The sequence below is a fragment of the Scomber scombrus genome, chromosome 21 (assembly GCF_963691925.1).
Source record: "Scomber scombrus chromosome 21, fScoSco1.1, whole genome shotgun sequence".
Taxonomy (NCBI): Eukaryota; Metazoa; Chordata; class Actinopteri; order Scombriformes; family Scombridae; genus Scomber; species Scomber scombrus.
The window spans coordinates 2,166,104-2,310,282 of NC_084990.1; the positions used below are offsets into that span (position 1 = coordinate 2,166,104).

A 144,179-nucleotide genomic window follows, 5' to 3' on the forward strand; every position below is an offset into this window, starting at 1 on the left:
CGTGAGAGAAGCACAGACCTGTTAGTCTACCTGCAGGGTCATCAGCTAGTGCAACCGTTCACTGATGTCTTAACACCTACCCAAAACATTTCCCACTGAGGGGGCAGTGGTCAGTTGGAGATATGTGTCTCCTTGTGCAGATATCCACCTTTGCACTTCTTATCAGATGGTCCCTGGATTCCTTTAGCTTGGGTATGAGACAGGTTTTCTCTCACCTGTATCCAAAGCTGTGATAGATTGTAGTGGAAGTGTTGGAGATGCCATCGATACTACTGGCTACTGATAGAATTTCACACACTGATATGACTGCTGGTTTCCGGTCCATTTTTCCTATTGTCACAAAATGTCATCTGCTGAAGTGGCCTCATCTACATACTTTTCTCCCTTGTATTGCCTACTGTTTCCCGTTTATGTCACCTGCTGGTGGCGGCTGTGGCTCAGGAGGTAGAGCGGTCGTCCACCAATCAGATTGGCGGTTCGATTCCCGGCTCCTCCAGTCCATATATCGATGTGTCCTTGGGCAAGACACTTAACCCCAAATTGCTCCCGTTGCTGTGCCAACGGACGGTGTATGAATGGCTAGTTTCCCTCTGATGAGCAGGTTGGCACCCTGCCATCAGTGTATGAATGGGTGAATGAGATGTAGTGTAAAAGTGCTTTGAGTGGTCATAATGACTAGAAAAGCGCTATACTGTATAAGTACAGTCCATTTACCATGCTGCTCCTCCATGGTAAACCTCAGGCCTCTGGGATCCATTCCATGTCCTTGGGCACTGTGGGGTGACTCCAAATCTGGCTCTTCCTGTGTCTCACCAATTTAATGGTTGGAATACAATGGACTGCATTTGTACAAAGGTTTTATCCAAACACTTTACAATGTGCCTCTTGTCCGTCTGGCGTAAACGGCAAGGAGCTATTTTGGGTTCAATGTCTTGCCCGAGGACACTTCACTTATGGATAGGAGGACTTGAGGATCAAACCATCAACCCTGCCATTAGTTGACCTGCTCTTCTTCCTAAACCCACAACCACCCTCCAACCCCCTTAAGCATCATCATTTTGGTGTGGTGAATCCTCAGGCTATGCGTGTTTTTGCAAACTTTGACAAATATACACAAGACTATTAGCAAGCTAATTAAGGTTAGGGCAAGACTATCAGCTTGCTAACAGACTATCAGCTTGCTAACAGACTATCAGCTTGCTACCAGCCTATTAGCAAGCTGCTAATAGGCTGTCCCTTGGACTAAAGCTAATGTGACCTCATAAGTTATTGTCCAAAAATGGTCAAAACTATTAAAACACAATCTCCAAGTCCTGAATTGTTTTGATTCTTTTTTTTATACTATGATTTTCTTTTATTATAATAGCAATAAAACCAGTAACTTCACTTCCTTTTTCTTTTAATTAGTCTGTATCATTCTTTTCATCTCCTTCTCTAACTTTCTCTCCCATGCTTCCTACTTTCACTCCTCCTGTCCACCCTCTCCACTCTTCTCCAGGAGTCTATCAGTGATTTCTACTGGTATTATTCTGGGAAAGATGTCATTGACGAGCAGGGCCAGAGGAATTTCTCCAAAGCAATAAACGTGGCCAAGCAGGTTTTCAACACACTCACAGAGTACATTCAGGTACGACAAGCCACTGCTGTTATCACTGTTAAAGTCACCATTAGCAGCTGCTGTTCTTAAGATGTTCTCAAAAGTTGATGAAAGGGCTTAAATGATTTTAATGGAAGATGTTAATAGCAGTCCCCATTTCTGATAATATACATTTTAAGACAGAGTTTGAATTAAAGGTATATTTCTACTATGTGGGGAAATGGACAGTTGGAAATATTACACTGATATTTTACAATTCTTAAAGCCTATATCTATGAAAAGTACCAACACATTTAAATCTAGACAACTCCTGTAGAATAAAACTGATATCAGATTGTTGGTGTTGATGTGATTTCTTGTTACTGATGATATTATAGGGACCATGTACTGGCAACCAGCAGAGTTTGGCTCATAGTCGTCTGTGGGACGCTGTGGTTGGTTTTCTACATGTCTTCGCTCATATGCAAATGAAATTGTCTCAGGTGAGTAAAATCACAAAGAGTGGGGCTTCAGTGGACTAAGGGTCTGATTTACTAAAGGTTTGTGTGTGTAGAAACGTGTGCAAACTTGACATCACCCGCAAAAAATGTGCAAGCTGATCTACTAACGCAGCGCACTGAGGTTTGCGTCTTTCAACTGTGCAAGATAGTACGCGCTGTCCATTTAGTATGTTTGTCATAATGAAAATGTAATATGAGACGTTTTAACCCCAGTGTGTAAAATACAGGGAGGAGAAAATGTAAATATGTTATTTAACACACACATTGTGATTTACCAAACATGAAGGTATTATTTCTGACGCTAACTGCATCTATAAATAATACCTTTGAAGGACAGGTATTAACCGGCTGTTACCATGGAGACGAGGAGACGGAGGCACAATGACAGAATACACACAGGACGGAGTTTTTCCACCTGTGTTAATATTTTTGGAGTGGAATATTTGTGGTTTTACTAACAGCATTGACTTTGTCACAAATACTCTCCATATGTGGGTTTCTCTGGTAATATTAGTTTTTGTTATAACTCAATATATTAGTTAACCTCTTCCACTAGAACCTGATCACATTTCATTTTGTTCTTGCAGCTTTCTGCTCGTCCAAACTCTCCATTAAGACACAAAACCCTCATTTTAATACTGCTGTCTGCACCTGTTGCACCTGTTTTAATTTACACAGTTATTCTTAATAGATCACCTGCAAAACACACGCGAACGAAACGCACAATCTATTGCACCGTGCACGCAATTTAGTACCCACTATTTGGGATTTCAGTAAATCAGGCCCTAAGATGTTGATCATGTAATTGTCTCTGGTTTGAGTCTGGCCAGGAACCTTTGTTGCATGTCCTCACCTCTACCTCATTTAATTTCCTGTCATATCTTTAAAGAATGCAAAACAAAGTCACTGATGCTTTAAAAATCTCCCATTGGATGCAGCATTGATGCATTGTTACCATTTTAACTAGCTCATCTTAAAGGGGAAATTATGCTTTTTGTGATTTTTATTTTTTTAAATGTATGTATTGTTATAATGTCAGATGTCTATGTTAACCATGGTCGAAGTCCCTAAATTTGGGATGAATGTATTTAAAAATACCACCTTAAAATCAAAAGCCAGGGTTTCATCCTGTTTTGAACACCGTTTGAAAATGATTTAAACATATTTGTATTTGTTTTGTATTATTTCACCCCAGGACTCGAGTCAGATTGAGTTACTGAAGGAACTGATGGATCTGCAGAAAGACATGGTGGTTATGCTGCTCTCTATGCTGGAGGGTAAGTTTACATCCATGAGTTTACTTGTAACTAGCATGAGGCTCACTGTTTATATGTATATAAATATATTTTATGTTATAAATATAAATGACACTAATGACCCAGGTTGAGTAAATCTTGTAAATGTATTCTAGTACCATACAACTAATAACTACCATATACCAGATAGTACCAGTAGTTTCAGGTTCACCCTTTTGGTTTGGAGAAGATTGCATTTATAACCTGTTACCTCCTGCTTTCTGTCATCACATATACTGTTTTAATGCAGCTGAATTCCATATTTTTCTGTTTTTGTTCTCAGACAATATATTTTGACTGTGCCTCTTAAATGCAATGTTAACCAGCAGTTATTACCAAGTCATTATACTACAGATTAAATCATTATTTCATGATCACTACATAATCAGACTAAATGAGCAAAAACACAAGGTGAAAGAAGTTCCATGTTGTGTTGGGTTTATGTGAATGCCTTCTTGTTTTGGCAGGTAATGTGGTGAATGGGACCATTGGGAAGCAGATGGTGGACATGCTGGTGGAGTCCTCCAACAATGTGGAGATGATCCTCAAGTTCTTTGACATGTTCCTCAAACTAAAAGACCTCACCTCATCAGATACCTTCAAGGAGTATGACCCTGATGGAAAAGGCAAGGTTCTAAAATGTTTTCTTTTATCATAGTTGTCATTGGGAAGGCATCAGACCTTTCCATGATCAATCATTTAAATGTAGAGATTTAATGAGAAAACATGTGAAAGCTGTGGACTTACTGGTTTACAAAATGAACGTATAGGTGTCATCTCCAAGAGGGACTTCCATAAGGCCATGGAGAGTCATAAACACTACACCCAATCTGAGACAGAGTTCCTGCTCTCCTGTGCTGAGACTGATGAGAATGAACTCCTGGACTATGAAGAATTTGTAGAGCGCTTTCATGAGCCAGCCAAGGTAAATGACTTGATATTCACAGATGTGTTAAAAAAAAAAAAGAAAAAAAAGAAAAGTAAACCCCACATCAAATCTTTTAACATGATCTAATGTGAGGGTCAGTAAGACGACCATACTTGGATTTAAGGTCAGTATTTTTATTTCTTCTTCTTATTTCTTCCTTTGCCCTTCCATTCTTTCATTTGTAATGCGTCAGAATGGAATCGGTCATTTAATACAATTTCTTGAATTTCTCTATTTCTCAATAATGTGACACACTGAAACATGTGGGGCCTCTTGTGTTCTTTGGGTTCTGGACTGCCAGCTTAACCAGTCATTTATTAACCTTATTTTATTGTTAGTTTTGTAGAATTAGTTACATTTTCTAACTACGAGTGTCCATTTCCATTACCATTATCAGTTTCCCCCATATTGGGTGTGTTCATGATGTAAGACAATGAATAAAGCTGCACATTGGGTATTATTGGGTAAATAAGTTTAAATTAAGTGAAAGTTAAACACATAGTCTGGCTTCATCTAATGATGTTGCTGTTGAGAAAGGACACATAAGATAAGCTGGTATTCTTCTTCTTTCAGTTACTGTTAGATAAGACACACCTGATTTTTAGTTTGGCTATATTTCAGTCAGATTAACCTGTAAGCTTACTGCCTATAATTTTAGCCTACCACAGTGTTTTCAGTAAGTCACCATGTATTTCAAAACTATAAATCTCTTTCACAGTGTTCCATAGAATAGCCATTGTTATCCAATAAGCAAGTATTAAGAATGAGGAATTAAAACATTCTACTGTGTAGTTTTTCTAATACTACGTTTTTATACTGCACCACAGATATGTTTTAAGTGTATCTTAATTTTAAAAAATAAGTACTTCACAAGTTTCTTAGAATATCAATATTCTCACCATGTTGATCCTCAGTCTGTACTCTGTAATTATTTTATATGTACCATTTAATTACTCACAGTGAAATTTAGAAAGTCCGTCCTTAACCCAAATTTGTTACCCACTTTCTGCATTCCTCTCCCTAACTACCACTGCATACTCAGTTAGAATTTGTCTGCATGTAAAGTAGACTGAATAGTTTTATGCTATGTGTTTTAGATGCAGCTTTTTGTAGAATCATTCTGGTGTGATTATCACAGATTGTGGAAAATGTGTTAAGTGGGAAAGGAGAAACCAGCTGAAAGAGGAAATTGTTATATTCAAAAGGTATAAACACTTTAAACTGAACTGTAATTCCAAAGGATATCGGCTTCAATGTGGCGGTTTTGCTGACCAACCTGTCGGAGCACATGCCTCATGACACCCGGCTGCAGACCTTTCTGGAGCTGGCAGACAGCGTCCTCAACTACTTCCAGCCATACCTTGGCAGGATCGAGATCATGGGCAGTGCCAAGCGCATTGAGAGGGTCTACTTTGAGATCAGCGAGTCCAGTCGAACTCAGTGGGAGAAACCTCAGGTAAAGACGGCACAACAAATGAACTGATTTGAGATGCTGCCTGATTAGATTACAGTGTTCAATAGTGACAACAAATCCATCAATTTCCTCCCAGCTCCCTGTTGTGCAAACTCAAGATGCGATCTTATGTGTTGTACCCAGGTCAAAGAATCCAAGCGTCAGTTCATCTTCGATGTGGTGAATGAAGGAGGGGAGAAAGAGAAGATGGAACTGTTTGTGAATTTCTGTGAGGACACCATCTTTGAGATGCAGCTGGCGGCTCAGATGTCTGACGCCGGCGAGCGTTTAGCGATGAAAGAAGAGAGTGAACGGGAAAAGCCAGATGAAGAAAACCCTGACATGGGCTTCTTCTCTGTTACCACTGTCCGCATGGCACTGTTAGCTCTGCAATACAACGTCATGCTGCTCATCAAGGTGAGGGCACTTACACTGTGACTACAGAGAGAAAATAAACAGAACATACAGCAGCAGCAGCATTTGCAGCAGAGTGCTCTGTCTTTTGTCATTTGGGAAAAAAAGAACAGTTGAAATCAATACAGCAGAGGCAGAGACATCCTGTGTTATAGTCTCAAGTATGGGTCAAGCTCCAAAAACACCAGATCCTACAATAGTGTCTGTCATTAAACCTTTCCTAACCCCCTGCCCGCATCTATTAAACTCTGCACCCCCACTTTGTGCGATCAATGACCTGATGTTTGATCAGGTCATTTTATTGTTGGACATTGAACATTATTACACTTATCAGCCAGCAGAAATGTACCACTGAACACACAATCTACATCCACTTCTCTTTCTCTGTTTTCAGGTGTTATCCATGAAGAGCTTAAAGAAGCAGGTGAAGAAGATCAAGAACATGACAGTGAAGGACATGGTGACCACCCTGGTGTCTTTCTATTGGTCAGTGTTGCTCAGCCTGCTCCACGTGGCGTTCAGTGTGGCGCGAGGATTTTGCCGAATCTTCTACAACACCTTCATGGGAGGCAATCTGGTTGAGGGAGCCAAAACCATAAAGGTTATTTTACACATAGAGCAGTGTGTCCACAGGTTATTAACTCAACTAAGAGCTTGTGCTTAACGTCTAAACTGCTACCATCCCCAGGTGTCTGAGCTGCTTGCCAACATGCCGGACCCCACTCAGGACGAGGTCCGGGGGGAGGGGGAGGACAAAGAGAAGAGACCCTCTGACCGCAGTTCACCAAAAGAGGACCTGGCTGACCTGGCAGTCAACACCAGCGAGACCGAGCTGCTGTCAGACATTTTTGGTCTGGACTTAAGAAGGGAGGGGGGTCAGTACAAGATCACCCCCCATAACCCTAACGCTAGTCTAACTGAACTGCTCAACTCCCCGGTTCCCTCTTCAACCTCCCCGACCTCACCTACAGCACCCCCACCTGAGCTCAGGCGGAGGCGTCAGGTGAGACAGAAAAAATACTGACTGAAACCACAATTTATGTTTTGTTTCTTTCTCTCCAGTTTGTGTATTCTGTGTGCAGTCTGTTTTAATTCATGGACCAGGATTGATCTTCAATGTTTTGCCCAGCTAGCCATCTATGTAAAAAATTACAATTCTAAAGAAACAGTATACCATCACTACTGTGGTGTATCATTTGGAAATATAAACTTTGTTCATTAAAATATTTCCCCCACATAAATTATCCCAACATAGTGTCAATGAAATAAAGAATGAAATATATATAAGTATATATATTTCTTTTTCAGTCAAAGAGTTCTTCTTCAGAGGAAAAGGAAGCAACACCAGAGACTGAATGTGAACCAGAGAAAAAACCTGAGTATGTACATGTTTTTTTATTTATTGCTATAACAAGTATTGTAACTATAGAACGGTCAGTGAGGTTTTTTTGTGTCCATGTGGTTTAGTTTAAATTTAAAGAAGGCTTAAATGTGAGAATAAACGTATGAATAACTTGCACACATTCTTTTTTTTGTGGATCTAGCATCAAATTTCTGCTTTTAATCCATTTTGAGAGAATATATTAGAGGATTATGGCATTAATGTCTAAGTGGTGTAACCATAAAATCTTACATCATAACCTTATATTAAATAAAGGTAATGGAATACAATTGTTCTAAATATTACATTTAATCTGGGGAATCATGTCAATCAGGAAACATTTACATTTTTTCAATGAAGTAATTATTTGTATAATAAGTATAATAAGTAAATACACTGTAGGTGGATAAAATATTTAATATTTATCATTCTTTTGTGGTTACACCATTTGACATTTTCAGGATCATTCAGTCTTACTGTTGGTAAAAGAAATGGTGCCAATTAGGGCTGCAACTAATGATTATTTTGATAACCTGAGCTGTTGGAACAATAAATAAAAGATAAATAATGAAGAAAAATGAAAACTATATAACTGTTAACAGGATTTGTTTCAACATCCAGTGATGGTTCTAGATCAGAAATTTAAAAGAGGTGTTTTATATATTGCGAACTATAACATATTGGTAATAAAAAACCTAATTCACACAAATAGAGCACACTTATAAATCAATATTACCCTCCAGCAGTGTCAACCAAGAATAAAGTCTAAACCAGTTCACCTTGGTGGTGTACAGACTGGTTTTATATTATTCTTAATGATTTCACACACAACCCAGAAAAAATACAACAATGTGTGAAACTACATATAAACAGTATGAAATGTGGTTTATTTTGTAGTTACCATTTTTCCGTGCCAACCTCGGCCGGATACATTACACATTTTCTAGTTTTATGTAGTGTGAACTGCTCCTATACTTTAGAAGATTTCGGGCGGACTGTTTTCTCCGCCTCTGCTCCGCGACATGGCGAGTGACGCATTAATCGGACACAACAAATTGATAATGAAATTCATTGCCAAAACTTTTAATAATCAATTTTTATTGATTTGTTGTTGCAGCTCTATAAAGAATAGAAACAATTCTAGTATATAAATATAAATGAAATAAAAAATCTAATTATCACAAATTATAACAAATTGCTAATAAAAAACAGAAATAAAAGTAATCTGCACAAATCCTGTATCACACACATACACAAGTAGAACAACATATAAATTGTGTTATAATTTGGTAGTGTGACTCATTTTACTTTTTGCATCATTAGGCTTCCATAGCTGCACTAGATTCCCTGCTCCTCCTACTTCAGGCTTTCAGTGTAGAGACAAGGCGGGGAGTTCCGGTCCTTTTGAAATGAGGCTAACGCGGGAGTAACTTAAAACTGCATTCTATCAAAAGGCCACCAGGGGGCGACTGTTTTGGTGTCAAAAGGTCTTCCGTCTCTATACAAGTCAATGGAGAATTCACCAACTTCTCACTTGATTTCTAACCTCAGTAAACGTTTTCAAAATGTGTTTATGGTCTCAATCGCTAGTTTAAAGCCTTCTTGCATGCAGTATGATGTTCATTTGGGACATTTTGGCCTCCCTGATTTTATATGTGACGATAAAGCAGGGTATGCATTAGGGCGTGGCTACGTCGTGATTGACAGGTTGATTGGTTCACAGGTTCAGGAGGGCGCCTCTTGCTCCTCCTGATGCCCATATAAGTAGAATCCATGTTTTTATTTTTCCCGGCATGCACCTGAAATTTTCAAGATGGCGCTGCTCAGATCCGATACTATTGGCCTCAGAGCAGCAGTCCACAAACCAATGGGTGACGTCACGGATGTTACGTCTATTTCTTATATACAGTCTATGGTAGAGACCTGAGGTCAACCTACCTCTGCTCCTCTCCCTATTTTTTACTTCTGACTGTGATCTTCTCAGCAGGTAGAAACTGCAACAAGGTTAATGATCCACATGGGACATTATAAAAAGAAGACATTGTTTTTTTTTTTGGTGCATGTTTTGAATATTGCTTTGCAAGACATCATTCACCTAGACGAGAAATATCGTCATGGTTTAATCTCGTGGCACGAGACCCCGTCACACCCCTAGTATCACGGATTGCTTCTAAATGGAAAGAAATATGATTATACCATGTGTATGAGTGTTTGCCTGTAAATGTGTGTGCGGGAAATTGTGGGAAATCTGTTTCTGTTAGGTTAGTGGTGAGAGAGGAGGTAAACTGAAGGGTTGAAAAGCATGAGGAGATGATTGAATAGAAGGAGAAAAGGAACGGTGGAGGAAGGTTGAGTGAGACGATACGAAACTTTGTTGGTGGATGTATTTTGTTGGCATATATTGGTCATTTTAAAGGAATAGCCTACTGTGACATTTAGACACAACATTTTGCTTTCTTTTCAAGAGTAAAATTAGAAGATTGATATCAATTGCATGTCTGTTGTATTAAGCTTAGCCTAGCTTAGATTAAAGACTACGGTTTTAAGAGTAAGTAACGTTATATTCTATAAATGTAATCAGACTGATTTTTAAAATTGGTACAGTCACATATAAAGTCAGAGCAAAGACAGATTATTCCAAAGTAACAAGATGTAAGAATGGGTCTCATAAACTAAGTACTAATGTGTCCATGAAGTCTATTTTTATTGATGAATGGTAACATTAATGGTTGACATAGACACTGCTTACAATATTTACTTAGTCCATGGACCAGGACCAGATATCTGTATCATCTGAGTGGGCAAAACTTTACCTATACTTAACTATACCTATAATTGTTTATACAGTCAATATGAGTAAATTAATATATTATAGCCTTTCCACAAGAGTAGCTTTTCATGTTTATTTCATCTCCTTTTAAGTGTCGCTTCATTGGGGCCTATGAATCGTTCTTAGTCTGGTCCCTCACCTGAGAGCAATTTGCATTGGGAGACCCTACCAGGGGCCTCAAAAGCACAGCTCCCAGGATCACAGGGACACGCAAACCCCTCCACCACGATAAGGTGACGATTCTCGGAGGGGTGAAATTTGGATTGTATTTTAGATTGTATTTCGGATTGTAAAACTTAAAACCCTTTTTGGAAAGTTTTACAATTCAAAACAAATCTTAGACCTTGCTGACTGGTAACTTTTTAGTGGTTATCCCCTCTTAAAGTATGGACTGCTGTTGTTAAAAACCAGGAAAGTTTAAAGTTTCACAAAAAGGTTTAAAGTTTTATAATCCAAAATTCAATCCAAAAGTTTTACAAAAAAGTTTAAAGTCAGTTTTTACAATCCAAAATTCAATTCAAAAGTTTTACAGAAAAGTTTAAAGTCATACAATCCAAAATTCAATTCCAGAGTTTAACAAAAGAGTTTAAAGTCAAGTTTTAAAATCCAAAAGTTTAAAACTTTCCGGGTTTTTTACGACAGCAGTCCATACTTTAAGAGGGGATACCTACTGAAAAGCTACATTAAAAATTAGATGATGAAGATCAACAAACACGTACTGTTTGTTGATCTCCTGGATGATTGAAAATTAGGGTGTACTGAGTCTGGTTTTGGTGTTGCTTTGTGTGAAGCTCAGTGGAGGAGGGTTGAGGTCTGGTGGGGTTTTCCTTGTAGCTGAGCATATCTGAGCTTATCTAGTCTCAGTACGAGGGTGTTGTGGCAAGTAAGAACTTCACAATATTTGGAACTGACGTCACTGTGCCTCCTTCCTAGAGCAGTGTAGTTTTGTTGCAGTTGGTTGAGAGCCGTTGTACTCTCCTCCAGGGCAGTTTTCTGCTGTTCGCACTTGCAGTTATCATGGAGTTGTCTGGACTGGTACTTTGCCTCTGTCCGCTGTTGTTCCTGAAGCCTGCCGTTGCAGTCTTCAGCCTTCTGGAGAGCCACAGCCAATATCTGCCGTTCCTCCATTATTTTCATTTGCTTTCTCAAAGCTTCCTTGAGCTCGACACGGTGCTTTTCACATGTGGCCTGTTCCTTTCTGGAGAGTAGCGGCAATTTCATCAACTCTCTGCTGCAACTTGGAGCTTTTTCTCGTCTCTCGCAGCAGGGATTCCTCAAGCCCTTTCTCTCTCATCTCATCCTTTGACTGACGCGCTTTAAGCTCATACACTCTACTCTGGAGCTTAACTATGGCTTCTTGATTGTCAGCGATGATGCGATTTTTTTTGGACAACAGTTCATCATATTGTTCAGCAAGAGAGCAGTTTTGAGACTTTATTCTCGCATATTCTGTCTCCATAGCCCTGTATTTAGCCCTGACATTACCATTTTCTATCCACAGTGTCTGCATGTCATATGTCATGTGGCCTGAGGGTGTACATGGTCCTCTCAGTTGATTATCGAGGAACAGTGGAGGGTGGTGTCCAGGATGCTGTTGTGAAACTGTCTCTTCGAAGCGCTTCTTCTCCTGTTCAATGGAAGTCTTCAAATACTTTTCAGCCAATAGGCTGTTTTCCAAAGTTTAATTCTTCTCCTTGAGCTCTGCCTTTAGCATCTGTAGCTCTTTCAACAACTTCTTGAACTGCATCTTTTCTGTTACAATAGCCTCATTATTCCTACTGTAATCATCTCTGGCTTCCTGAAGCTGACTTACAAGAATCTTATTCTCATTTAGAGCAGCCTTAAGATCACCCTGCAGCTTTGTGTTTCTGCTGCTGGGAGACCGCATGATCACACTCCCTCTGAAGTTTACAGATCATTGACCGGTCCTCCTCACGGTCTGATTCCAACTGGTCTACTTTTTGTTGCATTGAGTAAACGCAGTTGTCCTTGGCTTCAGTATTACCTCGGAGATGCTGAATATTAAGGCACAAGGATTGAATTTCATTGTCTTTTTTCAGCCTTTCATTGTTCATCTCGATGAGGCGTTCCTCAAGTGCCTTAATTTTGACACAAAGCTCCTTCTCACGTTTGTCCTTTTCTTTTTCACGCTGAAGAGAGGACACCTCTAAATTATGCTTGAGCTCCTCAAGCTTTTCAATCAATGTCTTGTCCTCCTTGCGATAAACCACCATCTTTTCTACTTTTCCTTTCATTTTTTGTTGCTGTCCTGGTGTTTTCTTAGTGACTTTGAAAGATCAGCAGTTTTTTGTTTTCAGGTGCTCAATTTCACAACAAAGACTGGCTTTTTCAGCTTTCTCTTTCTTTAGAGCTTCTTCAAGAGCATAATTAGCTTTTTGCTCTCGTTTCAGAAGTTCTTTTACCTGCTCTAAGGCGCCCTTCAGGGCAGCATTTTCTTTTTGCTCCTGCTCCAGACATTCTTTCATTTGGGAATTAACTATTTGCTCTTTATCTAGGGTCTCCTCAATAGCTACTTTTACTATTTGCTCCTGATCTGCATTGTCTTTGGCTTTTCCGTCGTCCTACAGATCAATAGTTGAATCCTGTCCCGGAAGCCAATCATGTTTTTCTGATTCCTCACTGAAGGAAGAATAGGAGGATTTTCTTTTTCAGAAGCAATGGACTGCTCAACGACATCCTCAGCAACCTCCTCCTCCTCATCTTCCTATTCATAGTGGACATGTTCCACCAATGTCTCTTCTTCAACATTGTTTGTGAGGTCCTGAAATTACAACAATTTTACTTCATTGTCCTCCTCTATCTCTTCCTTAATCTCTTCATGAGTATCCTCTTCACTATCCTCCTCATCCCCAGTGTCTGTTTGGAGCCATGGAGAACCCAGGGCCTCTTTAATTTCTTCTGCAAAATTAGAACATTTCTCCAACTTCTCTCCTCCATTATCTTTCTTTGTGAGGTCTTCAAATACCTCTGAATTCAAATACCTCCTCAATCTCCTCCTCGAGGTAATCCTTTGTTTTTTTGGGGGGAAAAGGAAGAATCCTAGGCCTGATTAGTGACAGGTCCTCCTGAGTGTCTTTTGATTCTCTCAGGGTAATGGAATGATGGCATATAACCATTTGTACCTCTATCTAGCTGGGATAAAACCTGGCCTTGGCGTTTGTTCATTTTCTTATCGTGAAGAAATGATGACACCTTACTGGTAACTTTGCCTCTATGTAGCTGGAATACAACTTGGCTGTTTTCAACGTTGTACAGTGGCTGCACCTACTGATATGGAATGTTCCATATCTGTGTGACATCATGATTCTGATGACCAAAAACTTTTTTTTTTTGCTTTTTAAAGTGTATTTAATAATAATAATAATATATTTTATTATTTGTAATAATCTTTCTCACAAAAGCTTGCTAAAGCAACAAACAATTGATAAATGCTTAACAGTCAGTGTGAAGCTACAAGTCTTAACATCAAGATTGGATGGCTTGTAAATTCATACTAAAAGAAAGAGTGAAGAATTACGGAGACATATTGCTGCCACGCCAGAAAAATAAAAATGCTTCAGTATCACGTTATAACGTGAAACTTATCACGTTATAACTTTAAACTTATCATGTCATAACTTAAAACTTATCACGTTATAACGTGAAACTTATCACGTTATAATGTGAAACTTACCACGTTATAACTTTAAACTTATCACGTCATAACTTAAAACTTATCACGTTATAATGTGAAACTTACCACGTTATAATGTGAAACTCATCACGTTATATGCACTGCCTGTATACCTACTCCCACACTTTCTCTGTATACCACGGCGTCATGAAACGGTCCGCTGCTGGTGTGTGGAGAGGGGCACACCTATCTGATATGATAATTTTCCTTCAGCTGTTAGAAGTGAGGCTCTATCTACGGTTAAAACATGCTGCAGCCATTTCACCATACCATGAAGGCTAAGGAGATCTGTCTTAGCCATAGACTGTATATAAGAAATGGACGTAACATCCGTGACGTCACCCATTGGTTTGTGGACTGCTGCCCGGAAGCCAAAAGTTTCGGATCTGAGCAGCGCCATCTTGAAAATTTCAGGTGCATGCCGGGAAAAATAAAAACACGGATTCTACTTATATGGGCATCAGGAGGAGCAAGAGGACGGAGCTGGGGAGGTTGCGAGGGCTGGATCTACCACAGTCTACACAGGCAACCTGGTGATGCTAACCAAGTTAGCTGTTACGACTATAACCACAAAACTCCGGAGAAAACTGTCGGTGTGAAACAAGTTCACGGCTATTTCCTGCAGTCTATCTGTCCACGCTCCTGAACCTGTGAACCAATCAACCTGTCAATCACGACGTAGCCACGCCCTAATGCATACCCTGCTTTATCGTCAAATATAAAATCATGGAGGCCAAAAATTCACAAATGAACATCATACTGCATTGAAGAAGGCTTTAAACTAGCGATTGAGACCATAAACACATTTTGAAAACGTTTACTGAGGTTAGAAATCAAGTGAGAAGTTGGTGAATTCTCCATTGACTTGTATAGAGACGGAAGTTCTTTTGACACCAAAATGGTCGCACCCTGGTGGCCTTTTGATAGAATGCAGTTTTAAGTTACTTCCGCGTTGGCATCATTGCAGAGAACCGGAGCTCCCCGCCTGGTCTTAGCGCACCCTAAAAGGAGTCACACCACAACCTGTGTGCTCCTTAACGTGTGTGTTAGTGTTTGTGACTGTGGTGGCTCCTCTTACTTCAGATCAATGAATGACCCTACCATAAGAGGGTCGGAATGAGTCCGACCCTCCGTATACAGCATCATGCATTTTAAAATCCCTCCAAGTGTAAGCATATTTATCACAGTATCATCCACTGTGCTCAATAACAGCAGGGTCTTGTCTTGTCTCAATCCAAGCATGAAGCCGTTGAAGCAGTGTTGGCGCCCCACCATATACACATTTACTTTAATCAGAACACATGTGGCCTCCCTGTCTGCCAAAATTGTCAAGGCTCTCTGGAGCAGCCAGCAGTATCATCTAGGAGTGTGACGATACGACACAATATTGGGTTCATGAGATCGAGACGAAACAAGATTTTAACACTATTTTTAAGAAAACTTCAATGAGGAAATATATGACTGTTCTTTCATTTGAAATTCACAAAATGCAAAATAATGCAGGTGCATTTTGAAATGTTTTGACTAATCATCTTATAAAGAATGTCACTTTAGTTCTACTTTCTAAGTATGAATTATCATATGCAGTATGCAGCACTGTAAAAGGTTTCCTCATATAGATAGATATTTTATAGATAGATCATGTTGGTATTTATGGAAATAACAACCATACATACCAAAATTATATAAACACAAATACCAAAAACGACCAAAACGTCATTTCAAATGACATAAAACCAACAAAAATTAAAATGTATTGAATTTATTTTAACATTATTTTTTAAAATATTTTTTGAATTGCTCATCTTGTCAAACCTTACTTGTCACTGACCCATATACAGAACATGGGTGGAACCACAGTGAAGCAGCATGTTAATTAGGTTTAAATGTGAATTTGTGATTTCAGGGGTGGACATGTAGAGAAACAAGACAAACAACAGAAGGGTGAGAAGATGAAGCCAAAAGTGAGAAGGCAACACACCTCAAAGTCTGATGAGCCTGATCTGCATGAGTCAGCCTTCCTGAAGAAGATCATCGCCTACCAGAGGAAGCTACTGGTACTAAACACTCTACTGATAGTCAGCTGTCATCTCAGTATGTTACTGCCCAACTGTAAAGATGTTCAGAGTTTCAACAAATGCTGGTTATATGTGATTAGAGCAGTAAAGTAAAGTAACATAAAGTAAACTGTCAAAGTCAGCAGCCATCACTGAGCATTGGGGTGACAGTGTGAGTCTGAGTAAAGATGTGAACAGCACAACAACAACAACAAGCAGTTGATAGTTTATTTAGGAGTATGCTTAGAATAGCAACATTAAAAGGTGTGTGTGTGTGTGTGTAACACCAGAACACATGATCTCATCTCTCTGTCTCTCCTGCAGAACTACTTTGCCAGGAACTTCTACAACATGAGAATGCTGGCTCTGTTTGTTGCCTTTGCCATCAACTTTATCCTCCTGTTCTATAAGGTAATGGTATAATGTTGGTAAGAAACAAAATGTTCACAGACCTTCTTTAATATTTTCTGTCATTTTTTTTTTATTTCCCCCGTTGTCCTTTCATATGCAGTGCTAACAGTATTTGGACAGCTACACTTTGTTTTTGTACTTGAGGCTCTGGGCTTCAGCATATTCAATTAGAAATAAAATAATGCATAAAACATTAAAGTGCCAAGTCTCAGATTTAATTTGAATAGATTTACATCAATTTAGAAATAACAGTGTGGGAGATATAGTCCTTTTAACACAAAGAGGCCATGGGCTTCAAATGTAATTTGGCTGAATGTGAGCACAGGGAATGTTCCTGTATGATTCTGTTGAATCAGTGTGCCATTTTCAGTGGCAGCCATACATGCAAAAGCAATAACAGAACCCCCCCCCCCCCCCCCCCCCCCCCCACTTTCCTCTTTCCATCATTTTGATAGAGGTTAATTTTCTGCAGGCCTTCAAAAGTCTCACACATTGACCGTGAGACTCATGCAATTGACTTTTCACACACTCTCACATTGACTCTTCACACGCTCTCATACCACACATCCATTTTCTCATGCAGTGAAAAACACATTTATAACTGATAACATGGTGAGAAAAGAGGAAACTGTCAGTTCATGGACAGACGAGACAGAAGAGCAGAGCAGCAGCACTGTGCAGCAGCTGTCAGGCTGACCATCAGGAGTATTCTCATACATGCTGCTCACAGTAATCCCAGTCAGCAGCTCCTCTGACAGCAGCACAGCATCCCTCCTTCACCAAAGTGATAATAGGTTTTTTAGGCAACCTATTACCATTTAAGGCTACGTAATGCTCTTGTAAATATAATTTCAAATATGAAACCATTCAGCTAATCAGCTAATAATCATTTATTGTCCTGATCCATATACTGTTCTTGATGCATGTCATTTGTTTTGAACTTATGAAAAAGGTTTTGATTGATAAGGCTAGAGAGAGGATGAGTAGGTTCATTTACCAGGAATAATGCTCAACAACCCCAGCACCACTAACCAGCACCAGCACCACTAACCACCACCAGCACCACTAACCAGTACCACTAACCAGCACCACTAACCAACACCAGCACCACTAACCAGCACCACTAACCACCACCAGCACCACTAACCAGCACCACTAACCACCACCAGCACCACTAACCACCACCAGCACCACTAACCACCACCAGCACCACTAACCAGCACCACTAACCACCACCAGCACCACTAACCACCACCAGCACCACTAACCACCACCACTAACCACCACCAGCACCACTAACCACCACTAACCAGCACCACTAACCACCACCAGCACCACTAACCAGCACCAGCACCACTAACCACCACCAGCACCACTAACCAGTACCACTAACCACCACTAACCAGCACCACTAACCAACACCAGCACCACTAACCACCACCAGCACCACTAACCAGCACCACTAACCACCACCAGCACCACTAACCACCACCAGCACCACTAACCACCACCAGCACCACTAACCAGCACCACTAACCACCACCAGCACCACTAACCACCACCAGCACCACTAACCACCACCACTAACCACCACCAGCACCACTAACCACTACCACTAACCAGCACCACTAACCACCACTAACCAGCACCACTAACCACCACTAACCACCAGCACTAACCAACAGCACCACTAACCACCAGCACCACTAACCAGCACCACTAACCACCAGCACTAACCAACAGCACCACTAACCACCAGCACCACTAACCACCACCACTAACCACCACCAGCACCACTAACCACCACCACTAACCACTACCACTAACCAGCACCACTAACCACCACTAACCAGCACCACTAACCACCACTAACCACCAGCACTAACCACCAGCACCACTAACCACCAGCACCACTAACCAGCACCACTAACCACCACCACTAACCAGCACCATTAACCAACACCAGCACTGCTAACCACCACCAACAAAACCACCACCAGCACCACTAACCACCAACATCATCAGCTCCAGCACCACCACCCCTGGGGAACTAATATCACTCCAAACTGAAGTCACAACTTGAAAGTCCTGCCATAGAACTTTGTTTCACAACTCTACTCGTTTCTTTTTGTATGTTTTGTGAATTACGACGTGACTTTTTATTTTTTGGGATTTTCTGGTTTTACATCTTGTATCCTCCCCGATTCTGATCATCAAGTCTTCTCTTATTATTATTAGTTATTGATTATTGATGAGGAGACACGTTTGTCTACATCCTGTAGAGCATTCTTGACTTCATGTGCAGCCATAAAAGGCTTTTTCTTCACCATGCAAAGTATTCCATTTTCTACAACACACAGCTGCCCACCAACTATGTTTGAACCCCTACAATTTAGACACTGTATTAAAAGAGCTATATCTCCCACATAGTTCTTTCTATATTGATGTAAAACACTCAATTTAAAACCAAGACTTTGCACTTTGAATGTGTTGAAGTTAAATAAAATGTGTAACTGTCCCAAATAGTCTGGACCGTCTATGCCTTGCTTCATTTTTTCATTTTATTCTGTAAAACACTTTGAATTGCTTCTGTGTGATACAACTAAACTTTTATACTTCAACATATGACATGATATACCACCTGATATGGACACTGTCAGTCTAAAATTGACCTATTGCAAAGATTTTAACTTCATTAGAAAAGGGGCAAAAAAAATCAAAGTAATTAAAAGTTTTATTCTTACTTTGATGAGCAAAATTGAGCTTGACTTCATTTTATTGATGGATAATTGTTCTTTTCCAGGTTTCTTCCTCAACGGTGGTTGAGGAAAGGGAAGTTGTATACACCAGCAGCCAACCAGACAGCAGTGTTCAGTGGGATCCACTGGGTGGAGAGGCGATGGTGGAGACGAAGGACGAGGTGATGGATGAGACGGGAGAGCCCGTGAAGCCCGTCTCAGTGCGTTTTGTCTTAGAGGAGAGCAGCGGATACATGGAGCCTATGCTGCGCATCCTGGCTGTACTGCACACTGTCATCTCTTTCTTCTGCATCATTGGATACTACTGTCTCAAGGTTACTGATACTACACACTGCTGCTTATTCATACTATGATATCAATCCTAACAAAGCATTAAAACTAATGTTTCAAACCAAGGATTACATTTTTCTGGAATTAAATGGCACTCTCTAATCATTCTATATTGTTTCTTGTGTGTGTGTGTGTGTGTGTGTGTGTGTGTGTGTGTGTGATGTAGGTTCCACTGGTGATCTTCAAGCGTGAGAAGGAGGTGGCCAGGAAACTGGAATTTGATGGTCTTTACATCACAGAGCAACCATCTGAGGATGATATTAAAGGACAGTGGGACAGACTTGTAATCAACACACAGTGAGTACACACACAAACACACACACACATGTATATACTCTAACCATCCTTGAATAAACTTGCATTGTGTGCATGCACAGAATACATAAGCATATAATGCACTGATCATATATTTAAATACTCAATTAAAGTATAAGTACCTCAAAAATGTATTTAAATACAGAACTTGATTAATGAGTTAACTTTACTGACATTACAAGAAACATTGTAAGGAACTTGCCTTAGTGAGCAGACTACTTGACTACTTTTGACCTTTTTTTAAATTACATTAGGATATTAATGCAACTATAAATCTATCAGTTTAGTTTGATCATGTGCTGAGTTTCATTAGACTTTTTTTGATTTTCAGATCTTTCCCGAACAACTACTGGGATAAATTTGTGAAGAGGAAGGTAAGTGTTACTGACACCTGATGATCTCAACAAGTACTTAACAATCATATTTAATCATATAACCATTCATCTAAGTGAATTCTGGAATTGAACCATGTTTGTTCATCTTGATTTGATTCAAGTCATTATTAGCTGTGAGAAAACATATCTTTGCCTCCTAGTTACTGGGGACAGGGTGGAGCTTCAGGGCTCTGCTGACTGACTCCAGCATGTGAGAGAGAGGAGAGACGACATAAGTCAAAGAAAAGTAGAGAGATATTTGAATAAAGAATGGACACTCAGACCCTGTGTCCAGACAGAAAGGGTTAGCATGGTTAGCATGGTTAGCAGATCAGCAGCAGCAGGTAAATACCTTCATGGTCAGCTAAGGATTGTGAACCACCACTACAGATAAAGCACACATCATTTCAGAAAAAAATACCCTTTCAAATCCAAACTGGAGGCACAGAAAACAGGAATGATCTAAAAGTCCAATATGATCCATCCACTTTATTTTAGGATGCACATTATTTTATTTTGAAATGCAGCTTTTATTTTACTTGAAATGAGAAAAGAACATGTATTTTTACTATTAGTGTGCTTTGCTTATTGTTTCTATCATCTGTGTATAATAAAATGTTAGCTTCTTTCATGTTGGTGTATAAACTCTTTCACATCTCATATCTACTGGAGTCATTTTTGTAAAAAAAAAAGTAGCAGCAGGAGGCCAAGAAATCATTATGATGTCCCTCATCCTTTTATGGTGATTTGTTTCTCAGTGGCTGTTGTAGGTTAGATAGTACTGACTTCACTCTGCAGGTTTTAACTCACAAATATCAAACAGAATCATGTCAAAGCATGCTGCCTGTCCCTGTTTAGTATGTTTGAACACACGAGGAATTTGACTCCAGTTTTCAGTGGCTCTCAATGAACTTATACACAATGTACCTAAAGACACACATAGAGAATACATGCAGCTTAACATGTACAGCAGGCTAACAGATGATGATGTTCTACCTGCTGCTTTTCATCAGGTGATGGATAAATACGGGGAGTTTTACGGCCATGACCGCATCAGTGAGCTGCTGGGAATGGACAAGGCTGCTCTGGACTTCAGCGACGCTCACAAAAAGAGAAAGCCCAGGAAAGACAGCTCATTGGCTGCTGTGTGAGTATTCTGTTTGTAGAGGATCAAAACCATCATGGAGACAGTCAGTATTTACCTTCACATGAATAGTTTGATGACATTACCCAATAACCCAGCTGACACCCAGATTGTTGCTCATGAGTTTACTTATGTTTATATTGAGGTCATACTAAGTGGTGGTGGTGTACTGGGATGCATTATATTGACTGTATTTTAATGGAGTGGACAAAATATTAGGAACACCGTTCAATATAATACACTCTAATACACCACCATCACCCACTATGACCTCACTTATAAACATAAAGTAGAATTATGATTATGTTAACAAAAACTGAAAATGTATAAACTTCATAAAAGTAGAATTCATAGCAGAGCTGTTGTATTGGATTACATTAGATTGCACAGGTGTTCCTAGTAAGGAGTTCACATCAGTACCAATACTATGGAAGAGGATTACGTCTCAGATCTCACAATTCATTCAAGTTAAACTTCGGTGGTTTGCATTTAGACACATAGGATTTGGAAATCTACTGTAGCAACATCTGCCTCATAGGCTCAACTAAGGGCAAAAAAACCAAACATCTGGACACTTGATCATCCTCACTGAGTCTCCTCTGCCTCTCTCAACAGGCTAAACTCCATTGATGTCAAGTACCAGATCTGGAAGCTGGGTGTGGTATTCACAGACAATGTAAGTGTACATCAGCACTGATCATCCACCATGTCTGGCTCTGTCATGTGGATTCACTGCAGCATGTCCTCATAATAATAGAGTTTCAAATACCCCTTAAAATCAGTTTAAAGCTGTTGACAGTTGTGAGCTTTGTTAACTGTTCACCCAGCTCACTGCGCTTTATATCTTACACTATTTATTTTCATAGATCATCCTGTAATCTGACTTGTTCTCATATTTCCAACTCTGGTTGTGGCTCATTCCACTGATCACTACATTACCTTGACTAACCTCTCTCTCCCTCTGTCCTTGCAGTCCTTCCTGTATCTGGCCTGGTATATGACCATGTCCATCCTTGGCCACTATAACAACTTTTTCTTTGCTGCCCATCTGCTCGACATTGCGATGGGTTTCAAGACACTGCGGACCATCCTCTCATCGGTCACACACAACGGCAAACAGGTGACAACTTCATACCAATATTGGACCTAAAATCATCAGTTGGACACGAGCACGATGTCAAATAGATTTAAATGCGGCTGTGTGGAATGTGTAAATAGACACCTGCTTGCTTACGTGTAAGAAGTTTAAAAGGTATAATACTGTGAGACGTATTACATGTGATGGTTGTTGATCTGTCAGCTTGTTCTGGAGCTCTTCTGCCCCCCAGTGGCCAAAACAATCAATGACTGCAGACTCAAGTGGGGCAGAAAGGACTGTGGTCCAGTTGTGCTTCTAAGAGTATGCATGATGTAACTAAGCTGTTAATTTACTGTAAGATTCAGTCTCACTCTGGTCATTATCATCTGACAGCTTTGGGGTGTAGTATAATCTTTAGGAAGGTGTACTTTATATATTTATGTACTCTTTGCACATATTGATGGCACTCACTTTTTTTTAAAGATAAAGGATAAAACATTCCACCAAACCCTGGACACAGTGTTATCTGACCATCTCACACATAAACTGAACATGTTCATGTTCATATGCGTCTTTTTCTTTCTTGTCTTCCAGCTGGTGTTAACAGTTGGCCTGTTAGCAGTGGTGGTGTATCTCTACACAGTGGTAGCCTTCAACTTCTTCAGGAAGTTCTACAACAAGAGTGAAGATGGAGAACTGCCAGACATGAAGTGTGATGACATGCTGACGGTGAGTATCCCCCCTCTGGAAACAGCCGGCCGTGTTGATGGTAACCGTTAGCGGTATTATACACGTGTACAGAAACAAATCCAAAGATAACACAGATAAGATTATTCATGAATATCATTGTTATGATCCGGCCCAGGGGAAGCCTGGTGCAACATGAAAGAAGGAGACTCCTCTCTTCCCAGCAAGTAACACTAACAACGATGCATTTTACAGTCCCTTTTTAGGGGGTTGATTTCAAATCTGTAGCTACAGGGTGGGCTAACGGCACAGTGACAAATGAAAAAGAACTAAAGCTACCTGAACACAGAGGCAAGAGACTAACAATAACTACTAATGGTGAACAAAAATGCCACCCACTGCTACCACATGGTATTTCACATCTTATTAAAACTAGTAACTATTCGGCGTGCAGGTGGTCGAGTGGTTGGAGCACATGCCACATACGCAGCCTACCCCGGTTCCAATCCGGCCGGAGGTCCTTTGCTGCATGTCACATCCCTCCTCTCTCTCCTGTTCCCTGTCTGTCCATTGTTAAATAAAGGTGTCTGTGCCAAAAAAATCTTTTAAAAAAAACCCCAAAAAACAATTAACTATTCATTTTTCATTGTTGTGCATTTTGGGCCACTTTAGAAAAAGTCATCAAATTTCAGGTTGAAATAAATTAGTGGTGTTCTTACAGCTGTCAAATGTCAAAATGGGTCAAATTTGACCCAAAAACATTGTGTAAGGGTTAAAAACCACAAGCCAAAAGGCCGGACCCCATCTCCATGCATAGAATCACAACACATGAATAATGTGTGATGTATACGTTTAACATGAATAGAACAGCTGTGTGGAAGATGGTAGTGCATGTTGTGTTCAGCAGACAGGAGTTAGATGTATGGAGCTGAGTGATCTGGAGGTGACAGTCAGTGGATCTGGGTTGTGGAACAAACACTTAACTAGAAGCTGAAACTGGTTTATTTAACCTGTTAACTATAACCTGTTTTATTTACTTTACAATGTTGCACTTTTCTATCGTTTGAGTGTCTTGAGTGTTCCTAAACATGAAAACCAATGTCCAACATGCTGTCTCTGCTATGCTATTCACTCTGATTGTTCCGGGCTGTATCTCACCACTGTTCTGGTTGACAGTGTCAGTAAAGTCTGTGTAATTGACTTTGAGAAAGTAGTCAGTAAAGAGGTTCCATTTCCATTTATGGACAGACAGTCATGGGTCATAGCTTTCAGTCTGACAGCGTTCACCCTCAGGCTGTGTCCGTCGTCCAGCCCAGCTCCTGCCAGATTATATGCTCTTTTTCTCCTCTGTTCATTTTCCAGGGAAAGCGTTTGCTATAGTGCACGTTTGCTATAGTGCACGTCACATCCTTATCTGAATCCATATTCTAAGAATAGATGACACCATACATTGTGCAGATGGTAAAGTCATTTGTCAAGTTTATTTATACAATCCCAAAATCATAAAAATGTGTCCTGTATGGTAATGCAAGTTCAATGTGGGTTCTCTTTGGGTTAACTGGCTTTATTAATCTTATCATTAGTAATCCTGGATAATGGAATCTTTATTACAGTTTAATGTACTGGAGAGGGTTACCATCAGTTTAATCATTCTAGAATATGATATTAGGATTCTGCTAAAAAAAAATAGCTGCTAACCCATTTATCTCACTCTTTGATACAGTAATAGCAGATTTAATACTTTAAATCTTTAGTAGTGTAATCCCTGATTGCAGATGTAAGCAAATAATTGGCATGGCTGTATGTCATAGGTGAAATACATACAGTTGATTCAATTCATATGGTGTAGTACAGAGAAAAGATGGAGGGGGGGAACAGGTAAAAAAAAGAATGATTGCAGCTGTATGAGGCTGTTCCCTGCTGCCAAGCCATCTAAAAGAAATACTATATAAGGGCTCGACGGATGGTGCGTGTTTTTTCTGGGTTGGGAGGGGTCTTCTGTCACCCGGAAATTTCAGGACACACACTCTAATCCCCTATAGTCAGCCACCCATAGCATTCCATAGAGCGCTAGCGCTACTGTTTCCTATTAAGGGTCTGGGGGTGGCAGCTCAGTCTGTTGTACAGGAAGGTGATAGCAGCTTAGAGTGACTGATGAAGGGCGACTCTGCCTCAGGGAGGTTTTCTGCTCTTTCCTCTGCTCCCTCTATGTGAAGAAATCCCCTACAATAACACTCAGAGCAGGATGAGAGGATCTGAGCTGATCTATCCTTTTTCTGTTCACTCGCTCCTCTCTGTCTTCATTCTTCTCTCTCTGTACTGAAGTTTTAATCATTGTCTTTAACCCTCCCTCTCCTTTTGCTCAGTTCCTCTCTTCATTTTGTTCCCTCTACATATGAGATAGATCATATGAATATCAAACCAGACACAATACAGTAAATGTGTCCTTCCAGTCTGTTAGCAGCAATGATCACAGGTGGTCAACATTTCAAATCCACTGTATAGTTAAAGTCCATCTCTGTCTCTCTCTCTCTCTCTCTCTCCCTCCCTCTCTCTCTCTCCCTCTCTCTCTCTCTCCCAGTGCTATATGTTCCACATGTATGTAGGTGTGCGAGCAGGTGGAGGGATCGGTGACCAGATTGAAGACCCTGCAGGTGATGAGTACGAGATCTATCGGATCATCTTTGACATCACCTTCTTCTTCTTCGTCATTGTAATCCTCCTGGCCATCATCCAGGGTGAGAGAACACACACAGACACAGACACAGACACACACACACACACACACACACACACACACACACACACACACACACACACACACACACACACACACACACACACACACACACACACACACACACACACACACACACACACACACACACACACACACACACACACACAGAGTCATGTTTCCATCACTTCTGAGGACATTACATTGACTTACATTCAGTGTTGGGGAACGTTACTTTTAAAAGTAACTCATCACATTACAAAATGACTGCCATTAAAGAGTAACTAGTTACATTACGGCATTACCTTCTGAGAACAGTAACTGGTTAGAGTACTTTAGTGTTACTTTGTTTTAGTCCAGACCTCCTTTAAATATAATGACTGTACCATCATCACACAACCAAGTCTGGATCATAATCTGTAAATCTTTACACTAATGCATGTTCTCACAGTAATACATGTGACATTAAGTCTACTATTGACTGAATGTATTTTTTTTAGCCTTAACACTATCTACTACAAGACATAAGAAAAGTTGTAGTAACAGTTGAAGCCAGCAGCTTCTACAAAAAATACCTATTTTGTTCCCATTTAAATGTGGCTGTGCACACTTTGTACCATGTTCCAGCATTAACTGATATAATAGCCTCTTTAGCTTTACAGAAAACTAATAGCAGTACAACTTTAGTGTTTATTGTATGTTCCTCTTTTAGAGCAAACACGTTGTTGTTCTGTAGAGAGGAACACACATGCTGTAGACTTCTGTTTCATTCTGATACAATTTGGGTAAAAATGTGCTCATCTTATAGCAGCTACAAGCAGGAGGTGTTTTGGCAGGGTTAGGGTTATGGTTAGGGTGTGAATCTAATAACATGAATGTGTGCCAGTAATTCCTCTGTCAGTGACCCAGCATGCATAATGGACCTGGAACAACTACTGTACAGTACATGCAACTTTTAGCTTTAGGTTTAGGGTCAAAGATGAGATTTAAAGCATTTTATCTGCTTTATGTTCTTCTACATAAACACGTTTAACATTGTGATCATTAATTATTGTGAAAACTATTAGTAGTGTTATTAAAAGGATTTGGTTGTGATCCAGTGGTAAGTTAGTTAGTAAGAGTAAAGGATTGTGGGCTATGCTGTTGAACCTCTCTATCTGTGCTCTTTGAACTTCTAGGTTTGATCATTGATGCTTTTGGAGAGCTGAGGGACCAGCAGGAACAAGTGAAAGAAGACATGGAGGTAAAAACAGGAACACAAACACACTCATTCTTTAAAGTGAAAACAAAGCTTTAATATAATAGCGTATTGTAAATCTCTACACAACCAAAAGCAATGATTTAACATTTCCATGTTTGTGTTCCAGACCAAATGCTTTATCTGTGGAATAGGAAACGACTACTTTGACACGGTGCCACACGGCTTTGAAACGCACACGCTACAGGAGCACAACCTAGCCAACTACCTGTGAGTACATCTGGACTGGATGTGTGCTTCTGTACTACTCATCCTGTCATAACCACTGTTTCTAAATGATTTGATTCTTCGGTTTCCTGTAGTGAAGCTAGAATAGAGCCATGTAATCCACCTTATTAGAAGAACTGGGCTCTGATTGGTCTTTGTTTCACATTGATGTTGACTGCAGTGACATACAATCATTTGAATGCTACTCTGGCTGTTTGAGGCTCTGTCAGTGAATAGAGGATTCTCAGAGCTGACCCCCACATACCATGATGGCCCCCAACATGACAACTATTAACCCCTTTAAACTAAATGTTCCAGGAAATATGGAAGCAAGGGATTTAAATCCCCTTTTATAGCATTCCTGTTAATGTGTCCTCTGCATCTAAGGAACTGTGTAAAGTAGGCAAATTGTATCATACTAGTTTAAACTAGCTGCTTCCAGCTCTTTATTGAGGCTGTGTGATATTTATTCTCAGTGAAATATCAAATACCAAACTGTTTGGAAACTAGCTCCACCTCCAGCAGCTCCAACAGTAACATGCTTCACTATTAATAATCTAATGATGTCATATATAATAATATATCAGTCAGAGGACCAAACCACTACTTTTACTGTAATACTGCATACTACATCACTCATAATACTGCAGTACTTTTACTGTAATACTGCATACTACATCGCTCATAATACTACAGTACTTTTACTGTAATACTGCATACTACATCACTATAATACTGCAGTACTTTTACTGTAATACTGCATACTACATCACTATAATACTGCAGTACTTTTACTGTAATACTGCATACTACATCGCTCATAATACTGCAGTACTTTACTGTAATACTGCATACTACATCACTATAATACTGCAGTACTTTTACTGTAATACTGCATACTACATCGCTCATAATACTGCAGTACTTTACTGTAATACTGCATACTACATCACTCATAATACTGCAGTACTTTTACTGTAATACTGCATACTACATCACTCATAATACTGCAGTACTTTTACTGTAATACTGCATACTACATCACTATAATACTGCAGTACTTTTACTGTAATACTGCATACTACATCGCTCATAATACTGCAGTACTTTACTGTAATACTGCATACTACATCACTCATAATACTGCAGTACTTTTACTGTAATACTGCATACTACATCACTCATAATACTGCAGTACTTTTACTGTAATACTGCATACTACATCGCTCATAATACTACACTACTTTCACTGTAGTTGGGTTTTTAATGCAGGACTTTTACTTGTAATGGAGTATTTTTACATTGCTGTATTGGTACTTTTATTTAAGGATCTGAGTACTTCTTCTTCCACCACTCCAAAATTCAAAACCACTTCTCCCTGCAGTAAACATTTCTGCTTTAGAACATAACCGCCATAGATAATCAGCAGAACATTGTATTTCTTATATTCTCTTGCTTGGTTCTCTCAGTGTTCCCTCTCAAGAATCCAACATCAAAACATGTGTAGTGTTTGTGTTTTACCAATAAGAGACATTCAGCCCTTCAAACTGCAGTCTTGAAGTACCTGTATCATTTACACCTGGAATTACTGTATTAACTAAATGTAGTTTTTTAGGTTGTCCAATTGGAATGCAGGTTGAATTCCTGCTCCTCTGGGAATGTTGCTGCAGTGAAAACTGTCAGTGATTTTGTGTGTTTTTCTAATGTGTGTGTTTCAGATTCTTTGTGATGTATCTAATCAACAAGGATGAAACAGAGCACACAGGCCAGGTAAACATACACTACACTGTAATACTGCTGTGATAAAGCCTCAGTATGCTTCAAAGAACTCCTCAGGTCACCTACCAGCCTCTGAAATCTCTTCTACAATGACATAACAGGAAAGATGGTTGTGTCTGTTTTTTAAAGCATCGATACATAACATGTTTTACATGAATTTCTGTTTCAAGTGAAAGAAAAATTAGGTAAATATTCAAAAAGTATATCAGCTATAAAACTGTAACCAAAATCTTAGAATGAGCACTCCATACCAAGTAGCCCAAAAACCAATCAGTTATTGCAGGTTTCATTATGAAAGGAGATGGGGTAAATACATCTCTCCCAAACTCTACTTTTCAATTCTTCACACTAATGTCACTTTTTGTCCGTACAACAGATGTCAACACCATGAATGATTTTAAGGTGAGACTGTGTGACCCTTCAGAGCAGCTATACACACCTTGTCTTTTAGACGAGTGTGGACGATCCATCAATATGCTTTGAAGCGCACTGCGGCCTTTAAATGGAATGCTGCTGTTACTGAACTTAATGACAGTAGATGAGTCAACTGAAAGCTAAAAATGCTCTCTCCCCCCATCTGTCTGTCCTGAAGGAATCTTACGTATGGAAGATGTACCAGGAGCGTTGCTGGGAGTTCTTCCCCGCCGGCGACTGTTTCCGGAAACAGTACGAGGATCAACTCAACTGATCGGTCCGTGGAGCGACAGACTCTTCCCTTTCATACTGTAGCCTGTCGGAGGCCCTCTACAGGCATCTTCACTCTGCTCCCTGTGCTGATCCCTCAAAACTTAACGCTTTCTAATCAGACCCAGTTCTACTGTCTGCTCTGCTCCTGAGCCTTGGGAGGAAACCCACATCTCCAGCCTCCGCTACAGGCCCAACCCTCAGTTCAGACCTTAGACCTATAGCCGCGGGCCTTCCTCCCAGCTCTTCCTCATCCAGCCGGTCGACTCGCCCACTCTGCCCCCCCCCCCGCCCCCCCAAAAAAACTTCCAGCACACTTTGTTTGGAATGCTTCTAAAGGCTTTGTACATAGAGAATATCAGATTATACGCTGTATTATAATGAAACTGGTGGCACGTAAAAAGGTTTTCCGGCTCAGATGATGACTGCTTCATCTTATTCTACAAGTATTCACAGTAACGAGCAAAAAAAAAAAAAAAAAAAAAAGGAGCAAGAAAAAAAAATGGATGGACAGAGGAGGAGAGTGGAAGGAAGATGAAGAAATCTCCTATTCTGATCTAAAAAAAAAAAGACTTTGAGGACGAGGATCGCTACACAAAGAGCAGACATTAGTATGGTGATGTTTACCAGACTTTTCATATGTACAATGCACGTTGCATGTAGGTATGGGGAGTGGACACAAAGACTCTACAAGCTGCTGTAATCCATCCAATACCACAGCTCTGCAATAAATCTGACCTTTGAGAAGCTATTATGGTCAGTCTTTGTTCAAACTTAAAAAGATGACATTGCTTTTCGGTTAGTAGTGGGAAGATAAGGTGCCTCCATATAATCATCCTATCCAATACAACACCAGGCTACAGCTACCGCAAAGCTGACTCGACAAAAACTGGACATACTAATCCTCACACGTGGGGGGGGGCAGTTGTACTGGGTTGAATGAAAGTAGCGTTTGCAGATGTTTTAACATTGTGTCCACACCTTGTACTTGCCAACACTGTGTGTGAAGGGCTCCTTTAAGTGTTCACATTGCTAGCAACATGATCAACACAGTCCATTTTCTGTTCCGGTTGTGCTGAGTTGTGTGACCTGGAGACTCAGCCAAAAGCATGGACATCCCAACAAGTCATTAATCCTCCATCAGCTTGCCAGTTCTACATCTTTTGTTTGACAGACTTACAGAAATAAAAATGAATGGTTGAATCCATTATTGGCATCTTTTGGTAACTTTTTTTGATACCTCTATGATTTGTTCTTTTGCCCCGCCCCCCCTCCTCCCTCCAGTAGCAGCAGAGGCTAAGGATGGAGATATCTGTCTTAACAACTACTGGTCAGATTGCCATGAATTTTACCGACCACACAACCTTTCCTCGAACGCCACATCTAAAAATGACCCTTTTTTTGCGCCAAACTTCTGCTCAAGGCTCTAAGAACTGCCAAATAGTCTTCATGTTTTTCACTATTGTGGGGAATAAGAAACATCAGTCTTTAGGTGACACTAGTGGGGCTTTAGACTGTCTTTTTTTTTTTTTAATGGTAATTAATACAGTGTAATTAGGGCTTACTAGGTTCACTTGTTAATGGAATAATGTAGTATTATTATGAAAAAGCAATACCAAAGCAGCAAAAATGTAAGTCAATTTTATAGCTGCAGACCAAGTTAGTGCGTGCTTGTTAGTTATTTAAAAAAAAACAAATAATCTGCTAGACTGGAGCGACCCATCGGTCATGTTGTTGCAGTGGGAATGCACAGCAAGGGCAGGCTGAGGACACGGGATGGACGGATGGACGGATGGACGGATGGATGGATGGATGGATGAAAGCAGAGGGGAGGGGGAAGACAGGAGGATACAGTGCCTTACTAAGCCAGGGATGAGCTATGCAAGCTGGAGGAGGGTGAGATGAATGTTGAGAGCTTTCACATTAAAATGCAATGTAAAGAGTGAGGGGAACATCTGGGAGTGCTGTGTGTGAGCACTATAGAGAAGTAGATGGAGGAATGAAGGAGAGAGGTAATAATTATACTCCTTATTCGGGATTGTGATACTAAATCCTGAGTTCTTCAGCAGTTTTGGTGCAGACCTGACTACAAGTATCTACATCTGAAATGATTTCCAATTTCAGTTTTGCTTTATAGCTTTATGCAGTGCAAATAGGGGTGTAACAATGTTCAAGTAAGTACTGCTTAATTTATGAAATATTATCCTACAGTTTTATAGAGTTCTAAGAAGTTCAGCAGGCTTGAGTAGAGTGTGTCACCATCACCAGTGTTGTAGAAGTGTAGAAAGCTTCTTCCTTTTTACTAAAAGCATCAGGTTCTTTCTCTTTGCATTTGGATACCAGTTTATTATGTACATGTAGCTAAAATGAATGCAGCCCTGTGATAAATCTAACCTTGATTGGGTGTTGATTCTAACTTTATGGTCATCTCAGAGGCTGTAGTTTATGTTATTGTATTGTTTAGTGTGATACTGATACTAAGTTAGCCTTCTTAACTTAAATGATGAGACAAAAATATTCGAAACATCTGTCAGTATAAACTACAGTGTTCAGGGTTTTTGTGTTACTCACTTTTAGCTGCATGTGTGTAATAAACTGGTGACTGAGTGAATTTTGAAATAGTTTTTTAGTGGATTGCAGGACGAGGTATAAGTGTGTGATGGCTGCGCCAACAACACAACTGCTTTCATAACGCTCATACAACCAGCTTTAAACATGGATTCATTTAGTTAGCTTAGCCTTGTTTTAGTGAACACTCTGCTGCAGACACACCTACTGTATACACTCTGTCTAGTGCAATATGACATCAAGGGGACAGATATTCATTTCTTTTAAATATGTTGAACTGTATGCTTATTTTCTTTCTATTTTGTATTAGAATTGTTACACCTCTAGCTGCAAAATGGGAAATTTAACTGGCAGTGTTCAAAGTGGAAGACGAGCACTGGCATTGTATTTTTAAAAAAGGTTCCATAGAACACATTTCATGACTTACAAAGTTTGGATGCGTAGATAAAGACCAAATAAGTGATAATATTTGAAACAAAATGATCAATTAAAGACATTAAGTATCATTTATTTTCATTTTTTTTACTGATTCATCTCAGTGATAGAAGGTGTGTGTTGACTGAATGACTGCTCACAGCTGGCTAATGTTCACACATGTCCGACAAACCTTTTCAAAACAAGGATTGTTTATCAAAAAAGGTTTTTTTTGGGGTTTTTTTTTTTATTTTTGGTGATGATCTTATGCAATACAGCAGACAGAGTTACTCTTTTTTTTGTATAGACATTCTCCAACTAAATATCTGAGAAGAATAATGCCATTGCATGTTTATTATGCAGGTTTAATGAAAAAGTATAAACAAAGACAAAAATCTTATGTCACCCATACATTGTTTAATAGATTATTTAAGATGAATTAAGATTTATGTAATATTGTATTTTAAGTGTTGTGGGCTTCATTGTAACTCTTCAACTCATTTGCCACAACTGCATCCCTTTGGGGAAAAAAGTGGCTCCTGCTTTTCTCTCACTTAACCATCTATGTTTTAATATACTATGAGTAAAAAGAGGTTTGTTTAAGTATCATTTGGTTTTAAGCTCAAGCAATAGCCCTTCAGGGAGTGTATGGGAGGTGACTGACCATTGTAAACTGCAAACAAAGGCAAACTAAAGCTTGCTTAACTTTGTCTCAGATTGAAATAAAAGTATGTATTTTTTATTATTTTATTATCTATTTATTTTATTTATTTATTTACTTAGCAAATAGTGGTAAGGGAATAAAGCAGAGGTTCTGTGAAATTAGTTTACTACTTAATCTTAAAGGTGCAATATATATATATACACATACACACACATACACACATACAAGTAATATTTGATCGGCTCTTTGCAACAACAAAACTCACCACTACATACAAGCAGGTTTAGCTACACATCTCCAGTCACTCTTCTGTTTCAGCTTCCCTAACATGCAGTGGTTGTCCTGTTTTCTGAATGATGGGAATGCTACACACTCCCAGACAGACAGCTCAGTAAAACCCTGGTTAACACTGGTGACGCATGTGAAAGGTGGAGAGAGCTTTCAACTCTGGAAAAACCTCAATATTGATGAATCGGGGTTATATTTCACAGACCGGGAAGATACGGAGAGCCGAGATGTTCAAAATGAGTTCTAATGAAATATATAATCATGTGAATAAATACAGATAAGATGCAGGGGTGGAGCTAGGGGGGGGGGGGGAGCTTTTGGGGCTGCAGCCCTGAAAAAAGCCCCGAATTTATTATTAAATTAATTATTATTTATTTTTTTAAATGTAGTTGAAGTCACTTCAATTTGTCAACAACTGTGATTAAGAGTGAAACTTCTGAAGTTACTGAGTGAAATGTACTTAACATTAATGTTATATTTTTATGTTTTACTCTCGATTTAATACTTTATTTATTTTTATGTGCATTCATTTTGGAAAATAGTTATAGGACTGAAATAAAATCACTACTAATGTTTGCAGTAGTCATACAATGCAGTAAAATTCAATTCTGTATATGTGAAGCATCCAAATAAAATGGAGCGCTGGCTGTGGGTGCTCTGGGCTTAACTCATAGATCCTCTCCTGATGAGATGTACAACATGAATATGAAATGTTTGTCCAGAGGCAGAGCCAGTATGGGATTGTCATATTATTTATTTCATTATGACTTATATATTTTACATTTTGTGTCTCTATAATAAGCTACTTAAAGCAGTTAATTGCAGTGTAGTTAGCACCCTACAGTTTGTTTTGAACCACAGCTAATGACACATTTTTGAGTGAGTACTCTCACTGTGAAATACATGGATGGAGCTTGATTGTGATGCAATGGAAATGAAAGATACCCTGTGGAGTTTTCTGTTTGCATTGAGTGTTTCTCACTGACGCCGTGTGGGAATCACTGACCTGTAACAAACATTTTTAAGGCATTTCCTTCTTAAAAACATTAGAAAATCCAAATTCTGTGAAAAAAATGAATCCAAAAAGTACCAATAGTAAAGAACTCAACAAGGTACCTTTAATCTTTTAGTGCTAGCAATGTCGTACCACCTCACCAGAGTCACTTTACTACATTATAAATGATAAACATGGGTTGAGGAGATGATGCTAGTGTTGTTCTTTTGTTCTGGCTGTCACTGGAGGTCACTAAAAAGCCATGTTTACTGATTGCACCTTTAATGTTGAGTGAGGACGCATGTACAATTTACATTTAAGCGCTGATGACTGTGCAAGTATAATAACATAATGGATGTTACAGTTCCAACCACCCAGTGTGGGTGTGTGTATATTCCCGCTCATTATACCAAGCTGATGCCATAATGATTTTTTTGAAGTTTATTCGTTTTGTTTTTTGGGTTTTTTTTTTAATGTTGCTATATCACTTCAAACTGAATAATGCCATTACTACATGGCATTTTGCTCATGTAAAAATAAATAAATATTTTCCATATTTACCACAGAGGGGGCATGTTTAGTTTGGCACACAGTAGTGCATTATGTAGACTTGCTGAGTAGGCTATTGCTACTTCTGAGGGATAAATGTGTAAAGAGGGACTGAGTCTATGACTAATGAATGGATTTGCATGATTTTGAAAATAAAACGTTATTAACTTGTGTAGAGGGGAATATTCTTAATGCAACATTTTTAAAGTTTATTCCTGTTTTGTGATTTTTTTTTTTTTTTTAATATACAACATGCAGGCTGTGGAAATAATGTTACACCTGTTACTTACTTCTGTACACATATTGTGGCCAGTTTAAAAATGGCTAAGACACCACTTACTATCAGAACAAGATCTGTGGTGCCTAAAGAATGGTTTCTGCTTTTTACTCACTTATCAATCTGCCCTCTATTCTGATCACTGCAGGCGTTTGCCTCATTCTTTACTGGTAGGGTTTCTGCCATCAGTAACCAGAGAACCAGCTCTCTAAACCTGACCAACTCAGTCTGCTGATGCCAGCTATTAGGGCTGCACCCCTCTTATTCTCCCCTCTGACTGAGGAGGAAGTCTCCAAACTTTTGCTGGACTTGTCACACTAGTAGTCCATAGGACCCGATACCATCCAACCATCTGGCCTGCACTTAACCTCATGATCACACACTCACACACACACACACACACACACACACACATCACAGATTTCTTGCTTACAATGGGTGTGTTCTTAACTGCATTTAATCAATCTTGGGTCACCGGACTGCTCAAAAAAATCTACACTCAAACCAGCCCATGTTGAAAACTACAGGACAGTTTGACTCCTACCCTTGCTAATAAAAATACCAAGTCTCTGCATTCCTCTCTGACAACAAACTGTATGATCCAAGAAAGGAAGAAAGGAATAAAGATCACTCTACGGAGACTGCACACTAATGCTGCATTATGTGTTGGTCAGCTGGTACTTTTCACATAGAGCAGATGGTACTCTTTAATTTAGTGAGACCAGTGTTTCCCACAGAAGTTTGAGAGACTATGGTGGTGGGATCTCAGTCTGACCCTCTAGGGGGGTCTGGGCATCATTGTGGTGCACACAGAGCTACATCATCCACAAAGCACAAGAAAGACATTTTATCAGTTAATAAATGTTTGAAAAAAACGATCAAAAAGGACTAATGTCCATATGTCAGCTTTGAAACAAAGAAAACAGAAGTGATTATCTAAGTCCAACTAGTTCATTGCTTATAAATATATAAAATACTGTTTCAGTAAATATCTTTTTCTACATTGTGTTTCTTTAAATAACTAAATTAACTGCTGATCAATAAAATACTTGTAGATGATAAACAACACTGTTGTTTCACATTCAGAGGTTTGAGGCTGAGCTGCAGGGTTGAGTGGAGGTGTGTGGGGAAGTTTATTAGTGCTGTTGAACAATCAGAAAATAACGTTTTATTGATCTGATTCACCGGCTTTCTTACTGTCACCGCTCCCTCTCTTCATTCACTCTCCACCTCGCTCCACCTCGCTCCACCACAGCTAACACAACAGCGTCCTGTAGCCGCTTACTGACGGAGCAACTCTGTCCTCCATTCAGTGTCCGGACCTTTTATACGGAACAGTGAGGAGGAATAAAGAAGTAGTATTCCTGCATTGAAGAGACAGAGAGCAGAGGAGAGCAACGAGACAGGAAGTGACAGCAAAAAGCGGCAGAGGCTAACGTTAGCTGCTCCTCTCCTCTGTCTCAGAGGGGCGGAGCTAAACCCTCCGTGCAGCAGAGACGGTGGAAATTGTCACAACTTCACTCAGTAATTTTACAATAAAATCCACACAAAAGAAGATAACGTCTTATCCTATATCTCGTTTGAAAATACGTTGATATATCTCAACATAGCCTACCGGTCGGTCCTAAAACAACGTAATGTTTTGGAGAGTGTACAGACGTGTCCAGCTCACTGTGAGACTGTGGCGGCAGACCTCAGACCTCTTGGCACAGATCTCATCATGCCTTGCCGATATCTTGGCATGGATGGAGGTACGCCACCTTCAGCTTCACTTTCTGACAGCTACAGTCTCTTTATACAACAACAGAAAAATATCCACTTCGAATGATCCACACTGTGGATTTTGGGCCTTTCTCTTACATTGAAAGAGTATTTGAAGATCTTTTAATAGCCGGCAATGACAGGAGGAATGATTACAGGGAGGAAAACCTCTTTCACTGTTCATATAGACACCTAACTGATGTTTTTAGACAGACTTGTAAAATCCTGAACCTATCCTTTAATGTTAAACTTGGTTTTAAAATATGTATTATTATTGTAGTCTACCTTAATGTTGTTAGTTTAAACGAGGCATTATGTGGCATGCACACTAGAGTGACATAGAGGTAAACAGTTAGTTGAGAGACTGATTAATGGAAAATGCAGCAAGGTTATTATGTAACACGACAATGAGCCAAAATACACAGTCTGGCTAATGTGGACATGCTGCTGTGAGACAGTCCTTCACCAATCATGGACATTTTGTGCAAGAATTGTTTGTTGCTAAAGATTAAATGACAGTACTATAGCTGGTGGGCAAATGAAAAGGAACGAAGGGTCAATGGTTTAGATGGAGTGGAAATACAGTAATCACTTCATAACTTCTCTATGGCTCTTTTAAAAAGCAAGGCATGAATTCTATACAGTAAAAAAACAAAGAATGAAATGGTAAATAAAATCCAAAATGTGGGAAATATCATTATTAAACAATTTGCAACAATCCACCATCAGTAAAGATAAAGCCATTCATTAAAATTTGAAAGCAGGATTTAAAAAGGCTTTGCGGGGAGTTCCACAGCTCAAGGGCCTGGACAGCAAAGGGCAGGAGTACATCCCAATTCCCTTAAATTGTCAATTATCAATGTTTCCCTCACTTTGAGGAGAGAGGAAATGACATTTGGCATTAACAGCTGTTGACACTTTTGATGGAGTTTGTGTCTGCACACATGTATACTGTGCTAACACTAGTAAAGGACCATAGTCTGTTACCTGTTTAATCTGCACATGAATAACAACCTGCATTCTGTCTTTATACTGGGTCCTGCTCAGAGGCACAGGAAGCGTTTCTACTGGCATTTATATTTTTTCCTCATTATTTGTGTCTGGATTTATTCAGATTGAGAATTCACTATTTAATAAAAGTAAACAAAGAGCGATGTCAAGCACTGACAAATCACTGTATATCATAACTTTAATGATGCACAGCCTGCTGAGTTATTAGGCTTAATGCTTCAGGGAAAATGGAAATGATGGGATTCATATCAAACCCGACGCTCAGGAATTTTCAGCCTCATGTGACTGAATAGAAATGAAAATAAATGATGTCAGATATAAATGTGTTTTAAGTGTTGCTTGCTGAGAGAAAGACTATCTTCCTCTCCCTTACTTCAATTTCATTCATAATAAAAGTTAACTAGAACATACGCCCGTTGGGCGCTGCAGCATGTTTACTTGCTATAAGACACGGGCTCAAAGATTAAAGCAGTGAGAAGAACGTACATGTGTATATGAAGCCACATGTTGGTTACGGGCAAATGTCTTAAAGGGTTAATCGGAAAGTATGAGTACCTGTAGCTGCAGGTGTCTCCAATGATCTCTTCAGTCTCATTTGCTGCTGACTGTCCTCACAGCGCTCTGCTGAAAAGTTAATATTTCAAATTTGGCTCTTATGCAGTTGACTAAATGATAACTTATGAGTGTAGTGGAGTCAGTTAGTAGTTAGTTGAAATGAGATCCACACAACCAAGGTTAGTTAGGCCATGCATGAATAAGATTGTGTATGTAAAGCAGAATGTATGAGTACCTGTAAGCTGAGGTGGCTCTAATGTTTTCTTCAGTCTCTTTCAGTGGCGATCGTTCTCACGGCGCTCAGCTGAAAAGTAAATATTTCAAATGCGTTTTTTATGCTCTTGAGTAAATTATAATCCATGAGTGTAGTTGTGTCAGATAGTTGTTTGAAATTAGATCCACATAACCTAGTCTATGTGAGGCCATGTGTGAATGAGATGGTGTATGTAAATGAGAATTGTTATTGAGTTGCTGTGGGATGAATTAGTTAGATAGGTAGGTATTTTATTAGCATGGTAATGCTAGCAGGTAGATAAGAAAGTGAAGCAGTAATATGTTTATGTTTATTTGTACATTAATTGAAATATATGCATATATAGGCATGAAATGGTTAATCAGAAGGTATGAGTACCTGTAGACTCAGGCGGATCCGATGACCTCTGCTGTCTCATTCTGTAGCAATGGTCCTCACAGCACACTGCTGAAAAGTCAAGACAGTTGAAATGTTTAAATGAGATAATGCATGATAACACACTGGTTAACAAAGTCAACATGTATTGATAATGGGACTTCTGAAAAATGTTTATATATGCTATGACACACAGACTAAATTGTAATATAGTGGACCCAATGCATGAAAAGGTTAGGCTTTACATGCATAATCACATTGTGAAGTATGATCTAGTTGCTAATGAAAACAGTCATATGTTAAAAACAAAAATTATCACAAAAAAAGTAATAATTTCTATATCTTGGTAAGGATGGGTAATGATAGAGGAAAATGTGAATACTCATTACCTCAAAAATGTAATATTTTATGCAGGTATTGTCTGAAAAAATATATTTTCCCTTGTTTTAACCGGTGTTACACCAAAATCTGTGACCGTCAGAAATGGTGACCTGTGTTGCTGGCTCTCTGCTGAAGAAGTTGTTTATAAACCTAAACTTCACCTTAAAGCTACTCTTACCTTTGTTACATTTTTACACATGTTTTTGTTTAGGTTAAAATGCTATTAATAAGGTAATGGCACTCTAAAATCTTAGAGAGATCCACCAGGCATAGAAACTAATCATTATTCTATTCTCATAATAATCTGTGAAAACTCCGACCAATCATATCATTCGGACCGAGTGATATGATTGGCCGAACGACCTGCCTGTTTTCCCCTTCCGCATTACGTAATCGCCTGCACCCCTACCCGGAATTATAATACATCCATGATCCACGGAGATAGCCGTAAACAGACAGTAGTGACTGACAATGACAGACAAGAGCGGGACACGGCTTCCATCTCCAGCTGCTCCCACGGGGAAAAAAGAAAACTATATATATATATATATAGATATAGATATAGATATATATATATAGATATAGATATAGACGTCACGTCCCTCCCTAACCTAATAGACAGTTGATTGTGTATATATATATACTTTATAAACAGGCCTATAGTGATTGTTTACTTTGCAGCTTGGCTGTTTAGTGGTAACCAACATGAATGCAGCATCTCGTAAAAAATGAAGATCAACAATAATTGTACTTCCAGCATTACAGTCTATGGCATTACCCAACTACCAACAAAATATTACCACCAGAGATGTGTGTGTGTGTCTGTGTGTATCCGCAGCGTGTTTATTCATGGTAACAACATGATCTCGGACCCTCATTCATAAACCAAAGTTTTTGTTAGGCGAGTTATTATTAACTCTGGAACAAAAAGGATCTTAACCCTGAGACAAAGAGGAACATAATGTGTGAATTCATGTCGCGGAAGGATAATAACATGGAAGGCTGTATGGGTGAGTAACAAACTGTAGCTGTAGCATTAGCATTAGCATCAGCTACTTTGTGGATTGTGTTTTGTGGTTTCTTACCTGACTTCTCCCGAGTTTCCTCACCTTGAATTAATGTTCCAACAATGATTTGCTCTTGTTAGGCATGTTGAAAATGTCTGTGACCGGGGATAAATGTATCCTCGCTGTCTCTTTTCATCCCGTCGTTCATGCACCTACATACAGCGTCTCTACGCATATACGTCACAGGCGGAAAAAATAGTCCCATGTTGCTGTGGCTCCAGAGTCCCAAAATAAAAAGTATAACTGCAGACTATTTATTTAACATTGAAATAGAAATTGAAGTTGACATGAAATGAAATGCGAAAAAAATGCCATATGCAATGGCTGGCTCCCTGAAAGGTGAACGGACAGACGGAACGACACATCCTGCTGTCCAATTATAGGATCGGATGAGGGAAATAACAACTCATGAAAAGAAAAAAAGCTTGTTGTTTATGGTTCTTTCGTTGATTAGATTTTGAACTAGATAGAGAATCATAACATAAAATCTAAAATACGGGGAGTCGTACACTTGAGTTAACCTGTAATCCGTCTGGCCCTTCAGTGATGTTGTGATGTATCAGATCAGTTGCAGTGTCCAATCAGTAATTTATATCCAATAATTTCCCCACCAAGTTAGAGGGTTTTCTTCACCATCAACAGCCATTTCTTGCAGGTACAGTGTAATCTCTACTGTGGCTTTCTGATTTGGTGTGAGAGTGGCGGCTGTAGCTGGCCTTTTCCCAAGAAGGCTGCCAAGCGAGCTTTTTTTCTTCTTGGGCCTCTCTCACTTGTGCGGGACCCGGTGTCGGACTTGAGCGTGTTGCTTCTGCTGCCGCCGCCATCTCCGCTACCAGTTCTGTTTTTAAATGACTAAGCTCAGGTGGCTTCATGTGGTCCCCTCTGTATCGTGGGTCAAGCAGTGTTGCTTTGCGCGTCATCTTCTGTGTGGCATCATTGTCATATTTCCCTTCCATCTTCTCCAGGATGACGCGCTTCAAGTCAGCTGTGAGTTGCGTATCCTCCTCTGACGCCTCCAGCACACCTTCCAGGTGGACTAACATGGGCAGAAGTGAGGAAACGGTAACATAGTTTTCTGCGGTGACAATTTCTGTGAACTCCGCTACTGGTGTTGTTAACCACTTCCAGAACACTTATGTCCTGCCATGTAAACTGCGGGAGCGGGCGGCGGCTTTTGTCCTCAGCAAACACCCGTTTGATGGCTTGCGCCTGCTCCAGGATTCTCTCCACCATCTGTTGTTTTGAGCCCCATCGTGTTGCACAGTCCTGTTAGGAAAAATATATTCAGCCTTAGGTGTGATCACAATGTCAAATCACCTTAACATATAAGTTTAGTTAGTCATTCACGTTTCTGTGCGCGTTTGCTGCTGCTGTGCATTTTTAAATAGCTTCGTTTGCAACGCTATTTAGTGTGCGTGTTATGCGTTATTGGTTTTACATTTTTGGAAATTTGACACATATTTTTGCAATTACTTAAGCTACTAGTTATTCATTATTAGTTACACTTTTGTAATTGCCGTGATCAAGGAGTGCTGAGGGAGGTTCAGCTCTTCTTGTGCTTTGAGCAGCTCACGTCTTCTTAACCAGCTGTGGGAAAAAGCCGTGTTGATTGCCCGGCAAACCCCGAACGCCCGATCAGTGCTGGCCCTCTGCTGTTGAAGTTGCGTTGTTTATGGCAATGTTCAGGTTATGTCCAAAACAACTTAGCCATGGCCATTGTAACTGTCTGATTGCTGCCACAATATTGGCCCCGTTATCAGTTGTTACAGTGATTTTTGATTTTTCGACCTTCCAATTGTGTAAGGTCTCTCTCTGTGCCTCTCCTAGGTTGTCGGCTGTGTGGCTGACAGGTGTCGTGCCAAAAAGTGATCGTCTGCCAGAATCTGATTTGTGGCCGCGGGAGCGCGCACAGCAGCCCGTTGAGCGGTAGCGCTATAAAACGTCTAATTTTCTTTTGATTAAACGGTCATAATATGCATATACAAACAATTATCATACATTATCACAACTGTGGCCAAAAGAAGTGTAGTTTGTAGTGAAATAAGGCATGGCACGTGATAGACATGTCTCTACAGTATGTTTGATTTATGGGTGTGTTTTCAATAAAGAAATGGTAACTTTTGCAATGATCCTCGTGACTCTGCATTGTTTTTTATCTGATCTGGGCCCTTCGTAGTATTTGCTTCCCATGTTTGGATGTGTTTTGTATATCTAATATAATTGTTTATGCCTACTAGCAAAATAACAAACAGTTTTCACCTGCCAAAAATTGATTGGAGGCCAAATGCATTTACTGAATGGCTAAATATGACTTGATCTCATTCATAAGCTTCATAATATAAACTCAAATATAGAGCTCACGGGACAGTTTGGACACTTTTAAAGGACCATTACAACACAAAATGTGCATTTTCACCTGCCAAAAATTGATTGTAGGCCACATACAGTTACTGTTAGGTGATTTCTGCCTAAATAGGACTTGATCTCATTCTTGAGCTTCATAATATAAACTCTAAAGCTCACAGGACAGTTTGGAACTATTTTAAAGAACCATTACAACACAAAATGTGCATTTTCACCTGCCAAAAATTGATTGTAGGCCACATACAGTTACTGAATGGTTATTTCTGCCTAAATATGTCTTGATCTCATTCTTGAGCTTCATAATATAAACTCTAGAGCTCACAGGACAGTTTGGAATTCTTTTAAAGGAGCATTACAACACAAAATGGGCTTTTCCACCTGCCAAAAAATTGATTACGGCCATTAATTTGATAATGAAAAGTGTTTTCTTGCTCAAAATTACTTCCTATTACTCAACAGAGCAATATTTAGCTCATTATAGATTAACCTGTACTCTGTACCCTCTGGAAATGGTGTAAAGGGCCAATGCTACGCATAAAATGCAGTTTTTTACTTGCCAAAAATTGATTCCCGCTCCAGATCTGATACTGAAAGGGTTTTTCTGCCTCAAAGTGACGTCATATCACTCAACAGAGTTATATTTAGAAGATAATACCATAAACAGTACCCTTTACCTCTTGAAAACTGAGTGAAGTGCCAGTGCAACACATAAAATGCAGATTTTCACTTGCCAAAAATTGATCCCTGCCCTTAATTTGATGTCATCCAATAAAATGCAAATTAATTATTTAAAAAACATACAATGTGATTTTCTGGATGTTTGTTTTAGATTCCGTCTCTCACAGTTGAAGTGTACCTATGATACAAATTACAGACTTCTACATGCTTTGTAAGTGGGAAAACTTGCAAAATTGGCAGTGTATCAAATACTTGTTCTCCCCACTGTATATAGACAGACAGTCAAGAGATTTGGCTATGAGTATTTGTGTCTAATATTTTTTCCCCCCGAAGAATGTCAGTTATCTTAATGGTGACAACTTACATTTTTGGCCCACACATGCAAGTCTTGGTCAGCTCCAGTTTACTTATTGTGTCAATAATGTTCAGACAGGTCTGCCAGCTCCTGAGGTCTTGGAGAGAGCACACCTGAGAGTAGTTACTAATTAGCCTGTCAAGTGGTGAGAGTCTCCCTTTATAAATGGCCTGTACTTTTTTTGGCGATACTGTAGTGCTGAGAAAACAGGAGGGAGTGAATTTGTGGCTGCCGCTCAATCCTGTCCTTTCTATTTTCCCACAGGGAAGCAACAAGGCCACGGAGCAAGCTGAAGAGTCTATCCTGGTCTATGAGGAATTTATTTTATCCCTTTACCATCTTTGAAAAATCCTGTGTGTGTGTGTGTGTGTGTGAGTGAGAGAGATATCAGCATAGTTTGGTTGTCTCATTTGTGATGGGAGTTCCAAACATCTGGTTCATAATTACAGAAAGCTCCACCACCATTCATTTTTGTACATTGAGCAAGCCAGCACTAAATGACCTAAGGGGAAAAGTATGGAACATACTCATATAAGCAATCAGAGAGGTATGAAGGTACTCGACCATTCAGGACCCTATAAACAAGTAAAATCATTTTAAAATCAATCGTCAAGTGTTACAGGTTCCTGGTTTTTATGGAAATTCTGGCTGTTGCAGCCTTTTGAGGTTTTTTTTAATTTATTCTTTTAGGTTATCCAGTACAGAGTGCAATACAGTAATGTAGGGGAGAAAATACAAAGGCACGGGTCACATTTTTGGCATCTTCTAATGAGAGGTAAGACCTAACTGCATGAAAACACAGAGTTAACAATTACAGATCTTACAGGAGCGAGATCACTGCTTAGTAAGAGTACAAAAACTGCTACACACACAAAGAACAATGAATGTCCAATAAGGAAGAAAGTTATGTGTGTGTGTGTGTGTGCGTGTGTTTTGGGGTCATGAGAGTCTAGCAATTGGTTTGTTTCAACACACTGTATAAGACTGACCAATTATATGTCCTAGTATGGTCAGGAGCTCTTCCTAAGAATTCATCTAGCATCTTTTACCAGTCAATCTTTAAATGTGATGAAGGAACTGTCTCTCTCTCTCTCTCTCTCTCTCTCTCTCTCTCTCTCTCTCTGTGTCAGAATGACAGGAGGAACGAGAAAGAGACAAAAGCAGAGTTTGCTTTGGCCCCATCCAACCATCCAATTATCCAACCAACATTAAAAAAAACACTGATATCACAAGTGCTAAATGGATAAGGCTTCAAAGCACACAGTCAGAACTATTACCTGTCCTTGTCTGTCAACATATTCTCTCTATTTAATGTAATACAATTCTACAACATCACAAACTACAGCCTCCAAAATGATAAAGTTCAATTGACACCTCTGTTGAACAATTTCAACAAAGTAAACATTATAACTTTCATGATGGTAGGATTTCTTGTTGCTTTGACTGCAAATACACAATCTGCAGCTTTGCTTGCAAGACAGGAAGGTCCTGCACTAAAGCTTTTGCATGCCCAATTAACTCAAGAAGGGGGTGATGCTCAGCTCTGACAGAGGGTTCTGGTTGAATGGGAGCTGGAGAAGGCCCTTTACCCTTAATGGCATACCAAATTTGCTGGACCTCTCTAAGTGCATTAGAGAGGGGCCACTAAATGCATATATGTGCGTTGCCAAATGAGAGGCATCAAAGGCCATACACAGTGGGCCATGGTCCCTCCAGTGGACCTCTACAAAGTCTGTGAAATGTCAATGCAACCATCTCGTCTTGTAATCAGATTGCTTGAACAGGGTAGTTTATTCTAACCTTTTAAGTCCATTCACAACACTCACTCTTGTCTAGAATCTGCAATTAACTGGACCCCAAACACACAAATGATGATTTTTTGTTTGGTGAGAAGCACTACAAGAAAGACATGTTTTCCAAGGGCAGAAATATCTTCAGTAAAAACTTTAAGCAATAAATATAAAGATACATTTATTGATCCCACAGTGGGGAATATTAATTGCTACAGCAGCTCAAAAAATAGTGATATAGGAAAAAAAACAAATGAATACAACAATACAATTAAAAACTAAATAAAAATGACCCTAAAATGCAATTATAACAAAACAAAAAAAAGGGGGGGGGAAAGGACCCTAAAATGCAACTATAGTGCAGCATTGTACAGTCTGACTGCAGTTGGAATGAAGGACCTACGGAAGCGCTCCTTCTTACACTTGGGGTGTATTAGGGCACACTCACACTAGGGCCAGTTGTTCCCTACCGTGCTGAAGCACGGATGTCCCCCCCTCCCCTGTCCCCCGCTGGCCCGCACTCACATTACCTCAAACCCAAGTGTACTCAAGCACGGTTGCCTCCGACACATACGTTGCACGTTGTCTACTCTAGTAAAAGCAGACTTACTGATTCAACTCTTTACTCCAGTAAAAGTAAGAAAGTTCGATCACTTCAGTGATCATTCACACTCACAGGAATAGACTTAGTTTAACTGAATGACTTAGAAGTCGCCAAATGACTTACTTTAACGAATTTCGTTAGTTTATATAATGCAGATTTGTAAAATATTACTTTTATGAGGGTCAAAGTCACAACTTAGCATTTCATAATTGTGGTAGCAGCCGTGCAATAGATGTAATGAAGTCCACGCAGCACACTGGATGCAAACTAATATTAAACCTATAGCCTTTTCATTATAATTTCGATGGACATACATGGAGTTCTTTTGCCTAAATAATGATAAAATAATACACAAAAAATGGTCGGATTGGGAACCCATATATATATGGGTTCCCAATCGAGGAGACATTATGCATATATACACAGTCAGATGCAGAGGGTGAGAGGAGTTGTCCATGATGGAGGATAGTTTGGCCCAAACCCTCCTCTCTCCCACCACCTCTTTGGGGTCCAGGGTGCAGCCACAGACTGAGATGGCTCTTTTAATCATTCTGTTGATTCGGTTCCTGTCTCGCTCAGAACATCCCCCTATCCAACACACCACTGCGTAAGAAACCACTGATGCCACCACAGAGTCGAAGAAGGATCTCAGCAGTGGCCTACACACACCAAATGATGCCAACATCCTCAGCAGGTGCAAACGACACTGACCCTTCTTGTAGATAGAGTCAGTGTTGTCCGACCAGTCCAGATTACTATTGAAGTGAACACCCAGGTACTTGTATGTCCTCACTCTCTCGATGTCAAGTCCCTGGATATTCACCGGTGCAATTTTGGAGGGTTTTCGGTGGAAGTCAACCACCATCTCTCTTGTCTTGCTGGCGTTGACTTGTAGGTGGTTCTGCTCACACCAGTCGACAAAGTCCATGATGACCTTCCTGTACTCACAGTCGTTCCCCTCTGACACACATCCCACAATGGCAGTGTCATCAGGGAACTTCTGGAGGTGACATCTGTCCGTGGAGTAACAGAAGTCTGCTGTATACAGGGTGAAGAGGAAAGGTGAGAGTACTGTACCCTGAGGGGCCCCTGTGCTGCAGACCACCACATCAGACACACAGTCCTGCAACCTCACATACTGGGGTCTGTCTGTGAGGTAGTCAAGGGTCCATGCAGCCATCTGGTCACTGACCCCCACTCTCTCCAGCTTCCTCCTGAGCAGTGTAGGTTGAATAGAATTGAAAGCACTGGAGAAATCCAAAAAAGTGATCCTCACAGTATTTCCTCTGTCCTCCAGGTGAGACAGTGATCTCTGCAGCAGGTAGATGACAGCATCATCCACCCCAATGCCAGGCTGGTATGCGAACTGCAAGGGATCCATGTAAGGGCTCACCAGGGGGGGGATATGTTTCAAAACGATCCTCTCAAGTGCCTTCATCAGGTGAGAGGTTAAGCCACAGGTCTGAAGTGGTTGAGCTCCTTGGGGCATGAGGTCTTTGGGACTGGGACCAAACAAGAAGTCTTCCACTTGACGGGAACCCTTTCCAGACTCAGGTTAAAGATGTAGCAGACCACCTGGCAGAGCTGGTCTGCACAGTCCCTGAGGAGTCTGGAGCTCATGCCATCAGGACCCGTGGCTTTCCTAGCCTTGATCTTCTTTAGCTGCACTCTCGTCTGCAAAAATGCTCCTTCATTTACAAAGTTACAGCGTGTAGGACTACTCTGTATAAATGTATAAATATGTGCAAGTACATGTTTGGATTTGTGTGGAATTTAACAAGGTCTATGTCATGCTGTTTTCTCCAGAGTTTGGAAGCTAGTTGGACAGAGATCACCTGAGGCAAGCACCAACTCCAATGCAGAGCTTTACCTTCTGTATCGGTGACTGACTGACAAAGATAGCAGACTGTACTTATGCAAAACCCTGGATCAAAACCTGGCACCCTTACATCGTCTCCCAACTGAGCTATTTCAGCCCACAGCAAGGTAATACAAGGCTTTCATTTAACATGCTCATCTAAGGTCGATTCCACTAATGATGATCACTTGAGAAACTGGTGCTTCACAGTTATCAAGCAGCAATGGTCGTGTGTTTGTAATGTTTTCAACCAGGTTAACTGAGAATCAATTCATGCTGACGTTGCAGGTAAAATCCAACAAAGTCCAGTAAGTGTGCTATATGAAACCATTGCTTCACTATGGGTCTACGGTTCACTTGCCGAAACCCATAATATAAGCAGTATCACATTGTTAAACCAACAGCATCAACCAATACAATTGGGCCCAAAGCGCCTGAACAGGGACTTGAACCCTGGACCCTCAGATTAAAAGTCTGATGCTCTACCGTCTGAGCTATCCAGGCTCTGAGACTTTATTTTATAGATGAGGAATATTTTTCTAAAGAAAAATAATCTGCAAAAGCCTAAATTAGGTTATTTCCACAAAGCTCAGTGTTTGGTAGGGGCATACATGTGGCAAACAGAGTCAGGATGGCATATTGTTTTTGTAGGTATGTAAGTGTTTGATATATGACTTTCACACTTAAAGTGTTCTAAAAATGACCAGATTGACTACTGCTGGCTGTGCGACTATGTTGACTGAAAGCAGTGAATAGTCAGCAGTTTTGAGAGAACCCCACCTAGAAGTGAAGTCAGCCAATCGGTGAACTTGTGTGTGCTAAAATGCTCCTTCCTTTGCAAAGTTACAGCTGCAGGACTACTCTGTATACATGTCTAAATATCTATGAGTACATGTGTGGATTTGGCACTAAATTTGATAAAGTCTGTGTCATGCTGTTTTGTCCAGAGTTTGGAAGCTAGTTGGACAAAGATCACCTGAGGCAAGCACCAAGTGCAATGCAGAGCTTTACCTTTGGTATTGATGGTTGATCTACTGCCTGTATGACAAAACCCGGGATTTAAACAGGGACCTTTAGATCTTCAGTCTAACACTCTATTTATTAAGCACCAATGGTCGTTTGTTTACAATGTTTTCAACCAGGTTAACTGAGAATTAATTCATGCTGACGTTGCAGGTAAAATCCGATGAAGTCCAGCAAGTGTGCTATATGAAACCATTGTTCCACTATGGGTCTACTGTTGGGTTTAAGGTTCACTTCCAAAATCCCATAATGTGAGCAGTACCACATTGAAGAACCAACAGCATTGGCCAATACAGTTGGGCCCAAAGCGCCTGAACAGGGACTTGAACCCTGGACCCTCAGATTAAAAGTCTGATGCTCTACCGTCTGAGCTATCCAGGCTCTGATGTTAGGGTTTATAGATGAGGATTCTATTCTAAAAAAAAAAAAAAAAATCTGCAAAGGCCAAAGTTAGGTTATTTCCACAAAGCTCAGTGTTTAGTAGGGTCATACATGTGACAAGCAGAGTCAGGATGGCATATTGTTTTGGTAGGTATGTAGGTGTTTGATATATGACTTGTGTTTACCAAAAAAATGTGCTACTCTGTATACATGTCTAAATATCTATGAGTACATGTGGGGATTTGGCACTGAATTTAACAAAGTCTATGTCATGCTGTTTTCTCCAGAGTTTGGAAGCTAGTTGGACAGAGATCACTTGAGGCAAGCACCAAGTCCAATGCAGAGCTTTACCTTTGGTATTGATGGCTGACTGACAAAGATAGCCAACTGTACTTATGCCAAAACCTGGGATCAAATTAGAGACCTTTAGATTTTCAGTCTAAAGCTCTCCCAACTTTCATTTAACATGCTCATCTAAGGTCGATTCCACTAATGATGATCACTTGAGAAACTGGTGCTTCACAGTTATCAAGCAGCAATGGTCGTGTGTTTGTAATGTTTTCAAACAAATCAACTGATATTCAATTCATGCTGACGTTGCAGGTAAAATCCAACAAAGTCCAGCAAGTGTGCTATATGAAACCATTGCTTCACCATGGGTCTACGGTTCACTTGTCGAAACCCATAATGTAAGCAGTAACACAATGATAAAGCAACTGAATCGCCTGAACAGGGACTTGAACCCTGGACCCTCAGATTAAAAGTCTGATGCTCTACCGTCTGAGCTATCCAGGCTCTGATTTATAGATGAGGATTCTTTTTCTAAAAAAAAAAAAATTCTAGTGCGCGGTGATGAAGTCGTTGACGTTGTTTGGCTGAGCTCCGTGTAGTCTCCTCCACTCCGTTAAAATTAACACTGCAACTGTATTTTATTTTCGCTTTTCTGCCATCTGACTTGTACTGCAACCTATTGGTTCCCGGTCGGCATCATGAAACCGAAGAAGGACAAAAGCCTAAGCCAGAAAACGGCGTCTCAGACTGGCGTGCATACTGTTAGCAACGAAGCTATCCTAGCCCTCATGTTGTGTTCATTTCATGTTAAACAATTTTGGGTTCCAGGTCAAAAAGGACCGTTCCATTAAGACTCATCATAAAAACTGTAATAATACATATATTATCACTATTTGTTGTGTTAGATCTATTTTATCAACTTCAGTTCTTGTGAATATTACAAGTTTTGAACTCTGTATGCCTCACTGATCTGAGCGTATACATCTTGAATTTGAGTTCTAAAAAGCATCATTTCTGGATTATTTTGACTTTAAAAAATAATCAGATGAAACATAGTATATTGTTTATCATAGACTACTTTGGGTCAAAGTTACCAAGTAACACCAGTCGTGTTCCCCGTCAAAAGTGACCGGGAACATTTTATTGTGTACAAAGGAAATTATCCCAAAACTACACTTGACAATTTCACAATATTCCAAGATCAATGTCTTAATACATTAAAGAACTAACAAGAACAATAACATTACAATGTTCATCAGTCTATCACATGTGTTTTTGCCTGATAACAGAACACAACTGAAAACTGATAACAAAATCAGGCTTCTAAACTTGGTGGAGTGGGTTTACTCAAACTTCAATGGTGTTTTTTCTCATGCACATGTTGGACAATATGTGCAAGTTGTTGCATGTGCACTCAAAAAAATAATTCATTGGATGAACGTAATTTAATCTTGCCACCTATATTCCATCTAAAGAAATCATGTTAAGTCAGTCTAGACTTTGTTAATCTGATTTAAGTAACTTAAATTAGTGCAACACAATTTAATCTTGTTGGATGAACTAATATAGCTTTTGTCTGTTATACTAATGTTAATCTTGTTTTAGTGTTGTTCTCACTGTTAGTGTAAGCAACATGCTTAATTAAATTACCAAAGATCCACTAACATACATAAAGAACATGCAAAAATGTTTACAATTTTTATTTAACATTTGGGTGCAACATAGAACTGACACCATTGTCTTATTGTCTTTGATGCATCTCCACAATATGCCACAGTACAACTTAACTGCTGACTAAAACAGTGTCTTAAATCCTTCCAGCATCAATTAAACCAATTTTCTCCAAGACTCAAGTTGTTTGTGTCAAATATAAACCATATGATGCATTTGGGAATGCTGTATTCAGAGTTCAGCATTTACAGTCTTGCAAAATTTAAAGTTTAACATTCAACATTTTTTTCAACCTTTTTCACAAATGCTTGTAGAATATTTTACGAACGTAAAATATCCAGTGGTCTGATTCCAATTAAAAAATCTCCTGCCCCCGATAATATTTTATATTGAAAATCAGCAATTTTTGGTAATTTTTGTTTTCCAAAAATCTGGCATACACTTTATTAAACTGCCAATAAAAATATTAAAAATCAAAGAAAACATTTTAGCAGCTGTTTTGAGAAGACATTTATGTCCTTAAGGGTAAATGCGTGACCCTTTGGAAAGGATACCAGAGGGTTAAGGGTTGTAAATGATAATGTTACCCAACAAAGAGGCTCAAGTCTGGCATGCCTTTGAACTAAATATATTAAAATGTTTAATAATGTTTCAGCCAATTCTTTATCTTTAGTTTTCAACCTTGCAGAAATTTTAGAAGTAGCAGATGATGAAAAACAAGGGCAAGGCAACATGTACTTTAGTTGTACAGGGTTTCACGTTTTAATATGCAGTAAGTAAATATGTGCTTTCTCTGACTGACTACTTTGTCACACCTAGTGTATGTAACTCACCATATATTCCTTCACGAGTTTCTCATGGTCTTCGTTCAGGTAGACGCACAAGGACTTGAGGATGCATGCTCGTCTTGTATGTACTGTGTCATCCTGAGGGAAAAAGATTAGTTGTGGAAGATTTTCAACAGCACCGTCATCACTTTCTGTCACTGACTCAGTTTCAACTTCACCACACGATACATCAGCAGAACAGCCAGCCCTCACATTATCAGAGGTATCTGACACTTGCCACGGGTCCACAAATGTAACTACACTGGCTTTGAGATCTTTCAGTGTGTGTAGATGATGCTTCCTGTTTTTGTGTGTGTAAAATGTGCTGTAAACATTTGTCTTGAAAGGGCAACCAAGAAACACACAACTAACTGTCTTGTTACTTCGCAGATGTGTTCCAATATGAACAAAAAAATCGTTCTCAGTGGAGAGGTCACTGCATTCACATAACTCGCATTTAAAAGTTACTGAACTGGGAGTTGTCTGTGTAACCTGAGATGAATGAGCTTTATAGACATGAGTGTTGAGTCCACTCCAGGTCTTGAATATGCATGGACAATTTACATATATGCACAGAAAATGTTGGCTTCTTCCATAATGATGATGTAGTTTATAATGTTTAAGTCATTTGTACCTACTACTCTCTCTGGCGACACAATGCTTGCACTGCCACATACACGTCACTGAAAGAAAAGAGAAAAAAAAATCAAAAACATTGGTGATAAATAAATATACTACAAATACAGGCCAGGAAAAAAAAGAATAAAGAGAAATTGTTTTAAAAATTAATACAACATCATGTATCTATCCTAACTATGGCACCCCCACCCCACCCCACTCAACTAGTAACAAGTTTGAGAGCCGTTGTAGTGAGCTAGCTCGATGCTAACTTCGGCTAGCGGTTAGCATCCGCCGCTAACACCCTCACACACACACAAGCGAACATGCTAATCGGACTAAGATAACTGGAACAGAAAACAAGTTGACAATTTTGCACACCCCCTTCTCAGCTCGTTTTTCGGCCACAGACTGACAGGATAGGATTAAACTTGAGCCCTGACCCAGTGTCTAAATAAAATAAAAAAAACTTATGTTAGCCATAGCAAAGAGAATAGCCATAAACATGATTCATTCATTTAATGTGAACATATTTCTAGTTTGCTAATCAAACACATGCCCTGGATGACTTTTTTGAGTGTGCCTTGCAAGCATATGCATTGCATTTATGGCACATTATGCTTGTTTTCACTGCAATCTCTTGGTGAGAGTGATCTTGCTTCTTCCGACCAGACTCTGCATCCCATAAATTGCTGGTAGATTCGTTTCTGGATCTGTACACACCAGCCAAAATCAAAACACCCATGTATGCTTTCATGTCTGTCTGGGTTACCTCCTTCCAATTGTCTTTGTAAATCTGTTTGCCCTCCAAGTTGGTCATGTTTACCACCATGGTTTAGATGGACTCAGTCAGGGACAGTTCAAAGCAGGATTTGATGTAATCAATCAGGGATACGGCATATTTTGTAAGTCCTGGGGTCATCCTGATGACATTTGCAGCTGAAAGCCTACCTTGATTCTCAGGTGGGGATGAAGACCAGGATAAGTTCCCATTCTTTGACTTGAATGTGACATTAGCCTCAGCATGGCCATCCTCTTCCTCCCCATCAGTTATGTCTTGGTCTGGATTCTGTGTCGTCTTCATCTTCTGACACTTCCTCTTCTAATCCATCCTCACTGTGAGTTTCCTGGTCTCTCTCCTCACCAGCGTGGTGATCAAATATATAATCAAGAGCCTTACTTACGGTATATCGATCTGCCATGGTGCTGCCACACAATGAACTGTGAGCAAGGCCTCAAAAAAGCATTATATAGGCCAGTGGTTTTCAAAGTGGGGGCCGCGGCCCCCTGGGGAGCCGCCAGGGGGCCTCAGGAAATCATAGGGAAGATGACAAAAAAGTGCAAATATGAAAAAAAAATTAAAATAATAAATTTTTAAAAGAAATATTCGAATTATTTTAAAATCATTATTATAAAATATAACTTATAATATAAAATTGTCATTCGTGACGTCATGAGGTGATTGTTGTTGACCGTTGACCCGGTGGTTTGCGCGCCATCAAGCTGCTTTGCTCCTTGAACTCGCATAGCTAGCACAAAATGGATAAGTTTTTGACAAGAAAGAGACCGAGGGAAGAGACCAACAGTGAAGAAACTGCTACAAAAAAACTTAACACCTCCTGGCCAACAAAAAACAAGGTATGAGGCAGCATACATCAAGTATGGCTTTACAGCCACACAGAAGAATGGGCGTGACTGTCCAAAATGTGTCCTCTGTCTGGAGACCCTCTCAAACGAGTGTTTAAAGTGTGCAGCATCCACCTGAATCCAGCATTATCAACGACGCTATAAGGGCGTAAATCCTTACAGATAAAGTGCACAATCGCCTCTGTTATGCGCTGTGCGCGAGGTGAGGTGGAGGGCAAAAAGTTGTGCAGCGTCGTCTGGCTCGGTTGAGGTTTTGGCGGCTGCTTCAACACCTCAGCGTGGTGTCTCAAGAGATGAACTCGCAAGTTTGTTGTGTTTCCACAATATTTTACCCGCGCGAAACAAATTCTACAGACAGTGTTGTCTTTGTCGGGCTCCCTTTTTTCTTTGTTTTTCATTTGGAAGCCGAAGTGCTTCCACACGTCAGCTTTAAATTGCGGTGGTGTTATCAAGTTATTAGCCATTTTGATCGTAAATAAGCAGCTTCCTCTAGCACAGAAATGCATGCACCACATAGCAGAGTGGCTCTTAGGCGCCATCTACCGGACTGGAGGCAAAGAAACCCTACTGTATTCAAAGCGCGTCTTAACACCAATCAATCATTATTTTAACAAAGTATCGATATTTGGAGTTGAACAAATCGATATTTTATCGGCCAGCAAAGTATCGCGATATATTGCCGTATCGATTTTTTTTACCCACCCCTAGACATGCGTGTTGAGTCCACTCCAGGTCTTGAATATGCATGGACAATTTACATATATGCACAGAAAATGTTGGCTTCTTCCATAATGATGATGTAGTTTATAATGTTTAAGTCATTTGTACCTACAGTACTACTCTCTCTGGCGACACAATGCTTGCACTGCCACATACACGTCACTGAAAGAAAAGAGAAAAAAAAATCAAAAACATTGGTGATAAATAAATATACTACAAATACAGGCCAGGAAAAAAAAGAATAAAGAGAAATTGTTTTAAAAATTAATACAACATCATGTATCTATCCTAACTATGGCACCCCCACCCCACCCCACTCAACTAGTAACAAGTTTGAGAGCCGTTGTAGTGAGCTAGCTCGATGCTAACTTCGGCTAGCGGTTAGCATCCGCCGCTAACACCCTCACACACACACATACGCTAACATGCTAATCGGACTCAGATAACTGGAACAGAAAACATGTTGACAATTTTGCGCACCCCCTTCTCAGCTCGTTTTTCGGCCACAGAATGACAGGATAGGATTAAACTTGAGCCCTGACCCAGTGTCTAAATTTAAAAAAACAACTTATGTTAGCCATAGCAAAGAGAATAGCCTAACTGTGAGAACTAAAATATAGCGACTAAAATATGTCTCACAAATGTTTAATGTGTACAATGTATCACTCAGGCTGTTTAAATAAATGCATTCCTGTATATCTGGATTACTTATCTCTAATATCACGAATGGCAAACAATTCTTGCATGTGCTGGCGGTCGAATTTTCCAAGTTCATCCGGTGGGTGTGGCTCATGCGCAATAGCTGTCCCTATCAGAGTCATTGAGTTGAAGGACCTCATTCTCATTGCATTGAAATGAATGAATCTAATTCATCTGAATTTTCATTGATTCATGTTAAACGAACAAGAACAAATCATTCAATGGAGATAAACATGATTAATTCATTTAATGTGAACATATTTCTAGTTTGCTAATCAAACACATGCCCTGGATGACTTTTTTGAGTGTGCCTTGCAAGCATATGCATTGCATTTATGGCACATTATGCTTGTTTGCACATCTCTTGGCACACACAGACTGCACCTCTTCCTTTTGTCACATTTCTTGCAGCAAGTGATCTTGCTTCTTCCGACCAGACTCTGCATCCCATAAATTGCTGGTAGATTCGTTTCTGGATCTGTACACACCAGCCAAAATCAAAACACCCATGTATGCTTTCATGTCTGTCTGGGTTACCTCCTTCCAATTGTCTTTGTAAATCTGTTTGCCCTCCAAGTTGGTCATGTTTACCACCATGGTTTAGATGGACTCAGTCAGGGACAGTTCAAAGCAGGATTTGATGTAATCAATCAGGGCAAATACGGCATATTTTGTAAGTCCTGGGGTCATCCTGATGACATTTGCAGCTGAAAGCCTACCTTGATTCTCAGGTGGGGATGAAGACCAGGATAAGTTCCCATTCTTTGACTTGAATGTGACATTAGCCTCAGCATGGCCATCCTCTTCCTCCCCATCAGTTATGTCTTGGTCTGGATTCTGTGTCGTCTTCATCTTCTGACACTTCCTCTTCTAATCCATCCTCACTGTGAGTTTCCTGGTCTCTCTCCTCACCAGCGTGGTGATCAAATATATAATCAAGAGCCTTACTTACGGTATATCGATCTGCCATGGTGCTGCCACACAATGACCTGTGAGCCTCAAAAAAGCATTATATAGGCCAGGGGTTCCCAAACTTTTCCATGCCAAGGCCCCCTAAACAGCATTAGCCTCTGCCCGGGGACCCCCTTGGCAAACCCACTGACAAAATGTGGAGAGACTTTTAGAATGATTTCCTTATTTTTATTCAATATTCAATTATTATTTAAATTTTAGATTTCAAGAACAAAAAAATAAGATGTAATAACAAAAAAGGAATACAATCAAATAAAAAACATATATGACTCTAACCCTTCCTCACTTATTTATAAATAGATCAAAACCGCTTAAGAGTCTCTTTACAATGAAATATAAACATACAAACTACTATCATTTACCACAAAGAATTAAAAAAAAACCAAGAAACATTGATTTACCAATCAAACACAATCCTCCCTTAACACAACCCCTCACATTTCTAATTATTTCATTTGCTAAACGTAACAATATTAACATCTTTTCAACGCTGTATTTCATTTTCACTAAATAATAAACTTTTCAACAAACTGCTGATAAACAAGAACAAGAACAAACAAGAACAAGAACAAACTTCTCTCAGTGTGTGTGTGTGTGTGTGTGTGTGATACAGAAATTACACTAGTGGGAGGGATGGGCTTGGTGGCTCCTACACAGTTTGTCAAGCCTGGGCTTAATGTCTGTCAGTGCCATACGCATGTCATTGTCCACATTGAGACGTGCTCTATGTTTTGTTTTGAGCACCTTTAAAGTTGAAAAGCCAGACTCACATAAGTAGGTTGTTGCAAATGGGAGAAGACATTTCAGTGCTCTGTCAGCCAAGCTGGGATATTCCTTTCTCACGTGTAGCCAGTAGGTGGACAGGGGGAGAGCCTCAAAGTTCAGTTTTAAATCCCCAGAGTTTGCTATCTCAATCAGCTGCTCTTGTGACTTTATGTCCAGACTAGAACCGACACCGGGGGCAAAGGGGTTTCTAACCCAGTTTAGATGTGTGCTGTCAAGATCAGGGAAATAGTTTTTGAAATATCCTTTAAGGTGATCCAGGTGGGACTGGATCAGTGGAGAGATGGAGCCCAACTCATCACACGACAGCAGCTCCTGGTGAAGAAGTGGGAACATTTCTGTAACTCCCTCCTGGAGCTTGTCTGACCACAGCGCAATCTTTTTGGAGAAAGCACGCACTTTGTCTTGCACCTGCAGTGTATTCGTGTCACGTCCTTGCATGCCTTGATTCAGTACATTTAAATGCTGAAAAATGTCTGACATGTACGCAAGTTTGCGGATCCACGTCGCATCGCTAAACCGATCTGCCAGCTGATGCTCTTCTGTTGAGAGGAACTCAGCAACCTCCCTCCGCAGCTCATAGACACGGGTTAACACTGCGCCTCGTGACAGCCAGCGCACGTTTGAGTGAAGGAGCAGTCCCTCATAACGGGCCCCCATCTCATTACAAAGCAGGGTAAACAGCCTGTGTTTCATGGGTCGGGCTTTAATAAAATTCACTATTTGTACAACATCCTGCAGTACCTGATTCAACTTGTCGTCCATCCTTTTCGCGACAAGTGCCTCGCGGTGGAGCATGCAGTGTGTAGCCACAACTTGCGGGGCTTTCTGCTAAATGAAAGCGGTCACTCCACTTCTCTTCCCGGTCATTGCAGCGGCTCCGTCGGAACACACCCCCACACAGCGGGTCCAGTCCAATCCGTTAGACTCGATGTAATCATCCAAAACCTGAAATATTTCTTTCCCGGTGGTTCCCCTTTCAAGCGCTTTACAAAACAGTATTTCCTCCACAAATCTTTCCTGGGAAATAAATCGTATGTATACAAGCAGTTGGGCCTCACTGGATACATCTGTGCTCTCATCCAGCTGAAGTGCAAAGTATTCGCTGGCTCTCACCTGCTCCAACAGCTGAGCAGATACGTCCTGGGCCATGTCACCGATCCGTCGGTTCACGGTGTTATCAGAGAGTGGGACATCGTCGATTTTCCTAGCAGCGTCATCACCAAGCAATTCTCGGACAATGTCTTTGGTAGCTGGTAGAATTAAATCCTCTCCAATTGTATGAGGTTTTTTCGCACGAGCAATGTGGTATGAGGCTAAAAATGATGCCTTCATGGCCCGCTCAGGAACAGTAGCTTGCTGTGTAAATGCAGAGGATTGCCTGGCCAAATGCTCTTCTTTGCGTCTGAAGAAGTCGACTGTTTTTTTGGCCTCTGCCGGATGTTTTTGCATCAGGTGACGCTGGAGTTTTGATGGCTTTAAACACTCGTTTGAGAGGGTCTCCAGACAGAGGACACATTTTGGACAGTCACGCCCATTCTTCTGTGTGGCTGTAAAGCCATACTTGATGTATGCTGCCTCATACCTTCTGTTTTTTGTTGGCCAGGAGGTGTTAAGTTTTTTTGTAGCAGTTTCTTCACTGTTGGTCTCTTCCCTCGGTCTCTTTCTTGTCAAAAACTTATCCATTTTGTGCTAGCTATGCGAGTTCGAGAAGCAAAGCAGCTTGATGGCGCGCAAACCACCGGGTCAACAGTCAACAACAATCACCTCATGACGTCACGAATGACAATTTTATATTATAAGTTATATTTTATAATAATGATTTTAAAATAATTTGAATATTTCTTTTATATTTCTTTTAAAAATATATTATTTTAATTTTTTTTTTCATATTTGCACTTTTTTGTCATCTTTCCTCTGATTTCCTGAGGCCCCCCTAGTGCCCCCTGGCGGCCCCCACATTTTGAAAACCACTGATATAGGCTACCAAAGCTACGAGAAAAGTTCAATTTTATTGACACAATGTTGCAACTGTCTGTGAGAACTGCCAACATGTGTTGTTCCCGCAGGAGAGAGACTCTACCGGGCAAAGGTTCCCGTAGTGGTTGCCAGGGAGCCCAATGTGTGTGTGTGTGTGTACATCTGACAAATGAGGATGTGAACCTATGACCTGAGCACAGTTTTTTACACTAATTGTAGTCTCCCCCATTCATTTCTAATGACCGGTCATTTTTGACCGGGAACACCAAGAGTGTACAAAAGTTGAATAAAACACAAATAAATTGTATGCAAATTAATACAATTTATTTTGTGTGTTTAAATCCTCTTTGTAGACAAAGTCATGGAATCTTAGGTCAGTCTGATCAAATTAACTACATTTTTCAGAGATAAAACTTTGAAATCGGTCAGATTTGACCGGAACACAACACAAGGGTTAACTGCCATCACCAATCAGGGAGTTGAGCTAGCCACAGTTTCTAAACTCGTGGATGATTTGAAGAAGTCAATGGAGGGGCGCCTCGACTTAATTGAAGCGTGCCTGTCCACCTTGCAAAAAGAACACCACGAAGCTCAACGTTGCATGGACGACATGGACAAGGCTCTCACGACAGCGGACAACTGTATTACGGCGTTGGAGGCAACATGTAACGAGCTACACACGGCTAACGGGCTCCTCAGAGCTAAAGTGTGTGACTTAGAGGGTTGCTCTCGCAGGCTCAACATAAGAATAGTGGGCATCAAAGAGGGAGAAGAGGATGGTCATCCTACAGAGTTTGTCTCACGGCTGATCCCGGAGATGCTTGGCCGAGACAACTTCAGCAAACCCTTAAAAATAGACCGAGCCCACCGCAGCCTGTGACCCATGCCCCAGGCTAATGAGTGGACACGTATCATCATTGCCAAGGTCCACAACGGCCGCGACTTGGTTAACATCCTAAGGCTCAATCGTCAACATGCACCGCAGAACTACCATGGCAAGAGAGTTTCTGTATTCCCTGACTACACGTCCAAGGTATCATCCCAGCGGCAAGGGAAACCTTGCCTTACCTACAGGAAACCCACATTTCACCAACAGAACAGAGACTACTGACGTCTATATGGGTGTCACAATTCTCCTCCAAAGCAAGAGGGGTTGGTATACTTGTTCGCAAAACTGTTCCATTCATATAAGTGACTACTGACCTAGGCGGGAGATTTGTCCTTGTCACTGGTGAAATTAATTATTTCCCCTTAGCTCTCTTAAATGTCTATGCCCCTAATTTTGGGTCTTCAACCTTGTTGCCGAGCACAACTACAATATAATTGTTGGTGGGGACTTTAATTTCTATTTTGACCCCCAACTGGACAGATCTTCTTCCAGAGCCTCCAGTCCTTAATAACCTTGTGAAATCACTGGACTTAGTCGACATCTGGAGACTTCAGCACCCCTCAGAGAAGCAATATTCCTTTTTCTCTCCTGTATATGGTAGTTTCTCCAGAATTTATTATTTTTTAGTTGGTTCTCATGTAATACCAAACACATCAAGTCCAACATACCATGGTATTCTAATTTCTGATCATGCCCCTCTTTCAATGAAAATTAATTTTAATCTTCTTACACGTCAATATCAATGGAAATTTAACCCCTAAATTCAGATAAATCTTTTTGTGATTGTGTTTCATCCAAGATCTCAGATTTTCTGCTGTTCAATGATAATGGCGCGGTTTCAGACTCAACCCTTCGGGAGTCTTTCAAAGCGTTAATGAGAGGTCACATCATCTCGTACCAGTCATCTAGTAAGAGAGCCAGGATGAGGCATCTGTCAGACATTGAGGCTAAGCTCTCTGCGTTAGAGGATGTCTATAGAAACTCAAACTCTGAAGACACTCTCAATGCCAGGTAAAATAAAAGTAAAATATGATTACACCCATATTTTTGGAGAGAAAGTTGGACATCATATCTGTAAACTTAAACAAAAGCATTTTGAGTTGGCTGATAAAACTGATAAACTGCTTGCCAGACAGTTAAAAGGTGTGCATTCTGTTTTCAGCCTGGAGGAAATTAAAATTGCCATTTGTTCCTTTCCTAATTTTATAAGGTCCATGTAGACACAATTGCTCCTCTTCTACTTGGGATGGTAAATTGCTCTGTGAAGGATGGTATTTTTCCTAATTCTCTGTATGATGCTCATATTTGTCTCCTCTTGAAGAAAGACAGCGATTACACCAACGTTACGTCCTATCGTCCTTTAAGCATCCTAAACAGTGATCAAAATATTATTGCAAAAGTTTTGACAAATCGATTCAACAAACATATTGGCACATTAATCCACCCTGACCAAACAGGGTTAATTCTGGATAGGTTCCCCTTCTCTAACACCCAACGTTTATTGAATATAATGTACTCTACGAAGCTACCTTACTCAGCAGTAATCTCTTTGGACGCTCAACAGGCGTTTGACCAAATTGAGTTGAGGTATATTGCTATTCTTGAAAAATGTGGCTTTGGCGAGAAATGTATGGCTCTGGTGAGAATGCTCTATGCTTGTCCCAAATCCTCTGTTTTGACTTATCATGATAGGTCTCCCTCGTTCTCATTACACTGTGGAACCAGGCAGGGCTGCTGCCTCTCCTCTATGCTTTTCACTTTGGCTCTTGAGCCTCTGGCCATCTCTACCTAGAGCCAGCCCCCAAATTGTTGGTATAAGGTGCAGCACATTAGACAGCACCATTGGCTTGTACGCGGATGATATCATTTTGACTCTAAAAGACGCAAGGTCATCCCTCCCTCCCCTTTTTGATTTGATAAACAGCTTCGGACAACTTTCGGGGTTTACTATTAATTGGGGGGAAAGTTTGCTCATGCCGCTGTCCGATGGTCTCGGCCCTGATTTTCTTGGTAGTTTACCCTTCAAACTTTCTCCGATCACTTTGTGTATTTAGGGATTAAAACTGCCCGTAACCCAAAGCTTCTATTTATGATACATTTTCTGGATTTGATTGGGAATCTTGAAACTATGATAGATAATTGGAAACTTCTCCCTCTCTCTTTGATAGGGAAGCTAGATGGACAGAGATCACCTGAGGCAAACACCAACTCCAATGCAGAGCTTTACTTTTGGTGGTTGACCCACTGTACCTGAAACCTGGGATCAAACCAGGGGCTGTTAGTTCTTCAGTCTAACACTCTATTTATCAAGCAATGGTCGTTTGTTTACAATGTTTTCAACCAGGTTAACTGAGAATTTTCTCATGCTGACTTTGCAGGTAAAATCCAACAAAGTCCAGCAAGTGTGCTATATGAAACCATTGCTTCACTATGGGTCTACTGTTGGGTTTAAGGTTAACTTCCAAAATCCCATAATGTGAGCAGTACCGCATTGAAGAACCAACAGCATTGGCCAGTACAATTGGGCCCAAAGCGCCTGAACAGGGACTTGAACCCTGGACCCTCAGATTAAAAGTCTGATGCTCTACCGTCTGAGCTATCCAGGCTCTGATGTTAGGGTTTATAGATGAGGATTCTATTCTAAAAAATAAAATAAAATCTGCAAAGGCCAAAGTTAGGTTATTTCTACAAAGCTCAGTGTTTGGTAGGGGCATACATGTGACAAGCAGAGTCAGGATGGCAGATTGTTTTGGAAGGTATGTAGGTGGTTGATATATGACTTGTGTGTACTAAAAAAAATGTGCTACTCTGTATACATGTCTAAATATCTATGAGTACATGTGTGGATTTGGCACTGAATTTAACAAGGTCTATGTCACGCTGTTTTCTCCAGAGTTTGGACAGAGATCACTTGAGGCAAACACCAAGTCCAATGCAGAGCTTTACCTTTGGTATTAATGGCTGACTACAATTGGGCCCAAAGCGCCTGAACAGGGACTTGAACCCTGGACCCTCAGATTAAAAGTCTGATGCTCTACCGTCTGAGCTATCCAGGCTCTGATGTTAGGGTTTATAGATGAGGAATATTTTTCTAGAGAAAAATGATCTGCAAAGGCCAAAGTTAGGTTATTTCTACAAAGCTCAGTGTTTGGTACGGTCATACATGTGACAAGCAGAGTCAGGATGGCATATTGATTTGGTAGGTATGTAGGTGTTTGATATATGATACATAATCTACCTATATATATATATATATATAACTAGTTAGAAAAAATATATCTGCTTTCAATGACCTTATTATCTCAGTGGTACATGAAGCTGCTTCCTGACCCACTATTATTTCCTAACTCTTGGTAGTCTGCTGTGTACAGATGTCTAGTGCATATTCTTGATTTGTTGCAGCTGCTTTTTTGCTTATCCTGTTTGTCTTACTGCTTGCATATGCTACTTGTTTCTGTTGTTGTATTGCCTGCCATTATTGTCTGCTAGCCACCTGTCCGAGGCTAGCCTGCCAGACTATATGTATTTTGTGTAGTGCTTGTTGTCACATGTGATGTGATTGTATCCAAGTAGTGGATGTGACGTTTGAATGTGTTCAAAGATATTTTGCTAAAGTGATAGTTGCCAGTGCATTCAGTGGCAAACACATCTTCCAAAGTGTAAACAGTATATAAAACTCAACATCCTCATGAAAGTAGATAGTAAGCATTTCTTTTAGTAGCATATCCATGCCCAAGGTTTGCACATCTGTGATCATGGATTTCCATTCAATATTTTACATCTGCCACATGACCCCTTGGGGTACAGCAGTGATACCCAAGGTTGTTTTTTTTTGTATGAGTGTTGGCAATGTGATGCAACCTGTGCTCAATTAAAAGTGATCCCTAATTTGAAATGTTTCAATTTTTTTTTTCTCATCACTCTTTCAAATAATTTCTTGCATCAGTTGTATCTGTCTTGTGTAATGCTGCTTCATTGTGTTCTGGTTGCAATGAGGTGTCATCACAGCTGACACTTCAAATATCCACTGCAAGCATTTCAAAAGCAGAGTGTCTTAAGCAGGCTGCTCTTGAGCATTTTTTTTTTTTGGCATTTTTTTGTCATTGACAAGATGTTGTCACAGATTTTTTTTTCAGTGCTTTCCACAGAGCTGAAAGACAGCTGCATTCAGTGAAAACTGGGGTTAACTGTCTGTTAAACAATTCTCACCCATTAGAGATGTTGAAACACACTCATTCTGATTAATTTCATATATTGAAAGTCTATTTGAATATCTGCACTGTGACAAGCTAAGTATTACTAACTCTTGATTCCCCAGGGTCCCCCTCATAAAACATCTTACCGTTACGTAACAGCCCAGATGTGAGAAGTTAACAAAACAGTTATCAAAGGCGGAGCTGGAGGCTCCAGTCACACACCAACTGAGCAGTCAGAGCCATAGTAGACAGCAGCATGCTGCATGAGTAGAGCTGAGCTTCCCAGCAGGATATCATACTGGATTCTGGGAACCAGAGTGGACTGGTAAGTGCATTTTATTAACTCAACCTTTAGGTTTTGTTTTCTTTCTTCTTTCTATTTCTTTAAAAGAACCCAGGATTAACTAGTTAGAAAAAAATATCACATTCAGCAACCTCTTAAAGTTACTTATTTTGCCTTAAATAAGTTTCTAAATTACAAAAAAAACTTTACCCATAGTTTTCAAATACATACTGCAAAACATATCATTTCATGATGCTAACACATTTCAGGAAAATCTAATTAAATAAGCTTGTAGGTAACATTTTGAATATACTCTCAAACTTTGCAGACACATTCATTATATTGATGTAAAAACAGAATCCCAGGCACAATATGTGTCTGTAAAGCAAAAAGAGGGGATATAAAATATCTATCTATAAATGGTAAATGGGCAATATTAGATGAACAGCTCAGGGGTGTCTCACTTTTTTGTATCGAAGAAGCCAATAGGCACAATTGCGGATTATAATTCAAAGGCATTTAGATCAAAACCAGAACTTGGCAAATCATTTTTGGGTTAGGGTGGGTTAATGTTATATGGGTTTTGTGGCTTTGTGGGCTTTCTTTTAACATTCAATCCAAACTTTTAGTGGGTGGAAATATTGCACGATTAAATACTTTGTGGGATCGTGGGATAGTGCCAGTTATGTTAGATCTACTTCATCACAGTCTGAGACTAAATTAAACTAATAGGAAGAGACAGGCTAAAGTCCAAAACTATGAGATAAAGAGTACAAGCCCTAAATCTTTATTGATTGTACAGTAAGTCAACTGGTTTGTGCTTTGATATTTGAGCTCAGAGATTCAAGACAGATATTAAGATTGTTTGTATATTGCTTTGTGGCTGAAATGTGTTCTCCATACAGATGTTCCTTTTTGAGAACTTTATGATAAGTTACACACAATTGCAGCTATTTGATAAGTATTGTAAAGTGTCAGCCCCTTTTCTTCACCACATAGAATAAGTCACATTAATATAATAATATAATAAGACTAATTTGATTAATCAAGCTAATACTTTATGGTGAAAGCTCCAGGCCTGTGTATATGATCTCTGATGCCTTTGACAGGAGCATCATATCAGTCAGTGCCTCTAATTTTAAACAAAGTGAACTTGTGCTCCAAATTTCTTTTAATGTTTCATTTATATTTGATGATAATGTTTCCCACCCATATAACACTTCAAGTTTATATGCAGACCTGCTTAATATTAAATGTCTCCTGCAGGGTTCATGGCACAGATGATTAAGTGATTAAATAGATACCTTACTTGTAAGATGAAGGACCAAATTGATATCAGTAGCAGATTTTGCTGGTAAACCCACAGTAGTTGTTTTTCTTAATTATCACCTTTCTGGTCTTTCTAGGAATTTTATAAAAGAATTTGCCCATTGATTTTCCATTTTTCTCTAAATTTATTTTGTTGATGAAATTATGAGTGTTATATGAAATTGTAAAATTGGAAGTTTTAAATGTTTATTTATTTATATTTAGCTTTTTTTTAATTTTTTTTTAAAGTATTTTTAAATGTGTTATGTGTGTAGGAGTATAGCCCCTCAGCTCTATCTCTCAAACCTATAAAACTTCTCTTCCCCAACATCATACATCAGATTGAAGACGAGGAGATATGATGGTTCTGGCTTTAATTAGTACAGCCTGTATTAGTAATATCATCTATTCTTTACAGGCTATGCTAATCTATGCCAGAATCAGCAATGCAATGGAAGCTGAGGATTGAACTCTGCTGGGATGTTTATCACTTCTAAGGTTTAGGTCACTGTCATCATTGAAGAACACGTACAAGGACAAAAGATCCCCATCGGTGGAGGCCACACTACAAAGCATTGGAGTTCTATTATTTTAAAGTTTAAGCAAAAGTAGGAAGTATTAATATTTTACAACAAAAGAAATGAGGCGGCTGCTTTTGTTTGTTGTCTGCAGTTTTTAATGTCCAGAAGATTGGTCACCTATGTGGAATTCAGAGCACCCTCAGAGAAAGAGTTTGACCCCTCACTGCTTATTTGCAGTACTCTGATATAAAGTGCATTATGTTGACAACTAAGACATTCGATAACGGCAGCAACACCTTAAAAATCGAGTCCATTGACAACCTTTTAAAAAAACGTTGAATTGTGGTAGCAAAACATCCAGGATGCCAGCTGAGCAACCATCTCCCCATGTGACAAAAGGCTCTAGATTTTCATCTGTCGCAAGTTACACACCGTCTTTCCTTGTAACAGTCATCTGCAATATCATTTATATATGTATACTAGGGGTTTGATGAGATCTCGCGAGACGAAACACGACGATATTTCTCGTCGACGTGAATTTTGTCTCGTGAAGCTATAATTAAGGGTCGCACCAAAAAAAAAAAAAAAAAGACGATCGGTTTTCTATCGATCATTCACACGTCATTCTTTTTATAATGTCACGTGTGGATCATTAACCTTGTTACAGCTTCTACCTGCTGAGAAGATCTCAGTCAGCAGTATGAGATGAGGAGAGGAACAGTGATAAATTGACCTCAAGTCTCTACACTGAAAGCCTGAAAGTAGGAGGAGCAGGGAATCTAGCGCAGCTATGGAAGCCTAATGATGTAAAAAGTCAAATGAGTCACACTACCAAATTATAACACAATTTATATGTTGTTCTACTTGTGTATTTATGTGATACAGGATTTGTGCAATTTACTTTTATTTCTGTGTTTTTTTATTAGCAATATGTTTATATAATTTGTGATAATTGGATTCTTTATTTAATTTATTTTTTTACTCTTTACTTTTTAGTATTTGTGATTGTATCTAACTTTTGTATTTATGGTTGTTATTTCCATAAATACCAAAATGATCCATCTATAAAATATATTTATATGGGGAAACCTTTTACAGTGCTGCATACTGCATATGATCATTATATATTTAGAAAGTAGAACAAAGTGATTCATTACAAGATGATTAGTTCAAACATTTCAATTCAATTTCCATTTTGTGAATTTTAAATAAAAGAACAGTCATGTATTTCCTCATTGAAGTTTTCTTAAAAATATAGTTAAAACCTCGTCTCGTCTCGTGAGCTGAGTGTATCGTCACAACCCTAATGTATACAGTACTGTGTAAAGGTTTTGCACACTAAGGGCCTGATTTACTAAGATCCCAAATAGTGGGTACTAAATTGCGTGCACAGTGCAATAGATTGTGCGTTTCCTTTGTATGCGTTTTGCAGGTGATCTACTAAGAATAACTGAGTAAATGAAAACAGGTGCAACAGGTGCAGACAGCAGTATTTAAATGAGGGTTTCGTGTCTTTATGGAGAGTTTGGACGAGCAGAAAACTGCAAGAACAAAATGAAATGTGATCAGGTTCTAGTGGAAGAGGTTAACTAATATATTGAGTTATAACAAAAACTAATATTACCAGAGAAACCCACATATGGAGAGTATTAGTGACGAAGTCAATGCTGTTAGTAAAACCACAAATATTACACTGTAAAAATATTAACACAGGTGGAAAAACTCTGTCCTGTGTGTATTCTGTCATTGTGCCTCCGTCTCCTCGTTTCCATAGTAACAGCCGGTTAATACCTGTCCTTCAAAGGTATTATTTATAGACGCAGTTAGCGTCAGAAATAATACCTTCATGTTTGGTAAATCACAATGTGTGTACTAAATAACATATTTGCATTTTCTCCTCCCTGTATTTTACACACTGGGGTTAAAACGTCTCATATTACATATTCATTATGGCTTTTACACATGCAGACCTTTAATAAATCAGGCCCTAAAAGCAAAGTAGGGATGCTTTCAAAAATAATGTTATAAATACTTTTTTTATTTATCAGCTAACTTGATTCAAAGTTGAGTAAACAGAAGACATCTAAATGAAATCAGTGTTTGTTATGAGCAGCTTTGCCTTTAAAACAGCAGCAGTTCTCCTCACACTGCTGCACACGGATGTTCAGGTACCAGTCGATTGTTGCCACAGTTCTTCTTCTTCTTCTGTGGATTTTGGTGTGTCAGCTGCTTCTGTCTCTTCATGTAATCACAAACTGACTCCATGATGTTGAGATGTTGATGTTGAGACGCTTCCTTGATGGTATTGTGTAATGAATAAGAATCTAAACATCTAAAGTGCTTAAAACATTTGCGTAGTAACTTTGACATTAAAAAGTTAATTGTAAATTGAATATAATTTAGTTTTAAACACTTAATAATGTTACTGAAACATATAAAAAGGACCGACTGCACAGTAACTCTCCTTCTGTAATATTATAATACTGTCATGATCCCTGCCTAGGTCCTGTTTATGTTTCCCTTGCCCTTTCTGTCACTGTCCCTGCCTTCACCCCCACACACTCTTCCTGTTGGGTTTGCTATTCTCCATCTGTCCTCCAGATGGAGACCTCGTGCTTTTCTGCCTGGTTCTCACACCCACCTGCTCACCTGTTGCCACTCCCCAATTGCCTGCAACTGCTGCTCATTACCAGTACTACATATATGGATCAATGACGTATAAGGATTTTCAACAACTCAATTTTAAATAATAAAAACAAGCATATTTAATGCAGTAGTTCAAACATTCAGAATGTTGTGTACCTGACAATTAATATTACAATTTGAAAGTGATTTTAGTGGGTTTTTCAAGATTAATTGGCACTGGCCTGAAAAAAAAGTCATGTGGTGCGACCATGATTCATCTTGAAATATCTTTTCTAAATAAAAGATCATCATTTACAAAGATTAAAAAAAAAAAAAATGCAAATACTTTGTTTCCAAACACTTTATATTACTGAAAACTTGTAAAAAAAAAAAAGATGTGAAGCGTGTTAAGTAAATTAATTTATTTCAAGATGAATCATGGTCGCACCACTTGACTTTTTTTTAAGGCCAGTGCCAATTAATCTTGAAAAACCCACTAAAATCACTTAATTTCAAATGTATAATATGGATCTTCAGGTACACAACATTCTGAATGTTTGAACTACTGCATTAGATATGCTTGTTTTTATTATTCTACAATTGAGTTGTTCTAAATCCTTATACGTCATTGACCCATATACTTGTCCGGCTGTGTGCCTTTGAGTTCTATATACTTGATCCTATTAACCATTCCTACCTGTTACCTGGAATCTGTACTTGTTTCACTGTCCCTGTTCTGTTGGTTACCTGCTACCTGTGTGTTTGAACCTGCTGTTTGTATATGACTTGCCTGCCTTGCCCCTTTGGACTTGTTTGTCTGTTTGGGCTGCCTAGCTGTTGATCCTGATCTTTGCCCAAAGTAAATATAGTTAATCCTACCTGCTCGCCTTGTGTGTCTGTTTGTCTGTATTCGGGTCCGTCTCCTGGCTTGTACACACATCTGTGATAAATATGTTTTTTGTCTAGTGTCTGGCTGTGTGTCACTGTTAGTATTATATAACATAAACAGTCCAGTTGCTGTCTCAACAAAAAAAATCCCAGAATGTGTTATTTCATCACAACAGATTTATTGTCTGCACCCAAAACAAACAAACCCAAGAATTTTTACATGTCTAAAATCTAAGAGAGGCAGATAAATGACTTATGTGCTTAACTGTATTGTATTAAGTAAGAAAAACACTTTTATGAAGTCTGGATTTACTGATAAATGGGTCCTACTCACATGCAAAGTTGAAACAAATTACAACACCTGCACTTCAATCATTTTTATCAAAAGAAGAGAAAATAGAGAAAATATCATTTTAGTTTTTCAGTATGATGTTACTGACCTATGTTTGACCTTTTGACCTTTTGTTGGATTTGGAGGATAAACAATGATTGAATGTGGCTCACTCCATTCACACTGCAAAAAATAAAATACTGCATCATATTTTGCTGCTGTTAATGGTCATTCTGGTTTTTGGCTGCAAAAAAAGCATCAGACCAAGAACTTCTTTTTTAATTTGGAAAACTGTTACATTACTGTTAAAATGTGGCTGTATTTTTCCAACAATTTATTACAGTAGAAAAGACTTTCAGCTAGTCTGCTGGTTACTCTATCAAACCTCAGTTCAGTCCGCTCCTGCTCTCTGTGATCACTGGTCTATTTCATGATTTAGTTATTCTCATTTACATATTTTTCCTGTTTCTGTTGTCAGACTACAGGTGTATAAAACAGTGATATAACTGCAGCTCATGAATGCTAATTTAAAAGCTTTGCTATGTTTATATTACAGGATATATGTGTATGTGAGTTTATGTCTATTTTTTGGCTATGAGTGTGTGTTTTGGTCTGTAATCCCTACAAGCATGTTTAGTGTTAAATATGTCAGTGAATTACTCATTGTCTTATTGTCTTATTATTTAGTAATATGATAATATGATAGGGGGGCCAACAAAAAATGTAGTCTGAGGGTCCATAAGCACCTTAATCCACAACTGCCTCTGTATTTGTTTTGTCTCAGTTTTTCTCCATTAAAGTTCAGAAGTTTTTTTTGAAGGTGTTATGGAGTCAAAGAGTCGGCATTGGCACACACTCTTTTCATAAATACGCTTCCTCTAACTCCAAGTTTGTAGATATTTCATATGATGAAAACAGATGAAGCTTGGTGCTAATAACAAAAACCTGTAGTGGCCAGTAATGAGTGTACCATGTGCACCATGTGTAACATGTATATGTGCCTCTGGTACCTTTTGCTCTAATTTGACACAATCTGCCAAGTGATGATAACATGTGCTTCAAACAGCTGCCTCGACTGATTAAAGTGATAACTTTAAATTTGGATGAATTCAATATTTTTCTCCACAAACAAGTCAAGTTCATTTCACTTCATTTTGCATCTGCAAATCTATTCTCTTCTCTTTTCTTCCAGACGTCCATTGGTCATCATGAACTTGACCTCCAGGTCTGATCCTATCCACTTCCTCACCACCAATTCTCCTGGTAAGATAGACCAGCCTGATCCCACCATCATAGCTGAGCCTGCCATTTTAGGTGCTGTCTAGAGCACTCTGTGTCTCCATAATAAATAAGTAATGCAGGATGCATGGAGGGCCATAAACTGCAGGTAGGGACATAAACTGCTTCTGGAGTTCAAACTTGATTTAATCTCACTCGTGAAGTTTCTGTCTGGTACATTTTTCAGTGGATATGTACATATGTAGTTACCAAGAAATAATAATTAAGGCACATTTTAAATGGGCACTGTGCTAGTAGCAAGAAAAATCCGGATAGGAAGAAACAAACATAGATAAAAGGCAAAAAAGGAGCATACAATCAAAACAAAACAGAGATAGATCAAATGAAATATATTTATATATTTTAAAAATATAAAATGTATTATTGAAGCCAAAGGTTGCTGATATAATTCAGATTGTTATATCTGCATATATGTTCAAATCTGGTGATAAATGATCTCCTGTGGAATCTTTTTTGATTCACATCAGTAATCAGTAATTTTACAGACCAAATCTGACAGAATTTGAGTTTTTGAGAGAGACAGACTGTGAGGTCTTTTTGTAATTTATACACAATGAATTGGTTTAGTGTGTTTTCATTTACTTTATTGGAGAAATGTCAACAAAAATAATTGCATTTACATGTGGTGCTTTGAATTGTTTCTTTTAAACATTTCCCCATCTTCAGGTGGCTCTTTTCCTGAGGTGGCCACGTTGTCTGACAGTGTTGGTGGGTGGAGGCAGTTTAATGTGAGTCATGTCTCAACACAAGGAAGAAACTTAACTGAATCACCAGTTAACAGGACATTAATGCTGCCAGCAGAGGAGTTAGATCCATTGGGAGGACACACAGTCTGGCAGGTAACAATCAGCTGTGATTCCATTTGACCAATAACATTGAATAGGACTGAAGATGTTAAAGGACTAGTGTGTAGGATTTAGTGCCATCTAGTGGTCAGGTTGCACCTATGTAGATATAAAAGACTCATTCTGAGGTAACAAAAATAAAACCGTTTTTATTTTCAGGTGATTATTCACTAATTAAAACAAACTTATGAATATTATATGCTATTATATTAAATATACATTCCACTAAATTCTACACACTGCAATTTCAATAAACAATAATAAATATATATATATATATAATCTATTATTGACATTTTTAACTGCTAGTCATGGTCATATGACTGTACACATTAGTCAACGATACTATATATACTGTTGTGTTTCGAAACATGTTTTTTGCCACCTTTGCCATCTAGTGTAAATGTGTGTGTGCAGGCAGGTTGATAACAACATAGCAAAGAGTAAAGAGACTCCAGGACAGAACAGGTACTACAGTTTTGTGGCCTCCCTGTGTGAATTTCACTGCTTCAGTAGAAAGGAATTCTAACCCCCAGACAAACACTCAACTGCACTCTTCACTTAGTTGCTCAAAAGCGCCAGGGAATTTATGGCTTATTTGAAATGGTCGCTTGATGTTCCAAGATAAACTTTGCATCCATGAAAACTGATGAGACTTGTCTAAATAAATGAAGCACCTGATTCTTTCTGTTAGTACTTCCAAAAGTCAGATTAAATTGTGCATTTATTTATCCTCCTTTAAAACGAGCTTGGGTTTAATAAGAGAATGCTGAAAAACATACTGTAGATGTGTAATGTTAGGTTGAGAACCTGTTCTCATCTGTAACAATGTATCATCTGCATAAAAACGTACATTACAATGTATATTAGCAGTGATTATGTTTAGAGATTAAATACAAACAACTGTGGATGCTAGAATCTCCATAGGGGGGTTTTCTTATTACTTAGTAAAGGTCTGTAGGCCTTTTCTTGTGCCTAGAAAGTGTTCCAGTAGTTTACCCCAAGTCAGTGTACTCTACATAACATATTTCTAAACTGACCATGGAGATATCCAGCAATTTGATTTTGCTAATGATCTGAGAATTTTGCAAACATTCAAAACAATGGCATTTGCTGCTCAACACCATTGTTGGTTCAAAGAAACCATGTGGATAATTTGAACTTTATGGCCAGCTCAGTGTTGAAGTTGTCAAGGTTAAAAATGTACACACTTTTCAAAAATTTCAGGACATAAACAGTTATATATATAAATGGGGGACAAATTAAAGGAAAAAACAACATTACGTGTCTTAATAAGGTGTTGGGCCATGTGCTGCCAGAACAGCTTCACTGCGCCTTGGCATTGATTCTACAGGCTCTCAACTCTACTGGAGGGATTAACGCTAGTCTTCCAAAAGAAATTCCTTCAAGTTAATTTAACATGTTGGTCCAAAGTCTGTCAGAGGTGTTCAAATGGGTTGAGATCTGGTGACTGTGAAGGCTGTAGCATATGATTTACATCATGTTTATATTCATAACACCTTTCAGTGACCCCTCATACTGTAGGGATGGGGGCATTGCAATTCTGGAAGACAACACTCCCGCCAGGATAGAAATGTTTAGAATAAAGGGGATCACTCAAAACTTTGCATTGATTTACAGTGATCTAAGGCAGTGATTCCCAACCGGGGGGGCGCGACCCCCTCAGGGGGGCGCCAAAGAGCCACTGGGGGAATCCCTCTTGATTTTAAGGGTGTAATAATGGGCTGTTTCAATGTGTTAAATATATCGCGAGGATAAGGGCGTGTGTAACGTGAACATCCTGCAGTATACACAGAGATTAGCTAGCAACGTAAACAGGGAGCTGATGGAGAAATGTGAAGAGTCAGGGAGAAGAGACTGCAGGCCTTCGCAGTCCTCCTTGTGTGTGCAGCGCAGCAGAGAGACAAACAGCAGTGGACAGAACTCGTTACGTTGCTGTAAGTGCAAGAAGAGCAAAATATGGGCAGACTCAAAATGATGAAAATTATTGTGGTAAAGTGTGTGATTTGTGCAACAACAAAATTAATAATAGATCATAATAGGAAACAGAAAAATGAGAATGACCACTGATCTCAGAGCTGCTGTTGAAACACAAGAGCCAGTAACTGAGAAAACTGCTACTCCTAAATTCACTAAGTAGGCTGTCAGATGGATTTCTCCCTCTTAAAGCCGTGTTCAGTCCAAACGCAATGTCGTAAACTAAAATGTATTTATAAACTACATTTAAAATGGGATTTAAAAATAGGCAGTTTATCCAAAATATGTTTTGCCACATAATTAATGTCTCTAAGCATTTCATTAACATGTAAGCTGAGAAAATAATCGTGTCAATCCTTTTCAGCATCATAGAACACACACACACACACACATATATATATATATATATACATATATATGACAGTGAAATAAAAAGGAAAAGGAAATCATAAAACAGAAATTGTGCTAATAATAATAACAAAATAATCTGTTCTGAAGTTTATTTAATTTTACACAGGTATCCTGCAGAAATTAAGAGGTTAGGTTCATTATTTAATTCGTCCATGCCGCTGCTGGGGGGGGGGGGCTCACCAAAGTGAAAATATGGGTCCCTCAAGAAAAAGGTTGGAAGCCACTGATCTAAGGGGTCAAGTGGACCCAAACTATGCAAAATGATCCCCACAGCATAACAGAGCCACCAGATCTCCTCACTATAGGGGTCAACCATTCAAACCTGTACCAGATTTTTCCTTTCATTTGTCCCCCGTCTGCAGTCTCTATGAGTAATGCATTTAACCAGCCTCTTTGTTTCTTTCTGTTCTTTCTACATCTTCAGGTTATCATAATTGTCTTCCTCACTGGATCACTTTCTCTTATGACTGTCATTGGAAACATCCTGGTGTTGGTGTCATTCAAGGTCAATAAGGCACTGAAGACGGTGAACAACTACTACCTGCTTAGCTTGGCATTTGCTGATCTGACCATTGGCACACTGTCTATGAACCTGTACACCACCTACATCATCATGGACCAGTGGGCTCTGGGACCAGTGGTCTGTGACTTATGGCTCGCAATAGACTACGTAGCCAGTAACGCTTCAGTTATGAACCTGCTCGTTATCAGCTTTGACAGGTAACAGAACAGGAGTCATTACATTTTTTGGTTGAGTGGGATAATTTTCACGGATTCCTTCAAAATGACGTTCCTGACCTTATGTATTGTAATTCAGTGTTATGAACTACAACTTTTTTTTGTGGAATGCCGTAGCATTAAAATGTTGCTGCAAATTACAGACTAGCCAATATATTGGCCTGTAATTACCAGTTACCTGTTCTTTATTTTTTAACTGATGTTAGCTAAGAAACCTGCTCCCTAACACTTTCCAATGCACTTTTGCCTATTTATGGTCAGATGACACTGAAGTCATAGATAGTGTAGACACATACATAGTGTTCTAAAGGGTCAGTTTACTCACAAAAAGCATACATTCCTATTTGGTATCATCCTGATACTCTTAAGACTCCTAACTGTAGTAGTAAGGAAGACAGCAATGCAGGACACAGCTAGAATTGTACAATTGCTTATTTTTCTTTTTATGTCTTCTCAGGTACTTCTCTGTGACAAGACCTTTGACCTACAGGGCCAAGCGTACAACAAAGAGGGCCATGACCATGATTGGTTTAGCCTGGTCCGTCTCTTTCATCCTCTGGGCTCCAGCCATCCTATTTTGGCAGTACATTGTGGGTGAACGGACAGTCCAACCAAATGAGTGCTACATCCAGTTTTTGTCTGAGCCAATTATTACATTCTGCACTGCTATTGCTGCCTTTTACTTGCCAGTGACTATAATGGCCTTCCTGTTTTGGAAGATCTATCAGACGACAGAGAACCGTGCAAAAGATATGCAGGGTCTCAAGGGATCTGGGTCCAACAAGAGCCCGACCCAGGCTCCGAATCAAGGGACTGGCAGTGGAAGAAGTAGTGGAGAAGGTGCAACTAATAGTAAGAAGGATTCGTCAGCCATGATGCGCCAAATTAGCTCCCAAAGCTGCAGCAGCTCTGAACTAAATCAGCTGTCTTTGGAGAACAACAAGGACAATGCCAGCACACCAGGAGGAACAGGAAACAGAGGGGGATGTGGTGTGTTCTTCTTCCAGTTTTCTTCAGTGATACCAGGTCGCCACGCATCCAAGAGGTCGGTCAATACCACAACAACTACTGTGGGCGAGGCAGAGCAGAGCAGCTGTGACAGTTTGAATAACAATGACGCTTGTGTCTCTGCGGACCAGACAGGTTCTGAGGAGGAAGCTCATGGTGCGGACCCATCAAGGCCTCCAACAGGTTGGACATATACCTACTAAGTGGTCTCATTTGTATTACATATAAAGAATAATACAAATAAAACATGTCTAATCTATCTATCTATCTATCTATCTATCTATCTATCTATCTATCTATCTATCTATCTATCTATCTATCTATCTATCTATCTATCTATCTAGACGGCAAGAAACAAACAAAGGTGAAGAAAAACAAGGATAAACAGCCATCGTCATCCAACAAAAGTCAAAACAGTGTCTCCTCATCACCTGCCGACCAGTCGTCTGCAGCCATCACCATGAAAGATGCAGCAATGGCTAAACGCTTTGCCTCTAAGGCCAAGACAGAGATAAACAAGCGCAAAAATGAAAAAAAGGCAAATGAGAAGAAAGCAGCACGGACACTCAGTGCCATCTTGTTCGCCTTTATCACAACTTGGTTACCATACAATATCATGGTGTTAGTCAACACTTTCTGTCAGGACTGTATCCCTGAAACTCTATGGGCACTGGGCTACTGGTTGTGTTATGTTAACAGCACCGTCAACCCAATGTGCTACGCCTTATGTAACAAGACCTTCAGAACAACTTTCAGGGATATTTTGATGTGCCAGTGGAATCAAAAGAAGAACAAGCCTAATTTTCATCAGAGGAAGGCTGTGGCTTTCCGGAAAAAAGACCCGGTGTAAAGTACAGTGGCACATTTCTGGATGGATCTGCGTTTCAGGATGCATTATCTTATCCATACTCAGAGTTGGAATGCAGCATACATCTTTCAGGGAAAATATGCTGAACTGAATTGTTCCTAACCCAAACTTGTTGTCGCCTTACAGGAAGTTTAGCTAAGATAGCAGGCTGATCTGTTAGCCAGTCCATTATAATTTCACAACCACAGGCCAAATTTGTGGAAAATCAGTAATTGGTTCCAGAGGATAGTTCCTAATAATTTGATGAAGCCTCTCAGCTAAAGGCCACTGCCACAATTTTGACCAGTGTCACCATAGCTCAGAAGGTACCTACTGGACTTCCATGTTTGCAATATTGTGGATATTAATCCCTAGAGGAGGAATTCAATTTTCCAATGATGAAAACAATGTGTACAGTTTTTTTGGTACCCCTTGTTGCCCTTATTCTAGCACCACTCTCAGGACAGACTTTACATTTTTAGCCTACTATGGAGGAGAATCAACAAACAGAAAGATTTAATAATGTTATTTGTTCTAACATTTTGTAATGTGGGTTGTAAACAACAATGCAGCCTTGGGGAGTCATTAGCAGGGCTTATACTTTTCAGATGCAAATCTAAGCAGAAATGTATATATTTATTTTCTGCTAGATATAGTGTACATTAGTGCAGAATAATGATAGTTTTGTGTGTTTTAGGAAGTGAACTTTGTCAAAGATGTAGGAGCCTTTTAAGATTATGTGTTAAAATAAAAGCAACCCAGCTTTTGTTTGTGTTAACATTTCAGAGACACAGTGACGTGTGTGTAAAAAAAAAAGCAGTACAACACATTGCTATTTTTGTAATGTCATTATGGTTTCTGAACTAGCAGGTATACTTTTATTTTTCATATATATATACTACCGGTCAAAAGTTTTAGAACACCCCAATTTTTCCAGTTTTTTATTGAAGAAATGTTTCCAAGCTTACCATCTTGGTCTTTTTTCCTAAGGTAGTTCTGACATAGCTTGGACTTATGTTTTGGGTCATTATCTTGCTGTAGGATGAACCCCTGACCAACTACGTGCATACCAGAGGGTTCTGCATGGTGCTGCAGAATGCTGTGGTAGCCGACGCTGGATCCAGAAAAACAGCCCCAGACCATCATGCTTCCTCCTCCATGTTTAACAGTTAATGTCACACACTGAGGAACCATCCTTCCTACTCCATGTTTAACAGTTAATGTCACACACTGAGGAACCATCCTTCCTACTCCATGTTTGACAGTTAATGTCACACACTGAGGAACCGTCCTTTCTACTCGACGGTGTACAAAATGATCAACAGAATATTTAAAATTTTGATTCATCAGTCTATAACAGCTTCTTCCAGTCTTCAGTAGTCCATTGGTGGTGTTTCATGGCCCAGGCAAGCCTCTTCTTCTTATGACATCTTAGCAATGGCTTTCTTGCTGCAACTCGACCTGTCAAACCTGCAACTGGAAGTCTTCTCTTCACAGTAGAAACTGAGACTTGCTTACTACGACCACTGAAGCTGTGCTTGAAGCTGTTGTCCTGTGAGCCGCCTATCACGCAAGCTGTTGACTCTCAGAAACTTGTCTTCTGACTCTGTTGTGACTTTGGGTCTGCCAAACCTCTTCCTGTCAGAGTTTCCCCCAGTTTATGAGTGAAACTGTACTCACTGACACCTTGACTTTCTTCGCAATTTCTCTGTAGGAAAGACCTACATTTTTAAGTGTTTTTGTATAATTTTCAGTTTTGGGTAACCTTATCGTTTTTTAAACTTCTGGCAGTTCACCACTTACCTTTGTACCATTTCAAGCTATTCATTGGACTTGATCTGCTTGAATTTAAATAAAAAACTGGAAAAATTGGGGTGTTCTAAAACCTTTGACCAGTAGTGTATATATATATGAATATATTTGATACACAAAATTAATCAGAGACCTGATAGCCAGATTATTGTCTATTGAAATATTGCTTTGATATAAATGGATGTCAGCTATGATAAACACTCAGTTGCTAATTTATTAGGTACAAATTGAGATATATCTGTCTTGAAGATCTTTTCTCACTTTATTCATATTCTACTCACAGGCTGTGGTTTGGACACTTAGAATGAAGTGAACCAGTAATAAAATAAACATAGTTATTCAACTTTAGATTCCAGTTGATACATAAGTTGAGTCAGGCAATCCATACTGATTTTTTTCAGTACTGTAGTGTTTGTATGAAGCTGCTCACAAGCTGTGTATTATCAACTGAAACACATAACACTGTGTGACACTGACCACATCCTTATGTGTGTGGAAATACTAAAGACCACTGTAATAATGTGAAGACACGTGTTCAGTGCACATTTAGATCAACCTTATAGCATCCACTTCCATCTTTTTAAATTACAGTCCATATACTTGCGATGTGGATTGTGGACAAAATGAGCTAAAGCATTTAGTGAGTTACCAATGGAAAGGAAGCAGTCTGTATGATGGCATTTTTATTAATCCTAAATGTTCTTATGATCGTGTTTTAAAGTATGACATATTCACAACAATGTTTAATCCACTGTATTATGTAGTACAAAAAGGGACATGGTATTATCTATCGTACGTCATGGTGGTCAACTAAGATTATACTATGAGTAAACCTTGACACAGCTATTATAAACAAGTTTTATTCTGGGTGAGTTGAGTTCCGTGTGAGTGATTTGACTGTCTAAGTAAGAGACTGTTGCTTTTTCTCCACAGATCCATGAACAGATGGACTCCCACTGTGGATCCAGCAAAAAGCATCCTTCAGTGTTTGATAGACTAATCCATCTTGGGTATATTGCAGTTGTTATTTGAAGTTTTATACATCCACAGATCAATCCATACTTTTGAATCTGATTTACAAATAAACTGTTATGCAGTAGACACCACAAGAGAAATTAGGTATTTTCAGCTTCATTGTTCTATTGAGGTTTCCTGCTTGGACGATTAAACGTTTAAATTAAAACTTCAAAACCTCACTTACTCACTCACTCACTAAGTGGACCTATGTGCCTTATTTGATGTCCCTTCTGGTTTGCTAGTGCTGTTTTCACAATGACAATAAAATGACAATATATTTGAAGAATTGGATACTGCTGTGAGATACTATGAAAATGGTTTAATAACAAAGGTGTTGAATTCACAAAGAATAGGTTGCGGCTGTTGACAGCACCATGAATCATTTGCAACCACTATCTGGGCCATCTCAAGGTCCAATTCAGAATCAGAATCAATTTTATTGTCACTTTCAAAATATAATCTCAAGACACAAGGAAGCTAGATGACGTTCTCAAACTGATCAGTCATTTCCACATAAAGATAAAGGACATATTTACAATATAAAAACATAAAATCATAAAAAGAGCGGCCTTTTAAAATAAAATGTGCTGGTGCTTTTGTGACCAGAAGTAACATCATCATCTGCAAATGGTATGACAGTGCAAACACGCCCATAAAGTTTTTCAGCTGAGTCCACCTTGGTTTGCCTCTAACGGAGCACAGCTGTTTGAGGCTTTTCTCCATGTTCCAGTATTACTTCCCTAGTAATTCACATGTATACCACAATATACTGAAATGTCAAATGTCAGAAAACAGTTAGAATAGAATATCCTTTATTGTCATTGTACAACAGTCGTCACAACGAGATTGTTTTTTGTGAATTTGCCCCAAAGAGTGAATACTTTGCACTTGTGTTTTTATTAATTCCTACAATTCAGTGCCTGCAAAATTGTAATTTTTTTTGGGATTGATGTTCACGTGTATAAATGGAACAGAAATAAAAATGAAACGTATATCCTTTAAAGGGAAACTTTGCGGATTTTCAACAAGCGTTACATCATGACTATGTATGTAGTACATCAGTGGGTAGTTTGTAAAATGAACAGTTTTTGATATTCCTCCATTTTGCCTGCATACAGCATATATCACAATGTGGAGTCAGACAAAACAGTCTGGAAGAGGAAGTGACCAGAGTAGTGACCAGGCGACATTACAGTTGCAACTAAACTAGGCTAAGCTGCTAAGTTTCGCTCTGATTTCTCCAGAATAGCTGAGTCCAACACTCACACGAAAACCCCAACTAGTTTTATGATATAATATTGGAGCAGAAATGTGGTGTTATTATGAGGCTGAATATTGCGCTGTGTAATCAGACAGAACCATCAGAACCATAGCTATGGTACAGCCCAAATAGAGGCCCTGCAGAAATGACTAAGGCCTGCCTTGTAATGATGCAACAAACTTTGTTGTGCTTTGGTAAATCTGGCTTTGTTTTCTGACAGAATATTATATACTTTATTATATACTATATTATAAACTTTGCAATCTCTGAAAATAGAGCCACAGCGACTGTATTACTTGTAACTTGCAGGCAGCTGCATTCAGCTTCGACCATAATCTGGTCCGCCTCATCGTCATCCAAAATAGGTAAAAGAAACAGTGTTTGCTTGCACACTGTTTCAATATATATATCAGTAATTGTGTGGCACGTGAAAAGACCTCAGTAGAGTGTCAGTCTGACTGGACAAGATGCCTGCAATGCACTCTGGTTGTTGTAGGATTCCCATTCCAAAGCACTAGGGGAAATTTACAACTTTTTTCAGTTTTCACTAGTCATATGGCACCAATTTCAAAAACAATTGTACATTTCTACTACATAGGTGACCTAGTTTTTTAGGAATCATCACATTCACAGCTGTAATCAATTTTGAAGAAAGGTTGTCACATAATCCACCTCTGCAAAACTGGATCAGTGCATCATTGTAATAATGGTGCAATAGCACCATCCAGTGGCTACAAGATAAAACTGTTAAAATGTTAGTTGTTCAACTGACTTCATTCATTTAGTGGTCAATATTTACCATACTGTACCACTGTTATTCCAGAAGAGCCATCAAGGTCAGTGTTTCCATCATGAGAGCAATTTACATATCAAAATGATTAAATAGGGTGTTTTTTAATAGTTTAAAAAACAATAACTAAATAATATTTACTTTTAAAAACTGATTTGTAGTATTAATCCAGTTTGCAACACCAGTGAAGAGACATTCTGTGTCCAGGTTTCTGGATATATTACATCAGTTTCTTTGGTTAAGGATCTGCGAGCAATGAACTGACAGGAAATGGGTGGATGAGGTGTTGTCCTTAAAGGCAGCTCCAAAATGAGTTCATGCATAGGGTAAGATTAAAAATGCATGGTTCTAACCACACCTTTTTTTTCAAAGTCTTAGGAGTCTCTAGGAGAAGTCTAATAGATCCATACCCTTAACTCTGTTAAGCCTTTCAGCCTATTGACTACATGTTGACATATAGACAAGAAGAATGTGTTTATGTGACATGTGTCTGGTTAGTAATATGATTTCTAAACTGCCCACAAGCGTATATTTGAGCTGAAACTGGCAACGTTTAAGTGCTGCTTTCAATGTGTGTGGAGAGGTCACCCACTGAGGCTGAAGATCTGGGAAATGTTCATGTGGGTGTTGCACAAAGCTAGAACTGAAAGCATATAGTAGATATCACTGTCAGATAGATGCTGGAGTTTGTGTCCCATAAGTTTGATTTAGTGAGTATTAATGTGAGCTATATGCAGGGTTTTATACACTATTTACCACATTTTGGAGTTGTGGGTTTATTTTGTTTTTGATGGTTTATTTCAGTTGCATATTGTATGAGGATGAATATTCCTTCCATTCTCGGAAGAAAAAAGTATTTTGTTTATTTGGAAGATGAGGTGTGAACCAAATGGAGATGAGAGATGAGGATGAAAAGTTGTCTGTAGTAATGCCATTGGCTCTTTACGGGACACTTGGTGTTCTGTAGGTGATTTTTGCTTTTTAAAACAAATGAGCTCTTTGGGGCGTTCTTTTATTTTTCTTCCATCACTTTTACCGAAACAGTTCAACTTTCAGTGTTAATGCAGAAAGTAGAGTGTTCTTTGGCATGTCAGTGAGTAGGGGTGTGTCAGTTTATGTCCCAACAAAATCCAACAATAATGTTTGGGAATATAAAACCCACCAGAAAAATGTTAATCTACTTGCAAATCATGGCCAAAGTCAGAAATCTGGAAATACTGAAATGATGAATCCATGTTGCCCCACCACAAACCCCGACCCATATAAAAGTCTAAATGCTCTTTCAAAGCCTTCTACGCACCATTAGTAAGATTCTGCTGGATAAATATTAACTGTTTTAATAGTTCTAGTATTACTATTTTTTTTATTATTAGCCTAAAAGTTTAATAACATTTTAATTGTGCTTCTAAAATAATGTAATTAACCCTTTAAATGATCCACCATGTGGTAGCTTTGTCTGACTGTTGTTTGTAATTAAACACAATCCTTTTAAAATTATGAATGAGTATTAGTATGTTTTCTGTATTATGGGTGTTACATTTCAGAATCAGCAATCTGCAGTTACAGAGAGCTTCATGAGCCAAGTATTAGCAGTAGGTCAACAAAGTTGTTTTGTGTCCATGTGGTTTAGTTTAAATTTAAAGGGTTAAAATGTGAAAATAAACGTATGAATAAGTTGCACACATTCTTTTTTTGTGGACCCAGCATCAAATTTCTGCTTTTAATCCATTTTGACAGAATATATTAGAGGATTATGGCGAAAATGTCTAAGTGGTGTAACCATAAAAAACTTTGTACCAAATAATTCAACTTGCTTAAAAACACTAAATTGTCAATAAAACAGCATATCAACTAGTTTGGCATGATCTTACATTATAACTTTTATATTAAATAAAGGTAATGGAATACAATTGTTCTAAATATTACATTTCATCTGGGGAATCGTGTCAATCAGGAACCATTTACATTTTTTAAATTTTTTTAATGAAGTAATTATTAGTATAAGTCCACTTAAATACACTGTAGGTGGATAAAATATGTATCATTCTTTTGTGGTTACACCATTTTACATTTTCAGGAGCATTCAGTCTTACTTTTGGTTAAAAAAAAAGGTGCAAATGTCATTTCAAATGATATAAAACCAACAAAAATACTAAATGTACATTTTAACAAACCTGATCCTGCTTTTAAAACTATTTAAACATATTTTTTGAATTGCTCATCTTGCCGATCCTTATTTGTTTAGTTTAGTTTATTTATTTAAAAAGGGACAGTGTACATTCATGAACATTTCAAATTAAAAATAGAATTAGCTCAAATAGCTAGTTTTCATCCGTTGTCCATGACCCATAGACAAACTTGGAGCCCAGCCCATGCTTAGCACTGTGGGTAATGTAGGCTGCAGGCTGGGAATCATGGGAAATGTAGTAAAGAACTGTGTGATTAGCTACAGTGACAGAGACAATATGAGATAATCCAGTCAAGAGGAGGCTGCACAGTCTAGTCCCTCTCACCACAAACACAGCAGCATCTTTATTCCTCTCAGGTCAGGGTTAGGGTTTTATGCTTTTACCCAGCAGGCATGGCTTTGTCTCTCCAACCCAGTTGCTTCCCATCTCTCAGCCTGCCTCTCTGTCAGAGCTCCAGTGAGCATACAGGGCCTACGTCACTCCTTTCAGCAGATGGAGAGGAGGAGGAGGAAGGGGAGGGGGGAGGGTAAGACGAAGAGAGAAAGGGAGGAGGAGGAGGAGGGAGGGTGTATGTCTCTCCTGCATCAGCGACAACATCACAGCCACGCCAGCCTCCGTCACCGGAAAGCAAGGAGGAAGAAGAGAAATTGTCGCACAACAGAGATTTGAAATTTAAATAAAACAACACCAGCAGCAGCTCTTCCTCCTCCAACCAGACGCTCATCCACAGATTAGGCCAAGACGGTTTTACCTGCCTGAGGCACAGGCGTTAATAAGCTCCCCCTGGCAAGGAGGGAGCTCTCCCAGGCATGACCTGAGAGGAGAAGGTAGGCAGCTGACGGACGCTCTGCATCAACATGGGCAACCAGGAGGCTAAGCAAAAGAAAGCTGCAGCAACATCAGGCAATGGAAGCTACCCTTCTCTGGACGAGGGATGGAGAGAGGGAGGAGGGGAAACGACAAAAAAGGGAGGCAAGAAACTCCACGGTAAGCATGGAGGCAAAGGAGCAGGTAACAGCGGAGGAGGAGGGGGGATGCATGGCACCGGACCAGGCAAGAAGAAAAACAAATCTGAGTCCAAGTCCTCTGTTTTCTCCATCCGCAAGAGAAAGAGCAACTTGAAAGGGAAAGGAGACGTGTGCTCATCAGTAACGGGCTCAAAGGAGGACGTGTTAGCATCTCAACACGATGAACTGGACAGCACAAAAACACCTGATCTGTCTGCTGATGAGCTCGGACAGTCGGATACTGAGGCTGCTTTCCCCGAGAAGAAAAAGAAAGCGGAGCAAAAGAAAAAGGATGGAGATGGAGATAGAGGGGGAGGAGAGCAGAAGCAGGAGATGCAGCGGAAAGCATCAACGGCAGCAACCTCTCCTGCAGAGGATGGAGGGCAGAAGGGGGGGAGCTCGGGGTCGGACACAGATATTTACAGCTTCCACTCAGCGGCTGACCACGAGGATTTGCTAGCTGACATCCAGCATGCTATTAGGCTGCAGCACCAACAGCAGCATGGGGGGCTTAACTCCATTATGGAGGCGCCGGGAGGAGGAGGAAAGGATCTGAGCTTGGGAGGAGGAGAGGAGAGAAAACTGAGTAATGGAGTTGTTAAATTAAGTCCTCCAGAGGTGCTTGACCTGACCCCAGAATTAGAGCTTGGGTCTGATGCGCTGTCATTCCTAGAGACGGGCACTCTGACCGGCTCTGTCATACACACAGACCAGCCCCCAGGACTACACCTCCCTTTCCACACAGAGGTGCATGAGAGGAGGGAGGAGAAGGAGGAGGAGGAGCGTCCGGAGCTAAACGGGAAGGGGCCGAGGGAGACAGAGAGAGAAGGCTCTCTTTGTGCTGCCGCAGGCACAAAAGACCAGCATGCTCGGGTGCAGCAGCCCCCTCGCACAGACATTACCATGGCTACTGCTGAGGGGGCAGCTGTCAGCCCGGTCGCCATGACAACCAGTGGTAACAGCTTCCCCGATATCCCACTTGACAGTGCCGGGAAACCTCCAGGGGAGGAGGAGGAAGCAGGGGATGAAAACCAGCAGGAGGAGAAGAGGGTGCAAAGTGTGGTTGAGGATTTGAGTCCTCCAACCGCAGACAGCAACAATAAAAGTCCTGAACCCACAGAGGGGCTGAGCTCAGGGACCGTGTTTACAGAAGGTGAGGGTCAGCTGGGCTCCACTACCAGTGCAGAGTCCCTCGAAGACTGCCTGAGTGCCGGATCTGAACCCAACCACTCTGCTGCTGCCAGCACCAGCACCAGTGCCTCCCCCTCCACCCAGCAGTGCAGGAGGAGCAGTGTGTGCTTCACCCCGCTGCCCCCCCAGGAGAGCCCCACATTGGCCAAACGTCTCCTCAGGTCCAACCACTCCTCCTCCCCCTCCTCTAGCCCCGTGGTGAAACCTTACCCTCCCATATTCCCCTCCTACATCAAGACCACCACCAGACAGCTGAGCTCGCCGGGACACTCCCCAGCCCTGTCCCCCTCTCACAGTCCTCTGTCCCCCCGCAGAGCCCACCATCACCTCCACAGGTACCTGTGGTGTTAAATATGTTAAATATGACCTTTTATGTTATGTCACCTTTGGCGTGACACTATGACAACATGTTAGATACAGTATGATTTTTAACATAAAGTTTGATTTTCAGGTCATGTAGATAGATAGGATTATCTTTATCAGATTATCAAAGCATAATTCCAGGGTTAGGGTTAGGGTTAGTTTTAATTCTAGTTTATTACTTGTGGGCATTTTTCTTATTGGTAATCATAACTTTGTACTCACCAAGTCAATTGCTAAGATCTGACAATATGGTGGTGTTGCTAAAACAAAGTTGAACATGGCAACAAACATGAGCAGTCAGGCAGTCAGGCACACTGTGAGCACATTAGTTCAACTTATTTGGAAGCTAAAACAAACTTGAACAAACTGTCAGTTGTAAACAAGCATCACAGTTTACAGACCTACCTTCTGCTTCAACGTTGTGTGCACACAGCTTTCCTGTGCAACATGGATGATTATTACCAACATTCATTACCACATTCAGTTTTACTCAGGCTGTACTTTAGCCAAACTGTTGGCTTGTCTACAACCTGTTTGATCACTGCTTGTTTCTTCATCGATCAGACTTTGTTGTAGAAATGTCGCTGTGGTCGCAGACCTCAGTAACTACTTTGGTGGCTACAACATAATCAAAACTAATATAAATGATGCTCAAAGCTATGAAAGTAATTCAAATTTGGAATTAACTGGAACTGACCCTTTGCTAAACGCCATCCAGCTTTAGTTAGTCTTGTTATACCAAGCATGTTATCTTAGGCAGAGCTCTGGTAGCCCAGTGGTTACAGCACATGCCACATAATCACTGCATCCCTGGTTCGACTCCAGCGAGGGACCTTTGCTGTGTGCTGCTTCTCTCTCTCTGATTACTGTTAGTCAATATGCTATCTACTCTCAAGTTAAGGCTAAAAGCATAATACATATACATAAAAGCAATGTCAGATTTACCATGAAAATTTCTGGTAGCTCTTAAAACAGTGATTCCTTGATTTCATTTTAGATGGCTGTGGCTCAGCTGTAGCTTAAAGGATCAGTGTGCGAGATTTAGTAGCATCTAGCAGTGAGGTTGTAAATTGCAACCAACTGAATACAACTAACCTCCCCCTCCAAGCATGTAGGAGAACCTATAGTGGGCATGAAACTCCCTTTCTAGAGCCAATGTACAAAACAACCCTTAATAGACATTCAGTAGTTCACTCTATAGTAAACACTAAGTTCATCATCATTTTGTATCATCGTTGAAAGGTGTTGGGTCAAAGGAAGTATTGCACAGTTACTGGGTTTTTTTTCAATAGTGGGAATTTTTGAGAACACTGTACAGAACATTCATAACTGGGGCAGAGAGGAGAATGCCTTAGGCTAAAGTTTGACCTTAACCACAGAGGATTCAAATAACCCTCAGTACCATGTTTTAAATGATGTTCAAAGGACCATTCCAGTGTTTTAATATGATTTGTCCCATTTACTATAAATCATAGAATAGTGTTCCATGTTTCTATATTGCTACCCTTTTCCTCCGCTACCCAAACAGCCATTTATTTCTATTCATTCCATATAGCATGAAGTCAACATGCAAAGACAAAACATCCATTTATCCATTGCAGTAAACATGATGCCTTTTATGTTGTTGTTGTTGTTAAAGTTACATTTTTATGTGATGGTGTACTTTAGTGCAGACTTTTCAAATCAATCTCAAATCAACTTCAGTTGCATTAATAAGCAAAATGATACATCCAATTAAGATTGAGGCTGATTTTGACTAAAAGGAAAACACAATATCTAATATACTTCAGAATGCTTTGGACAATAGTCTACATTGACTGATGTTCCCCACATTAGTTAAGCTGTACACGTGACACACATTCAAAGTTAACCACAACTGTAAATGTCGACAGGACGACGGCTGAGGGTCATCATGTACGTAGACAGCGCTCTCGAAGCCTCGCTGGGCCTCTGAGTCGCTCTGCTGACTGGACGGAGGACCTGGATAGGAGGCTGAGGAGCAGGGAGGAGGATGTGGGCTCAGGGGAATATCTGATGGGCTACAGAGGCGGAGGCAGCCAACCCACCTGTGCTACCAGAAGATCCTCTTGTGGACAGATTTCTACCTGTGGCTTTCCGGACGTCTTCACAGGTGAGTGCTTGTTTAGTGCTCGTTTATTGCTGTGGTGATTGAAAGAAAATCATATTGTATGGCTGTACAATACCTCAGCAGGTTGTCCAGTAATCGCAACATTGGCGGCTCCTCTAGTCTTGTATTGGGCAAGATACTGAACCCCAGATTGCTCCCGATGGTTATGCCAACAGTGTATGAATGTGTGTGTGAATGTTAGTTTCCTCCTGATGAGCAGGTTGGTACACTGTGTGTTAGCTCCTGTCATCAATGTATGAATGTGTGTGAATGGATGAATGAGACATGTAGTGTAAAAGCTCTTTGAGTGATCAAAAAGACTAGAAAAGAGCTCTATAAGCAGAGTCCATTTACACATTAAAACATAGGTCCGATTTCTGTACGTGTAAGGAGAGCAGCTAAAGATCAGCCTATAGAGGATAACACTGGTTATCCAAAGTACTAGTAGTCTCTTGCAGATGAATTTATCATGAAATGCAGGAAAGTTTTCAGCCTAGTAGTTTTAGATCACAGTTTAATAGGTCACCAACAGGTCAGTGAAAACAATCAAAATGTTCTACTCACATTAAAAGCATTCCGCTGATGCTATAAAATATTTATCAAGCTTTGGCACACTGTGAGCTTATTAGCAGTTTGCCATCAATAAATGCTTCAAGGTATTTATAGATGCAGACAAGCTTGAACTTTTACTCTGTGATTCCACAGCATCTGTGTATTCTGGTAAACAGTGCAGGTGTACACACATTTGTACATTGTTGTTGTGTAGCTGGCATGTAACATGGATTTATCAAAGTCATCTCCTCTGCAAACCAGTCAATGAAAGAGCACAGTGACTGCACAGCGGTGGTCTCCCATGGTTACCTGGATGTAACTCCAGTTCTACAGTACAAACTGAAACATGATACCACCTTTTGAACATTACATACAACAGCAGCTATCATGTATTACTTTGTATGTTAAGATCAGAAAAAACTTTTATAAAACAATGGGTGGTTAAAGAATAAAGTTAAATAAATAGAATTACAATAATATAATAATAATAATAATACAATGTATATTTCTAATGCACTTTACATAATGCAAATATCAGTTTTCTGTCATCTTTTTTGCTTATTTAAAAATGTTTCTCATCTTAAAACAGATTTCCTGTGTTTTCAGTAATGTCATCAATATTAAAGAGCATGTCTAGACTGTATGTCTGCTCTATGTTGACTTTTGTTGTGATTTGACGCTATATAAATAAAGATTGATTGATTGAGATTGATTAATTATTCCTTTATTTCCTATATTTATTTATTTATAAATTGATTTTTTTTATTTAAACTCAAGAAGAATGTTAAAACTCATTTACAGTGTCGTTGAGTAATTATAATAATAACAGTAATAATTACAATATTAATAAAACTATGTAAGAACAATGTAGAAAAAGGAAAATAAAAATAAAAAAAATAAAATAATAATAACAATAATCAGAATATAATAACATAATAATAATTTTAAAACAAATACATCATTGTAAAAACCAAACAAACAGTGTCTTAAACAGACTCATGGACAGTAGAGTATCTAGTTTCAGTGGATCCTGCAGCCAAAGTCAGATCTGCCAAGTTCAGTCTGAACTCTCTGCACTCTGAGTTTAAGCCAGTCATTGGATCCTGTATGATGGCATCTGTTAAATAAACAAGACAATGACTGTCACAGTTACTGAATTTTAATGACCTGTTTACAACAAATACATGGAGTGAAGAAGAAATAAAGGGAGGAAAGGGGTGAGGGTGAGAGGAAGGGTGAAGGTGAAGGTGAAGGTGTGGATGAGGGTAATTGTAGGGCAGGAAGGGTACAGGGACAGGTGAGGTGGGGGAAGGGGTTTGGGAAAAGAGGGAGCTGTCGCTACTGTTGTTATTTTTTGCAAAAGCTCTTCCTCTTCTTCTCCTTCTTCTTCTTTATCTTGAGCTCCTGGAAAGAGAAACAGCATGTCTTGAGTTCACTTCCAAAGCTCTGAAGTCTTCTGAGATCAGCTGTTAGAATGAAAAAGATGAGCTGATCCAAATCTCGTCTTTAGCCTGCAGCGTCTCCTCCGGCTCTCTCGTTTCTTCCTCCTCTCCCAACTGTCACACAGTGAAGAGAGATCCTCTCTGCACTTTCTGAAAGCTCTCTACTTTTCTGTGAGAGAGCTCTTTCTAGTAGCTCTGCTCTCTTTGAGCCAGCCAGTGAAGTTTTTCCTCTAGAGTATTGCAGTTCAGTTTGTTTTACAGCTGATTGTGTCTCACTCAGCAGGCCTAAGGTGTTAATGTGAGCAGTGGTGTGACCTCTTCTTTTTTTCTCTTGGTCTTTGTCACTGAGGAACACTTCAAGCTAATGGCCTTTTTTTCTGCCAGCTCTCTTCAACACTCTACAACCAGCTGGACTCTTTGCATTCATCAGCAGAGGCTCTCTTCCTCTCTGTGTCTAATCTTCTCTTTTTCCTTCTGGAGGTCGATCTTTAACTTCCTGTTTTCTTCTTTAGTGAAAGAAAACTTCCTCTGCAGGTGCTCTCTGTCATTCATCCAGACACCCCCCCCCCACACACACACACACACACACACACACCTCTCTCTCAGGACCATGATCTTTGCAACTTTTCTTCCATATCCTGCATTTCAGCCTCCAGCCGTTTCCTCATATCCTCCATCACCCTGTTATAAAGTAAAGTAAAGTAAAGAAAAGTAAAGTAGTAGTTTTATTGTCATCATATTGAGGGTCAGACAACAATAGAAGAAAATTTAGATGAGCACTTCCTGAGGCATAAACACATTTAAGACAATTAAAAACTATTTAAGACATAAATAAAACATTGATTATCTATAAGGGCAATAAAGTGAAATATACAAACACAGCAAACAGCAGCAATGCTTGTAGTAACAGTAGTAACAGTAGGCCATATGTACAGTGTTGGTTAGACTTAAACTACATGTAGTTGAACTACATAGCTTAACTACTGTAACTTGCTGGTAGTTAAACTACATTCATATTTTGTGCTGCATCAAGTATTTCAACTACTTTCTGGGTCATTTTTTGTAGTTTAACTACTGTCAGCTTTTTTTCTTTGAAAAAAAAAAACTGAGTTGAGGCATATTTCTGCTGGCATGTGAATTTTTTGTAGGCTATTATATTTAGTTTCATATACACCACATGTTGATTTATTTAACGTTGAGTTAAATGAGTATAATGAGTATAAGTAGTTGCTAAAGCTAGGGTAGAAATGTAGTTTTACAAGCTACTGTCAGGCTGAACTACATGTAGCTTCCCCAACACTGAATATGTAAACAACTGAAACTATTTAAGGCACACTTTTATATTATTACATGAAAAGAGTTTGAATTTGCAGTCCTGCAGTGATTGTGTGTGGGTAAGTGGGATGAGGGGATCAGGCCTTGTTCATTAGTTTAACAGTTTGGGGGAAGAAGCTGTTTTTCGATCTTGTAGTGTGTGACTGAGTTGTCCTGTATCATCTGCCAGAGGGAAGTATTTGGAAGTGGTGTTAGTCAGGATGTGTTGGGTCACAGATGATGTTTAAGGTCCTGCCCTGACAGCGGGCTTGGTAAACGTCCCTGATTGCAGGAAGCTGAGTCCCAGTGATGTATTGTGTCGTCTTGATGAGTCTTTGCAGAGTCCTCTGGTCCTCCTTGCTGCAGCTGGCAAACACAAAAATACATGAAGACAATTTCACTGATAGCTTAATTTTTCCTTACAGGAAAGAGTCATCTGTTAATACTGAGAGGAAATAGATAGATAGCCTTTATTGTTATTATTATTGTTCATCTGAGGTATTTATCAAGTCTATTTTGTCCTACTTAACATTAACTTTATGGTCTGAAATACTGCTGCTTCAGGATTCAGACTGATTGTGATGAAGCTTGCATGTGTAAGCTGAAGTTGATGGAGGATATTGTGAGAGCTGTTTAGATCCACAGCTGAGCTGAGCTGAGCTTATCCCTCCAACATGGAACCACATGTCATATCATTTGACTGTTGATGACTGATGCACGTTTTACCGCATTAGCTACAAAATACATATTACCAGATGTAAATTCATACATCACGGCATCAGAGACGTGATGCCCCCAGAATCTGATTGGCCACCCAGCTGCCCCCCACACCACTGTTGGAATGTACTTGGTTGATATTCATTTTTCTACTAGTAGAGTTTTCTTATCAAAAACAAACATTTTATGGTGATTTGATATTTGCCTGATTTTTTTAACTGTTTGCATGAGGCATTATCTCTACTTCATCCAGTCTGGCCCCCCATCAAAACATTTCTAGACCCGCCCCCATCCCTCTGTTGTGATTTCGGAGCAGCATGTGCTCCACACTTGGGTTCATTTAAGCACTATGTCAGAGTGAACGAGCTCATCGAAACTAGGAAGGTGGGTGGACAGTATCAATACTAATTCATTACTATTTAGTCTTTTTTTTTTCTTTTTTTTTTTTTTTACACCTTTAAAAAAAAATTGTTTACATGTTCTTTATATGTACCACCCTTCCTGAGGCTGTGCCCCAGCCTGACCCATCATATATCATATGTTGTCATTTTTGGAAAAAGTTTCTTCTGCAAAATGACTTGTTTCAGATCAACCATTTCTGACTCATATGTTTGTTCATCATTTTACAACATAAGGTTGTATAAAACATATTATGCAGTCCTGTTATGCTACTCACATATAAATTATATACATTGATTAATAAGTAATCATTCCTAAAAAAAATAAAACTATTTTTATATTGGAGTACAGAGGATGAACTGAGGACTCTCACAGCCTGAGGAAAGAGGCTTATCTGTAGTCTGGTGGTATGACAGCAGACACTTCTGTATCTCATGCCAGATAGCAGCAGGGTGAACAGGCTGTGGCTAGAGGGGTGAGGGGCGGATGAGTATTGTCTTTTAGTAGACTATCCTTTAGTAGACTATCACTGATGCTCAGTAGATAGACTCATGATGTTCTGGACGGTCTTCTTGACTTGGGCTGTGTACATACTCATGCCAATTTGTGATGTTTCCAGTCAGGATGCTTTCCATTGCTCCTCTGTAAAAGTTAACAAGAACTTCAGATGGGAATTTTGCCTTCTTAAGTTTCTTTATAAAAATACAGTTATTTGTGAGCTTTCGTTACTAAGGTGGAGATATGTGGATCCAAGAACTGTTCCCCTGCTCTTCAGCTCCACTCATGTAGAAAGGGGTGTGTATCTTTGCTTCCTTTTAATCTAAAATCAACAACTAGCACCTTGGAGCACCCTGTAGCCAAGTAGTTACAGTGCATGCCACATACTCGCAAGGTCCCTCGTTAGAGTCTGCCAAAGGACCTTTGTTACATGTCGTACCCAGCTCTCTCTCTTTCTCTCTCCCCTTGTTTCCTGTTGGCCTCTATGCTACTGACAGTCTGATAGTAAAGGGAAAGAAAGCCCAAAAATGATGTAAAAAAGCAATCAGTTGTTTCCGTTGAGCAGTAAGTTGTCCTCTGTGCACCATTCTGCAAGATTGTTGATTTCCTCCTAATATGAACTGTCCGATAGAAATGGTTTCATCTGAAAAGTAGATTCACCCATATTGGTGGATGCAGTCACAGGTGTACAGTGTGAACAGTTGGGGGGGCGGGGGGGCTGAGCTGTAAACCACAAACTGTGACCTTACATTGAAAATTGACTTCTGCTGTTTAAACAAAAACTGTTTTTAAGGCATATGGGATCGTTTCTCATTCTCATTCTTCCATCTCTATTAAAGACAGTTATCTCAGCCGTCAGTAGTAGCTAATGTGTCCGGTCTCTGCGCCTCTAGGTCGAACCCTCCTGGAGAAGTTGTTCCTGCAGCAGCAGCAGGAAGAGCCGGAGGAGGCTGAGAGGCTCTGCTCCAGGATCTTAGCCATGGGTCTCCTGCTGCCTTTCATCGACTGCTTCAGAGAGCAGCTCGGAGGCAGCACTGCCCACATAACCCCGACCCCAACAGCCAAGTTTGAAGTATGTATCTCTGTGTATCTCTGTGTACACTCACACACAAGCAGCACGCAGTTATTGTAAATATGTGTCGAACAAAAATCAAATTGCAGAGCCTTCTTATCATAGGATCATCGCCCAGTTTCCATCTTTTCTTTGGCTTTTTGCTGCTGCGGTCTTACACGACCACAAGCACGTAAAGTATATGGATTCCCTCCCACATGCATTAGTAAGCCAATCGTGGTCGCACAAAAGCAACTAGGTGTGGGCCCAACATGAGCTACTTTCTAGCACATTCTTAAAAACTGGATGCAAAATCAAAAACTCGGATAAAATTGTGTTTTCCATATTAATAATAATAAATAAAACCAAATAAAAATGCTATGTATACCTTTGACTATAACCCTGTTTACTACAAACGTTACTACAAAGAAACACAGAGCTTTACTATCTTACTTTTGACAGATGTTTCATTTTATTTTTTGAAGACAATAATTCACTGGAAATAAACTAAATGAATTTAATTATTTTTTGAAACCTGAAAAACATAGTTGGCACAATCCTTTCAATCCTCAGTAGTGTCTACAGGTATTCCCTTCAGGCAGCAGAAAGGCCCAACAACCTTCACCAGTAAGACAGTAAGGCCCAGAACAGGCACAAAAACCTTGCTGCTGATTGTTAAGCTTATTGCTGTGAGTCAACTGTAATGACTGAAAAGCAACTCAGATGAGTGTAACAACATTTCCATGAACTCACATCCTCTCTGATCTGGAAACTTGTGGCTGTATAACAGAGAAATCCAAAAATATGATTAGAAGTACGCTCTTGGTCTGGAGACGTGCAGTATCTAAATGAAGTAGCAGTATAACCAGTGTGAAAAAACAAAGCTTTTTTAACAGAGTTTTTATTTCCCCAGCATGACCAGCTGTATACTTGGGCTGCTGTTAACCAACCGTCCCACTCCCTGGATCCTCTAGAAGGGAAACTACCGGGGCAGCTCAAGGAGTCCTGGCCTCCAGCCAAGCTAGGCGGAGACAACAAGACTGGACTAAGATCCACAGAGGCTGGTAAGAACAGCACTTACACACACACCCTGTACATATTGTATATGACATGCAGGTTAGCTGACAGAGCCTGAAATCATTATGCTTAACCTGATGATTCAGCATTAACAATATACAAGTGTCTCAATAAACCATGGCGGTATGACAGTGAGTCAGCATGCTCGATACTGAAGCAGCTAAATCTAATTCGGCCATCACTCACTTCTCCTTTTTCTTAACCATTCTTTAAAATTAAAAAAAAAAAAATCTGTTTCTACAGATAGCATTAGCCTGTATGCAGTTTTTCTTTCTTATACTATTCAGTATTCAGACTGTACTGTACTGTACTGTACTGTACTGTACTGTACTGTGTGACAGTGGTGGATGGGTGCTGTTACAATGCAACTTTGCCTCTAATAATTCAAATTTAAGTGCAGATAATAGTTTACTATAACATTTACTATAACAGACTTACTGTATATGTCTATTATATAGTACATGGCTACTTCAATGTGATAACTCCAGGAAGTAAATTACATCCAGCTGTTGTTTCAGATCCAGATTTAGAAGCGTTATTGTCTTAGAACTTCAAAACTCAGACATACAATATACATCCTCTAAAAACAGAATATGAATATAAGGCATAAACAACTTAGGCAGAGTATAATACATGCATGTAAAAAGTACAGTTGTTTCATTTTTTGTTTAAAATGCTTATGGCAGTAGCAAAGAAGGAGTTCCGGTGTGTGTTTTTATTGGCCAATGGAGTTTTATAGCAGGGGCCAAGAGGCTTTTCTTTTAACTGGTTGTGTATAGAGTACTGATTATTGAGTTTGGATTGTTATTTTACTTGCTTGGTTAATTTATTCTTGACAGTGATGAAGTTGAACCAGAATGTGATGTTGAAAGCGAGTACAGATTCAGTGAGGGATTCAATGAGTACACAGCTGTTAAAATGTCCTTCCTTACAAGAAAGTTGAAAGAAAGTAAGAAAATGCAAGAAAATTCTAGAATGTACTTCCAGCATCTAACTCCCCCGAAAACCACAAATACAAGTTGTTTTAGTTAGTGAGCTTTAGAGATGTTGATAGGTGTCACATCATGATTCCAGCCCTGTACCTCAAGTGGAAAAAGGATGGATTGCAGGTATTGTTTGATGGGAGATGTTTCGATACTACTTGGTATCGATACTGTGTGAAATTGCTTAATGTAACCTCACTTTACAACTGTATGTGTGACAAATAAAGCACCTTTACCTTTATATTTGGTTCTGCTGCATTGATTTAAAGTTATCTTCCGTGAGTCAGTGCAGTACTCTTTCAACACCGAGGCATGAGATTGATATTAATCTTATTTGATACAGTCTTTGAAACAGACTGACAGTTTGTTCAGGACTTGTCCATCATCAGATGATCTTATCATGACATATGGACTCACTTTTATCTTCAAAATCTTGACATCTTGACATGCTCGATGAGGCGTAAACCATTCTATCATCCAAGAACAGCTACACTGATGATAGCTATAAATGTCAAACTCAGTATTGTCTCCATTCAGTTTTATGAAAGCATTTATTTGTCTTTCTTTTCTCCTGTCTTCTCTTCTGAATGTTTGTATCTCCATCTTCACGCTTTGGCAGTTTTAGAGGACGATCAAGGTGAGTAATCATTTCTGTACATTGTGGTCTCATGTTTTGTGCTGACTCAAAGCTACCAAATGTGCAAACACTAGCAGGGTGAGAGTGTTGTTAGGCACAGTTATATGCCATGAGGGTCAGGTAGGCAATGGCAGACTGGGACACACACACACACACACACTACTGAGTATTTTATATGTGTGCTTAAGAGAATCCTTCAAAATCACGACTATAAAATACCATCATCACACAAACTTCATAACAGTCCCCATCACCACATTCTCCCAAAAGAGTTGAGCCTTGTTTTGTGATGTCTGTAGTTTCATCCACCTCCACTGCAGCAAACTGTGCCACACTCTTTCATGTCTTCCTTCAGAACATCTGCAATCACTTCAATTAAGTCATTCTGGATTCTGCTTGATGTGGCGGAAAACACTGCAGATGACGCCAAGTGGGATGCAAAATTAGCATCCTCGCTGGTTATCGGGACAACAGTTCAGTGAAATGTCCCCGGTTGGAGAAACTTGATTACTAAGAAAGAATACAGCATCTGTGAGACTTTTTTTTAAACTTCTTATTATGAATTCAAACACTCTGCTGCAGTTGTTCATCCAAAGCCAGGTTGATTCTGTCGTGTCCAAATGTTTTCAGAGCAATTGGACTCTGAATGTGGCCTATTGACTTTTTGTGCTTGGCTATTGCACAGTGCATGTTGTTCAAGTTGCAATATACCCTGCATTAGTCCAGATCTTATTTCGGTGCTGGGAAACAGCAAATTTAAGAACCAGAACAACCCATTCAGTGTGTTACATCCACAAAGACAATACTTCCTTTTGTATCATTCAGTCTGAAAAAGGACAAACAAATTTTCTGTCCCTTCTTTTGTTGAAGATCCCATAAATCAGGTGTTGGTCTCCTGTCATTGTTTTAACTGTGACAGTGGTGTCATCATGAGGGTGTGAGTGTCAATTCATAAAAACACTCCAGATGTATATGCGACACTGGCACAATACAGTAAAGTTTAATGGTAGTGAAGTGATCTGACTTCATATGTAAATATTAAACTATATAGGAATGGACTAATACACCTTCTTACAATAATGTGACATGCAAAGGCAGAGTATGGCTGTGCCTGGCAATGGTTAATGCTAGCATACAACATAAGGGTGAATGACTTGTGCTTGGCCTTTCACTGGTTAGGCCTCAGGTGAATCTGTCAAAACATATAAACTATAAAACCTTATTTATACATGTTGAGTTAACCTCTTTTACTCTTAAGCAAAAATGTGTTATAAAAGTCTGCATTAAAACTAAATACTAAGTGATTGGATTTCCAGATATTCAGTGAATAGTATTGTTTTTATTTGACTTAGTGTTAATTCTCAGCTCAAATCTTAAACTCACAGCTAATCTCCGCTGCATGGTCCCTGCATTTCAAATCTTTAACACTACATATCAACTAAACACTTCTAATTGATTAATTTCGTTATGTGAGCAAGTGGATATTTTCATCCAGGTCTCTCTTCAGTAGAGTATTCTATATGAACATGTACAGTGCTTCATACAGTAACATATTGATGCAACTTACTGTAACAACACTGCTTTCTATATTGGTTCTGTTTGGTTTAAAAATAAACTGCTCAGTGAAGTAACCCGTGTATTCCATTTAACAGCCAATCACATGTTTCCTACAAGAATGAATTTATGGTATGATACATTATTATGGTGTGACAGTGCTGTGATTGGTACAAACTGAGTGCCTTAGATCAACACACCAGTTCCACTATTGTACAATATATAGCACAAACTTGTGACTAAGTAATTAATACATGCAATAAGGTTGCTAGGTTACAGGTATAAAGATACAAGGGATGTGCTGGGGATGTTAAGTTGGGGGATATTGGTCAGTGCCTGTCACAGTGTGATTCCAGCACCAGCTGTGTTTTAATCTCAGTTTGATTAAACTATGTAATGTGACGTATGAGTCCTCTGAGATGTGTTTGTGTTGTACTGTATCGTGCTAACTGCTAAGCTAACCTGACAATATCTCTGTCTGTCCAGAACTACATGAAGCCATCACAGATATGAAGCAACAACAGAAGGACAGCCAGGATAGTCAGGTCAGTCACTTTGATGTTAGATAATGTATATGTTCCAGTGAACTCAAGGGAGTAGGGAGAATTTGAATTTAAAAAAAATATGAACACATCAGTTATAAATGGCTTGAGAGCCCACAGCTTTCAATTCAGCAATTGTGCTTCCTGTACTTTATTTAGAAATAGATAGGAATGCTTTCACTGGTGTCTGGTTGCTCCATTATCTGAGACAATAAACTCCACTGATGTTATATTCAATTAAATGGTTTAAAGCTTTACAAACAACAACCTGAAAAATATATTTTCATAATAAAATTGCTTTATCTGGTAACATTACAAGTTGAGAAATGAGCTTGTGACCGGAGGGTCCCCGGTTCAATACCCCGGACTGGCAGGATGAATGTGGGTAAAGGTGCCCTTTAGCAAGGCCCTTAACCCCACCTGCTCCAGTGGAGCCGCTCAGTGGCTGACAGATCAGACTTCTATTACTGTGGTTTTATTCTTTTCCCTTAGACAAAATCTCAAACTGAGTTATTTGTGTCAGTTAAACATTTATCCTCCATGTCTCTATAGGCTGTGTATTTTTCAGCAGATTTGTCATTTATTACAAGACAAAGAAAGCCTCTCTGATTTTTCTCTTTCCTTTTTTTAGGATGAATGTGTCCTGAAAACAACAAAACTGAAGGAAAAACACGTCAATGTCATCCAACAACTGGAGCAAACCATTGAAGACCTCAGGACTAAGATTGCTGAGCTGGAGCGACAGCCCCCTCTGCTGGACATGGACAGTATGAAACCCACCACCACCACCACCACCACCACAGACAGGGAGTGTGGAGGAGAGGAGGGGCTGCTGAGGGTTGTGTGTGATGCTCACCTGCAGACTGAAGCAGGTCTGCCCGGCTGCCTGGAGGCCAAGTCAGTGCAGACCTCGCCCATGGACGACAGCTTTAGGTTCAAAGTGCCTTTTACTGAGCCGGGTGGAGTCAACGGCTTCCTGCAGCCTCCACCCGTACAGGATGGCTTCCAGTGTTCATGTCAGCAACAGCCTCCACCACCACCACCACCACCACCTCCGCTTCCAGGAGGAGCAGCACCTCCTCATGATTTACCAGGACAGACAATGGCACCACCTCCTCCGCCGCCCCCTCCTCCACCCTTACCAGGAGGGTCAATGCCACCTCCTCCACCACCTCCTCCTCTTCCTGCTGGCCTCGCTCCACCCCCACCTCCTCCTCCTCCTCCCCTCCCCGGTGGCCTCACTCCACCCCCACCACCCCCTCCTCCTCCACTCCCCGGTGGCCTCGCTCCACCCCCACCTCCTCCTCCTCCTCCTCTCCCTGGTGGCCTCGCTCCACCCCCTCCTCCTCCTCCTCCTCCTCCTCCTCTCCCTGGTGGCCTTGCTCCTCCTCCTCCTCCTCCCCCTCCTCCTCCAGTACCAGGAATGGGAGGCCCACCGCCACCTCCACCACCTCCAGGCTGTGGGCCTCCACCTCCCCCTCCTCCACCAGGGGCGTTCGGCGTTCCTCCAGCTCTTCCAGGAGCTCTGGGCTCACTGCCTCCTCCTCTGCCGTTTGGGTTGTACGCTCTGGGTTTGACCCAGGAGAAGCCGGCTAGGAAGGCCGTGGTGGAGCCACCCAGACCCATGAAACCTCTCTACTGGACCAGGATCCAGCTGCACGCTAAAAAGTAAAGATGATATCCTGTGTAGCAATGATCGCTTCAACATGATGCTACAGATTAGTCAAATTTAGTTGCATCTTGAGTCCAAATAGAAACCATTCTGTACAGTGATCATATACATATGTCATGGAGCAGTGATTTGACTTCCTGTTATGGGAAAAACAGCTGTAAATTATAACATTGGCCCATGTCACTAGAGCTGGGATACGAGTACCAATCCAAGTCCCCTTAAATTGACACTGATACCAACTGAGTACTTCATTAGATACCCATTCTACATGTAGATCTCTGGCTCTGGTGTAACAGGCGTGTAGTGTAAACACACTTTAGAGCGTTCATGTGGCATTTATACTAGGCTACTTGGTATCGATTTATTTTGATCGATACCTTAAAGATATCGAGTACTGATACCCAGCCCTACATGTCACTATTTGTATTCGTTGCCGTGACAGAAAAAAGTATTTTTATCGGCATTCGGTTAAAATGTGAAGACAAGAGACTGTTACATTTACATTCTCTCTCTTTTGACCACAGCCAATGTAAAAATAGGTTCGATGTTCTTATTTCAGAGTCTCTGACCTTTATATGAGTGTAAGTCTGCTGTAGACTTTTAAAATGAGTCTGCATGTTCATCTGCATTCCAACTACATAAAGATGCTTTGTAAAATGTCAGGCAGGCATGTACAGTGTTGATCTTGAAGGCCAAGCAAACAATGAACTCTATAGGGTTGTAGGTTTTTCTTCATTGACTAGTAATACAGAATAACTTCAGAAAGTGCAAATGGTTATATAAAACATATTATTTGTGACAAACACTGGATTCAGATTTGGAAACTTCTCTGGTGCAGAGTAGATGTAAAAGCAAGAAAAAAGTCTGCACACTTCAGCTCCCATGCAGGTAGGTTTAGTACCACCAGTGACATTTCAAACTCAATGCAGCTGCTGTTAGGATACAGCAGTGGCCAGCGTACAGTTCTCCATGCTTCTCATGATTAAAGAGATTCAGACAGAGTCCAAGCCACCAATGTCACTGTTGTCAGAGTAACTCACTGTTACTGTCAGGACTTAACAATAATATAACTTGAATATTATACAACAAAATACAAGCTCTGGTTTGTGTTATCCTACAAATCTAATTTTGTTTGTTGGGTTTGTTTAAGTATGTAGTACTCACTCATAATGGATTTGAACAATTCATAAAGTTGGATGTGTGTCATATGTCAGAAGTCATCATATCTGCTGCCTTCCTGCACAGTATCACATGGATTATATTCACAAAGCTGTATTGTATTAGAAATGAAATAAAACTGATGGAAATGATTATGCTTCATCGCTGAGAAACCACATTATGTAATTATGATTCTGTGTTCTCAGGGAGGTTTCTTCTTCGATGGTGTGGGAGGCAATAGAGGAGCCTGATGTGGACTTTGAGGAATTTGTGGAGTTGTTCTCTAAAACAGCTGTAAAGGAGAAGAAGCAGCCGCTCTCTGACACCATCACCAAGTCCAAGGCCAAACAGGTCCGTGTGTGTTTAATGTGTTTTATATCAATGTAAAAAGTGTAGCATCGCAATTATGAAGTCAAAATCCAACAATTTCACCAAACTTAACTGGATGGATTGCCATGAAATGTGGATCAGATATAGTAGATCTCTCCATGTTTCCCCCAAGGATACATTGTCTTAACTTGATTGACGTCTTAACTTCTCATCTAGCGCCATCATCAGGTCAAAAATTCTATGTGTCCAACAGTAAAATACCTGCAAGCTCACGACATCGCCATCAGCCTCTGCTTTACTTTTACGTTTAATGCTGATAAGCAAATGTTAGAATGCTGACTCACACGCTGAATTAAGATGATTAACATGATTAGCATTAAACACAACATCAGCATTAGCACTGTCACTGTGAGCATGTTAGCATGTTGACGTTAGCATTTATGTCAACGCATCTCTGTAGGTTGGTCATGTGGCTTGGATGACCTTTCTTTCATCTCCTGTTTCCTGTCACCTCTCTACTAGCTTTAATAAAAAGATAAATATGCTCAAACAAGTTTATGAATGCATTAATATTAATCCTTACATACTGTTTGGGTCAAATTTGACCCGTTTTGACATTTGACAGCTGTTAAAACACATTAAATGTCTTTTACCTTGAAATTTGATGACTTTTCCTGAAGTGGCCCAAAATACACAAAAATAAAAATAATTGAAATGTTATACTTTTATATAGGTGCTACTAATGTTTGTCCATTGAGGCTATTCTGGGTCAAATTATCTCCGTATCTAATGACATGTGTTTTAGTAAAATGAATAGTTCATAGTTTTAATAAGATAGTAGTTATGAGGATTTCTTTGTATGATGTAGCAGTGAAGACTGATGGCTCTAATGGTTATACAATAAACCCCACACTTCCATAAAGTTCTTGTCATTTTCACTTTACATAAAATACATTTCCATCATTATTACTATGTTATATTTTCATGTCTTAGGTAAAATAGGACATGATATTGTGTGATAGGAGATGTTTCTTCTCCTAAAATGAGATAAAAAATACACTCTCTCTGTGGTTCGAAATTTGGTATAGACACTTTTTATGAGGGGATTATTTGACCAGGCCAAAATTGACCCGGAACATACTGCGAGCAACAACACAATATGTGAGGGTTAATCAGTAAATTATCTTTTTGTGACTAAAATGTTGGTTCATCTAAATTAAAATGTGTTAATCCTGCACAACATGACAACATGACAGTCAATCTTCAATATGAGGATTTGGGTAATTTGTAAATATGTAGGTTTGTCTTTTACACATGGTATATGTCAAACACAATATGATACTATACTATGTAATGTCCAGTAAAGTATATAATCATATATATTAAACATATTATGAGCAATATAATGACCTTTCATGTTTGTCCCATCTTACAATGAATGTGGTGTGTAATGAGTGTTGCATTGAGGCTTTCGGTTTTCTTACTGTGTTGACATCCATTGTGTATATTATTCATCCTTTACTGTCAGCTACAATCTAGTTTGATTTTTCACAGATGCAGCATCAACATCAGTGCCATGCAACTAGAAATAAACAGCAGTACAGCATGTGACACACAGATATGAATGAAGAACTTCTGTGCTCCAGTGTCAGATACACACACATGTGCTATTGAATCTGAATCTCACATGTGTGTTTTTGGTTTTGTTTGTTTGTTTTCTAGGTTGTAAAGCTCCTAAACAACAAGCGCTCTCAGGCAGTAGGAATCCTCATGTCCTCGCTGCACCTCGACATGAAAGATATCCATCATGGTGAGTTCATCGCTTCGTTACTTAATTATATACTTTATGAAGAACATGTGTGCGATCGTTGTCCGTACTGTTCTTCTTGAACAATATGAAAGTCATTTACAGAGCTCAGCTGCATGCTACACAGGATACAGTGCAAAACGCAGAAAGACATGATTTCTGTCAAAGAGGAAACTGATTCTGCAAAGATAAGAATTACCAAATATACACACTGTTAACAATCATTTCTCACAATAAACGACTGTAATTACACTTTTGCAATGCATTGTGGGTAATTATTCTGTGCATGGCACTGTAAAACTACGATCATTTTGTGGTTTACGTGAAAACACAATACCTTTATGTGATATTACTGTGAATTGCATCATATAATTATAGTATCATATTGTCATTTTACAATAAATACTGTGTTTTCACAGTAATATTGTGTCTGGTTTGCTGTAGAAACAAAATACATTACTGTGATTTTAATGTAAATGACTGTAAAATAATTAAAGTATACCACTGTGAATTTACTGCACAACCAGTGATTTATTGTAAAATGACAATAATGATTTTTACAGTGCATGTACAGATATTTATTAGATAGATATTTACCTGGTCATGAAAAAATCATTAATGAGATCCTTGTATATTTAATCTCTGCCATCAACAGTTGTTTATGTATAATAATCACATCTGGTGCACATGTGGCTTATATTGACTGTGTGGTTAATTGATGTTGTTTTAAGATAATATATCATTCCTACAGCACAAACACAAATTGTGATCAACCTAATTCATGCACATATTACACATTCATCTTTGCACAAACTCCAAACAAGAGCTGACAGGATTGGTGCTTGGATACACTTTGTTTTGCATGTAATCCGATCATTTTCACCACAGTTCAGAGAAGAAGTTTAAATATGTTTTTGTTTTCTTTTGGTTTTTTGGAAGTAAGAATGAAACCGATCCATGACCCAAAGACTGAGGTACAGGCCCAGACTTCAAGAGTATTGTTCTTTATTCTATTTTTTTCTTTGTTCTTTTGTTTCTTTAATGTTTCATGTTTTCCTGATTTCTTCCTCTCGGTCTGTCACTACAGCTTTCATACCTCCTTCCCATTGTCTTCGATCATATCTAGCAACATTATTACTCAATAGTGTGAACGGTGCCATCAAGTTGCTGCCAGTGACCCCTCACTCTCTCTCTCTTTCTCTCTCTCTTTCTTTCTTAGCCGTTCTCAACTTGGACAACACAGTAGTCGACCTGGAGACCCTGCAGGCTCTGTATGAAAATGTGAGCAACTTACCACAGAATTAGAATCAGTTTGTAGTGCCTGTGTGACTACACAATGAAAACTATGTTGTCTCAGAGGATTCATGACCTCTGCCAGTAGAAGAGAATAGACTTTATTGTCATTGCACAAGAAGTACAATGAAATGAGCCGTGCCTGAATATAAAAAAATAGAAAATAGACAGTGATAAATACACAAGCACACACACAATCATCCCAAATCAATAAACATTTAAAAGCAGCGTAAGCAGTACTATTCACTACCAGCACTAAGATCTAACTTGCTTGTAACTTTTGGGAGAAAACAACTTATTTGTACACTAAGTAACCACGTTGAAGTTCATATGGTAAGAATACTAATTATTGTTATTCTAACAGACGTTGACATGACTCTACCACCAAGCGTGGATCTCCTAATGTTTCCGTCAGTATTCAACACACCGCTTTTGTTCAGCGGTTGTTCATCTTCCGCGCGTATACTGTGTGTCATCAAGTCACACGTCTGCTGTGCTGATGTCAAGAATTGCCAGTTCAAAGGTCTTTTATTTTGAAGGGTATGTCTGTGGTGGTGTGCACTTTGTTGTAAAAGAATTCTGGGTAATTGAGTTCATGTGTTACAGCTGTGACTTGTGGTTTCTTTTGGATGATGCCAGCTAGTTTCTATTATCCACGCCGGCTAGCGGAGTCACTTAGTTATACATCGATACAGTGCATCGGTATGTGTAGTATATACTCTGTAGTGTTATAATGTAGACTGTGTATGAGTTGTATGTCTCTTGTGTCTCTCCTACAGAGGGCACAACAGGAAGAGCTGGACAAGATTGAAAAGCACATCAAGGTGTCTAAAGACAAAGAGAACGCTAAACCTCTGGACAAACCTGAGCAGTGAGTGGCTTTTTTTTACTCACACTTCAACACCGGTGAGTCATTCTGTAAAGAGTGTACACGCAGGAGTGAATAAGAGTCGGTTGAGAGATGGAGTGCAGTGCAGTCAGTGTTTTTTCTTGTGTTGAAGGTTCCTCCACCAGCTCTCCCTCATCCCCAACTTCTCTGGCAGAGTCTTCTGCATCCTCTTCCAGTCCAGCTTTACTGAGTGCATGTCATCCATAGTTAGGAAACTGGACATTTTGCAGAGGGTATGCAAGGTGAGTCAAACTCTCCACCTCCTCTTGGAAGACTCATAAGTGTATTTCATATCTGCACCCTATGGAAAGACGTGGAGGATGGAACAAACTTTTGTGGGTGTATTTATGTCTTGTCTTCTATTGCTTGTTCCCTTTACTCTTATCCAAAATCACAAATGTGCCTCAGACAAGGCTTACGACATACCACCTGTCCCCATATGTGTACCTTTGTTGTCTTGTGCAGGCTCTGCAGGAGGGTGAGACAGTGAAGCAGGTTCTGGGTCTGGTCCTGGCTTTTGGTAACTTCATGAATGGCGGCAATCGAACCAGAGGTCAAGCTGACGGCTTCACCCTCGACATCCTGCCCAAACTCAAAGATGTCAAGAGCAGCGTGAGTAAAGAGAGAGAGATTCTGAAATAAACTGAATTCTTGTTCTTCCATTGTGAACATCAGGGTTCACTATATGGCCTGGTTTTATGAGCTGATTGTATCTGTGCACTTTAAATATGAGATACAGATGTGGACACATTTGTTGGTACCCTTCCACGAAAATAGCTGATATAACTTGACACTGACAGAAGTATCCATCATTGTTTATTTCATATTTAATACAAATCAGACATTGCTTTGGCAAATGGAAATGACATGGACAAAAATGATGGGACCTTTAACCTCATAATTTGTTGCACAACCTTTAGAGACAATCACTGCAAACAAGTGATTTCTGAAGCCCTCAATGAGACTTCTGCACCTGTCTGCAGGTAGTTTGCCCCTGTGAACAAACTGCTCCAGCTGGGTTAGGGTTAGGGTTAGGGTTAGGGTTAGGGTTAGGGTTAGGGTTAGGGTTAGGGTTAGGGTTACAGGTATACATGAGACAATTGCTTTTAACTTGATCAGTTTTCAGGAGCAATGAAGCTTTGTTTTAATGAGCTGTTAAGATACCAACAAATGTGTCCACGTCTATATGGCCAGTGTATGCTATTTCTAGGCAAAGAGTGGGAGTTATGAACTAACCTTACTCAAACATACATTCTATATATATAACACAGTGTGTTGTCAGTAGCTTAAAGATGTAAATACAATGAGAGTATTATTACTTTTAGCCCAGCAGCTCCATCAGCTCCTATTGAGTGTATTGAGTATTGCTGCACTGGCTTCATATTAGTTTTAGAACTGATTATTTTATTTAAAATTTGCATATCATATTTATATATTTCATGCCAATAAAACTTACAGAGGCATAAGCAGCCAATTTCTTTATTATAATACACACTTGCAGCCTTTGTCACTCATATGTATATAAATATTTATATGTTTCTTCAGGGTTCTACAGTAACTGCAGCTTCAGCAATATTCTGTATAGAGTGAGACAGAGGACAGATATATTTTTAATATATTGATCACGCAGCTTTTACAGCAGCTGAAACACCAGAAACACCTGCAGGAAGTCTAAACATCATGTTGCTGATATGACTTCTTTTTTCCCTCCACATGCAGGACAGTGGTAGAAGTCTCCTGTCGTACATTGTTGCGTACTACCTCAGACACTTCGATGAGGTCAGCTGTTGTTATTATACTTCCTACTTCCTCCTTTCTCTTTTTTCATCTATTTCCTTTTTCCTTTACTTTGTTATCTGTGTTCCTCATTGTATCTCTCTACTCTCATATCAGTGTTCCTTACACACTGTATGTACTATAACTCATATATCTTCCTACATCCCACTTACAGACACAAGCTACCAATGTATCATAATGCATCTCTTCTCTCTGTGTAATGTACACATGAACCAGATTTCTGTCTGTGTGCAAAATGTTTATATTTGCACTTCATTTCCACATCACACTGCTGTAATGCATGTATGCTTCATATTTATAAGGTTGGAGACCAGTGAAGTGAGAAATGATGTGTTTAGTGTTCTTAATAAAGTTTGAAATGAGCTTGTTCAGTCTGGGAAAGGAAATGTTTAAAAAAATCACTGTTGGGATTTAATTGTTAAGGAGTGTACTTGTGTCTGTGTACATGATGGAGATCAGTGTAACAGGTGAAGTTCAGTAGTGACAAATTAGAACATTCAGGACTGAAAAGATTGTATGACATATAACATTTTTTATATATATATATATCATATAATATTCGTCTCTCTACATCATCAGGATGCTGGAAGGGAGACGTGTGTGTATCCTCTCCCTGAGCCTCACGACTTGTTCCAGGCTTCACAGATGAAGTTTGAAGACTTCCAGAAAGACCTGAATCGACTCAGGAAGGACCTGAGAGGTAACACACACACGTACACACACGCGCACACACACACACACGCGCACACACACACACACACACACACACACACACACACACACACACACAACACACAAACACACAAACACACAAACACACAAACACACAAACACACAAACACACACACACACACACACACACACACACACACACACACACACACACACACACACACACACACCTGGTTATTATTATATAATAAGCAGTTATTGCTGCATACCAGACATCATGTTGCAAAAACTAACATTGATATTTTAACGTGAAGCTCTGGTAACATTTCAAACTATTCTAAAAGTTGCATCTCACACTGTGTATGTGAATGACTCCAGACCTGGTTGACCATTCAGTCAAATCTCAAAATGTGAGTGGGGTCAACTAAGTCTACTTCTATCATGGATATTGTTAAAAGAAACACTTTTTTTTCTCCAAAAAGCATTTATTTGTTTCCACTCACACAACATCAGGGTGTCTAACCATACTTAGCAATGATACAATTAAACACATTTGCCTTAGACTCTTACCTATAAGGTCGTAACCTATTGACATTTCACCCAGTTTTATAAAACGTGATATAGTATGTACTATAAGTCACTTAATAAAAAGACATGTTGATATTGTTTTTTTTTATTAGAATAGTTTTAAGTTTGTGGAATAAGTAATTATTCAGTTTGACATGGAACTTATTACATATGCATCTACTACTATAGTTTATGTTCCATTTCATGCAAAATGAAACTATAGTGGAGGCGGCTGTGGCTCAGGATGTAGAGAGGTTGTTAGATTCCCGGCTCCTCCAGTCCACATGTCCATGTGTCCTTGGGCAATATGCTCAATCCCAAATTGCTCCCGTTGCTGTGCCAACGGTGTATGAATGTGTGTGAATGGTTAGTTTCCTCCTGATGAGCAGGTTGGTACACTGTGTGGTAGCTCCTGTCATAAGTGTATGAATGTGTGTGAATGGGTGAATGATACATGTAGTGTAAAAAGTGCTTTGAGTGGTAAAAAAGACTAGAAAAGTGTTGTATAAGTACAGTCCATTTATCATGAAATGCACTTCTTACATTTTTTTTTTCTCCAATATTTTGTCAGCATGTACGTCAGAGGTGGAGAAGGTGTGCAAGGTTTCAGATGAAGATAACCTGCAGCCTTTCAAAGACAAGATGGAGGAGTTTCTCTCAGAAGGTAACAAAAAAAACATATAATTAGTGTAGGTTTATATAGTCAGAAAGAGGAAACGCTGGAGGAAACACTCTTCCCTCAGGTCTGGACTCTTACTGACTGATGATATGTGTTTCTGTGATGATCTTGATTCGGCAAAGATGAATCAAATCAGGAATGCATGGTTTAATACGAGCTTGGATCATCATAACAGTAAACAGAGTGAATACAGGGTATGATGATGATACACAGTGGTCGATGGATTGGCCTATATAGTAATGCTGGCATGTCAAGTATTTGTCTCCCAGCCAGCAAAACATGAGCTGACCATATTTAAAAATACATACTAACACTGACACTTAACTTAAAGATCCAAAGTGCTCTTTGAGACAGGTCCTTCAGTCTATTGCTTCATCTCACTGCTCTGACTATGTTAGGGTTATCTCCATATTCATCTGCATTGCAAACAAAGAGCTGCAGAGATCTAATCTGTGTATAGAAGTAGTTGTGGTCTGCCTCAGAGCCAAGCAGTGTTTCAGTATAACTGCAAGCTTTCCTTCCACTTCACTGCCTCCATACATAGAGGCTAGATTCACACAAACCTAAACTTACCACTTAATGTACATTCAAACTTAAAATGAATAAGTTACTGTTTACAATATCTTGTATGTACATATGATATATTATGTGTGTGTGTATTCTATGTTTATGTGTAATATTTCTTTTGACATTTTGTATAATTATTCTTTTCTTAGCTAAAGGTGAACTGGAGTCTCTGGAAGCTCAGCTCAGCAGCACTCACAAACTGTAAGAACAAGCTCCTTTGCTTCCTCACATTCTAAATTACAATATTATTTTATTTTATTTAAACTGTCAAATCCCCACTGAGAACTGAGAACATATTCTCTGTATGTGAACCCAAAAAAATTCAAATGAGTGCCCCTATATCACAAGCTAAAAGCAAGTTTCCTCTGGAACACTGGTGATCCTAAATAACTAGGATTACAAAAGTGGTCATCAGGTATCAGTTTGGTCTGGGTTTACTGATCCAGCCAAGAGTGTGTTCACATTAGGATTGTATTATCATATTAAAAATAATGAGTAAAGTCTAGGTTTGTTCCTGTCAGGTTCCTGGAGATCATAGTGTTCTTCGCAGTGAAGGCCAAAGCAGGAGAGAAGGAGGCTTCTCCCAACACACTTTTCTCCACCTGGCACGAGTTTTCCTCTGACTTCAAGGACCAATGGAAGAAAGAGAACAAAGTCATTCTCAAGGAAAGGTAAATGAACAGCTTTCAGTGTAACAGCTCTAGAATCCAGTGTGGACCAGTTTCTTTCTACATGACATATTAAAGTGTGTACTATCAGCTCAAGTCAAAGTGACTTGATTGCAAAATTAAGAACAGCTAAATGGATGACAACCATGACATTAATCTTGACTGCTAAACTAGTGAAACTGTGTTGCTGTATTCAACTTAAATGCATTAACCTTGTGTATGGTGTGTATGGTGTGTATGGTGTGTATGGTGTGTATGGTGTGTATGGTGCAGGTTAAAAGCAGCAGAGGAGTGTTTCCGACAGGCCAAGGAGAAAGCTTCCTACAGCGTCAAACCCAAACACGCCACTGGCATCGTAAGTCCAGCTTTCACCCACATTTTTTTCATTTCAACGATCTATCTATCTAGGTCATTAATAAGAGTTGTTAGATTGTGTCCTTAGTAATATTTTATAAATGTTAGTTGCTAAATGTAAAAAGATGCAAGATTTGAGAAAATAGGAACTTATCAGCTTGTAGCAGAGCAGGCATTTACTTTATTTTTGCAGTATTGTCTAACCTAATTTATTTTATCTGCTAACTTCTGTGAGACTAAATAAAATGTATTTAGAGAAGTATTTACAGTGTCAACAAATCATTTATACTCAACATACTGTATGTGAAAAACACTTACTGTTGGATATTCCTTCAGTACATTAATATACTTAACCAATTACATTTACACAACTACTAATATTAAAGTATAACTTTACTTCATACTATAAATATTGTATGTTTTACTGTATTATATTTCTCTGACAGCTATAGTTACTTTACAGATAGTTTATGTTTCATGTTCAATAGATGATCAATTGCTCAACAGTAACTCAACCATCTACATTACAATTCTGTTTACATGGAAATGCATCAGTACTAATGATGCAATATGATAAAACATACTGTAATAACAATAATTATATGTCCTACAGCTCCTTTTAAAAATGTTTTCAGCACCTACTCAGGTTGATAACATTGAAATCATTTTGTATGCATAATGATTACTTTTACTGAACACTTTTTTAAATATAGTGGTGTTATTACTTCTACTGAAGAACAGGATCATTCCTTCCACTGCCAGTCTGCAGTGATTACTGTGATCATATCAGTGCTGTCAACATGATGTGAAACTGTTACTATATTGAAAGCAGCATTTACTTCCATTATGAATCTGAGTCTGAAAATGAAATTGAGTAGTGAGTGTTATTATCTCTCTGTCTACCTGTCAGTGCTTAGCCTTCATATTTATACACTCTCACTTTGAATTGATGATGGATTTTCATTTTTAGCTTTCTACTCTTATTTATGCAAACTTTGCATTGCTTAAAGTTTCCCTCCGACCAACAATACGTTTTTCTTCTTGTTCTTTCAGTTGGATGTTGTTCTCTTCTCTGTACAGAACGATGTATGTGCAGAGGAGGAACATTTCCCTGAGCTCACATTAAATCTCAGTTTAATACGTGTACCTACAAGCATGATTGATGACATGACACCTAGTTTGGAGCCAATCGTGGTCCAGTATGCAACTTCCACAAGTATGATATAGAAACCTGAAGCCTTCAGTGCACAAACACTGAGAATGAACTTTACAGTGAAGTAGAAGACATCTTGTATCCAGCAGTTAAACTTTTGAAATAAGCAGTATTTGCATAATCATAGATGCTGGATTTCTACATGAAAGAGAAGGTAGTAATTAAGATGATGGAGGATGTAATGCAGTTAACATCTATCATGTATTCTTTCAACAGAAAGCCAAGCTTGGCATGAAGATCTGACCCTGGCATGCTTCTATTTTTCGACTTTGGGCACCAGCAGTGAGTCAAAGGCTCAACAGTGTGATCAAGTGGGAGAGAAAAAGAAGGGACAGCACATGTATGTGCAGCTGAGCCTACTCTGGACATCAGAACTCATATATTTGGTTCTTTTTTTTTTTCCTTTTTTTAATGTTCCATCAACCTGCTGCCTTACGTTGCTGTCTGAATCTGAATCCAACTATCATGGAAGTATGCTGCTGCAGGGCCACCGAGCCAGCATTCAAATGTCTGCTAGATTTCTAGTATTACTGTCAATCAGATGCACCACTGCAGGAATCAAACCCGTGATGTTGGGAATCACTACAACTCAAATCATTACAGACAAAAACATCAACTGGAAAAACTAAATACAGTCTGTGCAGCGTACAGCCTACTGTAAATCTGACTGATGTATTACAGCAGAATGATGAAGCCCAATAGTAAACCTACTGTGTTAAAGGAGCAATAAAAATGTTAAGCACTTATTCCCCCTGAACTGTTATCTCCTCATCAACACACCATAAGCTTAGTGAGATGTGATGGTGGTGATGGCTGGCACAAGCAGGAGTGAGATGACTCAGTATTATATTACTAATACTGACTCCACATAATGTTATTTAAAGTGAGATTAAAGCCACAGCTGTTAGAATAACCATCCTCTTCAATATTGCTCGGAAGAAAGAAAACAAAAGTATGATATACTTAAGTTATAATCAAAGAGATTTCAGTCCTGATTGATTGAACAGCAACTTTGTCAGAAAAGAACGCATCGGTGAATATGTGAATGCATTATTTCTTATGTGTCCCTTGTGTGTTGGTTTGGAATTTGAATCCCAGACTTTGATAGTAGCATTTAAATGACTATACAGTACAGAGAGGCAATTATAGACTGCACTACACTGAATGGCTACTCTTTAAAGTAATGCCTGCTTCCTTGTTGAGTGCTGCTTCCTGCAACATTCCCCTATGTGGTTGGGGATAGGATTAAGGCTGGGTTCAAGTTACTGTAAGGCAAAACACAAATCAATTGTGGAGTTCAGCGCAAGCCATGCCGTAAATACTATAAACAATGTTGGTTGATAAATTGAAAATATTAAGGGTTACATCTCAGATGGCTATTTTAAGGTTCTTGTAAACATAGCTTGGGAAACATGGAAACAATGCTTTACTGCATATTACGATGCACATCTCAAGCAGCTGTAAGACAGAAGTTAACTGAAACATGATCAGTGTTCATCTACAATAACATTGATGGATCTGGAAAAGCACAAATATGCACTCATGGGATGTGTCATTTCAGCACTTTTCGGTTATCTGGAACAGAACACAGTGGTCTTACTCACCACACACACATACAGTCAGCATCTTTGTTCAAATTCATCAATAATAATTGATTATTTGTTCTCAAATGGGCTGTAAGAGATACAGCATCTGCAGCAAACATCTGAAATCACTTATTTTGATTATCTTCTCCAAGATAGTCATGGAGTCATTTGTCTGTTACTTAGCAAGGTATTTTCAGTGAAATGATGGAGAGGTAGGCCATCGCTAAGCAGCAACCACCACAGCTTATGGTAAAAGTCAATGTGGAAGTACCAAATAGTGCCACTGATGGCTGCTAGATGCTCCAACTGACTTCCTTTTTAAAAAGTCTCAACTTCTCTCTAGAAAAATAAAGTCAATCATTTTTTCAACAAATAATTGTGGTCTCCATTGCATAATGCTGGACCTCTAATAAGTGAGCTGGTGGCATAGATTGTAAAAATGAATAGACGTTGCCACCATGATATCAGTTATTGGTTTGTGGACTGGTTTGGCTAACACGGTGTAACTTTCATTAACGGCTATGGCTACGCCTATAAATTTCCCTATGGTGGGACTAATAAAGGAATATCTTATCTTATAATCTATGAATCTGGCGGTGCACCATGGTTACAATACTTAACCAATGTTGTCTCCATGGTAGCAACTACCTGTCACTTTATTATTCATAATTTTAAGCCTTAATAAAATGTATAATGGGTGAGTTATATATAATTCACCCCCTGTACAGTTGCCATGATCAAGGACATTAGTACCAGCCTTTAAACATGTTTCGCTCTGCTGTAAAGTTGGGCATTTTCAAATATGTGCATTGACTCTCTTTTGGAGCCATGCTCAAGTGGCCATTCAGGGAGCTACAGTTTTTGGCACTTCCACTTTGGCTTCATTTTTAAGTCCTGGAGGTTACCACTTGGCCAATTTGAAGATTTGTAGTAGTTGTGATGTCTGCCGTGTAGGCGTTCATTGTCAGCTGTGAATGACAGTTGGCTAACCTGCTGCTCTCCCCGACTCCAACTATTATTTCAATATTTCACTAAGTTTAATGTTACGCACACTGTTAGGACAATTTAGCTAAAGTAGCTAACATTAGAACTTGGTGTTCCCAGTAAGCTAGCGTTAGCTTGGGTCCAAAGTAGCAGGGTGTGTTTGCAGAACATGAAAGACAACACCCAGCACTCCTTATTTGGAAGGCCCTGGCTCCAAATGGAAAAGATAGCTCTGACCATAGGTTGCAACTCTGGGGTTCAAAGCAGCTCCAATGTATGGATGTTGGTGCCCAAATATTTCCACTAATAAGATATTGTTTTTCGGAAAACTTACTATTTTCAACCAATCTTAAGTCTTTGGTTGTTTATCCCAGAATATTCGCCTCAAACAGGCTGCCAAATTTTTGTAGGCGTAGCTTTTTCAACACATGCGACCAAATGAAATTAGCACTACAATAGCATCAACTTGAATCAGTGGGTCAATAGTTTGACTCATGTTAAGTTCATCACCATTAGATATCAGTATGATTGTCCATTACGGTGTGTTTTTTGATTGAAACATTTTAAAACAATAACAAATTTCAAAACATTTCATTAAATATAGGTGATTTTGCTCGCCTGTATACAAATCTTGAAATCTCAGCAGCCGCCGGAGTAACCGAGGATTTGAGTGACAGATACAGTTCAGCAGAACTTGCAGACACTCAGTTATATACTGTATATTCTGGTCATTTTGTGCAAATATTACTGACGATGACTCAAACATGCTATGTTGAAATATAACAGAAATGTGGGTTATACCAGATAACAGTCATGGAAACAACCTTATAGATGCCGCAGTAAGTCGTCTCACTTCGATATCAGCGTTCTCTACATAGACTATCACACACTACCACAATACTGTTTTTGAATCTACATCCTGACTGTCATATCAGACGTAGCCTCTCACTAAATATAGACAATTTAACTCAAGTATGCATCTGTACAGCGATGTTGATTGGCAGGAAAAGAATGTCATTGTAAACTTACATGTGTCATTTTAATGTATGTTCAATGATATGCCATATCATAACAGATATACCATAAGAGTTCTGTGTGTGTGTGCGCGTGCAGGCGTGTGTGTGGATGTGTGTGTGTGTGTGTGTGTGTGTGTATCACTTTAATGATATTTCTGGTTGATCACATCTCTGTGGTTAAAAGCTCTGTGATGCAGGATATGTACAGTGAAATGAAATACAGCCATTGACCTTTGTTTCAGAATGAATGACTTTATCAATGTAAAGTAATAAACTGTAAAAAAAAAAAAAAATCCCATAAAAACAAAAAGAGAACTATATCGTGAGACAAGTCCTGTGTTTCTTTCATTAACGTCCTCTTCTATTGGTCAGCACGGTACTTACAACAGGAACCATTTCATGTTCAATAAATGTTTCTACGTGTATATGAGCAGGGTGCATGGGGTCTGGGGACAGTGTAATTTATGTAAAATAAAGAGAATGACTTCTGCATTATTCTGGTTTCATGCAATATTTCATTCTAATAGTGCAAAGGGGTGTGACTGAAAGCTCACTGGAACAATCTTTTAAATCCACTGGTAAAAAGAACACCAGTTTACCTTCCTATAGTTCAACATTAGAAGACTGTGCTGTGGTTCAAAGAGCCGAACTCCAGGCTAGACACTGTCCTATAACTTCTGTTACTCAATGGAATGATACAATCTCTCACTGAGGGTTTTTCACTGTATATCATTCTTTTCCTGTCCGTTATAATCCATAAGTCTCTTACATACAAAAGAAAAGTGCCAGTACTAGTGTTACCGCTATACAGTGGAACCCAAGTGCAGAACACAGAGACAGGAGGCAGTGTGGTGATGGATTTAGATAGGGGCAGCATGGGCACATTTGCATTGTCAATGATATGATGTCACTGTGTGGGTCAATGAACTTTGCTGCAGTGGGCGCCATCATTCTAGTTGGTGAACTAACAGCTGAGAAGATCTCACAGTCAGCAGTAGGAGATGAGGAGAGGTGCAGGGGAGATTGACCTCAGGTCTCTACACTGAAAACCTGAGGTACGACAGGTGGGGGAATCCAGTACACCTAATTTGTATGGTAACCTACTGATCCAAAAAGTAAAATCAGGGAGCGCCCCAGTGGTCGAGTGGTTAGAGCACATGCCACATAATTGCAGCCTCCCTGGTTGGAATCCGGCCAGGCAACTATCCTGCAGGTCATTCCCCTCTCTCTCCTCCTGTTTCCTGTCAGCCTATCTGCCAGTTACTATTGCTAAAGGCAAAAAGCTGAGAGTAGCCAGGCAAAGTGGTTACCAGAGAGTAGGGAGTTGTACTGAGCCAATAAGGGAGACATGATGATGCAGACAGAGTCAGACAGAGGTAAACTGCAGTCACAGGGAAACAGGTATAAGGCAAATTACTGGTGGAACATTAATAAGAGTAAAAAAGGCTGGAAGCGTGACTGCATGAACACAGTCTATACAATCTGTCTAAACTGTATATTTATGGCTGGGGGAATCACATGATTGGCAGCTGCTTGCATGACTCCCTCACACCAGTCTCCACTCCTGGGTTAGACACACACACACACACACACACACAATCAAGGAGGGGGAGAGAAAGAGAGAGAGTGGCTGCAGGCTAGGTGAAGGAGGAGGCAGAAGTGGAGGGCTTGACAACTGGATTCTCTGTCATTTGCGTTATTACAAATAATCGCAGCAGCTAATGGCAGACATATTTTTCTTAGTGGTTGGTGTACGCCAAAGCAAAAGAATATGATAACTGCACTTATTATTGGACTGGTGCAAGAAACCCAACTCCACTTTGTGGGATGTGTAAAAAAGCAACTAGGCTTAAGTGTTAGCCAGCAACAACAAGGTAATACCAAGTTATTTCTGGTTTTGTGGGAATACTCCATTCAAAATCAAATGCAATAATAATACACATGTACCAGGACTGGATATTCAGTCATTTGCATTATTATAGTTCTCCTAAAGAACCCAGATGTTCTGGTTTTGTTCAGCTCTCCATAAGAATTAAATCAAGCCTGACATGACATCTTTACATGGGGATAAAATCTGTGTTTCCTATGGTCATACAGTTTTTTTGGGCAACTCAGGGGCAGACATGTTAATGACTACAAAGGTGGCTAACACTTAAACAATTAATATATATTCTACGAAGCAGAGTTTGTCACCATCTGTCTAATACATCCAAATAACATGTTCTCCTGCTGTGGCATCCACCAACCCCTAAGAAAGTGGGTTTATCAAAGCTGTTTAGTTAATAGCTACCTGCTGTTGCTCACAGTGTAGTGAGACTAAACCAAAACAGTAAAAGTGCCATAAAATCATCTATGAGTTAAAAAAGGCTAAACATCTCCACAGAGCTGCATCTTCAACATTCCAAGCTACCTCTTTCACATCAACCTGTGTCATTAGATCTTTTAACCCTCACACACGGTTCATATTCTGACTTATAATTAGGCTCTACACCAATTCACATTCATAAACTCCCCATCAGTCATTCATACATGTTTGATTAATCTTGTGGTAAAAAAGACATTCGCAATCACTATTTCATGGTCCAGGAGAACATTTTATAGAATATGATGAATACAACAACATGTTTTATGCTGATATTCAACTTCTACAAACGTGTACATTTACATATATAAAAATGTGTATCAGCTGCATACAAAATAAAAAAGCATTTTATTTCCATTTTTGTATACTATGGGTCACATTAGGAAACGTCTGAAGAAAAGAAATGTGTAAAAGGTGTTTTTACAGCTTTCAATTGTTAGGGGGTAAGGGTTAAACAAAGTCTGTATTTCACTCAGATTTCCAGACTATAGAAATGTGAATGGTACCTGACATGATAAATATAATATTCTCTACTATTTCCTGTTTGCATTTGCATTCTGGTGCATTTTGGGCTTGTTTGTTCTCTAAATGAACCTTCATGCTGAGTAGCTGAGGAATGTCTGTGGGTGTTGCCAACAACTGATGAATTTGTCAGTCTTTTGTCAGTGACATTGAATATGAATTTACCATGTTTATTTTAGTATACTAATACTGGACTGACTGGCTATACATGTACTGTTAGTCTTATATTAATTACTTGAGTATTGTCCTTAGAGTCCGGTCTGAACATGTTTCAAAGGTCATCTGTTGTTCATGTTTTGTTTGTTTTTTTGTATGCGTTTTCTTAAATTGCAGTGACAGGAAGCCTCTCATTTACAGACATGCCCAAATTCTGTTCTCAATCTCACTGGAGGAGCCTTTTTTTAACCTGTATTCAGCTAGAGATGACAGACTACGATGCATTCCACCACCCCACCCTCTAAAACATTCAGGCAGGAGACACTGAGATGATTCATCTGTATGGTTCAGAAACACACACACACTGACAGCAAAGACTGAATTCCTAAATAATGAATAGCTTGTAGTTTTCATTCTGCAGTATGTAGCTGTAACCTAAACTTTGACTTTACTGTATTATTTTTCACTGCACTACTGCAATTTACTATTTATAAACCCATATATTTATTTATCTGTAGTATATAGAAAGTCTACACACCCCTGTTAAAATACATAGACTGTATATAAGAAATGGACGTAACATCCGTGGACTGCTGCTTGGAAGCCAATAGTTTTGGATCTGGGCAGCGCCATCTTGAAAATTTCCGGTGCACGCCGGGAAAAATAAAAACACGGATTCTACTTATATGGGCATCAGGAGGACCAAGAGGACGGAGCGGGGGAGGTTGCGAGGGCTGGATCTACCACAGTCTACACCGGCAACCTGGTGATGCTAACCAAGTTAGCTGTTACGACTATAACCACAAAACTCCGGAGAAAACTGCAGTCTATCTGTCCGCGCTCCTGAACCTGAGAATCAATCAACCTGTCAATCACGACGTAGCCACGCCCTAATGCATACCCTGCTTTATCGTCAAATAGAAAATCAGGGAGGCCAAAAATTCACAAATGAACATCATACTGCATTGAAGAAGGCTTTAAACTAGCGATTGAGACCATAAACACATTTTGAAAACGTTTACTGAGGTTAGAAATCAAGTGAGAAGTTGGTGAATTCTCCATTGACTTGTATAGAGACGAGAGTCCTTTTGACACCAAAATGGTCGCACCCTGGTGGCCTTTTGATAGAATGCAGTTTTAAGTTACTTCCGCGTTGGCATCATTGCAGAGAACCGGAACTCCCTGCCTGTTAAAATACCAGGTTTTTGTGATGTAAACAATGAGACCAAGATAAATAATTTCAGAACTTTTTCCAACTTTAATGTGACATATAACCTGTGTAATCTATCTATCTATCTATCTATCTATCTATCTATCTATCTATCTATCTATCTATCTATCTATCTATCTATCATATGAATATCGGTCAGCTACAGCTGCTACAAAATTAAGCAGCTGTTATAGATTAACAAGTAAGAACTCTGTAGCCTACACTTTATGTTTTATGTTTATATGCATACTGTATCTGTATAGATTGATCATGGGGGCTGACGGTGGGGCAGTCTGCAAACTATGTTAGTACAATTGTAATTGTAAGAGAAAGCAACCGTAAGTAAAAGATATCGCAGGATTATTGCATGCACTGCATCGATAATACGACACAATACAATACAATATGATACCATACCATACCATACCATACCATACGATACAATATGACACGACACGATACAATACGATATGATATGATAGGATAGGATAGGATAGGATAGGATAGGACATACCATACCATACCATACGATAAGACACGATACGATAGGATACGATAGGATACGATACAATACAATAGGATAGGATAGGATAGGATACAATAGGATACGAAAGGATACGATATAATCGGATAGGATAGGATAGGATCGGATAGGATACAATAGGATACGAAAGGATACGATATAATCGGATAGGATAGGATAGGATAGGATACAATACAATAGGATAGGATAGGATAGGATAGGATAGGATACGATGTACTTTATTGTCCCCGTAGGGAAATTTGTCTTGGACTCAAAGGCTGTGCACATAAATGCTTCCACAGTTCCAGTAAAACAAACTACATATACAATATAACAAAACTGCAACAGCTGTTTCAATCCCCACAATTAATTGCACATAACTATATATAACTATATACTTTAACTATAATAAAACACCATGAGACCATTGCACAATCCCTACAGCCTCAAGCAGCATTGAGGCTGTAGGGAAAAACTGAGCTCTTTGTCAACCCAGCCAGTCTCTCTATACAACAACAGATCAATATCTAGCTCCAATCAGCCCAGTTCATGCACACCAAATCTGCCTGAAACTCTGGTGCCATGATTGATGAGCAACTAACTTTTAAGGTTCACGTGGCCTCGATTGATCGGTCATGTGGATTTGCCCTGTGCAACATCAGGAAGATCAGACCCTTCCTGCCTGAGCATGCAGCACAACTCCTGATACAGGCTGTCGTAATATCACGCTTTGACTACTGCAACTGTTTCTTGGCAGGCCGCCCCGCATTCACGTTCAAACCTCTGCAGATGATCCAGAACATGGCAGCAAATCTGGTTTTCAACCAGCCCAAACTAGTACATGTGACCCTGCTGTTCATATCGCTCTGCTGACTCCCAGTTGCTGCCTGCATCAAATTCAAATCCTTGACACTTGCCTATAAAACAGCAACTGAAACAGCTCCTGCCTACCTGAACTCCCTGATTCAGGTTTACGCTCCCTCCCGCTCACTACGCTCTGCCAATTAAAGGCTCTTGGTACAACCACCACAACAGGGCCCTAACTCGCCAGCCAGACCCTTGTCTTCTGTAGTTAACCACTGGTGGAACAAGTTACCAAACTCTATGCATCTACTCTATGTATTGCCTCTGTGCACTGCCTATTCACACCTACTGAACTTAGCTTTATGGAACTTACTCATGTTGTCCTCTCCTGACTAGATCTTTACTCGTGTTGTATGAACTTTAATGTGTTTTGTTGCTTTGGATAAAAGTGTCTGCTAACCATTATAACATTGTATCCTAGACTGTTAAGCTAAGGGCTTGTATAGAAAATATTGAGAACCTCAAAATATACTTCTTACCATGGCAAGTTATTAATATCTGATTTTATAAGTGCAGGCAATTGAATAATATTGTTTTTGCATTGTGGAAGTGATTCAGAAAAGGTTTGATTCATTTGCTGGAGTGTGGCATTAATTAATATCACAGTGAGTTCACAGAGAGTCAAGCTACACAATCAAAGTACGCACAACAGAGAATCAGACCCAACCATGTTTGTTGCCATCACTGTAATTAGGGAGAGTGTTGCTATGGTTGTACTGCAGTCACATAATAGAGCCAAGCATCACTTTAAAATGACTAAGAGTGATCAGATTCCAGGGAGTGTGATGTGACTCTTAACAGAGCTTTCTTATTTGTGCCCTTTTATTTCAAGGTGTGAATATGCTTTATTCTTAGTGGTCGATTGAGAAGTGTGAACGATGTTTGAATCTTGATGAACATGCATATGCACACATAATTCATCAATAGCTACAGGCAGGGGTGGACATAAAAATCCACCCAGGACCAGAACCCATACAGACCATGCCACACTTTACAAGAATAAAGCAGTAAACAGAGATTTCATTTTTTTTAATTATAAACTGCTAGTGTAATTTGTAGAATGGTGTTTGAAATAGACACTGCTGTACAAGGTTATATAATTATATTAATTATACAACACAAAGCTATTTTTACCACCGATTCTACCTTTTCTTTTTTACCATGAAACAGTCCACAATTACAACTAGTACATTCTCAAAAAGCACCATATACCTGAGCTTTTCTCACTTTTATATGTATTTTCTTTGCTATACATTGCTAGTTGCAAGTCATTGTTAAAACAGTGTTATAAGATGCTTCCACACAAATGGTAAAGAAGCTGGCAACCATCCAGGTAACTGAACATTGTTGGCCAAGGGGGAAAACATTTATCACTGTTCTCTTTTTTTTAAGGGTGACATCATCATATTGTTTTCACAGTTTAAAGTTTCTGTCTATATATGTATAATATATGTCTCTTTCTGACTTTAAAGACAGATAAAATGATATGTGGATATAAGTTGCTTAGGTCTGGGTTTCACATATCATAGTATATTACCCTTATTAAGCTCTTCTATGTCCAAATTCTGTCTTTTTCAGATCTCTCATCTCAATTCATTTTAATCAGAACTGCATCCAATTATACACATCAAAGTGTGTTCACAGGGATGTCACTAGAGTCAGAGATGGTTAGGGGTTGAAGACCACAAGTTTGAAAATGAAGCAAATGTGGGGGTTTGAAGTTAGAAAGAAGTGAGGTTACTATGCCACTGTAGCCCACTCCTCATCTATGCTGGAGGCCAGCAACCTCAGACTACATTAACCTTTTCTAGCAGAACACACCCAAATCGCCCACTTAACCGTCTATGACAAGTAAGAAGACATTAAAAAAGATAAAACCTCTGGTCCTGTCCAACATTGCAGGAGTACTCTTTTAAGGTGCTGTTACTTCAGTTGCTGAATGGATAGAACAAGATATTCATTCTTTGGGCAGCTGTAACTCAGCAGGTTGTCATCCACCAATCTGAAGATTGAAAGTCTGATTCCTGGCTCCTCCAGTGCACATGTCAATGTGTCGTTGGGCAAGATACTTAACCTCAAATTGCTCCTGATGGCTGTGCCAACGGTGTATGAATGTGTGAGTGAATCTTAGTCTCCATCTGATGAGCAGGTTGTCACCCTGTGTGGTATCCCCTGTCATCAGTGTATGAATGTGTGTGTGTGTGTGTGTGTGTGTGTGTGTGTGTGTGTGTGTGTGTGTGTGTGTGTGTGTGTGTGTGTGTGTGTGTGTGTGTGTGTGTGTGTGACTTCTAGTGTAAAGGCACTTTGAGTGGTAAGAAGCGCTATACAAGTACGGTCCATTTACCATTCTTTAAAACAGAAGTAAATTGATTGTTCAATAATGTGTGCAGTATTAAGTGCATCAGTTTACAATGGTAATACTTGTATACAGTACTGTATGAAGTAATCGCATTCACATTGACGATAAACGTTTGTCTTCAATAGGATTGCATGGACATTAGATTAATAACAACACTGTGTGCACACCTGGATGCTCTATTATTGATAATCTGTCAGTCACAGCAGTTGGTGCACCCAAGCCGGGATATCCATCCTTGCAGATGTAATGAACAAAGAGAGTGAGGAAATGGACAGTTCACCAGGACTTCACATTACCATCAGTCCACAGTTATTAGAAACAGCACAGAGGAGGAAAGTCTCCATCACACAGTTTCTCCAGTGTCTCGCCACTTAAATTCACTCACAGTGGAGGCTTTTATATTTGGGTAAGAGCAATGTTTTCTGCAGCAGCTAAACTATAATCATCACCCTAAACCTGCTGGTTCATCCACATCCTCTTTAAGGTAAAGTTAGGTTTTGAGTTGATTTGTAATTGCTTTGAGATACGTATATCTGCCACTTTTAATAATACAGCTGCATGGCATTCAGTTTATTGTGCTCAAAGCATTGAAAAAACATTTGACGTCATACACAAATCATGTGCATGCACAGATTTGATCTCAAATAGTGTGTGCGAACAATTTAAGAACTTTTGTGGCATTTATCAATACTGGTGTACTTTCCTGCTTGCTCTTACGTAAGATCAAAATTAAGAGAGCCCTGAACCACCTGTAAGCCAATACACAAAAAAGACAGCTTGTTTTTTGTGCCATGAAATATTAATAAAGAAGATGAAAAAGAAATTTACATCATGAAAACACAGGAGAAAAATGTTCTACAGTTATTTATTCATTTAATGTTAAATGTTGGAACTTATTAAGGATGATTATGACAGCAAAAATAGACCACTATGCATGCATACATACACATACACACACCTATCCCATCATTAATTATGACAGCAGACATAATTAATTAAGATTTGCTATATAAATTAGTATGACACGCTGCCCAACCAACTCTGTAATGGCTTATTTGCTACTGCTTGACGCATTGGACAACATGAAGCCTTGAGAAGAGGTATTTAAAGATCGAGCAGATTTGTTTACTGAAAGTGAAGAGTGCCTCAAAAGCCATTTTAATTACCAAAGCAAATTCTTCAAAACCTGTGTGCCTTTATGCATCCTCAAGTAAGATATGAGACAAAACGATCGAATCCCACACCACCACATTTGCAAGTACTCACCGCTATTGGTTTCCTGGACACTGTGACCTTCTAAAGGATCGGTGACAGGTCTAGCACATCCCATACCACTGTTAGTCATGCACTCCCCCAAAGTTCTCCAGGGAATCATCCAGTTAACCCCAGAGTACATCTAGTTTCCATATACCCAGACTAGGTCTGTACTCGATACCTTTAAGGCAGGGCTGGCGAACCATGTGCCATGGAGAGCCATGTGTATGCAGGTTTTCCTTCCAACCAAACACTTAAACAGGTGATTTCACTGATTAACACACCTCTGTGGCTGAAGTTGTGTTAATCAGTGAAATCACCTGGATACACATGTCTCTCCACGGCACATGGTTCGCCACCCCTGCTTTAAGGTATCAACCGAAATAAATCGATACCAAATAGTACTGAAACATCTCCCATCAAACGACACCTGCAATCGATCCTTTTTGCACCCATAGCTAGAAAATATGACTATTTGTATGGACTTCCTAACAGCCAATCAATGCAAGCGTTCTTGGATTTAATGCGACATGTGATTGGCCCACTGCCACAGCAGCTACAACCTGTCTGTGGTGGTGAAGTCATGGTGAATTTGAGTTAGCGTGATTAGCAGTTCAGCAGCCAAGATGTCACCTACACGCCTGTTACACCAGATAAAAGACAGAGAACTACATGTATAATGGGTATCTAATGTAGTACTCAGTTGGTATCAGTGTCACTTTAAGGGTACTTGGATTGGTACTGGTATCACCTTTTCCATTCCCCAATAGAAAACAATTCCATTCAATCAACGTCCAAATAATATGTGATGCACAGAATAACATTTTGAACATGGTGGCCAGCTGGCTGGGGGGAGCGCAAGAAGTTCAGTGGGTATGGGGTTGGATCAAGTTGGTGCTGGAGATGCATGGCTTATTGGTAAGTGTTACAGTATGATAAAACTGTCTGCATTAGTACCATGCAACATAAATCCACCTTTTAATTTTAGCTGATCAGGGTGTCTGCTACCACCATGGCTTATGACACCTCTTACCAACTCTCAGACCCAGCACGAGGTGGCCTATAACCAGGAACTGAGGCGCAGTCACTGAGTGGAGACTGTTGGCAGGAAAATATCATGCTGGCAACAATATTCTCCTGTCAGGAAGCAACGACAATAAGGTGGAGCTGCTCTTTTGTTTTATGAATATGAGCTGTGTTTCTGTATACAAGAAGTCCATTCTGTGGATGTCATCAAAGACGTAGGATGAGAAGAGCACATACAGTGTCAAACTGTTGACCTTATATGCAGAAAAAGAGAAATGAGCATTGGTTGGTGAGTACAAGTAAGTTGACAGCATTATTATCTAAAAAAAACCCCACAAGGGATTTAATGAGTAAGTAATGCATCTCCATTGACTGAGCTACAGACAGAACAAGTTGAATTTTGTAATAGAATTTCTTGAGTGGAAAAAAATTGGCTATTTATACTAAGAGAGCAAAGTTCAGGTCTCAGATAATTAATTGCATTCTGGATCATTCCCAAATCCTAAATGTAGTGTTTGTTGAATCTTTGGGAAATTGTGTCATAAATGTCTTAAAACTCTTGATCTATCTAATTATATATCACTGCTGGAGGTACAATATCTGGTACTGTGTGTTTAGAGGTATAGGTTTGAGACTGGCTCCCAAATTGACAATGTATATTTTATACATGTGTTATGTGTTAGGGAAAAATGAAGAATGTGTACATTATTTAGGGCTACTACTAATTGGTTTTGTCAGCCATATTTTGGAGGAAACATCGTTGCTGTTTCGTGTTGACTGTCAGTGTTTTTCAAGTTCAGGAAGTGTTGTTAACCAGACAGACGTCAAAGGGATCGTGGGCGGGGTGGAATGTGGGTGTGACAAGCAAAGGACTTTGACACCAGAGACCATTCTGCATCCTGCATGCTGTGAGGTTCAGGCTTTTCCAAAACTTTGGATAAAGTTCAGAAACGATTATGGTTTTAGTTACATATTAAGAAAAGTTACCTCAATCTGTCTCATGCTTCAAGTCTATTCGAGTGATGACAATTTCATCATCTGACCAAGACCTCAATCCAACCTTAATGCTTTAAGTAACAGCGCCATCAAAATGTTAATCATGCTGTAGTTACCAAATGTAGATATAGTAGATAAAACTAATGAAAAGCTCTGTTGCTGACCCTTTTTCAATAAATATTCATATAAACACAATACTTTGTTTCATTATGTTGATGAATGTACTCTGAATGGCATTATTTTTCTATTTACATTATTATTATTTTTTTATTACAATAGTATATTACATTATTGTAGTTTTGGGAAAATTGTGAGGACTTCTAATATTACTTTACTCATAATTCATCTTAATGCTGAGGTCTGATTGACAAGGTCAGTAATTCAACTTGAAAAGGCATCTTCAGCTCTGATGAAGATTGCAAGTTGCAATCAAGGCTATAAATATACAGTTCCAATAGCTTTGCCAATCAGCTGTCAAAACATTCATTTTTCTCCCAATATGTACTGTTTGAATCCGGTCATGGTACATAATACTGTATTTTGGACAGTCAGTCTGTGTCACAGAACAATGCAACTATTTGACAAACATAGGCAACAGTACGGACATTTTTTATCACCAGCCCTGCCACCTGAACACATGCTTACAAGGGAGCAGCCCCAAAAATCAACAGATCCCAAATCATGGATCCGCCCAGATAGTGGATGGGCTTTTGATGTTGTTACTGATATGTATGAAAAGAGTTGAGCAGGAGGAAAAGCATTTAAGGTGAGGTGTTAAAGCTGCAGGATGGGAGGAGACTACATTAAACACACCTTATTGCATCATCAACTTGACTCATGTGTTAGCAAACAATTCACTGACCATGTACCAAAAACACAGAGCGACCTTACAGTTTATTGAAAGGGTCTTTTTGGCCACTTATTCACTATCTGCTAGTATCTTTAGATGTTCATGTTCACAAGCTACTTGGTTATTTTGTGTGTCTGCTGTTGAGCTGGGAAGTGGGCTCATCACAGCTTTTTCCCAGAATCCCTGTTGCTGCTGGAAATTGATCAATTAATAGACCAGAGCAGCTCAGTCTCAACCATGGCAAATTTGCAATAAAACCAAAACAATCAGCTATAAACTCCAATAAATTTGACGGCAGCTGCAGAATTGGGTGATTCTGTAAATCTCTGTGGGTTTGACCTCTTGATCCATTGTTAAAGAGTTATTTTACAAAAAATTACAGATTTCCCCCTCACAAACTAGAAGTGATACCTAGTCATATAAATAGTCTCTGAAATAATTTTCATTATCGCCCAAAAACAGATGAATGGAATTTCAGTTGAGGTGCTTATTTGGAAATTATTCCATCAACAATATCTCTTTCCAGAAACAGTGTCCCTGTTGCTCTGGATAATCCACTGAACATGTCGTCAGCAGTACAGTAGAGTAGTAGTAGAAACTTTTGACAGTGAGGTCTGTGGATTATCCAATAATCCCCCTGAAGCATGGGGAAAAAAAGAAAACGCCTGAGTGTAATTCTTATATCAAAGCACTGTATATATTGAATTACATACACAAATACAGACCAAAACAATTGCAATTTAATCCTCAACATTTTAAAGTTGCTTCATATGTGTCACGCCTTACATTTTACACCAGATGAATCATCCACTTAAGTATAACCAGCCTGTTTGGAAGCATTTATATTTCGACGCTGATCATTTTGCAAACAGCAAACATCACCATCATCACGAGGTCAATTTAGTAGATTTGCTGGAGCTTTCAATCAGATTACAGATGTCTTTATCAGCAGATGGAGTTTCATGTAAATATAAATGTTCAACTTTCCACTTTTACTCGGCTTTTAAGACAAAATCGATAATAAGTCCTTAGAGGACAGGTTCACAATTTTACAAATGTGTCTTAAAACAACAGTCAGGTGCTCAAAGACTGAAATAGGTTTTTATTTTTAATCATTCCTCTTGTTCATACTGACCATTAGAAGATCCCTTCATAATGCACTTGAAATGTAAGTGATGGAGGATTAAATCCACAGTCCTCCTTCTGTGTAAACATGTATTTAAAAGTTGATCTGAAGCTAATACGAAGCTTCAGTCGTCCAAATGAGTCAAATCTTCATCTTCTATGTTTGAACGTTACAGTGTTTTTAGTGGCAAAGTCTTTTTGTTACTATTCTTCCACCACAGCTCAACAGGGAAACACAAAGAGGGAATTTGATGCTAAAAATAATTTAAATATGGCAGATTTGCATTTGATATGAATTACTGACATTCAGACCGACATCAGCTCTGTGTAAAAAAATTCAGCCTTCCTATTAATTTGAATGGGAGCAGTGTGTTTATGCAGCAGGGTTTGCCACTGTAGACAGCTTGGCAAGAAAACGCAGCAGTCATCTGGTAATAAAAGTTGAATCAGGCTCAACTTTTGCCACAATGTAACCTGTGATCCAGTGTTGGCCAATCACATACATATAAGTGCACATTCCCGGTGGATTACTTTGTAACATGAATGCTGTATATGACGGTCTATATTGCACACGTTGCTACAAAATTTTAATGACCGTCCAGAGTTGAAAAATCCTATCTGTGGGTATTACGACCCACTCTGCAGTGTGTTCATTGACCTTTAAATGCATTAATCTGTAACTCTAACTAAACTTCCTGGATTGTATTCCATTGTCAAACTGGTACCTCGAACAACACCCCCCCCCCCACCACCTCAGCCCCTTGTGCTTTTTTAACACACGGCTGTTTATCAGTCTAAATCCAGGCTAAATCAGATTGCTGAAGCCTCATATAAGCTTCAGATTAACTTTTAGATGCATTTTTGCACTAAATGACTGTGCGGACACACTGTGGATTTTGACCTCCGTTACATCCACTGAAAGCACATTTGAAGGAAATCTTTCAATAGTCATGAACAGGACGAACAATTACAGCGAGGAACCCCCCCCCCCCTTTTCATATGAACACTTGATTGTTGATTTAAGACTCGGACAAAAACGGAACCTGTCCTTTAAAATTAAGATCATGTGATATGATTAAAAGGTCAGAACTGCTACAAATTGACCTTGTTTTTTTCCTTCATTTTTATATCAAGCCTTTAAGTAGTTTGAATATTTTTTTTATTTTTTTTATTTATTTCCCTTGTTCACATATGGTTGAACAGACTGTCAGAATGAATTGAAATGTCAACTCTGTCAATGTGTGCCTCAGTCCAAATGCAAAAAAAAAAAAACACACTAACCCTGACAATTGTTAACTAAAATATAGAAATGTTGGGTAGAGAGAAAGAAGGAGGCAATGATTGCCACATTGAAATCCACTGTAACCCACTGCTATGTGAAACATTGTCACTGCACTGGCTGATGAGGTAACAGTGTATGAGCTACACATCCTCCATTATTGTAAGTCAGCCTGTGTGTGTCTGGGAGTGAGTGTGTGTGTGTGTGTGAGAGAGAGAGAAAAAGAGGGGGAAAGAGAGAGAAAGAGAAATAGGGAAAGATAGATTCATTATTTTCACTAAAAGCATTTTGGGTTGAAATAATCATTTGACATCGGACATTAACGAAGGCAGTTCAACCTTCATGTGCAGAAGTCAAAAGGAAATGGCGTATATCCGCCATTGCTGCTCGTTGCTTCTTCCACCTAGAACACTACACACACACACACACATACACACACACATACACACAGGCTCAACAATGACGTAGGGCTCACGCTGCGAAAACACCGCCAGCTTCTTGTGAACGTGTCGTAAAACAGAATATATCTCCACTCATGTCAAAGTAGTTTTAACTGTCTTTTAATACGACAACAATGTTTATCACGGCACTAGTTTGGTATTTGACAAGCAACACATATTCATCCGCTTCTACATGAGTGTCAAGAACACAGCAGTACCCGGATGGACTGTCATGGCCGCCGTCGCTGTGGTTCCACAGAGAGGAGAGAAGGAAGGCAAATGTTGTCTGCTGTGTGCTTTTTTTCCCCCCCTCAAGCTTAACCTTCTTTTTTTTTTTAATCATGTCGGACGCTGACGGGACGCGGTCTGAACTTCCATCGAGTTCATAGTAAGAAACAACAGATTTTTCGTAACTTTGAATATCTTCGCGTGGGTGGGGGCTTTATTTTGGTGTAAAATAACTGGTGATTAAACTCCACACACACACTAACAATGTCGCGAAGTGGCTCACGTTATTTAGCAATGTGTCGAGAGAGAAACGGTCACGGTGGCGTTAATAGTAGCCGGTGTACAGCGTTGAGAGTCCTTTGTTAGTAGTGTGTGTACTACTGCCTTTTAATTGTCACACTGATGCAGCGTTCCCCTCGCGTTTTTCTAAACTTAAGCGACTATGGAGCAAGTCAGTCGGAAAAAGTGAACAACACGTTAAATGAACGTGTGAAGTGTTACACCGAGGCTTGTGTTGACTGTTGTGCACCGCGGTGTAAGTTGTCTGTGTGTGAACTTACTGAGAGGCTATAGTGGAATTACAGTTTGACACACTGCAACTTTTCCTCTCATCTCCTTAAGCTTCATTTCTATCTGTCCCCCCCCCCTCTCATAGTGAGGGGCCTTGTGTAGCCTACCTGTCTGCTGCCCAGGTGTTCACTCAAGCCTTACTCACTTTTTTTTTAAACATTTTTTTTTCATTATATCATTTTATATCCAGTTTCATTAGTATTAATGACAGTTAAGAAGGCTTATCTCTTGTATAGTTGGGTGTAATGTGGATTAAAAAATAACCAGCCCTGTTTTGAAGATGATTTTAATTTTATTCAGGCTCAATTATTTAGAAAGCAGTGTTATTAGAAATGTAGTTGCATTAGGTTGAAGTAGGTTGTGCAGATCATCAAAGTCAATGGCAGCCATTTTTTTTCCCACCCAACATGGCTTCCTCTGATCCACAGTGTGGATGGCTGACTGAGACATATGGAGTTGTGAGGATGATGCCGGTCTCCTGCTGCTTATATCAGCTCATCCCAGTGTCAATTCTTTTTTTTTTATAATCGAAGCTGTTTTGCCTGTAATCGTCTCTTTCCTCGTCGCATGAGGAGATCCTGTTGCATTTTGCTTATGTAATTAGGGGCCTGTTTGCCCGAGATATCAGCCACACAGGAAATGTTCCGCTCAGTGCAAAAGCGTTTGGTTGTGTTGTTGCTCAGGTGTCAGCAGACTTTGTTTGGGAATTAATAGAATGTATTCTTTTATACAGGAAGTTGTAAAAAAAATGCATCTGATGCTGCAGCGTAAAAACAATGATCTGCATGCAAGTCATCAGTCAGACCCTCAAGCTGATAAACATGCAAACTCCTCACCTCTAGTATGTAACACAGGCTTTCACTTTTCAGTTATGAATATGTAGTCTAAACTGAGCCGATGACATCATACAAGACATTATAGAATTGGAAGGCGGAGTAGCAGTGCTCCTAATGAATGAATATAATGAGTTGGTTTAAATGACCCTTAAAGACTCTGGTTAGGATTTCAGTGTAGTAGAACATTAGGTTTTTCTGTGTGTACTCGAATTCTGCTTATTTGTAAAGTAAACTGTAGATATGAATGTTGTGACCTTGGTTTCAGTGAAAAGCCTCAGTAACCTGCTGCTGGGGAGGATGATTGACCTCAGTTCTTTTCATAGAAAAAAAAATCATTTAGCTTGTATAACGACAGAAGAATTCCAAAAAAACGAATCACTCATTTGTGAATAAAAATATTATCGTGATAATGCAAAACACACTCTCACATTGTAAGAACAGGATTCAGCAAATTCTTTTAATATTTTTTAGTTGGAGTGAAATAAAATGTGTTATGGTGAATGTGAACATTGCAGATTGTTTGTTACTTCTGTGGTTTCTCTCACAGATGCTCTTATAGATTATGCTCAAATGATTGATTTGATGACTGACTACCAGAGTGGTTTTAACACCTGTCATATAATTTAACCTTTCATAAGCAACTCAAGTTCATTATGAAGTTATTTGAAATTGTTCACTGCAGTTATGTCTAAAGAATAAAGGTGGAACATGATGCTCCATTGAGTTTTTCTGGTTTCAATTGATGGGAGAGTTCATGTTAATTAGAAAAAAAACCTATTTATATATTGAAATTGGTCATTTGGGGTTTATGATAAATTACAGAACAAGTTCAGAAATGAATAAGGGGGGGGGGAACACATGAAACTGCTGTTGATGCTTATCTCTTGTCTCTGTGCTCTCACAGGTACTGTGGCCACACTACAGGTTCCTCTTCTTCAGAGAAAACTTGCATTGATGTCTGAGTTTTTTCTAAAAAGATACAGGTAATTATAATATATATTTTTCTATTGCTTCTTAAAACGGCAACAGAGCTGTGACTTCACTGTGAGCTGTGGAAAATATGACATAAGTCTGAAATCATGTCTCATGTTGAACATTTGGTTTGTGTTTTATTTGACTGTTACTGGTGCACACACTCATTACATCTTCTACTCTTTAAATGGTATTGAACGATTATTATATTTTTATTGTCCATTAGTAGGAGTAGAGTGTTAAGTTTTCACACTCATCACTAGTGCTGTCTTGTAGATAGTTTTGATGGTTTTAAGATATCAGTGCAGGGAGGTTATTAGAATAGAGACTGCTCATGTTATTTTATAGGGATTTTATAATGTAAAATAGTTCCTGTGTAAAACAGCTGACAGTGTGTTGTGAGGATTATCTGCAGTAACAGGACAATGAGACATATGGAAGAAATCGTTGGTTTTATTATCCTTAAACTCTCTTACAGATTTCTGTGAGGTTTGCGTGTACAAGTCAGATTAACACATTCTTTTTAACAGCCTGAACTTATTGTTAATCATTTGTTATAGACTGATGAATGTCACCTGTTCATGTGTGAGATGTGATCATTACCATCATCAACAGCCCTGAAATGTTCATATAATTAAAAAATATTTATTATTTTGCACTTTTCAATACAAAATTACAAAGTGCATTCCATAAAATCAAGTAAAATATAGAAAGAGCAACGTTGATAGTTATGATGATAAAATGAACAATGGTCAACCATGCAATAGATAAAATATAGAATTAAAAACATAAAAAGAGATGAAGAATACAGTCAGTAAATTAATAATAAAGCCTTTAAATGTTACATGTTCCGCTCTGTCTGTTTCATTCACAAAAATCTTCCCAAGAGTAATAACAATAATTTTTACACTGCAGAGCTTCAACATCAACAAATATTAATATAGCAGCCAATGATGCGTCATCAGAACATCACAGCACTGTGACAGAAATACATAAGTAATGTTTGACGTGTACTCGCATGCTAATAATGGGAGGTGGTCAAGGGATGTGACAGTCAGTGACATATTAGATGTGAGGAGAGATGATTACAGTCTACAGTAGGTGGTCAGACAGCTGATGATGCAGAGAGATGCAGAGGCAGCTGTCACACTGACACAAGTTTCCTAGCAACTACTGTAATGTAGAAGCTGCTGTGCTAATATATACCAATACAAACATCAAATCTGAAAACTCTCACTGATTTAGCAGCCATGATGATGATGATGATGATGATGATGATGATGATGATGATGATGATATAGTAAACAATGTAAAATTTGCATTGAGTTTGTTTTAGTTATGTTTTATTTTAGTTGATTTTTAAGTTTTATGATAATTCAAATGAAGACGTAATTCCAAGTCAATCAATTAAGTTTGTACCTTTTTTAGAGAAAATTTATGAGAAAATTGATAAATTTAAAAAAAATCTTCTTAAATCATCAGTAGGTCTGGGTATCATTAAACAACTTACTTTACCAGTACCAATCCAAGTACCCTTAAAGTGATACTGATACCAACTGAGTATTACATTGGATACCTGTTACACATTTAGTACACATGATTTTACCCAGTGTAACAGGTGTTTAGTGTAGAGTGTTTAGGTGGCATCCCAGGATAGGATACCCAGCCCTAACCATCAGTATGTGGCTTTTTTGGAATGAATCGGTTCCTGTGAGGGATTCTTGAGTAAGGCCCATAGTTTAAGAAATATATGTTTCTGTTGATTTTTTTTAATAGTGTGATCACCACAAACTCATTACACTGGGTTCTAAACTTAAGAGACGGACATGTCTATATAGCTCTATAGGTATGGTAAGGGTAACTTTATTAATCCCCCTAGGCGGAAATTCAACAATTGATACAACAGTATTCTTTAAAAGTGATGAAATATAAAATAAAATACTATATACAATAAACATTAAATATACAGAAAGTACAGAATGTTTTAGTAGTTTGGATGAACTGACCCTTTAACATCTGTACAAATACACATTATGGTTGTAGAAAAGGACCTAGCAATTCACTATTATCTCTTATCCTCTTTTAGTGGAATCGTAACATGATCATATAATTATAGTCAGGGCTGGACCATATGTTGAAATTGTGATTCATTTGACTCTACATGGTAAAAACAGTTATTAGCACATGAACAAAAAGGTAACTTTAAGTCAAATAGATGAGTGAGCTACATTAGCTGTCTTCATTGACAGCAGTCACATAACTGTAACATGAGTAGTTCCACTATATGTGCACCTGCTGCACTTTACAGGACTGTCGTGACTCCACGTGGCTCGCTGCTGTCACTGTCTCCTAATGGAGTTAACAGTCACATCTATGACAGCTTTAGTTTAGTTTAGTGTATTAGGATCCCCATTAGTCATTGTGCTGGGCAACAGCTACTATTGCTGTTAACACACAAGAAAAACCAATACAGTGTACAATGTTATACAAAAAAAAAAAAAAAAAAAAAAAAAAAGATAGCATGCAAGAGAGTAGCAATATATGTTCAAAGAATACAGGAAAAAAGAAATATAAAACCACACACACATTTGGACAAGATTGTAAAAGAAAAGAATGTCACCCCCCCATTAGTTCAGGATGACACGCATGGTAGTCTCCTGGCACATTATACCAGCCTATAATGAGACTGCTAAAACGACTGATCTGCTCACTGTCAGTGTGTGTTTTTTGACAAGGTTTCCTCTCATTATTAGAGATGAAGCTTCCAGAGTCAACTGAACAGTGTGTGAGTTGTACTTAGTTCAGTGTGTCTACCTGCTGGGTAGAGAACGTTAGGGAACAGCAGTTTGTACATATCAGGCGGATGATGTAAAGAAACATGAACAGCAGGAGCAGATGACAGTGTGTTCTAAATGATTAAAGTGGATGTTGGACCTCTATATAGAAGCATCTGGTACTGACAGTTAATACCTGTATAGTATGTATAAGCATCACAGCAGTGAAGGTGGTGCAGCTCTTTTATTTTTCCTACTCTGCTGTCTTGCACATCAAATCCTAAAAGTGACATTTCAATCATGTTTTAGTGACTTTGCAGGAAATACGTTCAATAAAATTATGAATTGTTCCCAAGATGAAAGAATATAGATTTATTTAATTAACTGGATGAAGCAACAACCGACTTTCCTATTATTCGATCAATAAATAGGTGATTTTCTAGAAAGGTTAACTTATCAGGATGTATATCTCTGGCAATAGAGTAGGGCTGCATCTAACAATTCTTTTCATGTCGATGAATTGATTAGTTGTTGTTGCAAATGTTGATTACTGTTTTTTTGAAAGCTTAACATCATGTCCTTAAATGTCTTATTTTTCAGTCTACTACCCAAAACTATTGAGTTTACTGTCATGGAGGACTAAATAATACAGAACACACATTTATGAAGCTAGAATCAGTTTTATTCTTAAAAAATGATGAATCAATTATCAAAATATTTTAGCCATTAATTTAATATTTGACAAAGGGTTGATTAATTGAGTAGTCATTGCAGCTCTACAAGTGGCAGTAATGGATTTTGTCCATAAAATAGTGATATGATGATAGTTTATCTGTTACCCACAGGATGTATGATGGTTTATTTGCAGGGCTCTGTGTCATGCATGTTGTATAACTGTCATGACTGAACAGATAGGAGCCATAATGTTATTAGTAACAGCCGTGTTTGTCTTGCTACTAAAACTCACAGTGTCTACTGTGAAATAGATCTGACAAGCTGCCAATAAATCATCAAATGAGTCTCCTCACAGTAGTTAAACACCTGCACAGTGCTCTCACTTCTTCTCACAAAACACTTATTACACTCATGACACTCAGCTCAGTATTTAAAAAGTTATAGATTATATATTAATGCTACTTAATTAGTTCAATGTTACAGTGTTAAATACTTTAATTACAAAATAAATGTAAGTTTAATCTGTTAGTTAGTGAGAAAAAATGTGTTATTAAATTACAATTACTGGTGAAAAGGTCACAACTTTATGATTTTGTTATGATGATTATGTTACTGAATACATAAATTGCTGTTTTTAATTTTTTGAAATCAATATTATTTCTATATTTTCTAAATAAATCATGATGTGGGCTTATTTAGAGCACACATGGGTTTAAATGGTGTCACAGTACCAATTAAGCCCTCTTTATTCATCAAATATCTTTATTTTATATTCCAAAATCTACACGAACATTTTCAAATGAGAGATAAATGTTGCTTTATAATAAAATGATTTCTCTTATAAATCATGTCAGTATCCATGACAAACAGCTGAACTTAATGGGAACACTTACCCTAACAGCTGATAACATTGGTTAGAAAATTAGAAGAGTAATTGGTTACATTACTTTAAGTGATTTAAATAGTTACATTACTTATTACATTTCTAAATAAGGTAACTAGTAATCTGTCAGTCAATCAGCTGTTTTGGCAGAGAATGAAAATAGACTATTGATCACCTGTTACTGCTGTATGTTAAAAAATAAAAGCAGGCGGGTTCACCGGTGGTGTTGATTCAGTGTGTTGATCAGAAGTATTTCAGACATGTTTCAGTATTTATTGACCAAACTGACCCGACTCACAGCAGCACATGTTGAAGCATAATGTGTAAAAGTGTTTATTGAGCTGTGGCTGATACACAGTATGAGCACAGATCTGAAGAATAAAACATTCACTAACTTTGTTGTTTTTCCACTGGATGGAACAGAGGATGATGCTTTGTTTGACTCTGGGACTGACACAGAGTCAGAGGACAGTGAGCTTACAGCGACCCACAACAACATCTCTGATGAAGTTCTGAGTAAATATACCGGTCCAGTTCAGTAAAGCAAATCATTACGGGACCATTAACCATTCAACCGACACACTGTTTCAGGTGTAATAGGTGTCATTGTGTTTCAAATGAAAGTAAATTGAAACATTGTTGCAGTATAAACATATGTGTCTAACACCCCCCAAAACAGACTGCTTCTTATACACCGTGTGTTAAAGTAAATAGTGGGACTGTAAAGTGTTAACAGGAGAGGTCTAAACACACACACTAAGTGAAAACACCTGTGTGAAGCTGGGCTGCTGCACAATGTCATGTAATTCACAGTTTATATGAGTGGCTTTGGGTCAATACAATCTCTGTTTTTTGAGGAAATTAAATATATATATTTTTAAATAAATAGATATAGGACGAAGGGGGGAAAAATGATATTACCCCCTTCACCTTACCCACAACAACCCTCCCCTCAGACTCCTTCAGGCAGCTGATAGGACATTAACAATTCATACTGAGAATTCATAAAGAAAGTAATTCAACTAACATAGATACACAAGATAAGATAAGAGAGACAAAGGATAAGAAGATTTATAAAAAAATAAAATAAAAAAAACCATTCACACAGTGTTTCATCCAGAATCAGATTTAATTTGTGATGGTTGCTGACTGTTGGGCAGTGATAGTGTTAGAAGAAGAAAGCACTGACAGATGTTTGTATTTTAACAAAGGAAATAAGAGAGAACTAGAAACTGAAGTGTTTTAGACAACCTTTGTAAGCTTTCTAGTATAGACTTCTGTGTTTACAAGGTACGCCTGAATGCAGCATCAAGTCCCTCGTTTCCCTCACAATCAATCTTTGTGTGTTTCCGTTTTTTAAGTGGAGATAGATGCCACGATGTTTTACTGTAGCAGGCCACCACAAATAAATGAATGTATGAGAAACACTGATACTCACATACATAACCATATACACATATGCTTCTCTGACTAAAAATACTATATCTCCTGGGGGTTGGGGGGAACTTGCATCGCTATATATGAATTTTCCTTTTTAGGGATCAGAGTGATCCATTTCTGCCAAAGAAACTACTAAAGGGATCCCATCTTTCTTTAATGACTCCTGTTTTTTTCACTGTATATATTTTTTCCAATGCCATACAGAATTCCATCTTCTTAATACTCCTACCTCTACATAGTTTATTTCTATTTGTCCAGTTCATTTAGTTACAAAATATACATGTTGATAAGCACATAAAGGCCCTTTTTCATATTTAGAGCCTTGGGGTGTAAATTCATGATAAATAGGTTTTAAGGGGAGATGGACTCAAACAAACTATAGTAGTACAACGTACCTCTTTACAGATTTTCCTTATCAACCTACATGCCCATAGACAGTGAAGTGTTTGACATTACATTTCAAGTCATTTCTTCCAAGAGGAGATTAATTACTGTAGTAGCAGCAAAACTAAAAGGCCAGATTTTGTTAACTTGCTCAAATTTAGTTTTTTTTTTATTAGATTGTTGTGCTTATACCATGTGTCAGTAGGCTACGTAGCTAGATGGTGTCTTTATCTGTCTGTTTTATTCGTGTTTGTCGCCGAAATACGCTCTGTTGAGATTTAGAAACGGCTCCGTCAAAAATAGAAACGCTGCGTATTGATAGCGCTGTGGCGCAGAGAGCCTCCTGACGTGCCGCAGCGCTCCTGGTGGAAACACTCTCATTGATTAGAATGGGAGCGATCGGCTCCGGTGACGGACCCAGTGGATATTGGGCTTTAGAGAGGCTATAAGGCAGCAGAGCTTTGGCAGCTAAAATGTTAAATACACTTCAGACCCTCAAAAAAATGGATGAAACTGAAAACACTTGCAATAGCTCAGGATACTTTGTAGTAAAAAAAACACGCAAAAACAGATTTTGCACAGGCACTGCATTAGTATGTAGAATTTTATATTAGAAGGAATTCAACAAAGTCTCTGCTTTGTACATCAAATATAGCTGACAGTTGTTGGATATTAGAACCCCCCCCCCACCACACACACACACACACACACACACACACTATATACATCTTCATTGTTTCTAATGCCCCTTCACAACTACATTTGATCATCATTATCTGATCTACCAAGTATAACTTCTGAGTTTCCCCATATATGACTAAAAAGAGTTTTTGAGAATGGAAGTTCAATTAATAAGAATTTAAGCCCAAATGGTCTATTTTTATGTGTATTGTATATGACAGATGAGAACCATCTGTTGTCCCGGGGTGCAGGACACCAGTCGTGCACAAGAAGCTGAACTTAAAAAAAGTAATGTTGGATTAAAGCATCACACTCTGATAACAGACAGTATCAGGATCCTAATGATGAAGAACAAAACAGGATAACACTATTCTCCAACTGGGCAGTATAATGTCAATAAGTACAAAGTCTAAAACAAACAGTTCATCATTATAAGAAACGTCCAGTCACATACAGATAGAGCTAATACTGGTAACACAGTCATTATGTATGTGTGTGTGACTCAGTGACTGCAGGTCTGAGTATCATTCAGCCATGTTTTTAAACTAGATTTAAAATATGAAATATTCTATCATCTATAAGATGTCAGAATGCCACTAATGCCCATCACTATTTTCTACTGTTTCTACACTCTGTCTTTGTTTGTTTTAGGCTTTTATCAGACAAGATTCAAGCAAGATTCCAGTCAAGCTACTAGCTCAGGAGAGAGGAAGTAGGTCATAGGTGAAGGTCTAAGAGGCGGGAAAAATGTAATGAAAGAGGAAATGCAGTAGATGGATGGATGTGTAGTGTTTTAGACATTTGTTTTTAGTTACCTATATGCTGAAAAATATGCACGTGATTTTAAATGTAAGCAGAGAGAAGAGTGTTTCTGATTGGTGGGACACACACCACACTGGTATGCAGACTAGAATGCTGTTTTGACTAAATGTCGATGAGAATGTTTCACTATCTTTATTTTGGCTTTTTTTGGAAAGTTACAGATAACAGCTCTAAAAGTTTTATAGTAAGTATATTCCTAACTTCACATGAGCAGTTACTTTAAAAAATCAAATAGTAATAATCTATTAAATACATAATGAAAAAATACAAATATAAGATATTCTATAATATATAACTGTTAAAGAGTTTGGTCCAGACTGCTCTGTGTGAAAGTGCCCTGAGATAACTTCTGTTGTGATTTGGTGCTATGTAAATAAAACAGACTTGAAATTGACTCTATTATGAAGAAAGGATTGCAGACCAAGTATTGCAGGATTAGATGGTGCACAAGTCCATGTGACCCATCTGGTTCATCCAGTAGTGATAAAGATCTCTGCTTTACAGACATGTTGAACTTTAAGGCAGGATCGCCATTGTTTATGCACGCTTTTATTGTATTTGATCGGCTCTGTGAATGTTCTTAGGTGGCGTAACTCTAAACTAAGTAGCTCACCTCCTGGATAACACTGCTTTCACATGGAATCAAGCAGACAGT

The 144,179-nt window shown here is 39.2% G+C and overlaps 4 protein-coding genes across 5 annotated transcripts in view; all 4 read left to right on the forward strand.

Annotated features, from left to right (window-relative positions):
- ryr2a (ryanodine receptor 2a (cardiac)) overlaps positions 1-30,196 on the forward strand; it is a 114,377-nt gene extending 84,181 nt beyond the window's left edge. Inside the window, exons 84-107 of the mRNA XM_062443053.1 lie at positions 1,499-1,627; positions 1,975-2,079; positions 3,293-3,374; positions 3,860-4,018; positions 4,163-4,317; positions 5,561-5,776; positions 5,918-6,190; positions 6,582-6,788; positions 6,876-7,190; positions 7,496-7,566; positions 15,999-16,149; positions 16,474-16,560; positions 19,364-19,633; positions 19,816-19,946; positions 20,296-20,338; positions 21,352-21,485; positions 22,098-22,158; positions 22,456-22,602; positions 23,155-23,289; positions 25,829-25,985; positions 27,163-27,227; positions 27,352-27,452; positions 29,168-29,219; positions 29,821-30,196. Coding sequence (XP_062299037.1) covers positions 1,499-1,627; positions 1,975-2,079; positions 3,293-3,374; positions 3,860-4,018; positions 4,163-4,317; positions 5,561-5,776; positions 5,918-6,190; positions 6,582-6,788; positions 6,876-7,190; positions 7,496-7,566; positions 15,999-16,149; positions 16,474-16,560; positions 19,364-19,633; positions 19,816-19,946; positions 20,296-20,338; positions 21,352-21,485; positions 22,098-22,158; positions 22,456-22,602; positions 23,155-23,289; positions 25,829-25,985; positions 27,163-27,227; positions 27,352-27,452; positions 29,168-29,219; positions 29,821-29,916 — 3,342 coding nt within the window. The 3' untranslated portion in view covers positions 29,917-30,196. The remainder of the gene's footprint in view (positions 1-1,498; positions 1,628-1,974; positions 2,080-3,292; positions 3,375-3,859; positions 4,019-4,162; positions 4,318-5,560; positions 5,777-5,917; positions 6,191-6,581; positions 6,789-6,875; positions 7,191-7,495; positions 7,567-15,998; positions 16,150-16,473; positions 16,561-19,363; positions 19,634-19,815; positions 19,947-20,295; positions 20,339-21,351; positions 21,486-22,097; positions 22,159-22,455; positions 22,603-23,154; positions 23,290-25,828; positions 25,986-27,162; positions 27,228-27,351; positions 27,453-29,167; positions 29,220-29,820) is intronic.
- A 31,017-nt stretch (positions 30,197-61,213) lies between these two features.
- On the forward strand, positions 61,214-78,520 carry LOC134003817 (muscarinic acetylcholine receptor M1-like). Its single transcript, XM_062443170.1, is given in 7 exon segments — positions 61,214-61,363; positions 62,019-62,230; positions 72,564-72,634; positions 73,337-73,509; positions 76,349-76,644; positions 77,120-77,873; positions 78,050-78,520. Coding segments are annotated over 7 exon segments (2,127 nt in total).
- A 7,923-nt stretch (positions 78,521-86,443) lies between these two features.
- On the forward strand, positions 86,444-114,950 carry fmn2b (formin 2b). The gene is made up of 21 exons (XM_062443057.1): positions 86,444-88,119; positions 90,040-90,278; positions 96,091-96,269; positions 97,162-97,312; positions 98,934-98,945; positions 100,986-101,044; positions 101,673-102,079; positions 102,182-102,709; positions 104,078-104,222; positions 105,924-106,011; positions 107,228-107,289; positions 108,081-108,172; positions 108,303-108,432; positions 108,656-108,802; positions 109,910-109,969; positions 110,567-110,687; positions 111,798-111,890; positions 112,622-112,673; positions 112,994-113,143; positions 113,414-113,495; positions 114,924-114,950. The coding sequence occupies exons 1-21, from the start codon at positions 86,444-86,446 to the stop codon at positions 114,948-114,950; spliced, it is 4,500 nt and encodes a 1,499-aa protein (XP_062299041.1).
- Positions 114,951-133,419: 18,469 nt separating this feature from the next.
- The window catches only part of si:ch211-214e3.5 (zinc finger protein 518A), a 25,433-nt gene continuing 14,673 nt past the window's right edge, over positions 133,420-144,179 (forward strand). Inside the window, exons 1-2 of one of the 2 annotated variants that reach the window (XM_062443054.1) lie at positions 133,420-133,647; positions 135,798-135,876. The gene's annotated coding sequence lies outside the window, so the exon portion shown is untranslated. Of the gene's footprint in view, positions 133,648-135,761; positions 135,877-144,179 lie in introns of those variants that run through there. The other variant, XM_062443056.1, reaches the window with a different exon arrangement.

Coding starts and splice junctions, on each gene's coding strand:
- fmn2b (XM_062443057.1), top strand. CDS start 86,444: ATGGGCAACCAGGAGGCTAAGCAAAAGAAAGCTGCAGCAACATCAGGC. Junction 88,120..90,039: donor GCCCACCATCACCTCCACAG/GTACCTGTGGTG, acceptor AAATGTCGACAG/GACGACGGCTGAGGGTCATC. Junction 108,433..108,655: donor TTTTGCAGAGGGTATGCAAG/GTGAGTCAAACT, acceptor TGTCTTGTGCAG/GCTCTGCAGGAGGGTGAGAC.